Below are 139290 nucleotides of genomic sequence, written 5' to 3' on the forward strand. Positions count from 1 at the left end.
AATAATCTCAAACACACAGAAGTACTACAGCAACATGTATATTCTGAGGAAAAATTAGAAAATATATGTATTTCTGCATAAAATCCAGTACACAAAAGTTCACGACTGACTATAGGAACCAAACTACATCACACGACTAAGAAAAACAAACACAGGTGTCAGTATTTTTGGACTTCCAGTAAGACACCAGTGAGGCCCAGCCTCCACAAAAATCAGCCATCAGCTACAGCTAGAGATCTACTACATCAAACTTGTCAGTCTAGGTGGAAAAGGGAGAAAGTTGGCTTGAAAAGTTCAATGAGAAACAGACCTTTCTGGATAATTATTAAATAGCTGCCTAGTAGCTGAGATTGATTTGGAGCAGCATCCTGCTGATTCTCACAACTGAGTAACAAGCAAGCACTGAAAGCTTTCCTGTTTGATGATATATCCTTCACAAAAAAATCCTTGCACAGTGATGAGATACATCATCCTCCGCCATGCTCCTCACCATGCTAACATGGCATTAATCCATAGCAAAGCAAAGGAAATTTGAAACAGGGGGAGCAGTATTAAAGCAAGGAAAATCAGCTACATGCACTGTTGTGAGCTTTAAGTCAAACACCAATTGCCTGACAAGGATTCTTCAAGGAGATGGCAACCTGACACAGTAGAAACATATGATGGATAAGGGCTCTGAGAAGGATATATCTTTCTTAAACACCCCCCCATCCATTTTTTCCTCCCTTCTTTCCTATTTTTTCTCTACCCTGAAGAAACTACTCCTACAAAGAGATTATTTAACCAGTTCTCTAGCTGCAGGTATGCTGACTGGCGAAGCAAGTCCTCAAAGCTCCATGGCAACAAGATTTGCCTTGCTACAATGCCAAACAATTGGCAGCCACTATCCATTTAAAGAGTTCAGTAGCAACATGTTATTACCAGAAGACAAAAATCCCATGTAAACGTGGGGGATATATTTAACACAGTCACAATACTACCTGGAACCAACAAAGTAAAATAATATAAAAGCCTGGCTGGACTGATTTTTCTCTTGCAACTGAAAAGACTGGAAATCTCAGAAAACCATGGTAACAGTCTCATTGCAGCAGTCCTTTAGGAAGCGGGTATCTCCAAATCCCAGTGAAAAGCCCCAGAAGAGTTACTGAGTGAGTGGAGGGGAGGGGTGTTGTGCTCCCAGAAGAAGCTTCTTCTTATGATGTTATCCCCATAATGTACACTGCCAAACTTGCTCTACAAAACCTAACTTCAAGTTGCCATAACCTCAATGTATCACTGGCATCCACGGACAGAAAACAGTAAAACAGAAAAATAGTCCACACAACAAAAGTGCCAGGATCACAGCAGACAGGCACTACAGGAGGAGGTAAAAACCATTTCTGACAACTTGCAACTCAGCCATTGCTTTGAAATGTGCAAAGAGATACTAATAACACAGACAATGACAAAGAAAGCTCCAAAGAGATTTTTATCCTAGTCAAAATCTTAAAATAAATCACTGTTTTGTTAAATTCAGCACTACAGTATACAGCTCATACAAATCATATGCGAAATTGAACAAGCATAGAACACACCTGTGAAGGCATAAACATCAAGTGTGTACCATATGCAGTAAGCATAGCAAAACAGATACAAAAAATAAAATAGGACCCTGCCTCAGATTATATATCCTCATGATTTAGAGAAAAGTCTCACCATAGGAATCAGTTACTGACCAAAGCTCAGGAAAAACAAGAGAAAAATTCCAAGAACACACTGTCATTGGGGTAGGGGGGAAGCAACACAGGAAAGAGCAACAACTTCTTTCAGTCATTTATAAAACCTTATTTTGCACTCATTCCTTCTTGAGAGCTGATCATATACCATGATAAAATACACCTGCATAAAAATTCTGATCTGAAAATAAAAACAAAAATAAAAAGGCAGGCATCAAAGCCAGACTTGACCTATGAGTCACACTGCATTCTGCTTGCGTCAAATGTATCAACTGAAAGTATGGAAAAATTCTGACAAAGTGTGTAGTAGCAATACAGATTTGCTTCCAAACAAAAAACACTTCTATGCAAATGACTGCAAACTGAACAGGAGGATGCAGAAAACAGATGTTACACATAAAACATTACTGCAAAGTACTCATCACAAACAACTCCCACCCACTGGCCAGTCAGCATGTACTATAATATGCTAGGGAGATTTGGCAAATAATTTCCCAGTGAAATCATGAATATTGATGCTCACAAGCAGAGATGTTTGGGTTATTTGTTGTGATTAATATTCTTTTTGAATGTAGGGCTTTTTCTTAGCTTGCAAACAAAGCCCGATTTTTTCAAAAGACATTTTTCTTACCTGCTGAATAAACGACAGCAGAAGAGATGGCTGTGAATTAATCAAGGTGTTTGCTTAGTTCCACATATTGCACTTAATTATTTTGCTCATTGTGTTATAGACAGTTTGAAGGGGGGGAGAGGTGGCAAGAGTCAAAACCAAAAGCACCTACAGTGACAACATCACTCACACAAAGAATATTATTTGCTTGTGAAAATGACTATTCATGTGAAGGACTGCATTAATGCAGACAAAAAGCCATTTGCATGAATGCTTGCAAACAGTGAACAACAGAGGTACATGAACATGAATCAAACAGCTGTTCAGAATTCAAATTAATGTTTGCAATACATGTTTTGCTGTATTTGGCAGCTCTAATCACAAGCACCAGTTGCCAGAGGTAGGCTTGTGATAGTTTCACTACTACAGTCTGTAAAAATTAAAAGCATATAGCAAACTAATTCCACTTAAGCGACTGGTCTGCATAGGCACAGGGAATACCAGTAGGATAATCGTACTCATAAATTTGTGCCTACAGCAGTGGTCAAGTTACACAGATGTAAACTAGGAAAAGTCTTGCTCTGCTTGCCCGCTTCAGTCTAGCTAAATCCATAGCTCTAAGTAAATCCTGCAGGATAAGGCTGCAGTTCAACTTGGGGAATCTGTTCTGGCTTTGCAAGCCAAATTCTGCCAAGTCTGCTCTTTGCAGGGTTTCTATACCATTACTTTACAGCACTCCTGATTTCACACTTGAGTACTAATCCACTAATCTTCTAGACTGCCTACACATTGTTCTACGCTCTAACACATGCCAACTAGCTCCACTGGCAATGAATTTTGAATGCAAAAAGGATGTTGGCATATGCTCACCTCCTGTCTCTACATGCAGTACAGAACCAATAGTGGTAGATCTAGCTCCCTTAGTCCTCTCGTATGATCCTACAGGCACCAAGCATGTAAATATCCCCCTCTCCATCATCCAAATACAAGACTCCCACATATCAGTGGCAGTGAAACAGCCTTCTGATGGCCAAGTTCAATTCTTAGCTACATCAGCAGTACCAACTCTTAAACGAAATGTTTGTATAATTCTGCCAACAGAAGAAAATTCTAGCCTAGTTCTCCTAAGTCTTCTCTCAGCATGCTCCCCACAGAGCAAAATGAGGCAAGTAAGAGGCAGTAATAATTCAACTAGGCATCCAGGAGCTTAGAATTTAGGTCTCCAATAACAAGGGCACAACCTGACAGAGGAGAATTCAGAGGCATTCAGCAAGAGAGCTTTCCTGACACGACAGGATTTGCCCACAAAAGCTGTTTAGTTTGAGCTTATATTTCATTTATAACAATTTTGTAAGCTTGCTGCAGCAAGAAACGCTTCTACAAGAGTGGAAGATGCATAAATGACACTGAGTCCTAGAGGCAAACAGGCAATTCTGGAGAACAGCCACGCTGAAGCCGAGTCACAAACTCAGGTTCATAACGCCTAACCTCTAAGTTATCTAGGACACTTTTAACAGGGCCTATCATGAAGTCCTTCCCAAAGTCTTTGGGTAACACTGCTGAAGACCTGGTATTGGCCACTTCTGGATTTTAATCTTCGATGATGAAATTTCATTAATTAAAATGTCTTAATCCAAAATATCTGTGGAAGATTTTCTCTTGCTTCTGTTTGAAGAACAAAAAAAAAATAAAATACAGTTAAATGTATTTGACATCCACAACAGAAGTGTCTGTATCCCAGAAGAAATTTTTAAGTTTGTATGTGGGCTCCCAGAAAGGACTTCTTAGACTGTCTCTGGCCAGGAGAAGTCACAATTCTTCATAGAAATTTTAATATAAAAACAGAAAAGTGCCACCAGTCCTACTGACTTCTACAGATACATAGCCTTTTAGAGAAGAGGTGATGGGGCAAACCTTTCCATCTGCTATAAGGGAGATGGCATACTAACAACACATCTTTACTACACCTCTTTGCAAAAGGACAGACAACATTTCGCTTGCTTTGTCCCTGCTCAACAACTGGAGTGAGGATCTGAGACATGCAGTAGTGTTTTCCACATATTTCTGGTACAGTGTCTGCATTATTCTGCTCCCAGCTACAAGAATGGCAGTAGGGTTCAGCTCTGCAGTGGAGATTGGAAATGTCATCAACTTACACAGTGCTGGAAATAAGTGGTATATAATATAAATTTTGCCCGGATTAGCCCAGATAGCAATTCTGATTGGCACTGTGAAATGTCTGTGTACTATTTCAGCACTGATCTTTCATACTGTTCTTTCATGATCATCAATCTTCTGCACTGCCTACAGAGGAACTACACAACGTGGTAGGTAGGCTCTCTTGTATATGTCCGTATGCTCCTGCCAAAACACAGCATGGTCAAGGCTGGTACAGGCCAAAGGGGCTTTCACACTTCTACAGCCTTGATGCATGATACTTAGCTCCCTGTTGCATGCTATTTAACACACAGCCTGGCTGTTCATTCACCCTTGCCAAAGCCAGCAGAGAGAGCACATGAATTCAACAGCTCTCCCCTTCTGCACCATGAGCTCTGCATCTTGACATAAGATTACCCGTTCTTTCCTCTGAAATCTGTAGTGTTAACAGAGTTTCAAAAACAACAAAAAAATCACAAACAAAAAACATATGCACAAAACCCCTGAACACCCCCAAAATCAGAACATCTGAGCTTTGAAAAGTACCATACAAACTTGTGACACAAAAAATGTACTGGAACATACTTGCAACACTAACTCTGAACTAGGTTTACCTCCTTTAGATAAAAGGACAGGAGAAAACTCTTCCAGCTTAATGGTTTATGTATGGAGGGGTGTGTGAATGTATCTCAGGGAGAGCACACAGTGTAGGTGCAAAGTTTAGATAACAGTGGACAAAATCTTTCATACCTCGCTCTTGCCATCATCATTGACAATAATTGCACTAATTATGAGTGACAAGGTCAAAATACCTAACTTTAGGGGATTAAAGTTTAGAAACAAGACTAATGGATAGTTTGGGGTCTTGTAAAAAAGCAGTACTTTCTGTGCTGTCATCAGTATCTTGCACAACATAGACATAATGACAGATAAACAAACCTCATTACTATTTTCAACAGATGAGAACATCTGCTTCTATACCCAGAAATCAAAGGATTGATATCAAAATAGCACAACTTGACTACTGCTGTAGAACACTCAGATGCTACTTCCAGCATCTTATCATCACACCTTTACTTTCTCAAACAATGTTTAGATTTACTTATTATTTCTGCAGAATCTTACATTATATACTATAGGAAAGGGGCAACTAGAGCTTGCTCATCTTAATACAAAACAAATTATTCTCAATAAGAAGGCTATGATTACATTTTATTGTCCTCATAGAAAAGTTTCCATACTCCATTTAACAATCTGCCTTATTAATATGCCAAGAGACTCTTACCAAATGAAAGAATCCAGATTCTTTTCTACTACTTATTTCAATTAATCAAAGCCAAGTATTCAACTTTTACTTTAAATGACCTTTGGTACTTGTGTTATCAGCTAAAAATGGGTTTTGGTATTCATTTGCAGAGGACTACTTATTTGTATCTGTAACAATACTTCATAATACTTTAGTGTTGTCTGTAAGACACTGCAGAACAGGAAAAAAACACCTCATTCAATAACTGGAAATTAATCAGGGATTTTGATCTATGGTAAACAAAACAAAAGAATAAGAGAGGAATATATAGCCCACCATGCAGCACTGAGGAAAAGTTTGTCATTTGTTCTGTTTTCTGGGCACAAGCAAGAAGCCATTCAATGGAAATGAAGAAGAGATCAAAAAAAGTATTTTTCATCTGTACTGAAAACCAGCTAACAGCAAAAGTACTTGTGATATATGGAAGGAATAATAAAGAACTGGATAAAAAAAGGAACGGCTACATTTTCATAACTAACAAGAATTCTTTAAAGGATAAAATTTCTTCATATAATTCTATTTCTTACAAGTTCTTTACTAAGCTAAATTTTGGCTTTTTTAAAGATAACCTAATATTTTACTTTTAAGTGGTTTGTGTGTTATTTCAATCACCTACACATACAACCAATAAGAAAATTATCACTAATAACCCTGCAATAAATGAGACATTCTTTTATTTACAAATTGTTAATTTATAAAGGCAGGGCTTAAGCATACTCTTCCTGTCATAGACTTCCCTGGAAATAAGCCTCAAATACTATGCAACGCATACCCAAACTAGCACCATAACTCCACCCATCCCCCTGCCTCAAGCTTTCTACCTGCTTTCAACCTGTCTGGCTAGCCTACCTGCCGCACACATGCTCCTTTCTCAGTAGGGTCTCCAACCAAGGCTAATGACCTTATTTCCACCATGCTGGTGAGTGCTGGCAGCAGCTGACAGACAATACAGAACAGAAAATGCAAATCTGCAGTTCATGTAGAATACCTGAATCATTAGGGAACTTGAAAACTAGTGACAACCCAGTAGTTTTATCCAGTATCTTTCATGCTGTCATTATTAAAGCAGTAGATATTTTTAGCCACCAAAAGCCAAATCCATCTGCAGCAGCAGCGTTTCCAAGGAGACAGAATAATTTAAATACATGTGGAACTACATCTCTGTTTTCATCAACTCCTCTCTGTTACTGGACCTGATTTAAGCTGGGTTTCTCATTTGTGGGGGGAAAAAGAAAAGTGATTGGAATACATGGATCTGAGATGGTAATTTAACAGTTTTGCTTATGCTTTCAGATACATATCCATTCCCTACAAATAACAAATGTAGGATGTAACTCATCTATTTTTCAGTCAGTATTATTTACCAGTGTTCACATCCCAGTATTAAAAAGAGATACAGATCATCAGTTTTACAGAATATTTTGAGAATAACTGACAATTGCTGTACATGTTTTTGGTTGTTTTTTTTTTATTATTGCTTGTTTAGCAAACATACCGAGCTTCATTCTCAGAAAAAAAACAGCCAGGAAAAAAGGACACCACGTCAGACACCTGATAAATAAGTGGACAGAGGGCAAAGCTTCTTCCAGTCCTAAAACTCAATAAGAGTTCTGTTGACTTTGTCCAGTTTTTAATAACACCACCTTTTAATGATTTTTGGTCATCTTTACACAAATTCACTCAATGAATACAACAAAAATGGATATAAGCATTTACTGATTTTGAACTTAATTAAAACTAAATTCCAACATTTTAGAATTATAAATATATTTTATGACTATATACTCACATCAACAATAATCACAATTTACTTATTTCAATGAAGATTTCTGCTTCAAACCAGCAAAACAGGGTCCTGTACACAGTACAATTATTTGCTACATGACAAAATGCATAAATAAGTCAACAGAGAGCTGACATGTTGAAATCCGTGCCCCAGTGAGGCCAACATCAAAATCTCCAATTCTTTCAGTGCTGCCAGGATTTCTGCCTGTAGCCCTATCAAGTCACATTATTTGAGGATATAAACAAATCTATTTTCTGTATTTCTGTACTTGCCATCTCCAGGGCCTGTGACCCAACAGCTACTAATAACACATAAACTCAGCAGAACATGTTTCATACAAGCTGTTTCAACAGCTTACTAGAACTGGTATGTAACTGCTGTAGGTACTACAAGGCTTATCTGTATTACACACATAATTATATGCATCATGTTTTTTCTTACAACAAAGACAATTTTATGACTGAATTATAAACCAGATTAATTCCAAACCTAGAAATAATGCAAAAATCCACAAAAACATTTTAAGAGTTGCTCTGATAAGCCATTCTTACTATATGTTCTACACTAAATAAGACACATCCAGTTTAAGAAGCAGTTCATTTGTGCGACCTTTTCCTATCCAAATTCAAAGAAAACATTTTTAGATCTTCCAGTACTATTTTCCTACTGGTGGCATACATTATTTTCAACAGTGAGTATTTCCATCACACAAAAGACCTACAGCTTACTGCACAACTTCAACATCAATGAGATGCAATGCCTATACCTTCACATGAGAAAGTTGTCAGATAGCATCAGGCATGCCTAGGATTTCACTGTCTATGGATCTCACAGCGGCTGAAGCCTCCTAGGCAGGAGAAACAATAATCTAAAAAGCTGCTTCAAAGTCATTAATGAGGAGCAGAGAAGATGCTTGCACATTTTTTATACCAAAAACGTCGTGGCAAGGATCAAGAATAGGTCTTCAGAACAGGAATTTTTTTCACACTTACCTGTAAATCGGATTTCTGTGTTTCAGCTCCGTCAGTGCAGACTGAAAGGCTTACTCCTCCTTTTTCTATCCATCAGACAGCAGTCATCCAATAACTGAAGTCATCCTGGCATCCTCTGGAACATGCTCTCTCCCTTATTTCCCACTCCCCACCCCCATCTGCATGCTAGCAAAATGGGAAAACAGCAAGAAGAAAACAGAACAAAAAAGCACATCTGAAAAACAGCTTTAATGAGCTACTTAGTAATCAGCAAGGATGCTCTGTACTGGAAGGTAATGACAAAATTTAAAGACAAGAAAAAAAACAAGTCCCTCTATTAATAACCTTCAGCTCCACTAGTGAACAGCAATTCTCCCTTTCAGCTCCTTGCTGTAAGGAAAAAAGGCAAACAGCTGTAGGAACACAGTTATTGCCTGTATGCATTCTTTGAGCCTGACTCAGCCATCCAGATCTTTAGTGAAGAGTGCTGCTATGTCTTCAGGAAATTTTGTGTTTATCAAAATAACAGTGGTGCTTTTATAGGATGCAAGACTCTGAAATATCAATGCAAGTAAGAATAAATCAGAGATTGATGCCAATAATTTCCTACTATATAAATTTTCTGTTTGAGGCATTATTTATAAAACTCCTGAAAGAGAATAATTCCTAGGTACTTTTTCTTGAAGTTTTATATGCAAAGCTCTACTGTATAATTGATGTGCATGCATTTATTTTACTGAATTCATAATACAGTAGCCAAAATCCAATGTACTGCATGAACTTCGTCCATACCAAACCTTCTACCTTAATAAAAATTCAAATGTAAATAATGACTGGGTGAACCATTTTCAATTTCTGCGCTTCAAACAGGCTATTATTTGTGTTGCTTTCCAAGATTAGGGAACTTTTATTTTGTCTATATCCACATAAATCAGGTTTCCACTCAGTTGAAAACAACAGCATCAGGTTTAATTTACGACAGTTTAATTAATATTAAAATCAGTAATGAGTCTTCATTCTCAGCTAAGGCAATGTTTACTGCCACATCAAAGCATTTGTAGTCCAGGATTTCCCCTTGAACAGAGAATGTTACGGAGCAGACGCTGACAAATACCTTTGTGTTTACAAACTTCTATCTTCAGCTATGGCTTTCCAATAAAATTAACTGTGAATTCCTCTAAATAAGAGCATCTGTCCTCTTCACTGAACTATCAGTCTTTAGCCACAGCAAGATTATAGCAATTTGCATACTTTCACTATAAAGTAATAGCTGGTTTAGCTTCTGAAAAAATTAGCTGTTAGTCTTACAACAAACAGCCAGTGGATCTTGTGTATAACATTCAGATTCTGCCTTAACAAGTAAAGTAGGGGTCTTTTTAATCAAATTACGTCAGTTTAACATAAAACCTCTTCCGAGATGCCTGGAATAAATCCATTCCTAAAAGTATTAAAAACCTAAAATAACTATTAGGTTTCAGATTGAGGTTCTTTCCAACACTAACTGTTCTATGATTCTGCGGTAATACCATTTTGTTTAGTGGAAAGGAACTGTGGAGAAGACCAAGGCAAACTTAACCAGACATTTTGTCCTGCTAAGCAACTGGCTGGAAGACATCGTCAACTTTATTTTCTTTTTTCTCTGTAGAAAGAAATGTGGGAGTTGAGCACTAAGGCTCCACATCTCAAGCAGCCTGACTGCTGAGAGAAACGCACAGGCATACAGAACTGTAGCGTCAGAATGGGATTAAACAGAAATCTTTTCAGTACAGATGGAAGGTGCAACATTGTTCCAGCCCTGAAGCACTATCAGAATAAGTAATCACAGAGAAATGGGCAGTACAAACAAGTAAATCAGAACACCTTGCAAAATCTACTATGAAAAAAAGGAGGTTATTAACAACAAAAAAAACAACACCCCTAAAATAGGCTTAGAATGAATCAACTCTAATACAGTCAGTGTTTCTAAATAAAACACAAATAGCCTAGCTACAAAAAATTACCATCATTAAATAGGCTGATGTTTCCCCCTCACAAGTGCTGCACACACAAGCCTCCCCAGCAGAGCAGCTTCTGTGCAATTATAACCTACACTCACCAGTTTCTTCAGAATTTTACATAACATCAGTCCTTGGGAAATCTGCCCCCAAAATTAAGTCATTTGCTTGATAAATGAATTTTAAATATATGAAATCCATTTCTGCTAACAGATCAGGGCGGTGGGCACATTCCCCTGTGCAGGGTGAGGTTTGGCTGCCTGGGCACAAGGCCAATTTATAGACAGCAGCTGGTGGCCTTGGAAGAGCAAGGGAGCAAGCAGCCCCACTGTGGGCTTGCTCACCCTTTGCTAGGATGCTGAACTAAAGTTCAGCCTCTTGCCCTTGGCCCTGCCCAAGCAATGCTACCACTTGGCTGCAGCCATGCCTGGATCTGCCAGGCACCTGCTTGACACAGACCCCAAGAGGCTGACCATAGACCTGCCTCTTCACTACAGCTCCTGTCTCAGCCTGGTGGCCACCCCTGCACCTGACTATGTACTGCCCTGTCAGCACCGTTGGGCTGCCCTCAGCTTCTGTCTCTCCTGCCCTGGCCACTCCCCAGCACAGCACCTGAACCGGAAACTCGCTTTCCAAAGACACCACCTGCAAAGTCTTAACAGTGCTTTCCAGCTCCAAGTGGCATTGTTGGACTAATTAATCACACATATAAATAGAAGGCGAAAGGGAAACTGGATCCTTTTTGAATCCATATTTGTACCTAGTCCCTGATGTGACTCAAGACATGAGTCAGTGTGCTTGTATCTGTTTGGCTACTTCAGCTTTAACTTCTCTATACTTAATGATCCTTTACAATATACAGGAATTTTGGTTGGTTGGCTGGCTGGCTTTGGTTTTGTTTTTTTCTCTCTCCAGAGCTATTACACTGGACAAAAGGAAGACTTTATCAGGAAGCAGGTTCCTGATGACTCTTCACTGCCCCTTTCCTGGATTATGTCTATTGCTACTGAAGTATTTCTTTCAATCAAAAAATTAAGCTTCTTTTGGCAATCCCTTCATGGACGGATATTATGCTAGAGGATCACCTCCTTCCTGACAAAAGCTTCAGAGAAAAAGATTTAGAAGGTTTATACAAATTACACATCTCAGTAATCCACTCTGCCATACCAGGTAATGGTACCGACAGAGTAAATTAAAAGAATATAAGTAAGTTGAAATAAGAAACTACAAGGCTGGCAGGGTCCTTTGGCTAAACCTATACAGATATGCCACCGGGCCTGAAGGCAGTTCCTGACTTGGTTTGGTTCATTACAAACCATTTGTGGGTCCCAGTTCAGGTTTCACTTGCAACTCACAGTACTTTGTGACATCCAGGCTTACAAGTCAAGATTTTACTTCCCACTCCGGAGCTGCTGATAAGCTAAGGTGGACAAAAAGTTGAGAGGTGCTGCCCAGACCCACGGGAGTCAAGTAAAATGACACTTTAGTGGGTATGACATATATATAGATATATAGTGTGTATCATATATCATATATATCACACAAATATATACAGTATAAACTATTTATGACTATGATTAAACCATGCGGATTTCCACACTGAGGAATACTGGAAAAAAACAAATAGAACCTGTGTTTATCTTAAGGCTTTAGACAACCCTTATTGTAAATACAAACTGACACAGCTTAGTAACAAGAACCTCAAACAAATACCTTGTATTTCATAACATAAGCTGCTAAAACTAGACAGGGTATCTGCTTTCATCCACTTCCTTTAGATCCACACCCCCCTTGGTAGGTCCTCTTAGTAGTCCAGCTATCTTTCTCTTTAGGCCTTATGCTTTTTTTACTTTTTTTTTAATCAAAAATATTTGCAGCTGTTCTGGTTTATCAGATTATTTTTCTCTCTTTTATTGTAACCCATATCTGGTCCATGCTTGCTCCCTAAGTGCAAAAACCAGTTTCCTTTCTAGAACCGTCAAGTATTTACTTAAAGACTTAAAGGGGTGGAGCAGTTGATGTCATCTACCTGGACTTGTGCAAAGCGTTCGACACTGTCCCACACGACAACTTTGTCTCTAAATTGGAGAGACGTCAATTTGATGGATGGACCACTCGGTGGATAAAGAACTGGCTGGATGGTCGCACTCAAAGAGTTGTGGTCAACGGTTCAATGTCCGGCTGGAGACCAGTAACGAGTGGTGTCCCTCAGGGATCGGTGTTGGGACCGGTCTTGTTCAACATCTTTGTTGGTGACATGGACAGTGGGATTGAGTGTGCCCTCAGCATGTTTGCCGCTGACACCAAGCTGTAGGGTTCTGTTGATACGCTGGAGGGAAGGAATGCCATCCAGAGGGACCTTGACACACTTGTGAGGTGGGCTGATGCCAACCTCATGAAGTTTAACCATGACAAGTGTAAGCTCCTAAACTTGGGTCGGAGCAATTCCAGTCACAGCTACAGGTTGGGCAAAGAAGAGATTCAGAGCAGCCCTGCAGAGGAGGACTTGGGGGTGTTGGTCAATGAGAAAATGAGCATGAGCCAGCTGCAGTGTGCGCTCACAGCCCAGAAAGCCAACCATATCCTGGGCTGCATCAAAAGGAGTGTGACCAGCAGGTTGGAGGAGGTGATTCTGCCCCTCTGCTCTCCTCTTGTGAGACCTCACTTGGAGTATTGTGTGCAGTTCTGGTGTCCTCAACATAAAAAGGACATGGAACTATTGGAACAGGTCCAGAGGAGGGCCACAAGGATGATCAGGGGACTGGAGCACCTTCTGTATGAAGACAGGCTGAGAAAGTTGGGGCTGTTCAATCTGGAGAAGGCTACGTGGAGACCTCATAGCAGCCTTCCAGTATCTGAAGGGGGGCTATAGGGATGCTGGTGAGGGACTCCTCATTAGAGACTGTAGTGATAGGACAAAGAGTAATGGGTTAAAACTTAAACAGGGGAAGTTTAGATTGGATATAAGGAGGAAGTTCATTACTGTGGGGGTGGTGAGTCACTGGAATGGGTTGCCCAAGGAAAGTTGTGAATGCACCATCCCTGGTGGTGCTCAAGGCCAGGTTGGACAGAGCCTTGGGTGATATGGTTTAGTGTGAGGTGTCCCTTCCCCTGGCAGGGGGGTTGAAACTTGATGATCTTAAGGTCCTTTCCAACCTTAACTGTTCTATGATTCTATGAAAGACAAAGGAGTTAGAGGAGTTAAAATTCTTTAAAGCTAAAGCAATAATAAAAACTGCTTGCAACATTGTTAACATTCAATATTAAAGCGGATCCCTAATTTGTTAAATTCTGCATCCAGGTTTTCAGTAATGGCCTTTATTTCAAATTTTGAAAAAGAAAAACTAGGTACATACTGAGATGGGGATGAGAGCTTATCAGTAACTGTGATTTCCTATGGTTCACACGTATATTCAAGACAAGGGCAGCTTTTCCTTCTGCCATTGAGTATATGATACGCTGATTTCTGCCTGCTGTCATTTCTAGGATACCAGGCAGCGCCTTCTGCACCATTTCTTTTTTCTGAAACACAAATCTTCACAAGTAGGAGAGAAGGGAAACAGTGGCCAGGGGTAAAGGGTCCTTGTAAATTTACATATCTCAAAGAACTCAGATTACTGGTAATAACACCTCTCTCAATCTCCACTCCCTATCCCATACAGGCATTCATACAGCACATGGTTCCCAGCAGGTATCCTCACATTATGTAACAGTGATAGCTGATCACAGTCCTTCATTAGAAGCCGGTTATGGTAGATCTCTTCTGTTAAATGCAAGATAGCTCTAATATTCTGCTTAATGAAGACACAGGTGGAGCTTGATATTTAGTGAAAGCTATAGACAGACATTTGAGACTGTTACCCATTTGTTACCTGTTTGCACCAGACAACTTACGGCAGGATCAGGCATTTGCCTAAGAAAAATGGTGGCTACTGTCCAGCTCAGGAGCAAAAGAGTTACCACATCGCCAATTAACGCTGGAAGAGCTCAGAATTCCTACAGAATACTCACTTTCCTGAAAGACTGTAACTAGGACATTGGGATGATTTTTTTTAATGCATGGTCTAGAAATAAGGGTTTTATTTCCTGTTCTACTAGCAAGATGCCAGGAAGGTATGTCACATTCTACAGGTTATATCTACTAGATTTCCTGAATGGAAAGAGACATTGTAACACCTTGTTTCTCAGCATCCTACATGTCTATGGAAAGATCCTTGAAGAAGGAGTGACCAAGCTTGCAAGGCATCAAAAGACTATATGCATTTGACTGCCACTGCCAATTTCATATGGCAACTCAGTGCCATTAAGACATGTGTAAGCAGGGTCCACAAGCACAATAAACACAGAGGAAAAAGTAAGAAAGTGACAAATTAACTATGTATGACTTACTGGTGTGCACTCAGGGTGGCTGACTGGAAAATTCCTGTGTGGCCAAAAGAACTGGAATCCACTGATGCTTGACTATGAAACCCAGGCCAAGATTTCCTTAATTTGAAGCTGCTGCCATTGGAAGGAAATTACTTATGATTTATGACTGAAAACAAATGGAGAACTGACGTTTCTTTCTCACAAATTGTGGACAGATGCCATCACCTACTAGCCTTAGAAATCTCTCAAGGCATGTAGGATTCCAGTACTCTGAAGTTTAATTAATGAGAAGCTATTGGATACGATGCGTGTGATACAACTTCCATGAGTCTTAGAAAAACAGGACTCCACAGTCCAAAATAGCAACATATTAAAATGTAGAAGCCAAACAAAAAGCTGTATTGGCTTCAATGCCCTACCGACTGCATTTAATGAAGCCTAAAGGGATGACTGTTAGGTTGGAGAAGCAGCTGGATAATTACAGGCGATACACAGTGAAAACACATCACCCTTTAGTTTGAAAATTGAAACTGCAATAGGAATGAAGAATAGGAATACTTTACCACAGCATTCATGTTTTTACTCTTCAATAGAACCCTGAATGCTGCACCATCTCTGAAGCAGCTGTGCCAGTTCAGAACAGTAACAAACAGAGCTCTTTTTATATGGCACGCAAGGATGCTGGGAAGTGCCTATGCTGGTCAGTGGATCCGACACTTGAATACACCTTAGTTTAGTAGGAATTATCTACCAAGGAATTGTAAAAACTGTTGGAAGAAAGGGAGGGTGAAGGGCGGGTGTGTGTTGGAAGACTACACTTCTTGTGCAGGCCAAAAGCAGTTAGCTCCTTCCTTAGTTCTAAGAGAAACAGTATTGCAGTAGGTCTGTTAAAACAGATGAGTTTTTCTTTGCTATTTGATAAGCAAACCCAAGCAAAACTAAAACAAATCCTCCTTTCCTCTTAAAAATAAATAATAAAATACTTGTCGAAAACAAACAATAAAACCAACCAAACAAAAAACACCGCACCAAAAAACACACCCTACCATAACAAAACCAGAAACCTCTATGAAAACAGGGCCAGGTGGGGACAAATCTCAGGGCAAAAATTAATAACATATTCAAGGCAGACTAATTTTCATCTCTTAGAAATGTAAGTTACATAAATTCCAACTTCCTCAGACTCCCACTCACTTTCCAAGATCAATTTATATTTCTTCAATCAGCTCAAGAGTACAGTCATCTGCCTTCAGTGAAATCACAAGTGGTATAATAAATGACAGAAAAAGCTAAGCAAAGCACAAAAGTATATGTGGAATTCAATTAACTCATCTATGACTATCTTATAAAGTACTTTCTAGCATGGAAGGTATTTCCAATTTTCCTTATTTACACACTAACAGCTAAGTCATGTAAGTTCTTCCCAAAAATCAGCACCTGACTTCTCACAACTAAGTAATAGTACACAAGCCTAAAACATCAGATGTTAAAAACAAGTTTCTTTTGAACCATAATCTAGACTTCATGACTGAAATATTAAGCAAATCTGAACAAGTTTACTAACCCAATCTTTATTAGCTGTAAAAAAAATATTGGTGTCCAGCCATACCTGCTCCAGTGAGGAGCATAATGCTGACACAGCCTGGTAAGAAAAAAGATGAGGTACTACCCCTTTGGAAGGAACACAGGCACAGACTGACAGCTAGATCAGAGAGGAACAACACTTTTCACTGCTATGACAGGCACCTTATGAGATTTTTACTTAGTCACCACAGCTGAATACCTGAAAGATTAATAAGGATTCTTTTTCTTTCTGCTTATTTTGCAGGTTAGGCTAGTTTCTTCTTTTATTTATATTCCTTTCTCTTCTACTAATGCACTGACTTAATGAAAACTTTAAGCTGATTTTAAGTCAATCCAGTTCTGACCTAGCTGGCAATTATGCATAAAGATGCCTAAAAAAAATATGCTGCCATGTGTCACAGGTTGCTCCTCCTTTACATCATGCATCATTGTTGCTATTTGTAGTACTCATGCTTCTTTCCTAGTGCTGCTGATGCTATCCTTCCACATAAATGAATGGCCTAATATCAAGTTAAGAGTGTTATACCCATTTTCATCCAATATCACCCAAAATAAAAGAAAGACCCCCATTCAGCACTATCTTCCTCAAATTATTTTATAGCTTGTCAATTATGGTACACTTCTCTAAGATGCAGGGATGGATTTGAACACCTTCAGGCAAGGGAAAGAACAGTAACCAAGTCTCTCACTTTGCTAGGAAATGCTCTCAACCATTTTAAATAAGCACATGTCTGTCACTGGTAAAGAGAAAATCTATTACGTTAAACAGTCCACAGAAGAGGGTTCAGTGTTTCATGCACACAGCTGCCTATACTCTAAAGCAGTTCAGAAATTCATACATTCTATTGTGCTAGTATATCCATTTCAGCAAGGTGGAAACCCCAGTGAAATGCAGGATGACCAAATTTCTCCTGTATTTTGCAGATACCCAAGCTCTACTTTCTATGCTAAAAACACAGTATGCATTACTTTAAAAGTTGCAGCTGCAGACAACCATCAAACTGGTTTCCTGAGTTGCAAATGCCTTTTTAATCACCTTCAGTGCAGCAGGAGGCCTGCAAGAAAATGCTTTATAGAATCATAAACTTCAAAGGAACCATACCAACAGAATGTCACAGTTAGCAATAGAAAGCAGTACAGTATAAAGCAAGCATCTCAAATTCTTTTAAACAAATTTCTCAAGACACATCAAACAAGAGAAGATAAAGATTTTGTCATTGAGCAGAGAACTCTTTTCAGATAGATCAGCTTCTGAAAAGAGGTCCTGGAAGAATCCCAAAGTTGTCATTGAAAGGAAAAAATCAGCATTTTGTATAAATTGTTATACCTTAGTTAGGAACAATTTTTAAGACAATGACAGAATCTGTTTGATTTTGCATCACTGTGAGTACGCAACAATTCTGGTGAAGTTAACAAGCAACCAAAGAAGGAGAATGCGCTTTCATTCAATGTTCAAAGACGCAGAGAGACATATGTAACAAGAAGCCACTCAAGCTCTCCTTTATTTAGAAGTTGTTATAAGTGTCTATATTCAGTATGTCTGTGTAAGGGAAAAGTGTATGTTGAACAATGGTCTATTTTAATCTCTACAGTCTTACTACTGTAAGTCTTATGGACCTTCTTAGACAAGCTCAATCACAATTTCCCTTAAAATCTGTTCAGGCAGGTCCCATTATGAAAGATGCAGTGCTTAAATGTCACTGCATGATGTAACTGTAGGGACACCAGGGCGGAAGAAATATGCCTTTGTCTGACAATCCGATAGTTTCTGACAGTTAAGTGTTATGAATAAACAAAGATGGCACCAAAGATGACCCTCTTGTACAGCTGTAACAATAGAGGAAATACTGAAGGTTGGCCATCAAACAGTCACATCAGTATTTCTGCTGCATACTGAATATTTACCAATATAGCATTCATCACAAATCAAAAATGTGTATTTGCCATCAAGCTAACTTCTCTTAACTATTAGCACAAGTATTAACACTTTCCTTGGGGTACCAGGGAGTAGTGCTAAAAAAGAACTCACTTGTAAATAGATCAGATATAAAAGAGTAGCATGTAAATATTTTTACCATTCACCATGTGCTGTGGTATACAATACAATAGGGAAAGTTCAGTACTAACTGGAAGGTACATTTCAAATATTTGCATTTATCAAGTGAATTACTATCTTTGCTATTTTGACCTATTAATACATAGTTCTCACTGAATACTTTCACATACAAGACAGAAAATACCCATTTTGTAACAATTTAAACTTCTAGATTAATACTGTTCACTCTATTGAAAAGATACATTCCATAGTAATTTATCACTAACACTAGACTAAATATTATAAATTCAAAGCTTAAAAATAATTTTAAAAAATGTAATACTGTGATACAAGTAATACAAAATATTCTAATAAACATGATATTCCATTCCAGTGACATGACATGGCAAGAGAACACCATTTTATTACAGAAATCCAGGAAATTTCAGTTATATTCATTGGGTTTTCCTCCACTTCAACTGATATTTATAGACTCAATCTTTTACATCCCTTAAGGAAAACAACAGTTTTGCAAGTAATTACATGAATGCGATTGTGATACTAATAACATATCACTATGAAAACTGTAATTTTTTCCTTGTCTTAATAGGAATTGTAGTCACACCTGGAGCAACATCATTATCACATAGAGTGTGTGATCAGTAATACACCAGATATTGACAAGAAAGCTAGATAAAGATCAACACGGACTATTTGAGGTCTTTACATGACATTTATTAAGCACAAAACATGGTGGGGTTTGTTTCTAAATCAGCATTTTTATCAGGCTGTTCCTATAAAACAAGACTGAATTAATCATTAGTTGTTCTTAAATTTAAAGCACACTGCATTCTGTAGACAAAAGTAGTTACTTTCTTTAAAATCCCTTTTCATTAGGGAGGTACCACAATCCTGAAAGAACTCATTGACAGCATCAGTTCAGTGTGATCATGCACTGACACCTAGTGAATACTTGCAGTTAAGAAATCCTGTTGCTTATCTTTTCTGCCCATGCAGGACAACTGTTACCAACATATTCATGCTGATAAGATGCTTCACATACAGATTGGCTTTCCCTTCTTCTAATTAGAGGGACGTTAGGATATGCAGTATTTCTTGCACACAAGAATGAGAACACACAATATTTTATGCAGTATCTGGCCTGCTTGAAAAACATATATGTCCCACTGGATCATTACGTTGTTTTATTTTTCATCCATCACAACAGCCTAGTGACTAGCGCACAGTATGTCAATGAGACCAACCAGACAAACAAGTTCTCAGAGCCAAGATGTATTTTGCAAACCTCCATCTCTGCTCAGGGAGTCAGCTGGCTCCACACACAGCACAATTGTTTTGTTTCCATTACGTAGCAGATGGTGGTAGAGATGATCTGAAAAGCCCTTAAATGTGAACGGCACATGCTGAGGAACAGTGGAGGCTGCAACCAGAGGATTTATAGCTGAGAACAATCTGGGGTCAGTGATTATGTCATCCCATTGTCACTCCTCCTAATGTGTCTCAACATAGATGCAGATGCTGGCTGTTTGACCTATTCAGCCAGCTTCACACAGGATCACCAGCCCTACATCCTCTCCATAAATAATAGAAGAGATCCAATACTGCAATTCACAACTCTTCTTCTACTTCATTTAAGTGATCCCTTCTTCTAAACTTTACATGTTTCTCAAACAAAGTCCAAGCTAGAAACCATCGCTGCTCTTGAATTCTCAGGAAGCACTGGACAAAATACTGTATTTAAATGGTGGCTACAAAGAAGACAGATACTCCCTTTATACAAGAAGGCACACTGAAAAGATGATGGATAATTGGCACAAGTTAATCCTGGGGAGATTCTGACTGGACATAAGAGAAAAATTTTTCATAATGAGAACAATCAGCTACTGGAATAACCTCCTCAGTGAAGTGGTGAATTCCCCAACATTGGATACTTTAAGATTCAGCCGGACAGGGTGCTGGGACATCTTGTCTAGGTTATGCCTACCCAAGAAAGGTTGAACTGCATGATCCTTGAGGTCCCTTCCAACCTGATATTCTATGATTCTATGAAATTATTCAGTGAAACACTGCACTGCCTAGGGTTACAAGCAAAGCCAGAAAAAGCAAATATCAAAATAAACCTTGAAGCTCTTACAAATGGGCTGAGGTTGTGGGGGGAGGCAAGGGAGGGAGTGTTACACAATACACTGCCAGATGCTATCAGTTGCCATAAATCTTTGCAGACCTGTGTTCAAAATTCCAATTTTCATATCTCAGTTTTCTTGAATTCCCAAACATACGGACTCCAGGCTCACACGCAGCATTATGATGATACACTACTGCTTGAGAAGAGTGACAGAGGTCTAAGTTACACATACCTCCCCTATTCAACACATCTCTTAGAAGGCTGAGGGAGTAGTGAGAAAAAAATATATAGTAATTTCATAAGTTGTAGCTTCACTTGAAAAAACGCTGATGTTCATCCAAGGTATTTATGTCTGGGTATGGGTGTTAAGTTTGATTTCTATCTCTTGTACATGAAAGTTATTTTGTCACAGCTATGACATACACAGGTGAGAGCGCTAGTGAAAAAAACTTTCACAAGTATGTGTTTGGATAAAGGTATTACCTAAATACTAGGTTGCCCTACACCTGCACAATACTTCTCCAGCATAACTGCACAGCTTAGGATGAGTAGCTTCACTTGCAGAGATCAATGCAGTGGGTTTTTTCCTTTTCATGATTTCAGAATTATCCTGCCTGTTTCTGTGTGATGGTGGCTGTGGGAGAGAGGTCTCCCAGCCCAAACCACATGAAGACCAGCAGGCCAGTAGCAGCAGACTTGACTTTCCAAATCGTTTTTTAATACATCTCTAAATTGTCTTTCAGGTGTTACAAAGGTATCTTTCTTACATGCACTACTGAGAGGGCTTTTACAACATAAGCGGTAATTACCTCCTTTGTGTATGGTGTTTGTTTCAATAACTATATTGTCAGATTTCCTTTTTTACCAGTTGCACAAAACCCCAAACAAATAAAACCAAACAAAGTGGGTGTGGAGGCAACTTGACAAATCTCAACTGGCTTCTTTTTGGAGAGAGAGCTCAAAAAGAAATGTAACAAAGAATACTCTAGAAAAAACAACCCATGCCTTAAGCATAGGTACCCTATGGCAGCTTCTCCTGTTAATTATTTAGTTTCCATGCTACCCATGTGTTCATTTGAGAATGTGAGGGATACAGGGCGCACACACAAAATTATTACCACTGTTAACAATTTTTTGTTTGTGAATCAGGTACAGTATTTTGAGATTCTTTAGTTAAAATGTGCAAGTCCATTTCAAAAGTATTTTATTAATATATCCTGGAAATGAGTCAAAGCCAAAGAAAACATTAGCAGAAGCCAAAGCAAATCCTGAGCAACTTGAACTCTCATTCCTCCTGATATGCATACACTATGCTCACAAATATATACGCATTAAAATTTATATACATGTACAATGGCCTTCTGTTTGTCAAGACTCCACTTGGAAGACGACATGTTTTCCACGCTATCACTACAGTAAGCTTTTACAGATATTCCACCATCTCTTATGCTGTGTCAAAAAATAGAACAGTTAACTGCATTCTTGTTAGGATTTCACATATTTAAATGTAATCTTATGGGCAAAACATAGATTATTAAGGAGTGAGATGGGGGGGTGGGGAGGACAGCAGGGCGCCTGATCAGTTTTCATGGATCAAGATTTCCCCTGTAATAAAAAAACTGTATACATCTTCAAACCATACACATTATACTGCTTTGCAGATCAAAAATCCTTGTTGCCATGGGAACTGCAAAAAAAGCCAGTCATGACATAGCAAGGCTACAACAGAAACATGTCTGCTGGGAAATTACCAGTAGTCCAGGTTCTGGTATCAAAAATGCTTGGGTATTTGCAAGCTGAAAACAAAATGTTTCCTCAAATCTTACTTCCAAACTCTCCTTCCACACACATTTTGCAAATTTTCACTAAAAGCTACTCATATATATTTTGTTTATACAAAGGAAGGTAAGCAAATTAGTGGTTAAGACTTACTACATACAATTCAAGAATACCAACTTGTATGTATATCTTCTCCAGATATACTTGGTATAAAGCGTACACTCATGATTTATATTGCTTAGTTCATCTACACACAAGACAATAAACAGATCCTTAAAAACAACAACAAAAAAAACAACAACAAAAATAATCCTAAAGCACTTGCTGATAGGCACACAAAAGAATACTGGGTAAGACCGTCTGTATAAAGCAAGTTCTATAATAAAGCAATTGTTTAACACAATATTTCAAGGTTAGTTATCATGCAATTTGCCCTTTGCAGCTGTATTCTCACCAGGTAACAAAAATTAACGTTTGATTACTAAAATAGAATATCAAGCCTTTTGAGAAGGCTGCTGGCACTTCAAAGCAAAGCGAAAAATCAGTGTCAAACCTAGAGTCATGCAATTCCCACTTGAACACAAACAGTTCCCAGAAGTGTGAGTAAAAAAAACCAACAAGCTGATCAAAGGATCTGTGTAATAACATGGAATTCATATTACAAACATACCCTTTTTGGCACCCCATTATAAATCTTACAGAGGTGCTAGATTTATTTTCCTGTCAAATGTGTATGATATAAAATGTCTTGAGAACACCAGATGAGAAGTACTGCATTGAAATGGTGTGACCTCTAGGCCATGTGCTGATTTGTAACACAACCACAAAGCTGGGAAGATCCCTGGAGAAAACAGTTTTGCAGAATAGTATTTGCAAAAACTGCCTTTGCACATCCAAGAAGTCTCACTATATAATGGAAATGCATTTTTATTTTAACATTATAACTACTTAAGTATCAGATTATGAAAAATTACTTTAAAAAGAAACCTTGGAAACTAAGTACACGTCCTGTCTGCAGTTCATAGTTCCAGATGGCTCTGCAGAACCGTTAATTAGGAAATACGTTCTTTTTTATCTGTTCTCAAAAACATACTTTTTTTATCTAACAATCAGTACATTACACAGAACGTAGCACCACTGAAACCAGTTAGTTTTGGTTAACTCTTCATTTCATCCCCTGCCCCAGAGCACAGATTAGAGCAGCTGCCTACAGTTTAGCCATGCCCATTCTCCTTTTTGACCTAGCCTACATGCCCTGGCACAGAACTGCACAGATCTGATGAAATGCTTGGACAAATCACCAAACAACTGAGGACATTCATAGCAATGCAAGGCACTTCCAATGGAGAGTGTATTCACACCTGGGAAATGCAACAGGCTTTTTCATTTTTGCCTGCCAAAGTCATAGGTAAACATGATGATGGAGGGGGGAGGGAGGTGTCACCTGCATCTTTATTATGACTTGCAAAAGTATTTAAATTGGGCTTATGAAGCCAAGCAGTTTACAACAAAGTGAAAGAATCAAGCATGCAAAGCTTCAAATGGTAGAATTTTATACTGAGAATGGGGTGACATTACTAATTTGACGAGTTTTTAGAATTAGCAAAAATATCAGTATCTTTTCCTGGGTGGTGACTGGTGAGGAAAAAGGGCTGTTCAGTAAGAAAGTAACCAGTACAACAAAGTGTACTACAGATAGTAAAAAACAGAGGAAACTACTTAATCTGATTGTTCATTTTACTGCATATAGCAGTCTTTCACCTAACACTGCATCTATTTGCCAAGACATTATTTCAGTAATAGGGATGCTCTGCTTCTCTCAATTCGTACAAATGTTAGGCAGATGTCTTCACTGTCAGGGACATCCAACTCCCTTTGTCCTCTGGCTCACTGTTTCTCTAAATTAGTCACCATCAACCACCTGTAGAAGTTTGCCCTGTTTATACTAGGCTATTGAGAAAAGAAAACAAACTCCAGTTCAACCCCATTCACCCCCTCTCCTCTTTGAACAAGTGAATCAATGTATTACATCAGTGTGGTAACATCTGTCTGTGGTTAAAGCGAGCTGCTACTTCTACTGCTGTACTATCAGTGTGACAAACACCAAACTAGGCTGCATTCTGATCTGCAGCCTCTCTACACGGTTATTTGTTTCCAAAGTACAACAATTTACAATAGCAGATACATTGTAACAACACAATTACATCCTCCTACAATAGCTTATTGCTTATTTTTTTCTAAGCTGTTGTTGCTACACAATCACAAAGGCAGAAAATGGTATTAAATTGTCATTAGAATGATCTGACAGAATCTAACGTCCAAGCAGTAAAGCACAAGACCTATAAAAACAATAAATTCACGGTAAGGCGACACCACATGCTGCAAGCTCAAGTAAGGGTCCCCATCAAGTGAAGAAGCCAGCCCACACTGAAATGCTTTATAACCCAGAAATCTGAGACTCTCCAACTCAAATTACAAATAGATTTCTCTAGGTTCAACCAAACCTACACCACATACTGCAGAAAGTTGTGTTTATCTCATGATAAAAGCTGGTCAGATCTAAAGAGCTCCAAAGATATACAAGATCACTTTAAAATAAAGGATGCTTAGAAACATTCTCTCCGAGTTCCCTGGTTTTCCTTCTCTTTATTGCATTCTCTAAAAGAAATGATAGATGAAATTTTCAGTGAGTCACCCTCAACGAGCGTGACTAACCCGAGGCTTCAGGTAATAAGCACAAAAATAACATATTAGAACAAAAGAAAACAAATAAACAAAAAACTACAGAAAAGAACAGGTACACAGAAAGGGCAGATCTTTCCTCATAGTCCATTATTAAAAGCGCTATTTAAGAGATTACTATAGCTTACTTCCCTGTGACAAGACTGCAGAGCACAGATGTTGTCCTGAAGCCACCCTAGGCTATGCCACTCTGGCACCTTTCCTCTTGTGTCTTTTATTTACTTTACCACCTCCAAAATATATTTACATTTACGAAATTCTTGGAGCTTTATATTTCCCCACCTATACTAGGTAAACGCTTCATTCTCCAACTCGCACACTGGTGAAACAAAGGCAACAGCTGTGGATGTGCAATCATTTGTGCTGGACTTCAGGTAACAAACCTTCCCCCAGTAAAACACACCCTCATTCAAAGCACTGCAACATCAGATGGGTACAATTCACTAATACGAGTGAAAGAATCTGGGAACGGAGCATGTCTTCCTTCCTGAAGCAGCTTGTTTATTCTGTAGCTCTAACAAGTTTGTATCACCCACTGCCCAACAGTTTCTTCTTACCTACTCAGGCAACGAAAGAACGGGTGGTATCTGTTGCTCTGGAGTTTGCTGTGCTGAGCAGATTCAGAACAGTTCCTCACGCAGGACTAGCACAGTCTTGCAGCAGCACAGGATTCATCCAGAACCACAGCAACCTTGTGAAATGGTTCGCATTTATTCCAGTGGACAGCTCTGGCTACACGAGCTACCGCCGGCTGCCCTCCGTGCAGGGAGGCGGGCAGGCCTGCCTGGATGCCAGCGGCAACGCCAGCGCTACCGTTACCCAGCCTGGCACGGCTCCGCACTGCACGAGACACCCGGCGCATCTGCAGCGCCTGGCGACAGCAGAAACCCCGAGCCCTGAGGGGCCGCAGGGCACCTCGCCTCAGCCCTGGGAGCGCCGGTGTCAGGAACGCCAGGAACGGCAAGTGGTTTTACCAACGAGGATCCATCCAGCTGCTCTCTCAGCGCAACAACAACCGCACACTCGTTTTCTCCCTCACGAAGTGCCCCCAGCTCCTGCGCTAACCATGGGTGCACCCTTGCTCCACAGCCTCCCCTGCGCTCAGGAACACTCAGCGCGCTTACGGGTGCTCACCTGCACAACCGGTGCTCCAGCTACTGCTGCCGCCGCCCGTGCTGCTCAGCCAGCAACGGCAGGTAACGGCCAAGCCTGGCCCCTGCTCTCGCTCCGACACCGGCAGAGAGCCCCGAGCTGCGCAGCACCGGCCACCCCCCTCGGGCCGCTTCAGCACCGATGGGCCGCGGCCTCCGCGCACCCCCCGGGCAGGGCGCAGCGGTGCCGCCCGGGGCTCGCGCTCCCCCCGGCAGCAGCCCACGGCCACACGCCTCACAACCGCGCTCCCCGTACCTGCCTCCTGCAGCTGCAAACGCCAGCAGGTCCCGGAGCACCCGACGGCTGCCGGGCTCGGAGCGGCCGCTCGCTATCCACCCGCCCGGGAGGCGGCCCCCATCGGCCGCGCCTGCGGTCCTGGCGGAGGAGGGGCGGTGCTGGCCGAGGCGCACCGCGCGGAGCAGCCGGCAGGCGGCGGTGTCACGCCGGGCAGAGAGAACGGCGGGCCCCGGTAGCTGGGCGCCGGCAGGGGGCGTGAGGAGCCCAGCGGCCTCCCTCCGGGGGGGGGGGACACAAAGAGACCCATGCGGCTTCGTAGCGCTCATGAAGGGACGGGCTCATGGTGCTACTCGAGCGCTCAGCCCGTGCGTATCTCAGACCACCGCCGTAGAGAGCGGGATCCCTCCGTAACAGAACGGGTGAAATGCAGGGGATGGCTGCGGTGGATGAACCTGTGCATATTTGGTTTGCGGTTTGCTGGTGTTCTCAGAAAATCCACGGATATGTAAAAAAAGAAGGGGGAAGAGAGGCCTAAGCAAAACCATACCTGCTTATCGGTTTTGAGGTATTTAATTATGTTTCTCATTTGTACTAGCTGTCTGTTAGGTACGAATCCCTGCAAGAAGAATAATGATTATTTTCTGAATGGTCTAATTCATACAACTGTATGGAACTGCAGTTTTTCCAACACCTTTCCCTCCAGAAGCCCAACCAAACAGCCATAGCTTTGGTCCTTAAATTACAGGAATTCAGATATTCCCATCTTTTCTTATCCTAGACCTTACCTGACAACTGTGTTTTTCATAGGCATAGGGGTAGAAAATCAAATTGCAACACTGCAGCCTGAGAACTTGCTCCATTAGTATACTAATAGTCATTTTTGGTGTAAGCAATCTTGACACACCATTAGTGGTTGAAAAATGTGGGGAGATGATGGGCATCATCCAGCTGCTCCGCTGGAAGTGTTTGTCCCAAAGCCAAGACTCGCACATCATGTAAAGCTTTGGCTATGTCTGGTTTTCCTGATACTCCACAGAGATACCTGTCTGTACACCTGTGATGAGTGCATGTTTTCTCTAGCTTTTTATTTGTTCAGGGTACCCTACCTTCAGGGCATTACTTTACAACAGAGAAAAATCCTTTTTGGAAATAGCACTCACATATGATTGCTACCTAAAAAATCATCTTTCCTGCTTTCAGTGTGGCAAATGCTATTTTATTTAGAACCAATTTCAGCATGTTTTACAGGATCAGAAATGACTGCACCAATGTAAATGAAACGTAACTTTAATGCATTGAGAAGACACTCCTATGACATAGTTAAAATAAAGCCTAATGACAATTTCTTGTCCCTCAGTTTTTCAGGAAACTGATTTGCATCTCATAGGAAGTGCTGTTAGGGGGAAAAGAAATACTTTCATACCAGGTATTTTTCCAACATACTTCTAAGCATCTTGTGAGGAATTCTGTAAAGTGGAGATAGATCAGGTAATTCACATGACATGACTGACACAATACTTACTTATAGTAATTCCCTCGAAATTCTCAGTTCCACTGCCAACACTTTTGTAATGCCTGTCCTACATCTACCTCCTGGATTCTGGTATCAGCCCTTCCATGGGTATGTATCCACTGCTCTATGTAAGGCAGCTCCCCGACAGTGAAGAATACTCTGTAAATTCACCATACAAGTTTAAAATCATAGTATTTTTTTACATTATAATTGCATTCAGCACCCTAACATTACAAAAAAACCCCAAAAACAAACAAAAAAGAACAACAAAAAAAACCAAAGAAATTTGATGCTTTACCAAAAGTGCCTGCAAAGTTTCTCCTGACTTTTACTCCTTATGTCTTTAAGCAAAATAACAGATTATAAGTATTTTACAAATCATATAGTAAACAAAAATTTTGTTATCAGACAAAAATAACTTTTCACTTCAAATGTAAAATGTCATTGAGATTATACATACTGGTTTCAGCCTTGATAGCTAGATAGTTTCTTTAACATCTGTTTTTTTTTCTAGTTGTCTGAGAATGCCTGACATGAAAACAGGGTTTAATTATCATGTGCACATAAACATTATTGTACTAAAGAATACTTTTAAGCAGGATTAATAAGCTGAAGAGTGTTAAATCCAATTCACATTGAAGATCTTTGTAAAAGCATACGGCTTCAATTTATTCTGCAAATCTACTATTATAATTTTTAATTGCTACTCCTATTTTCTTACACTTTATACGTTCCCATTCTATTTTCATAACACCTCTTGATAGCCAACAGTTTTTAGTGATGAAAACAAAGACAGAACAATTAAATACAATAAAAAACGAAGTCTTTATTCTTTTGGCTCAACTGTAATGTGATTTACTGTTCTGTATGGTAATAGCATTTTCCTGCATGCAGTTCACCGACACACAAGTCAATATTTTTGTAAAAGGAGGAGTCAACATTGAATTTTTGCTTGTGTAAGAAACACAAAATGTCCTGATGTGATCAATTATACAAGTTTGCTATTTAATTCCTGTGGAAAAAAAAAACCAAAAACATTGTGGATCCCATATTATATTTTGAACAGTTCTAGTGCAGCATGAATCAACAAGAAGAATAGTCTATGTAAACAAACACTGGTAAAGATTTCATGAATAAAAAGACTACCTTGAAACTTCTGATGCAGGCAGTGCTAGAATTTTAAACAAGTCTTCCCCAACACATTTCAATTACAAGTTATACCTATTTGGAAGCAAGTGCATTTTGGACTCAGTTTGAAACTTATTTCACATTAAAATGTGTGCAAAAATACAGTACTAATAAAAAAGCAGAAACCTAAAGCTACCCCATTCTTTCCTTTGTTTCTTATTTTGTGAAGTTCTTGAATTAAAAAGTGCTATGGATAGAAAGTAACAAAAGTGACAGTGACATCAACCTGAAGATAATTCTCAATTCTTATTTTATGTACAAAACGCTGAAAAATAAAATAAAATGGTATTTTTTACAATATTTATATTTTCTTAGAAAATTCTATCCATGTATGTTTCAACAGATTAAGCAGTTTGCAACATGTCCTGTACAGTCTGACTATACACCGTACAGTAGTCACTTAAAATTTTAGAATGCAAAGCAAGGAGCTTTTAAGTAGCTGCAAACTATTGCTTGATGTCATGAAAGAATGACGACCGATTGAACAGTTTGTTTCACTTAACCACTGATATATGGCTTGCCATATTAGACTTTTAACAGTGGAAGGAGTAAAATTACAGCAGCAAAGGCAAGATAAACATGCATCAGTGATAGCTTCCAAACTATCTATAATGGTACGGAATACTTCATATCAGCTGTTGAAAGCTTGCAAACTACACTTACTGTGGTACATATTTGATGCAATAAATATTGTGCACAGGTCATTATTTGTTTGCTCAAACATGCACCACGGGATAAAATAACTATTTACATAGACGGTACTTTTTTAATCAACACATACAATGTCAACCTTGTTGAGAGCAGAAGATGGCTAAACAATACTGCAGGGTGAAGCAGAACAACTTCATAATCCTTAAGGTTTGCAGGTTTTTGGTAAATTCAATTCCCCAAGTTCAGGTAAGCCGTTTTCTACAGAAGAAAAATGGACACTATGTCCCTCGGTAAATTATCTATGCAGTTTGTTCAACTACAGTTAAATGACTTATGAAAAAATAAAACATCTGTTCTATTATTGTAGACTCTATGGGACTTTACAGGCACATTAAAATTTGTCTGGATGGGATACTAGATGGATACTGTTATTAAGCACCTCAAAATATAGAGCCACCCTGAAACATGGAAGTAGTCAGACTCTGCTGCTTTGTGCGACGTCATGTTTTCCCATGCATGAACTACAAGTGCAGCATGCCTTCATGCAAATCACTTCTGTCTGTACATTATAGAGAATCCGAGAGTAGAACACCTGGTTCTCATACCCCCTTCCCCAACATAAAACCCATTTACAAAAATAGTCACATATAATAGTAAACAACCTGTGAATTAAAAAATGATAAGTTCACCAACACTGATTTTTGTAAAAATATGGCAAATGTGGCTGTTGAAATGCAAACAGTGGATACAATTTCTGTACTGTGTGTTTCATGTTAAACACAGAGATTCATAGGTTTGCACCTTTGTTTTTTTAACTGGTCCCTACAGTCTGATTGGCCATTTTATCTTCTCTTCAGCAGTGTCAGCTGGTAATAAAAACAACAACCTCCTGTCAAGATGTTACCCTGTTTTACAGAGTTGCAGTTTGATGACGAGGGGTCACTGTCTTGTTATAGGCACTGACCTTTTATATATATATATATAATTATATATATATTTATATATGTAAAAACTGTCAGTTTGGCATATACCTCCTACAGGAGTCCTGTTGACACAAATACATACTTTCTCAGGCTGTAAACAGTTTATCACAAACAGAATTCTGTGTTACTTTTTACTTTCCCTGCTGTCTTTACCTTTATCTTCTTTTTCTGATTTGTCTTTTTCATATTTATCCTTGTCTGGCTTTGTTACACTATCATAGGATGGTGGGGAGGTTGTGGATGGGGTCATATCTGTTTTTTCTGGAGTAGAGTTCTCATTTAGTTTGTCCATAATCATATCTCCTTTCGTGGGCAGATTGTCCTCATCTTTACCTTTATCCTGATTAAATATACATGAAACTTTTTTGACTTTTTGCCTTAAAAGATGACGTCTGTAAGCACGCTGGATAATGACAGCAGATACTTCCTCCTGTTTTCTCTTTAATGTGGTTGTAATTGGTTCGTAGGAGACTTTAGAAGGATTCGCTGCCATAAACCGATCTTCCATCTGTATTCTGAGGGCATCCATCTCCCCACTTTCCCCCAAAACACGCTTTGTGAAAGCAAACAAGATGTCAAGGCAGTGAATTCTGTCGCCGCTTACCATGGGCAGGTCCATTGCAATAAGCTGGACTTTGTTTGGTTTCGCAATAAGAAGAGGAGGATCTAATGAAGCTGCAAAATCTGACAGCTTACTGAATTCTATGAATTGTGTTGCATCTGGATCAAACTTCTCCCAGACTTCATAGAACATCTCAAAGTCATCCTCGCTCAAGGGCTCGGCGCTTTCTTCAGTAGCAACACTGAAGTTCTCCAAAATCACAGCAATGTACATGTTCACCACTACCAGAAATGATATGATAATGTAGCTGACAAAGAAGAAAATCCCAACAGAAGGGTTGCCGCAGTCACCTTTCACTGAGCTCCCCGGATGATCTTTATAGGGATCACAATCTGGTTCCCCACTGTTAAGAATTGGGGCTAGCAAACCATCCCAGCCTGCAGATGTGGTAATTTGAAACAGGCAGATCATGCTGTTGCCAAACGTCTCAAAGTTGAACATATCATCAATCCCAACTTCCCTCTTAACATAGGCAAAGTTGGACATGCCAAATATAGCATAAATAAACATGACCAGGAACAGCAGCAGACCAATGTTGAACAAAGCAGGAAGAGACATCATCAAAGCAAACAGCAGAGTGCGGATTCCCTTAGCGCCTTTAATGAGACGCAGGATTCGGCCAATTCTGGCAAGTCGGATGACTCTGAATAGCGTTGGGGACACAAAGTACTTTTCAATCATCTCGGCTAAGAACATACCTGTTGAAAAAACAAGTTAAATTAGTAAAGAATATTATTATTACATTCAAAACCCACTTTTAAATACTTATCCTACAAATGCTGTATAACTTTAACAATAGGATATTTGAAGAGATTTTAGAAATTAGCCATTCAGCTATTTATATAAACTCCCTGTAAAACCTTACAAAAAATTCTAAGTTTGGTGTGCTTTAGAAACCCATAAATCCCAAGAGAAATTATGAAGTAATTTGCAGGATAATGAAGAACTGCATCAAGTATATTTTAAATATTAATTGTAGGACTGAGTATGGAAAAAGATGCACAAATACCAAACATCAATCTTTTTTAGGAAGAACTTATAACTAATGTGTTTGAACTAGCAAATGCTAGGACCAGACAGCTTTCTGTTGAACTGTAACAAAAAATAATCTCAGTTAATCTGAAGAAAGAGCATACTTATAATAATATTAAAGCGCCACATAATCAATTGATGGTATTCAAAGCAAATATGCATGTTTGAAGATAACAACTTAATCACACATGAAATGGTGTGACCACGAGTCTAGTATTAAATGACACAGCAATTCCAAACCTAAAGAAAGTGATGATAAAAAGGCTTCTTAGAACTCACTGAAGAGTAGAAGAATTGAGCGTCATATTATGTATCCCAAGGCAGATAAAATAATTACATCCTTTTATTACAAAAAAATTATAAAAAATAATTTGTTTCCATACAAAAATGGCAAACCTATTTGCATATTAAAAAGTTCTGAGAAGCTAAAATGACAGAATTTTTACTCAAGTTCTTTCATGTTTTCTGCTTTAGATAGAGCAAACATTAGCAGAGCCATAGATTTATTACTACATCGGCTTCAGCTCTGCTTCTCTGGTTGCTCACTCTGGCTCAGGCATAAAACTTCCCAGGATCAAACAAAACTCAAGTAAGCTGAAGGTTTTATCCTACTGTCTGGGCTGCTTGCATGCTAGCCTAGCAACAGTCCCACATGGATTCTTCTCCTGGATTTCTGATTGTTGGACTCTTCCTGCAACTGCCACTGTTAATTTATATCAAAATTGCCTTTCATGTATATGTTTGTTTGTATGCTGAGGAATTTCTACTGCATTCAAAATAAATATCTAATTTCAACTAATGGAAAAGTGAGAGTTATGAAAACTATTGCTAAAAAATGTCTTAACACACTGTTCAGTTATCTAATGGATAATATGAAATCAGAAGAAATAAAAATTGTGGTCAGACTTTCTAGTGACAATATTGAACCAAAATATAAATAGACTTTACATGCCAAAAATGTGCCAGTTTCCACAGAATGAGCCATTTCATAAAAATGAATTATTCTTACCTACTATGGAGAGAATGACAACCACAAAATCAAAAATATTCCAGCCTACAGTAAAATAGTAATGGCGAAGTGAAATCAATTTCAGAACAAATTCTCCAGTGAAAAGTACAATAAACACCAGGTTAATCCAATATAAGATGTTTTCCATGTCTTCACTCTGATCATCTGTTTCTACCATCATTGTGACCATATTAAGGCAGATAAGTATCATGATACTGATATCAAATGCTTGTTTTGTCACAAAATCAAAGACCATGCCTTGGAATTTGTTCTGGGGAGGGAAAAAAAATAAGACTCATTACAATACACATTGGGTAAAGTTTCTTTTCTTTGAAATGGCTACAAATTATTCAAATCTAGTAAGAAGGGGACTGCCTGTCTCCCATGAAATCCTCCATTTGTATGAATTTTCTAGCTGTACATGTAAACATAATTAAATAGAAATGCATGTACTGTGTTTATAAGCATTAAAAGGATGATTTCAAAACATGTGTGGTGCATTTTTTTTGAAGCTGCAAAGGAGACTTTGCCACCCAGCACCAGTGCACTGTAACATTTTGTGACACAGGCTATTAACTGAATGCTTAGCTTGGCAAAAAAAAACTAAGGTGAGTGAGTGTAAGCAGACTGAGAGTTAGTAATGCTTCATTTGCAGAATCATAGAATCATAGAATAGTTAGGACTGGAAATGACCTCAAGATCATCTAGTTCCAACCCCCCTGCCATGGGCAGGGACACCTCACACTAAACCATATCACCCAAGGCTTCATCCAACCTGGTCTTGAACACTGCCAGGGATGGAGCATTCACAACCTCCCTGGGCAACCCATTCCAGTACCTCACCACCCTAACAGTAAAGAATTTCTTCCTTATATCAAGTCTAAACCTCTGCTGTTTAAGTTTCAACCCGTTAACCCTTGTGCTATCACTACAGTTCCTAATGAATAGTCCCTCCCCAGCATAACTCACAAAGTTTTCAAGCCCTGAATTCAGTACTCTTCATGCCACCAAAATGACCTTCAAAACAGTATCTTCCATTTTTCATCTATAGAGAATTTACTGAATGGATGGACTGGCCACTGAGCAGGTTCCACAATCCAAAGTAGAACTGAAGAGCTGGCAACACTCTGCTCCAGCCAAACCCTGCTCTGTAGTGCTAGGTTAGGCCTGCTGAGGAGAGCAAACCATTATATGGATTGTGCAACAGGAGTGTGAAGGGCAAAAGGGCTTATTTTTGAAGCAATGATACAATAACCTACCCCCATACAGAAATTTCAGATTCTTCCTTGGTGACTGAAAAAGGTTTTTACATATTTTGATAAATACACTGCCACATTTAATTGTTCTAATCAAACCAGTGTTTTGAAAAAATGCCACATAAAATGACATTGCCATCAGCAGAGAAAGAATAAGGGAGAAAAGGGAAGAGTCCACACATATTTAGATGGAGAAAAAAAACATTTGATTTCACATGAATAAGGATTTTCATATACGATTTTTTAGTTTACAACTCAATTCAGCCTAAGGCATAACTGAAACAATCTCAATTTTAAATAAATGTAAAAATATCAGATGGATTTTTATTCTTACTGCTGGTCGAGGTATTGGCTTTTGTGGTTTCTTTGAACCCAGTTTTTTCATTGCATTGTAGTATTTCTTCTGTTCTTCTGTCATAAAAATGTCTTGACCTCCAAAGTAAACCAAAGAGACAAAAACTGGTTACAATCACATATTTCTATTGATTACTTATAATCACTCTTGTTTACATTTTCATCTGTGGAAAAAGCTGGGACAGACATAAGAATCCCCTGTTATCATGATTATTAATACTTTCATAACAGAAGAATTGCTTTACATATTCCACTTTTAATGTTTGGGGTGTTTTTCTGGGAAGCTTTTGAACTTGCATTGTTTGTGGTAAACCTTTGCCTTCCTTTGTTGACAGGGAGGTATAGAGGAAGGAGAGTATGCATTTTCTGTTCTACTAAGCTTCATCAGTTATTACAGAGACACAAAATAATAAGATATTCTAATCGTCTTCTCTTGTTTTTCCTCTAAATTTTGGCAAAATTTCAGAACTAACATCTATGATAGCAAAGGAGAATTACAAAGTATCTAGAGAGTCATATTTTACAACCTCTTCTCCATCTGCTGGGACAGGACTTGAAGTAGGAGATCCTGGAACTAATATGTGGAACAAGTAGAAAAAAAGTATTTCTATGTCAACCAATTTCAGCACATGGATCCAACAGCATTTCCACCACTTCAATAAGACTTTGTGTAGTCAGGTACTTTAGCTAAGTTCTGCAGCTGAAACACTGATACCTTTCAAGGCAGTGTTGACAAAATACAAAGACTAGTACAAATAAAGGTAATAAAGAGTTTATTGCTAGTGTTCAAAAATCTACACCACTGAGCTCTGACACACGAAGGTAGTATAGCTAAGAGTTTTTATAGCTACATTTAGCTATTTCAGTGGTGTCTTGAGTTCAGCTGTAGCAGTCATTTTCTCCTCTTAGTAGATGGTGCAGTGCTGTGGTTTCGACTTTAGTCTGAGAACAGTGCTGCTAACACACTGATGTTTTTAGTAGTTGCTAGGCAGTGTTTACTTTGATCAAGGACTTTTTCAGTCTTATGCTCTGAAAGTGAGGAGGGCACAGGAAGCCATGAGGAAGCAGGGACAGGACACCTGACCCAAACTAGTCGAAGAGGTATTCCATAACACAGCACATCATGCCCAGTATATAAACTGGGGTGAGTCACCTGGAAGGCCTAGATCATTGCTCCGGTTGGGCTGGGTATTGGTCTGCGGGTGGTGAGTGCTTGTATTCTCTTCCCTTATTTCCTTTATCATTACACTACTGGTGGCAGAAGTACTGGTTTGTGTTATACCTTAGTTACTGGCCTGTTCTTATATAAACTCATGGGATTTACACTCTTTTGATTCTCTTCCCCATACCTCTGGGAATAAGGGGGAAGAAGGGGAGGAGTGAGTAGCTGTGTGGTTTGAGTTACCGGCTGGGCTTAAACCATGACAAGAGGTTAGTCTTTTTATGACTCCAGCCCCAAATCCACACCTTTACAAAAACGACATTGAGTTTTTCACTAAGCATGGACAGACATATGTTGTCACTTGTCCATTAAACCTACATCAAGCCAAATCACAAGCTTTAATAATTTAACATATTCAATATGCAGAGCCAATATTAATTTATCATAAATTAAAAAAAAAATGAATTAAATTATTGTGTGTGGACTAAACATAAGCAATTTTTTAGCTTTCTTTTCAGAATAACAAGGAAGTACTTATCTTCTTTTTCTGCTGGTTGAAATTGTCTATGATGACACCAATGAAAAGGTTCAAGGTAAAGAATGATCCAAAGATGATAAAAATGACAAAGTAAAGATACATGTACAGGTTATCTTCATACTTAGGCTGATCCAAAACCTGCAAAAAAGGCATAAAAACTAATCATTAGTTTAACTGTGAGCACAGAATCAGTATCTGGATAGAACTTAGGGCTTTGCCACTCTGATCTTTGCTTCTTATGGTCAAGTTACCATGTATCTATCCCACCCATCTTCAATCTATGATGTTACATTCTTGACAAAGAACTTAGCCATCAAACTTGATAATTCATTTAAAAAAAAATGTAACTGGCTGATATGAGCATAGAATAAACACTGAAGTCTTAAATTAGTATAGTACTATCTGTCTAAGTCTACATGAAACACCAGCCTCTAAAGCTGTAAAATTTCTATGTATCTCATGGGAGGCCCCCGATGTGGGCCTGTGGAGCTTTCACTAATATAGGTACTCAGGAAACTGTCCTGATTATGGGAGAGGCATCCAAGCCATGTTTAGAGTACGTATATTTTCTTGGTACAGCTATGCATATTTACTAGTACTACAACAGGCCTCCCACTGTGAGTGTAGTTTATCAGAAAACCTGGGGCTTTGCCAGTAAAATTTATTCAATTGTTCACTCAGAATTAGATGACAGCTTGCACCAAGAGAGCAAGAGGAAGGCAAAAGGGTAAGAAAGTGCACAGGCAGGCCGAGTTAAGAACAGGAACTCTGCCCTGAAGAAAGGAGTCGGAGCTTGCTGAGCACAGTGAAAGTCTCAACTTTATAAAAACATCAGTGCTATAAAAAAATCATCTCTAAGATGGGTATCAGTGCCTGTTTCCAAATGTAAATAATGCCCCAATGCACATAATGAAAGAAGGAAAAGGCATTTCACAGCGATAAGTCTACTGTGGAAATGAGGAATTTGGACCAACTGCACAATAGAGAGCATGGAATCCTTTAGGACTGCTCCTCTGCTTTCTTTGTCTCTTGTATTTTTCCTCTGGTTTCCATTTTCTTTAACTACAAAACTATAATAACTCCTTGTTCTCTCATCTTCACTGTTATTTCTGAAAGACGTTAAAATTATATCCTTAAATCTTGGAGCTTGCACAGTCAAAACAAGTGGACTCAAGGGACTATACTTACATCACGAGAATCCACAGCTGCATACATGATATCCATCCATCCTTTAAATGTAGCCTAGAAACAGAACACTGGTGTTTACCTCATGCTTTTCCTGGAAAATGGCTTGTCAGAAACATTGTTTGAGAGCTAAAGATTATGTTTCTTTAAGTGCTCATCATAAACACCAGCACAGTGCAATGTTAACAGGTGACTCTTCCATTGTATGTTTTACTCATATACAAGAATTGCAAGAAAATTCTAATATCTGACTATAGACGACACAGCATTTATTAAGAGCTTTTATCAATTATCCGCTGCTGGTTTTTCAGGTTGGCAGTGATGAAATTATTACAAGGAGGGCAAGGGCAATGAAGAGAGACTTCAGGGCCCTGGGACGGCGGGTTAAAGGGTCTGGAGCGCAAGTGGTGTTTGCCTCCATACCTGTTACAAGCAAGGGTGAAGAGATAAATAGGAAGATTCTGCAGATTAATGTATGGCTACGTGACTGGTGCCATAGGCAGGGTTTTGGATTTTTCAGTCATGGGCTGCTGTATGAGACACCTGGTTTGCTGGTGGCAGGTGGGATACATCAGTCCCAGGGGGGGAAAAGGGTTTTGGGGCAGGGGTTAGCAGGGCTTAGGGCTTTAAACTAGATATGAAGGGGGGCGGGGATTTAACTGGGCCTGTTAGGGACAAGCCCAAGAGAAACATGTTAGGGCTTGAAGGATGGCGGACTAGGGAGGACTGTCAATCTATTGTTTCATTTGTGGGAAAGGATAGTTTAGACCCTGTCCCGCAGGTGAAAAAGGGTACTAGGACAAGAGTTAGCAGAGCTAACTCACAGAGCTTCAGGTTAGATTCAAAGTGCGAGGGGGTCGTAGCTGAACTAGTGAGGCATTGTTCTACTATTAATGAAGACCAAAAGGCCTCCCACCTCCCAAGGGTGCCATCAGCGTGCTCTGCTCGCTCCCTGAAATGCCTGCACACCAATGCACGCAGCATGGGGAATAAACAGGAGGAGTTAGAAGTCTGTGTGCAGTCTAAAGGTTATGACCTAGTGGCAATTACAGAGACATGGTGGGACAGCTCACATGACTGGAATGTGCTCATGGATGGCTATGTCCTTTTTAGGAAAGATAGGTCAGCAGAGCGAGGTGGTGGAGTTGCTCTTTATGTGAGAGAGCCACTAGAATGTATTGACTTCTGTCCAGGGGCAGATGAGGAGAAAGTGGAATGTCTGTGGGTACGAATTAAGGGACAGGCTGGTACAGGTGATACAGTTGTGGGAGTCTATTATAGACCTCCTGATCAGGACGAAGGAGTTGATGAGGCTTTCTACAGGCAACTGGAAGTAGCCTTGTGACTACATGCCTTAGTCCTCATGGGGGATTTTAACTACCCTGATATTTGCTGGAAGACTCACACAGCCAATCATTCAGAGTCTAGGAGGTTCCTCCAGTGCACTGATGATAACTTCTTAATGCAAATGGTGGACAAACCAACTAGGAGAGGAGCGCTGCTAGATTTAGTACTCACCAACAAGGAGGGTTTGGTTGAAGTGGTGATGGTCAATGGCAGCCTTGGCTGCAGTGACCATGAGATGGTGGAGTTTAGGATCCTGTGTGGGAGGAATAGAATACCTAGCAAGGCCACAGTTCTGGATTTCCGAAGGGCCAACTTTGGCCTGTTCAATCAACTGCTAAGGGAAGTCCCATGGGAAAGGGTACTAGGCGGTAAAGGGGCTCATGATAGTTGGTCAGCATTCAAGGACCACTTCTTCCAAGCTCAGGATCAGAGCATCCCAATGAGTAGGAAATCAAGTAAGGGATCTAGGAGACCAGCGTGGTTAAACAAGGAGCTACTGGGCAAACTCAAGTGGAAAAGGAGAATCTATGGATTATGGAAAGAGGGGCTAGCCACTTGGGAGGAATATAGGACAGTTGTTAGAGGATGTAGGGAGGCAATTAGGAGAGCTAAGGCCTTCTTGGAAATCAATCTTGCTAGTTGGATTAAGGACAATAGAAAGGGCTTCTTCAAATACATAGCAAATAAAACTAACACAAGAGGCAATATAGGCCCACTGTTGAATGAGGTGGGTGCCCTGGAGACAGAGGATACAAAGAAGGCAGAAGTGCTGAATGCTTTTTTTGCCTCTGTCTTTACTCCTGCAGACTCTCCCCAGGGGCCCCAGATTCCTGTAGCCCCAGAAGGAGTCAGGACAAAGGAGGAGTTTGCTTTGGTAGATGAGGTTTGGGTTAGGGATCAGCTATGCAATCTGGACATCTATAATTCAATGGGTCTGGATGGAATGCACCGACGGGTGCTGAGGGAGCTGGCGGAGGTCATTGCTAGGCCACTCTCCATAATCTTTGGTAAATCGTGGGAAACGGGAGACGTGCCTGAGGATTGGAAGATGGCAAATGTCACACCAGTCTATAAGAAAGGCAAGAAGGAGGACCCGGGTAATTATAGACCGGTCAGCCTTACCTCCGTCCCTGGAAAGGTGATGGAACAACTTATTCTTGACTCCATCTCTAGGCATATCAAGGATGAGGGGGTTATTAAGAACAGCCAACATGGTTTTATGAGGAGGAAGTCATGTTTGACCAACCTTATAGCTTTCTATGAGGAAGTGACTAGGTGGAGGGATGCTGGTAGAATGGTAGATATGGCTTTTCTTGATTTCAGTAAGGCATTTGATACTGTCTCCCACAGCATTCTCATAGATAAGCTAAGAAAGTGTGGGCTTGATGATCAGGTAGTGAAGTGGATCAAGAACTGGTTGAAAGGAAGAAGGCAGAGAGTTGTGGTCAATGGGGCAGAATCTAGCTGGAGGTCTGTGACTAGTGGAGTCCCTCAGGGGTTGGTGCTGGGACCAGTGCTGTTTAATATTTTCATCAATGACCTGGATGAGGGAACTGAGTATACCCTCAGCAAGTTCGCTGATGACACTAAATTGGGAGGAGTGGCTGACACACCAGAAGGCTGTGCTGCCATTCAGCGAGACCTGGACAGGCTGGAGAGTTGGGCAGGGAGAAACTTGATGAAATTCAACAAGGGCAAGTGTAGAGTCTTGCATCTGGGGAAGAACAACCCCATGTACCAGTACAGGCTGGGGGTTGACCTGCTGGAAAGGAGTGAAGGGGAAAGGGACCTGGGCGTCCTGGTGGACAGGAGGATGACCATGAGCCAGCAATGTGCCCTTGTGGCCAAGAAGGCAAATGGCATCCTAGGATGCATTAGAAAGGGTGTGGTTAGTAGGGCAAGAGAGGTTCTCCTCCCCCTCTACTCTGCCTTGGTGAGGCCGTATCTGGAATACTGCATCCAGTTCTGGGCCCCTCAGTTCAAGAAGGACAGGGAATTGCTTGAAAGAGTCCAGCGCAGAGCCACAAAGATGATTAAGGGAGTGGAACACCTCCCTTATGAGGAGAGGCTGAGGGAGCTGGGTCTCTTTAGCTTGGAGAAGAGGAGACTGAGGGGTGACCTCATCAATGTTTACAAATATGTAAAGGGTGGGTGTCAGGATGCTGGAGCTAGGCTTTTTTCAGTGATATCCAGTGATAGGACAAGGGGCAATGGGTGTAAACTGGAGCATAGGAGGTTCCACGTTAACATCAGGAAGAACTTCTTTACTGTGAGAGTGACAGAGCACTGGAACAGGTTGCCCAGGGAGGTTGTGGAGTCTCCTAGGTTGGAGATATTCAAGGCCCGCCTGGACATGTTCCTGTGTGATGTACTCTAGGTTACCCTGCTCTTGCAGGGGGGGTGGACTAGATGATCTTTTGAGGTCCCTTCCAACCCTCGGGATTCTGTGGTTCTGTGATTTTGATTAATATCTGATATAAAAGTTATTTTTCTGTGTATGAGGAAAGTAGGTGCACTTGACATAGATTCAGTGCAGGTAAATTAGTTTTTAATTACATATTTTTTCTTATAGTCAGCTTAGCCTCTATGCTTTGTACTATTTCTGTAGAGTCATGGATTTATCCCACACTATAAAATTATAAACCAAGAAGTGACAGACAAGATTTCCAAATGCAGGAAACAACGGAAAATTAATTTTTACTGATACAAGTAAACAACAGTGATACAGAAAAGAAATAAAAATTAAAGAGTGGCAACTTACCACTTGAAGCAGAGAAAGATAACCAAGGCCTACATTATCAAAGTTAACCTTCACATTCTTCCATCGGGCAGTTTCATTGTTTTTTATGAGTTCCTCACATTGACTATAGTTGTTGATTTGGCTGATATCAAACCTCTCATCAGTTGTAGTGTTAACACAGTAGTAAAATTTTCCAGCAAAGAGATTTACTCCCATGATACTGAAGATCAGCCAGAATATAAGGCAAACAAGAAGCACATTCATAATGGATGGAATTGCTCCTAACAGGGCATTCACAACCACCTACAGTGCAAGGAGAGACAGTGTAAGAACCCAGGCATCTGTTTTATAATTGCTTCATCAGACCTTCTTAAATGTAACACTCTATTTTAACTCTAAAAGCTGCATTACACTTTTTTAGTTGTTGAGAATATCAAGTAAAAAAAGCAGTATAGAGGAAAGACAAAATGTCAATGTAATTAGAATGAAAGCCATACAAACATTAGCATGTGGTGGCTTTAAAGAATGGGGAAAAGAACAGGAAAAATTAACTAAAAAGAAAAAAATCATCTCACAAACTAAATCATCACATACTGTTTCTTTATAAAATATCTACTTCACATATGTCTGCAAAACCATACCCATAATATTTCTAATGACTGATTGCAACAAAAATTCTATTACATGTTGGATAAACAGTCGAAATTATTATTACTACTGAGCAAGTTTTTATTCAAAAGTCATTTTAAGATTTTCTTTAAATAAAACAGGGATATATGCATGTTCATTTGAATGGCTATACACAAAATCAGAAAAGCAGATACATTCCTCTGAACACAGAATTGCTGGTAGTGTTCAGGCAAGTGGCAGATAAGACTTGAAGAACGAAGAGACCAGATGTAATTCCCAAATGAATTTTAGGAAAATGAGGAAAGAAAAATAGGAAAATGAGTTCATGTATGATGATAAACAATGATAAAAAGCATGCCAGAATAAAAATCAAATAGTAAAGAAAATAAAATTAGGGAGAAAGTAGGTCCATTCTGAATGAGAATGATTTAATTAATGATGAAATTGATGAACTGCTAGATTTGCTAACTCCCATGTTAAATCTGTTTTTAAGTCTAACAATATAGAATTTAATAACTATGGAGCACCATTGTCAATTTTGCCAAAACAACTGAATCAGATCATTAGAACCTAATGAAGACTTTGTTTTAAAAATGCAGGACATTAAGTGTTATGTAGATGTAATTGTTTATAATTCATTTAGTTTATATCATGTAGGTACAACAGCAGATCACTTAGCACACTATGGTATTTACTTCTATTTGAAATATAGATATGTAGCTTAGCCTCTAAAATATTTTGGTGTTACATTTGTATCCACAGTCAACAGGTTCAATAGATTCAATTACTTGTAAAAAGTAGTCAATCCTTGCCATTTTTCAGTATAGAAAATAAAATCTTTGAATGTTAGGAGTAGGTGATGAATCACCACCATATATACCATATAGTAGATGGGCTGAAGGAAAGGAGATATACTTGTTTTACTTTCAGGGCACCATTCCTGCCAAAACAATACCTTTTTGGGGTGATACATGCTTTGGATAATAGGACCTCAATGAAATTGTTAAATTTAGGAACTGGATCAAACGAGGTCTCTTTCAGTGTAAATTACTCTCTGACTCAATAAAAAGCGCAGAATGGTGGATGAAGTCCAAAGCTTCCATGCTTTACTTTGCCACATATTTTAAATCAAATGTTGCAATAAATATTTATTTATAATGCGGAAAGTAAAAAAAATAAATATATATATAAATTGTTTTTATACTAATAATCTCCTTATCAATACCTATTATAAATCAATAAGCAAAAATAATCTAGCATTTTTTCACTCATCAGCCAGGCAGAGAGGATTTCCTGACTAATGGGTACATCTATTCTGATTATTTCAACAGTGCTGTTACTATCAGCTTTATCAACAACATGACTGTGAAAGGCCATGAGGAGTAGTTTGACCTGAACAAATGAACAGTTTCACAATAATTCTGAATTAGTTAAAATTGGAATTCCATGAACTCACTGGTTTCAGTGGGAAGCTTCACTGGCATAATTAATGACAACATCGTTTTTTTCCCAGTTTGGGAACATTTTCCAAATTTATATTAGTTATTATTTTCACATTATTTTTATTTAAAGGTGTCTCAGTTCTTCTACTTAAAATATAAGTAGAGGGGTTTTTCAATTTAATAATGCAATCCATCAGGTATAATTATTGAGAGATAAAGGGACAGTTAATGAAGTGAAAATATTTGTCCTCAAGCTCTCAGTCTCATTACACCCGAGAATTTTGTTCCTCTTTCTGCTACAGCTACAGGTCCAGCCATGTTCTTCTTTCTTTAATTGCTGGATTTCTACAGCTGACCTACTTTCTCCGTATTTAGTCTGAGTCCTAAAGCTATAGCAGGACCAGTATTTAATATGGATCATTTGAAGACACTCAAAACAGACTGCTGAGCATCACTGAAAACACTGATCCATTGGTAGCAGAGGTGTGAGAAAAGCTGGCAAGGTCTGACAGCAAGTGAAGGTAGGGAAAGCATTAGAAAAATATTGAAAACATTGTTTACTGGTTAAAAAAAAAGGGGGGGGGGGTAGTATGTGCCTAGCACCATACAGCAGTAAGTAATACTGCTTGGTACAGAGCCCGGACAGATTAATTATGCTCCCACGGGTTACTTTCATGAAGTCCCAAGTGTAAAGTGTATTCTCCTAGCAATAATAGTGATGGGAAGACTCAGGGGAAACGTAATATCTTCCATAGGGGCAATGGTTTTTATTATTAGTCTAGGCAGACACAACTCCTGAACCTAGAAAATAGTATAGTGGATTTAAAATTTTAGATGTGTGGAATGGAATTTTTCCTTTTATATAGGAAGCAGAATGCTCACACTGGAAGTAATTTTAAGTGTCTGCGCAAAAATGTGCACCATACTATGCTGTCATATTTTCAGTTCACAGATGTTAAACACCAATAAATTACTACGCTGGGAACAGACATCTTGAATTCCCATGTATAAGACCTTAAAATCGTATCACACTAATTTGTTCACCAGCTTGAGCTACTGTATCTTTAAAGACAATAAGCCTGAATTTAGTTTAAATAAAGCAAATGCATTATATCTATATAAAAATTTCAAATTCAATGGTTAATTACCTGGTTAATAAAAGTTATCTAACTCCACCCACTACTTCTTATTATATCTTTTGCTGAAGGCATACATCTCCTCCTTATCTGGGTATTTTACAAAGAAACACAGCAGATCATGTCAAATCAGTACGTAAAGTTTTCATCAACATTAAAGTTACGGGACTGACAATTAAAAAACTCCAACAGCTAATGTGTTCTTTAGCAAGAGACTACTGATGTTTTAGATAGGCCTTACGTCTGATACGAGCATCTCGTATTTTCAAATTTGCTTTAGCAAAGTTCCAGGCATTTGTTGGAGGCAAGGAAGTGGTATTTTCTGTTTGAATTTATAACCTTCAATCAAAACCTATTGTATTCCCCCACACATAGAGCACCACATTTTCTTCAGAAGCTCACCAGTTTATAGTTGACTTACAAATTTGCTTATCAGTTTACAACCTGGGGTGCCCAAAGATCAGTGATTGCAGTAGGGAGCTCACACAAGGATCCCTTTTAATTACAGCTATAAGGTTTCAGCTCAGGTGCATCTGCTGATTGGATCTATGCCCAAGGCAGACAGATGGACCCTGAAGGTATAAGTCAGACAACTTTTTTTGTCTGGAGCTAGTTATATACCATCTCCAGTTGTTGACTACTGCCCTTAAGAGAAACATTTTTGAATTTTCTTGTCATAGCAGAGCACATAAGGTCTTTGTCCATTTCAGTACACTAAGGAATTGATCTGATCAATTTGACTTTGCACTGGGATAGACTGAGAAAGCCTAGTTGGGCAGCAGAGAGTCTCAGGTGGGTGTTATAACTGGTATAACAAACAGCTGGAGACGGTAACTTCTCAAGTACACCTAACTGTCAGCAAAAGTCTTCTGATATGTTTTCAGGCTGGTTAGTGGTCTATAGATTATAATCAACAACTTAAAATCAATAGGGAAAGCAGTAACCCACCAATTTATGCCAGAAATCAGAAAGCCAGCTCCATCTTTGCTATACTAGAAAAGTTTTAAATAGAATGCAACAGCTTTATTCTCAAAGAGGGGTATTTTAACACTGCTAATTTACTTAGTAACATAGGAAATTGTTACAAAACTTTTAAATTGTAACAAAAAATCCTAGTTAATATTTACAGTATAGTGGGTTAAAAGATATTTGATAGACTATGCATGATATTCTATACTGGTATGGAGTACACATGGGCGTACGTATGTGTGTATATGTACACACACTTTCATGAGGAAGTATTGGGGTTTTTTTAACTGTTCTGTCTATAGTAGGATTTATTTGTATGCGATAAATTCAGTTTTGTAGTAACATTGCATAGATCCATGCAGTTGATCCTCAGGCTCTCCAGGAAAATATGAAATAGGGTGAAAGGCCAAGGAGCCTCAATAAGTGTAACAATGTGTGCAATAACACATGAATTCATATAAGCAGATGAAGCCTTTTGCTTATATGTTAGTGATAAATGCAAAATATATACAATGATAGTGTAGCATTTCTGCATGGATTTGTCATTGATTATTCTGCATGCATGTATTCTTTCTATGCATGCATAGTTTCAGATTCTTTCATTTTGTCTTACCCTCATCCCTTCAAATCGTGACAAGGCTCTTAGAGGTCTCAAAGCTCTTAGTGTCCTAAGGGATTTAATCGCACCAAGTTCTGAATAGCCCAAGGCATTAGCTGTTAAGCTAACCAAAGAGACCTACACAAAAACAGAAAGGCAATATTGCTCATTAAGCTTATATATCCTTTCAAACATATGGCGGGAATGATGTGAGCCCTGAACTTCTCAAGAAGATTCAAGGCTGGACCTCTTTCTCCAGGAATCCCTCTATAATGCAGAAAGGACTTTCAAGTCAGACAAAGTAGAATAAAAGTATATTCTAAGTACCTGTTGATGAAATCATGTTGGTAGAATGGTATAAAAAAAGGCCTTCTAAATTCATACAAACCAGTCAACACTTGGTGGTATTTAAAGAAAAATGAAGTCACATCCGAAAAAAGAAAACTCCCCAAAGTTGGGTGAATTAGAACGGTCAATTTAGGTCAGAATTTCCCATAGTATCTTCAGAACTTGACGAGCATATAAAAGCTCTCAAAAACCATCTCCGGACCTGACCTTTGGTCAAATGTAACTTTCTGGTGTCCAGAAAATCTTATTCAACAGCCATAGCTACCAGATCTGTTTATATTTAACTGGATAAGCAACACTGATAATCAACTGTTTGTTAGACAACGGTAGATGCTTCATTGTTAGGCATATCCACATTTCATTAAATTCCCTGTGACTCCTTTAACCACTTCATCAATTCTGGCTTGCATAACGCTGGGCTGGTCTGCAGGCAGATGAATAAGTAAACTAGAACAGCTGTAAAATAAATAATACAATTATCTTTCATCAATAATTCTTAGAAATGTATTTATAATAAACCATTGGGAAGGAGTTGCCCTAGAAAAAAAACCCACAAACAACAAAAACAAACCCAAACTCAAACCAAACCATCTTCTATTTCCTTCTGTTTAATGCCCTTCCCTTCCATCCTTCCTGTTCTCTTAATTATGTCATTTCCATATTAAACTTTTCACTTCGTTACCTCAATCCTCTGACTAAAGATTTAAAAAAAATAAAAAATCATAGAATCATGGAATGGTTTGCTTTGTAAAGATCACCCAGTTCCACCCCCTTGTCATGGGCAGGGACACCTTCCACTAGACCAGGTTGCTCAAAGTCCCATTCAACCTGGCCTTGAACGCTGCCAGGGATGGGGCAGTCAAAATCCAGAAATTCAAAATGTTTCACAGATCAGATTTTTCCATGAAAAAAATTACACCAGGGTGAGGGTGCCATGAAAATCTAATAAAGTTAGTTATAAAGTTCACAGAAGTGAGTAAACCACAGATTATCAAATAAGAATTAAATATTTTTGATAGATACAATAAACACATAATGACAGTGTAATGTATTGTCCAGTGTGTCTCTAAAGTTCTGCTGGTCATGGTAATTTACACATGGGATGACTGAGCCTGAAAATTAAATCTTTTACAAGGGTACAGACTCAACCACAGAATACTATGTGTGCATATAGTCATGTTTTATCATAGGATCTGCAATGTTGGTATGGATTGAAAAGTTATGTTTTCCAACCTCTGTAAAGACTTCATGGCCTATCATATCACTGTGGTTCTAGGGAGATACACAGAGGTTTCTATAGACTTCTGCTATTTTGGAATGAGATGACAAGTGATTCAAGACATATTCTTACCTTGCATTCTATGGGAATTATATGTGTGGAACTGAGAGATGCCCTATTAGCACAGACAAATGTAGTCAGGCTACTGGGGATGGAAGGGAAATGAATGTCTGCTGTATTGTTAAAGATCCGTAGACTTCCACTTATGCTATCCAGCACTGCTCATGCATTGGTCAGCATGTAGACTTGAAATTACATGGCACTTGGCACTAGATCTGCTATAGACAATATGCACCTGCCCATTGGTGGTGCAGCCTTTTGAAAATCATCTGAAAGCCCATTCTAAGGGAGGTCATCTGTAGTTCTCCAAATTTCTCTTTAAGGTCACCCATGTGATGCAGTGAAAAGTGTTAATAGTACTGAATAGTATACTGGATGTGAGAGTTCCTAGCAGTGTTTTCCTTTCATATTACAGAGTATCACTTACAGTAATTCATTAGAACGTTAGAAAGCTCTAAAGAAATTACTTTGAAATAAGTAAATTCCCTACACAGCAAAAAAATAAGAGGATAAACAGCATCCTTTCTATACTATAAAAAGCATTATTTCAATAAATTATTTCAATAACCATTACCACTTCATAAAACTAGAGAATATTAACAAAACCTCTCTAGAACAATAAGCATTTCTAAATAGTTTTACTTTTCTGAACAGTGTTACAAATCATACCACAGCAATAGTTTGAAAACAGTTTCCACTGAAAAGAACAGAAGGTTTATCCTGAAACCCTAATATTCTCCTTTTTTAGCACCTTAGAGAACATGAAAAAGAATACATACATCAACAATCAGGAAGTCCAGCCAGCACCATGCGTTAGTGAAATAGGTTTGAAAGCCATAAGCCACCCATTTTAAAAGCATTTCCAGAATGAAGATATAAGTAAAAACTTTGTCAGCATATTCCAGCATGGTCTTGATAGTTTTACGTTGCTCTATGTATATATCTTCAAATGCCTGCGAAAAAAGATTTTTGAAGATATAATTGTCTTCATAATTTGCAATATGGCATATAGTAGCCAAGACAAAAACAGTAATTTGAAAGATATATGGGACGATAAGACATATATCCTCCCCTCAAGCACAGCTTTTGCCTTCACTCCTTACTGTAGTCTTTTCATAAGGCTGTGTCCAAACACAGTATCCAGCTTTCAGTGCAGCTGAACAGTGATCCACAAAACTTCTGCAATACCTCCAAATCTCATTTTAATGGATAGCAGTGTCTTATTCACATATATATTTATTTGTGGTAGCTACAACTTTATATCAAAAATACATAAGGGATTTAAAAATTACTATGTGATACAGATTTTTTTGAGGAACTAATAATTGGAGCCAAACTATACACACCAACCCATAAAGCAATCCTGAACAGAGATTAATAATTCTCTTAAAAAAAACCCACAACTGTCTACATTGTCAGTAAATCGCCATGCATCGTCCCAAGTGTAGCAAGCAAGCTATATTTTGCTGCTGCTACAATGAACTGGTAAATGCCTGATAGTATCCCACTAGCACCTTACATCTCAGTTTGATAATTTATGTTACTCTTAATAAGTTCCTAGCTCAGATATGCTTTACTTTTAATGTGTATAAGACCAAAGAAAAAAAAAATCATCCATTTGAATACATGTGAATACCAGTCTGATATAACTGATGCCTTATTTCCATTAACACTAACTTGCAAAAAAAATTGTTTCTTAGCCTGTCAGCAAACTCATGAGTATCATACAAAACATGCAAAACATGTGTTGATAAGTGTTGATATTAGGACATTTATGAACTGGATATTAAGTTCTGATGTATTACATGCAGTTGTATACTTATCTGGAATTCTAAATGCTTGCTGCTTAACATTGACAAAATAGTTCTACATAGAATTTACCAGAGCACCGCTGCTGAGAAGAATCATGAAGACAATGAAGGTCTCAAACCAGTTGTGTTCAACAATCTTATAGCAGGTTTTCCTAAGATTCCACCAGATTTTCCCTTTCCCATCTTCTACACTGACTTGACAGCATTTGAATCTCCGCACACAGCCTAAGTGCAACAACACATTTTGTCAGAATAAGGTAAGTATTTATAAGGAATCACAATGAACCAAATTAATTTGGTTTATTTCAGTGCTGCTGCAATAGATGCTTGTAAAGAAGTATCTCCTATTTGAGGATTTTTGTTTCAATATTTGAAGTTTTGTAACTTTCATAATACCTTCCAAAATAAAGCTTCTCCTTGATTTTTAACAAAAATGGAATCCAGCACTAAATAACACAGTTAGGAGTAATCACCTTGCATACATTTTGCTTTGCCTACCTTCTGTAAAACAAGCCTCTGGCTCCAGAACTTCTTCAGGTTCTGCTTCTGGCTGTTCCCCTTCTGGAGGTAGTCCGATATCAACTGTGCTGCCTTCTGATGAACTGGATGCATTTAATTTCTGTGAATGAAACCCCACATTTTTTTTCTTTGTCAATTTTATCTATTTTGAATAGAAGTTCATAATTAAAATGCATACCAAGATGTTCTGCATTTATTCCGTGCTTTGACATTATAATAATTTCTTATCTATAGTCCATAATGCCAAATTGCTCTACTACAGGTGAGGTCACAAGATTAGAAACGACATAATGTGCATTTTCCCTATTGAAAATATGTTGATATTTTCATACAAGGAATTGCTGACATTAGACTACTATTTTGAGCCACACATATGAATTCTGAAATGTAATTTCAGTAAGTTAGGAATGGGTGCCTCCCACACTTGGTACTGTTTAATTATTTCAATCATGTGGCTACATTTTAGATTACACTTCAGATAGCATGTGTTAATACAAATAATTTTCCAACATCATGACCAAACCAACAGCAAGCTGCACAGATGTATTTTCATGTCTCAAGTAAATGTTATGCTATCAAGTCTGTAAAATCTAAAAAGTTCCAATATAAGCTTTTCATTATCATTGACATGAAAACACATATTATGAGTTGCATAGGATAGTTTAATTCTATTTATTTCCAAAAGAGCAGCTTTAAGAGCAGTAGCTGATATTTTGCATTCTCACTTGCCAATGCATTTTCTGAATTTATTGTGCATTTTGAAACTACTTATTACTTTGGTACAGTAAACATACATGTCCAATCCCTATAAAAGCCCTTTTTTGTGGTTTTTAAAATTATATTTTTAAGACTAAATTAAAAAAAAAACAGTGCTTTTAAAACAGTACTGTCATAAAACAATACTACACCAATGAATCATACCAATAATCAAGTTTTCAAAATGATTCTTTCATGCTGTCACATTATATTGGCAACAGACAAGTATGAGTACTATAGTAAGTAAAAGTAGTTTAATCATGGCGTTTTATGACTCTTCTAATGTTATCACTATGTGGAGTATAACATCAGTAAAATGGCTGCATTGATAAATAGCTAGTTTTTTAAAGGGAATGATGTAAGCAGATTTAGAATATAGTCTGTAAGGAAGTAATATTAGGAAGAGGGAGAGTCCATGATAAAATTAAAGATATATCTTTGCTGACACTTAAAACTTCAGTTAGAGTCATTCTTTTAAAACATGCTTGAGAAGCTCCAAATTGTATACATTTATTTTTTGTTTGTTTGTAAAGGAAATGTAAACAATATTAGTATGTGAAAACAGAAAGTACCATAAGATTTAATGGAATTTTACATTGCAGACAATTTTAAGTATGTTCTTCAAACAAAAAAGATTAATTCCTTTCTTCCCCACTCTGATTTTATTGAATCACACTGACAATATACTGTGTTGTCATTTTGACACAGGCTCAACTTTAATTTTTGTGTTCTATGGTACACTACAGCCCACATTTTAAAGGAAGACCAAACAAATTGAAACATTTATTGTATGGTATATTATGTACGCAATGTCAGTGATATCTGGACACACACTTCCTTTGTTTCTTTGAAAATCCCAGTTTACGTATTCATGTTTTATGTTTTGCATAAGCTTTAGGATCTATGAGGCTAGGTCCAATGTACAAAAACATGGATGCATACTTTTCTGCAGACTATTATTACAAATTCCCCACTGTAACATATCCAAATTATGGATAATGCATGGCAGCTTGGTCATTGTGGAATACTGCCTCTGAAATAGAGAAACTGGAATGTATAGAATAAATAATGTAGTTCTTAAGTTAGTGCCATAGGATTTAAACATCAACGGAAGTCAATCATCAGTTTGAGGAGAGGCCAGAAATACCATAAACACAAGGTACATTCCAAAGAAATTTATATACGGTGTTAAAAATCAGTGTTTATCAATACAATACAGTAAATATTTTTTAAACTGAGAAATTATTATCTGTTTGCATTATGTGGAGTTTTCCTAAAATGTTGCTTGCATCATTCCAATCTGGACAGCGGTTTTAGCAGAATGCTGTATAGTAGCAGAGCAAAGGAAAATTATGAACTGGTTAAACCACAGTTTTGAACGACCTATACTGCCCATTATTTTATAGGAACATGAAGATTTCAGCAGCTCAGATATTACACAGATAGTTTAACCAGTGGTAGTGAATTCCTATTATTGGAATGGCATAAGACTAACAGCTCAAAATGGAAGATTAGAGATATCCACTATAAGGAGAAATCAATAAGATCAGGTAGAAAAAGTAGAAAATTATCAGTAGAACAGTCAATTATCGGAACATCAGAAAGCCATCTTTATTTATGGGGGGCAGTATGTATGGTGAGTTGTAGCTTACGAGTCTCTTCTCAGTGAAAATCTGGTATACTTCTTTTAAAGAGCTGTAATAGTAATCACAGGAGTTAAGCTAAACAGAAAAATGCTAAAATGAATCAACAGTAACTGATACTTAAATAACTTAGCTCACTGAGAATCCAGTTACTCTTCTGTTGATGTGACAGAGTATTTCCTTAGCATGCTCTTCTGCTATACCTGAATTTAGGCCCAACCTGATCAGTATATGAAGATGCATATTATAAAAATTATTTAATAAACTCAATCTGTAATAATTCAGTATCAATTGTGAAAGAAAAATTAAGAATTTCAACATAGTTACTATTTTTGTTTGTTATTTTTAACATTGAATTTATTGTATGACATTCTATACAATATTTATAAAATTTTGCATGCATTAGAAACAGCTAGGAAGGTTTTATGATACAAAAAGTTAAGATTTTAGAAAATCAGTTAAGTTCAGTATTCTAGTAAAACTTTTCACTAACAATCGCTATTTCTACAGCAAACTTCTGCTCGGTTATAAAGCAGCAGACACAGGGATGTTCTACTGATTTCTAAGTATTCAACACAACATCACATGGGAATGGACCATGTTATTGCCAATTATGTTTTTTTCATATGCTTTAATGCTTCTACCACTTAATAGGTCTTGCCAATATTTATACATATAGAATACAGCTGTATAGCTAGACTACCCCTAATTGCAGACTCTAATATGTTAGATATATAGTACATTGCAGTTCTTTACCTTAGCATGTCTCAAAATTACCTTTGTACTTAATAAATTCTTCTCTGCTCACCAGCATTATAAAAACTCAGTTTAGGCATTTCTATACATGTACGCATGTATACATTGCTTAACATGTATACAGCTTTTTAAAAAATAAGCCTGCAGAAACAAGAGAATCATCAGGCCAAAAAATTCTCTTTGATACAGTAGTAAGTCCTTTTAAAGCCTTTTTATACCATAGTTTTAGGTTTCAAAAATACTGAGTGACCCAGATTAAAAGATACTTAGAGGGCCAAGAGTTAGACACTCAAAGTTAGGATGATAGATTCTTTCTGAAAAGTATGCTAAGGAAATTATTTTCAGAGAAATCTACTTTGCAAAACCTCAGACTGTACATACTCCATCTCCTTTTCACAGAAAACAGTAAGGGGCAAAGGTACTTACATGGTTCTAAAGCAGTAGTGTACTGATTAACGTAGAGAGAAATCTTTTTTGTCACATCTACCAACAGCCTTGCCAGTCATGCTTTAGTCAGCAATCCAGTATAGTACGAGATACATATTTTGGTTTAGGTTCAAGATAGAAACTGAAAGTGGAAAGCAGCTTGCCTATCAGAGCAGCATTGCAAAAGCAGCAGCCAAGATTAGGTCAGGAGGTTTTTGACATGATTACTTTCTGAACCATGGCAACATCTCATAGATTCATACAATTCTGCTTCACTTACAGCCAGGACACTTGGGGTTTCTAACATTTCTTTCTTTCTTTCAAAGATGATTATCTGAGAGTAGCTGAACAGCTCTTAGGTTAAGATTTTTGACAAAGCCTGAAATTTCATGATTGCCCAGGATGCCACTAATAGCTGTTTAAATCATAATTTAAGAACTGAAAGAGCATAGAACAGAACAGACATAAGCAGGAAGATGATGCCAACAGAAACCCAGAAACCACCATTTTGGTTTTGCTTTCCTCCCAGATGCTGTGAAAATGTTAAATAATGGAAATGGTATTGGTTTTATTTTCTCAGTGCTGTGTGTATGTCAGCATGAAAATGAGATGTTCTGTAATTTAAATGGCAATACTATAGACAAACTTATCCAGTCTTTTTTCAGTACAGTTATATCACCTATAAAATTGACCAAGTGGTAAATATCATCATAGTTCCACTGGTATTATTAATGGAATCTGGTTAACACTCTCTCTAGTGTTTATACAGTCAGGCATAATAACTCTATCAGTTCAAAAAAACAGAACATTTAAAATCAAAGCAAAACAATTCTGTGATGATTATTGTTTGCAAATATTGCAGAAAAACAGGTTCACTAAATTATAGCACACTCTGTACTTTGTTGCTATTTATAATTCCTTTGATCTACTTAGCTATGAGCATTTCATAAATAAAAATATTTGCAAGAATGTTAGATGATAGCAAAAGCATCGTAAATAGCAGTGGAAATAGTTGCAAAAACACTCCCACTGGAAGCTACTTAAAAAGGCCCTTTGATTCACACAAGCAATAGTGAAAGGATATTTCTGACACAGAGCAAGGGACTGCTGTTTGTAAAGATCAATTAAGCTAACTCCAATTAAGTCTAACATTAACAGTATCATCCACTGTGAATCACAATATGCAAATACAATGTGACCAATTCACAAACAATTCCAAACCTAAATTCTTCAGAGTATCAAAGGATTCTGAATAATTAATATTTTAAAATAAAAGTATAACTTAGAAGACAAATAATTCCTTATAAAATGCAAGACAAAAAGCTATGCAATAATAATATTTTAATTCCACTGATTTACCAAACTGGAAGCAGAACTGCACTACTATGGTGTTGCAAATATTAGGACAATGTTTAATAGGTGAGATGTAATTAATACTAAATCTCAGAACCTTTTGGTCCAACATCAGTAACTTACTCATTTGAGTGTGGAACTTTATTTATTACTGACAAGATAAAAATAAATTTGCTAGGGCAGACAATTTTAGATGTTTGGGGAGGTAAGACAATTTGTAAGCATAAATTGAAGACCCATGATAAGACTGAATTGGGCCAGATCTTGCTATCAGTTTTCTCTTTGCACCTCTACACTTGTAAGTGTGGGTGTAAGTAAGAGCAGAACTGATCTCTGAATGTTCAACCAGCCAAATACCAATTTTGTATGAATTTTTTTAACCAAATGATGGTCACATGCTTAGACTGGAAATTAAATTAATTTCATGCTTAATGGTGCTTCATGTTCTGCATATTAATCTCCAAAATAATTAAATGCTTATATAAGTACTGAAGAAATGCACTTCTAAAAAGAAATATGAAAAATGAAAAAGTGACTATCCTGAGTTTGCAAGTTTCCTCCATTGTAAGCTAAAATACAATAGTAGGAACATATTCCAAAACAGCTAGCAGCTTTTCATTATCAGCACAATTTACAGATGGACTTACATAAGCTTCTGATGAGAAATATAGCTTATGTGTTACATATTCTGTCTTCCTTCAAAATGAAGGAAAACCCTTCCAAAAGAGAATACTGAAACTTTACCATTAAGACTGGGAAAGGTACAGAGCATGCACTGCAAAAAAAAATATTTAAATATCATGGAAAGTATAGCATCTGAACCACAGAAATACTGGGGCTGCCGATCTCGCCTGACCATGCTGTGATGGGAGTCTCGTGGCTCAGCAGAGAGCAGCTGTGCATGTTTGTACTTTATTGCAATGAATGGGACAAGATCATAGCTGAAGAGCATGCAGGCCAGTCAATATCCATTAAAAAAGTGATTATATAGTATATAGGCATAGATGTATAACTTGTTTAGGTAACCTGGGTAAAACTGGTGACACGATGCTCTGCCTCGCTAAAAGGCACCAGAGCTGCCCGCTTGACTGATCCAGCTTGATTCTACTCCTGTGAGAAGTAAGAATGGCAGGAAATGAAGTTCACAACACAGCACCTCTATTTTTTTGCACTGAATACTGATTAAAGTAAAATACACATTATTCAAGTGTCTGCAACAGCATTAGGAGATCCCATATGTTTCAAGGCATTTAAAAATGTCTTGTAACTTGGTATATCTGTGTTTAATTACTAGTCTAAATTAGTTATTACACAGCTATTATTATTATTGTAACTGATTATTACACAGCTATACATGCACTACAAAATTTTCTATATAAACCATCCCTGTAGTACCTAAGGACCTAAAATGGAAAAATAATTTTTATAGTTTCTATAGTGGATAGTACTAATGCAGCTCAGGTCCATGGACCTTTACATACAGGACAACAGACTCAGCACAGTGGCCCAAGATGTGTTAATGGCTTTACTTCCATGATAAAATTTTATTTAGGATTTATTCTCTAATTCCCTCATTAATTTTTTCTCCCCACTACCATTCTTATGGACACAATGTTCTCCTAATTAACACTATTTTAGGTTTTGGTCAATTGCCTAGAATATTCCTTATAAATTCACACTTACTAGCAGATACCAGTATGTATTGTTTCTAGAAAGGCATAATCTAGATAACATTTCCATCAAAATAAAGGAAAAGATGTATGTTATCCACTAAACATCAATAACTTAATTAAAACTTGCTAATAAGTTATAATTACTTTGTAGAAATTCAGCTTATTACCCTATACCACAGTGAATAGGCGTATGCATGTGTATACAAAGAGAAAAGCAAAAGCACACAGACACACACATTAGCATCTGACTATCTTGTGCAGTATGTTCTCACAGTACATGGATGCCTAAGCTGCCTCTTATTTAGAATACTACTAATTGGATATGGTTTGGTGGTAGTTTCTAACTTTGATTCTTTCAATTTGTAGTATAAGCTATGAAGTAACTGGCAGATCAACACTCAGTAGCAGCAGAATCGTATAAATGAGAAAACATGAGAGGGCAGAAATGCAAGGCATGACAAATAAGAGGAGGCCTCGAACAAAAAAGCCATTTGCAGTATTTTTTTTTTAATTTAAAAAGCTCTTTCTTTTGCTTTGGATCATTTTCATGACAAGACTGTTGGTCCCATGAATAATAAGTCATCAGTCTTCTCTATATAAAAAACACAGAGGATAACATCAGTTAAGTGAAGAGTAGGAACTAGGATTAAGATATGCACTTTTGTGATTTAAATCTATTTGAAATTTAGGCACTTAAATAAGAAATATGCTTGCAGTGTCTTTGCTTAACTACTGTGTCTCTCTTGAGGGTGACTGAAATTTGTACACGTTTCCCTTTAATTTTTCACCTTAAAATTCCGCAAGAGTAAGAAGTTTGGTCCTGAATATGCTTAAGAATAGTTTCAGACTTAACCATTCAAAACTGGAATGAGCACTAGCTCATTCCTGACAATGCAAATTCTTTGTCTTATCACCTGATCAGTTTGAAGTTCCTGAACCATGATTAACACACACATTCACAAGATTAAGTGCCTCCAAAAATGCAGTTTTTCTTTTAAATAATTGTATCTGGAGGAGGAAGCCTTTATTTTATGGTGGAAGCTTAATGATAGGAGCTTATGCCTCAAATCTGGCATAATCCACTTAAAAATTTTCCCTATAGGAATTCAGTATTTTTTTTCACCTTGTAGAATAACATAATTGGGACCCTTCCAATGGGAAAAAGAAAGATTTAGCTAATAAGGATAGTCAGCAGTTATACCATCCTGTTACACAATAAAGGAATAGATGCACCATTGTCACTGTGATCATATTCAGTCCTGCTCACCACCAGCCTATAGGTTTGAGTAAAGTGCATCCTCCATCTCTTCTACAGACATAATGCTCTTGTGTAGTAAATAGTTAAAGATTGTGCAAGCTACAAAAAGAAGCAAAAAAGTAAGAATGCTGGTTATTGGGGAATTGCATATGTGAATTCACGTTCAGGTGCCCTATTTCAAGGCAATTTCTGCATTTTAGCCACTGACTATTGACTATATTAAAACAATAATACAATACATATATCATATAATAAAATATAATCCAATAAATATAATAAAAATATAAAAACTTTGTATTAAAAATTATAAACAGATTTTGTAGCAGGGAAACATTTAATCCTCAAAACAGATGCCTGAGTCATTAGGCACTACTAAAAGTCATGTTCTTTCTTGCTACCACTGTTCAGTGAATCACAAATTATTTTCTGCACAACTGTAGCTTCAGCTCAAGAAATGGAGAATACTGCACTTGTACATAAGTCTTGTGATTATACATAAAACCAGACTTCAGCAGCTAATTAATAATCACTAATGAAAATTTTAATTACTTCTTCCTACGTAATATTAGACGTATAGTATTTAAATTAGTAGATCCAATTACACTTCCAAATTACTTTTTGCAGAGAAGTTGCCAATTAAAAATTATCAGAGCTATCATTTATTTTGATATAACTTCAGTTAATATGGTCATAACTTCATAACTTTTAAAAAAGAACAACTACAAGAAAAGTATATAGGGCAATCTAACACATGGTTTACTGCTACCATGAGTAGTGGTGGTATCAGAACCAGTAATTATAGAAATTAATCTGATACAGGTGGAAGCACCAAAGAAGAAGTGAATAGAGTTTTCCAGAGTGTACCCTTCTCATCATACTGGGACTTCATGTCCAACATCCCAGACTGTATCTGCATTAGAAGATTTTCTTTTAGTGACCTTCATACAGTAGTATAATCTGAAACATCATTACCGGTTACAGTATCTGCAGAATAAACTAACAGTATTTTCTTCACACTTTCCAATTGAGCCATTTGGAATGTTTTATGAAGAATTATAGGTTTAGGTTGACAGCACCCTTGAAACAGAAAGTACTATACTAAATTTACAGGCAAATATGGAATGACAGATAGGTATTTGTTACTCCAGCAAGATAGTAATAAATATGTTGTAATGAAGAAATATGAAGTATTCTGTTTTCTAGTACTGAACTTTAACTCAAGACACTTTCTTCTCCAGCTTGAGATACTTTATTCTCCAATTTAAGTTACCTCATCCCCCAACTTTCAGTACATCCTCTGGCTATCACTCATTGCTAAATAGGGAGAAGGCTGAAAATGATAGATGGACTTGAACATGGTTTACAGAAAAAAAGAAAAAAACCAGAAGGATCATACTCATACCAAGAAACTATGTGATATACAAAAAGAAAAATAACCTGTGCCATTCCTTTCATATGCAATCATTATGGATGATCTCACTGACAGGTGGAATTTTATGAGATTCACAGTAGAATTTGCTGCTCCTTTTCCAGCAGTAAATTCTGAAACTGTGAACAATGGGACAATAGAACAACAGAACAGCAGAACAATGAAAGGACAGGACAGTGCAGTAGGCCTGTGTGGTATAAAATTGCCTGAAGAAGATTCCTTTTCTTATCCTGTGTACAAAGATACAATAGAATCAACAAAAATACTACATTCAGACCAATAAACATTCATATATTCACCTTCTTCATTACATACAACAATTAAACTACAGTTACTTCTGCTGTGGTCTATACTCAAATCATGGTTTTGAAGAGTAAGATAAATACTAACATAAACAATCTGCAAAAATAAATATTTTTAAAAGAATAATAAAGACATTTATTAAAGACATTAAAGAAACAAGAAAATATGATTAAATGAGTATTGCAGTCTGTACAAAAAAGGATTTCAAGGTGAGAATTTCTGGAATCTTATTCATGCTTATACCCTCAAGCATGAGGAAATCACTTACAAAAACCTTTATGTTAGTTTATGTTTACACTGTAGCATGAAATACTGTTCAAAAATGTCCATCCTATTGCTGAACGAACTCACATTGGTACTAAGCAGACCATAGATTTACTGCACTTGGGGGAATATGCCTCCACCATGTATAATTGTACAGGACAGAGCATTGGGTTAAGATGATAATAATGGCTTCAGCATCCACTGTAACTCACTGAGTGCTAGCTTGGATTTGCCCATTTGGCACCACACTGTGCCAGAAAGAGGTACATTCTATTACAGTCACAATAGGTAACAGATTCATGTATCAAAGCTTTGAAAATTACAATGGCTCGACATATGAAAGAATCTAACACTGAGAAATAAAGCTTCATAACTTTTTTACCGTAAGGCCATTACTTCACTTCTTCAGTGGTTCTGCTACTATCAGATGGATTATTAGTGATTTACATAAAATCATTTAGTGATGCTGGTCCAGTATTCAAATGTATTTATGATGTATTTAGATGCATTTTGACTAGATCAAAAAGGTTAAAAACATCAGAATGAACTATTAATTTGACAGAAGGCACTCCAGAAAGCAGACAAAAGAGTAAATAAACTGCACTGATGAAGTAAGCATGCAGAAACTTGGACAATCCACACACATTTTGTAAGACTTCTGGTATCCAGGGTTATTAAATTGGTTCATTTTCTTCTTAATGGTTTAACCAAATAAAACAGGGGGAAAAAGTATGAATTTTCTAAAAAATTATTTCATGAATCTTCATTATTACAGTAAGTGCAATACTGTACTACCATCTCATTCAGTTCTCACAGTCTTACATCGATTTACTCTGAATATCATTACAAGCTTGTACACATTGTTCTACAGGAATTCAACAGGGATTTGAACTCAGCAATGCTAACCTTAGGAAATAAAGAAAAGCATCAGCATATTTTAAATATAGAAATAGTCTTACCTCTTTGCTTTCTTCCAGGTCTGACTCGCTGCTGAACTCCTCTGTATTTAAATTTTCAAAATCTGATTCCCCGACAGCAATGGGCACTGTCACAGTGAGACTTGGGTTGTTTATGAATGACATGTAATCACTTTCATCAACAACATATTTTTCCACGCTGCTGCCTATGCCACTGGTAGTTCCATTCCCTTCTTTAAGATAGGCGAGGTTTTTACCTATTTCTACTATTGTGTGGTTGGAAATACAGCTGTCTTTTTTGTTGTTTAGGTCTTCAAGAGGCTTGATTTCATCTAAAACTTTCTGCTTTCTAACAAAGGCTTTTTGGATAAATTCACGCACTTTTCTCTTCACATAATCTATGCCTTTCTGTATCCTTGCCACAGCAATCTGTAGATTGTTCATTTCATTATCATCATCTGTAGCAGCAAGGTTGTCTGAACTAAATGAGCTCAGCAGCAAGGCCAAAAAGAGGTTGAGTACCTACAAGACAGTAAGGAGAAAACATACTGGAACTCTTATTTTTAGGTCATAAAAGTAATTCCACTATGGATTGTTTAACAGGACATGTTTTTTTATTTTACAGCTAGCACTTTATTTCAACCCACCTTTCTGCTACAGTTTCCAGTCTGTAATCCCTGTCCCCCATATTTCATTATAAGTTGCCGAAAACATTTTTAGCTTCACTAATGTATGTGAAAATCTGAGCTGTTCCTTGACTTTCTCCACCACACTGCAAGTAGTGCAGGTCTGCTCCTCAAAATGGAGAATGACGTTAAGGAAGCAGGATACAACATTATGTAGTAATTTATGGAAGCTACATCTGCAGTAGAGTTCACAGGTGAGGGGAATACAGGCAGACTCCAGTTCAAGAGTACGTAGTTTCAGTGTGTCTAATTCAGAATATAATAAACTTCTGTATTTGCCAAAAATATATTAGTCTATTTTTGGTTGGGGCAAGTGAACTATGGAAGAGATGAAGAGTCCACAGCTGTGATACACCTCAATTTTAGGAAACTATTTCAAACTTTCTTGCAGGACATTTTGCAAACATGCAAGAGAAATTTGGACTGCATGTAATTATGACAGACTATATGCAAAACTGATTAACCACAATATTTAAATTATATTTCTCAATTCTTCCTGTTCAAAATTGCCACAGGAGTGTCACATTAGTCCAGTTAAACTTTGTATGTATGTCTGGGAATAAGCATATGTGAATAAGCATATTTATAAAATTTGTGGATGATACTGAAAAGAGAAGGGGTGCTAGCACTCGACAAGAAAAACTGTACTTAAGCATAAGCATGTAAATAGTTGAAATGGTTCAAAATTAATATGGCATTTAATTCTGAAGTACTGGAGTGGAAATGTTGGCTGTAAAAAATTAAAACTATGTATAGAGAAGGTGTGAAAACTGGCAAGGTGGAAGCACCGCAGAAACGGGCATATAGGCTGCTGGTACAGAAATGTCATGTTATTTGGGGGTGTACCACGAGGAATGCTGGGTGTAAGACTTGAAAGTATAATTATTCCACATCCGGTACTTGTATCTCTATCTAATATGCTGCTTGAGAGGAATTCAGAGGCTAGCAGCAAAAACGATAAGTAGTTTAGAAATCAGCACCTATGAAAAAAAATTGAACAGCTGGACTTATTTTGTTTCAGAAAGAGTGACAGTGGACACTTTCAGCCTTTAAGTGTTATAAATGTTGTCATGAAGACCAACTGATTTTCATCCCTATTGAGACCAGTTTAATTGGCTGTAACAGGTGACTGAAGTTGGTTTTTTGAAAGGCATTTTCAACTATAAGCATAATTCAGTACTGATCTTAAAAGAAGTTATAAACTTACTGATGATTTAAAAGAAAAGGTAGACAAACATCTTTCATAAATGATCAAGGTTGTTTGTGTTGTTCAGCCTGGAAAAGTGAAGACTGAAGAGAGACCTGATAGCAGCCTTCCAATACCTAAAGGGAGCCTAGAAGAAAGCTGGAGAGGGACTTTTTACAAGGGCATGTAGGAATAGGAAAAGGGGTAATGGTTTTAAACTGAAAGAAGATAGATTTAGATTAGATATAAGGCAGAAACTCTTTACTGTGAGCATGGCAAGACTGGAACAGGTTGCGCTGAGAAGTTGTGGCTATTCCTTCCCTGGCAGTGTTATAAACCAGGTTGGATGGGGCTTTAAGCAACCTGGTCTAGTGGAAGGTCTCCCTACCTGTGGCAGGGGATTGGAACTATACAATCTTTATGGACCCTTCCAACCCAAATCATTTTATGATTCTACAATTTGAACCTGATTTAGAGAAAGAGCAAACAAATTACATGATTTCCTGAAGTCCTTCTCCAGGCTTCATCTCTGATTTCTAAACAATGAAAAACAGGAAATAAATCCCAATACTTTATAAAAAAAATCCACTGATTACATACCACAAGGTTTCCAATCACCATGACCATCATGAAGACAGTAAGGCACATAGTTTGGCCTGCAACCTCCATGCAGTCCCACATTGTTTCTATCCATTCTCCACACAGCACTCGGAATACAATCAGGAAAGAGTGGAAAAAGTCGTGCATGTGCCAGCGTGGAAGTTCACAGTCACTGGAGATTTTGCAGACACATTCCTTGTAGCTTTTCCCAAACAGCTGCATCCCAACCACAGCGAAAATGAACACAATGATGGCCAGCACCAGGGTCAGATTCCCCAGAGCACCCACTGAGTTGCCAATAATCTTAATCAGCATATTCAGAGTTGGCCAAGATTTTGCCAATTTGAAAACTCGAAGCTGCAAAACAGAAGTAAAGTATGCAGTTATTCATGTTACTAACTGTAATGAGATCATTGCTATAAATTTCATATTTCCGTTATCCTGTGCATAAATCATGTCTGATGTATCTTTAGAAACTTCAGTTACAAAATTTGCTTCTAGGTTTTTTTGTACAATACTACACAGCAGCAGTCTTAAATCAAAAATATCATCTGTATGCTCATTTCAGTTATATTGTAATTATCACAAAGTCTGTTATTCAGAGTTTGCCTCTTTTGGTAACTGCAGATATCTATAAACAAGTTGTACTTGGACAAAACAGTCTTTCTCCTTTAGTTAACTCTAAAAGAATAGAACTAAAAATAAACCAGCACACATTAAATGTGATCAGTTTAACAGGATTGTAAGTGCATAGACATTTTCAGATCTCTTTCATCTTCAGTAGCAGAGAGATAGAATAGTTTTCCTAGAAAGAGAAGCAAGCTAGAGTTGTTAATGACAGGCATAGAAGTTACTTACAGGTATCTAACTATGTATTTTCTGTCATTTAATATAAGCAAACAAAAGTGTCTGAAAAAAGTTTGTCATACACCACTGAGAAAACCAAAGGAAAGTATTATATTAAACAAGTCAAAACAGACAAAAATGAAATTATTTGGAAAGATACAGCAAGTGTTCAGACAACTGAAAGAGTTAAATGAATCTAAATTTAAATGTTATTTCATGGAATGACATGTAAATAAAATGTTTATGGGCAAAGTTAAAAAGAGAATTTGATTACTGAGGGAAAAGTCAATCCAGACAGATATTAGACATCAGGAAAAATACAATATAATGATATGTAGAGAACCAGCAAATGGGTGAATTTAAATGTCCTCTTTTTTTAAAGGGGGGTCATGTAACTTTAAATGAAAGTCAAATGTGTTTTGCTTTATTTAGGCAAAAGTTGAGTTTGATTAATAGGAACTCTAATTTCTTCTCTCTTACTGTGTAGGTTTTCTCAGAAGAGAACGTGAACATCAACTTGAATGCTAGCCTAGTCTTCAGAAAGACCAAAGTTTTTCAAGTTCCTATTCATGACAGAGATATTTCATACAGACAGATAACGTAGTGACTTCTGAACAGAAAAGCTGTTAGACAGATGGAGCCTTGCAGAGGATGATAAGGAAAAGGCTGAGAGTGATGAAAAATCGTTATCCAAAGAAAAATCTTAACACTGCTCTCTTCTAAAACTAACCATGTAAGCCAACTGGTAATAGAAGTCTATCAGATAAAATTGTCAATAAACTTTTATTAGCTAATCCATTATTTACTAAGCAATTTAATAATTTTCAGTCACAGGTAGTGAGGGCCTGTGGCTCTTGCATTTTTCATTCCCTCATCTAATGAGACTCTGAGATACTACTATTAAAAAAAGATAATCCTTAAACCACACTCACTGTAAGAACAGAACCGATGCTGACAATGTTCTTGAAGAAGAAACAGACGTTACTAAGATAACGTGTAAAACAAACTTAATATAATAGATACATGCCATTTAGTGAGTATGCAATTTAGTATTTTGTAAGTTCTTCTGAAATGATATTCTGTCTTAAGCAAATATATAATGTAAAAATTAAAAATGCACAACATACATGCAGAAATACAAAAATGCAACAGATCAACATAGTTTAGTATATTTACCAATCTGAATGATCGAAGGACAGATAATCCTTCTACATTTGCAAGGCCAAGCTCCATTAAACTAAGACTCACAATAAAACCATCAAAAATATTCCAGCCCTCTTGGAAATAATAATAAGGATCCATGGCAATTATCTTGAGAAACATTTCTGCTGTGAAAATTCCAGTAAATACCTGTAAGCAAAATACAGTTTCTTACTCCAGTTTAATAAAAAAATATTACCCCCTCCCCCAAATTAATAATATCAACTTCTGGTAAGTTATATCTCCAGCAAGCGATCCATGATAAATCTTAATAGCTTCTTTATATTGACATATATTGAGGTTAGAAATTAAATTCAGATTTGAAGCTTACATATGCATCACAATGTTTGGTTTCCAAAGGAAAAGAGGTAATTGGAAAATATGTTTTTTATCTAGCCTGCTAATATGCATGTATTAATACTGAATCTCTTGTAATGCTTAGTTTTTCCTCCTTAGATCTCATCTTTGCCCTTGGGACATCTTGTTGCTTCTAGGAACAAAGATATGTTTATGAGAGGGACAATTATTCTATTAAGAGAAAATATTTTACTGAAAGTTAAGCAGAATTATTTTTCTTCAGGATGACCTGCAGAAGACACTGTCATGCCATTTCACCATTTCCTGTGGAGTTGCCATGCTTACAAGGTCTTTCCCCTCTGCAGTTCCCTGAACGCCCAGAACCTTATGAGGTGCTAGTGAGGAGCAGAACAGGTGTGAGAATGGAACTCAAAGTTCTTATGATTTGAAAGTATCCATCCAAGAAAAAAAAAAAAAACCAACCCAAAAAGATAAACTCCCTTAAAGAGCTTCAATGACAGAAGCTGAAGGTTTTAAAAATAAAAATGTATATTGACTTAATAAATCTTACTACCTTTTGCTCTATACAGCAAGAGTGGCAAAACCCACAAATGTCAACAAAGTGGGATTCAATACAGCTTAAATATAAATTCAATGACCCCAAGCCTATAAAGATCTACTCAATATTTTCTTTAAATATAGGTACACAAGTCACAGAATAATTATTTAAGAGAAATGCGTTTTACATACATATTACACCATGAAAGACTTACAAGGTTTCCTACTGAAAGCACACCACTAAATTGTTCTGTCATTGGATAGTGCTCCATTGCCATGAATAGGGTGTTTAAGACAATGCAGATAGTAATAGCCAGATCAACAAATGGGTCCATCACAATCAAATTTACAATATGTTTGACTTTCAGCCAGGGAGTACAGCAGTCCCAAATCAAGCAAGTGTTAGCAAATTTATACCAGCATGGTGGGCATTTCTGTCTGGATTCTTCCAATTCTAGAGAGAAAATAAAAATAAGAAAAGATAATAAGATTTTAAACATGTTTCTCTATTCCAGTATAACCTGGGATTTTTCTTTGAGGCCTAAATGCCATTTTCCAAGGTACTGTTGATAAACCATGCTGATATTAGGGATATTTTGAAACAAAAGCTACTGTCAAAATAAATTACAATTAAAAGCAATCTGTCCCACTATGATTTAAATTTTATGTAAAAAGAATACTAAATATTCATACATAAATGAAATAACTATTCACAAGAAAATGCTACACAGCATGCAAAATAGAAATTTGTCTTAAAAATCTGGCATACATGCTGGGCAGTGAGTGGATTGAGAGCAGCCCTGTGGAGAAAGACCTGGGAGTATTGATGGACAAAAAACTGAATATGGTCTGGCAATGTACACTTGCAGCCCTGAAAGTCAATCTCACTCTGGGCTGCATCAAAAAAAGCTAGCAGGTTGAGGAAAGTGATTCTTCCTCTCTATTCTGCTCCGGTGAGACCCCACCTGGGATACTGCATTCAGCTTTTGAGTCCCCTGCATAGGAAGGACTTGTTAGAGCAGGTACAGAGGTGTGCCATGAAGATGATCAGAGGGCCAGAGCACCTCTCCTATGAAGACAGGCTGAGAGAGTTGGGCATGTTCAGCCTGGAGAATGCTCTGGGGAGACCTTAGACCTGCCTTCCAGTACTTAAAGGAGGACTACAGGGAAGATAGGGAGGAACTTTTTTTATCAGGTATTATAGGGATAGTATGAGGGGTAACAATTTTAAACTGAAAGAGGGTAGATTTGGATTAGATATAAGGAAGGGATTCTTTACGCTGAGGTTGGTGAGACACTGGAAATGGTTGCTCAGAGAAGTTGTGGATGCCCCAACCCTGGTAGTGTTCAAGGCCAGGCTGGATGTAGCCTGGGGCAACCTGATCTAGTGGAAAGTGTTCCTGGCTGTGGAAGTGGGGTTGGAGCTAAATGATCTAGTTGGTCCATTCCAACAAAAAACTTTCTATGATTTTATATCTAGAATGAATAAAATATTTAAAAGTTTCCTCCTTAAACAGTCAGAGCAAACCTGACCTCAGACAAGTATTTAAACAGCATTATGGTCCACATGTGCAAAATTTCTCATTGTTACCTTCTTATTTGTTGTTTTTGGCATAGTCATTTAAACCTCAAAATAACGTTTGCCCTTTCTTACAACTAGTTGCTTAATTCCATAATTCAGATTCATTGTATTTACCCTTACAGAAAGAACAATGTGATCCTTCCTTTGTGAAAGAGCATGTCTGTTCAATTGGCAGAAGAGGATTGTTCCACTGCAAAAAGCACAGCCATTTCAGTAATCTAAAAGGAGATTTTTCATCAAAACATAACTTTCCTAGAGAAACTGCATTGAATGATTACTTTCTGCTTGCATTTAACTTGGAAGAGTGCTGTTTCCTCCTCAAACCTATTAGTATTTTGAAAGCTTGTTTGCTTTTCCAAACATATAGGTCAGCCTTTGAAATAAAAAAATACTAGTGTACAAATCTCTGCGTACAAATCTTATCTTGCCTGTACCTTTTAGGTTTAAATAGCTGTCATAAAATGCCACAGCTACTTAAGGTATCATATATTTTATAGCACTTTATGGTATTGTCATACAAAAATTCTGTGTTACGTACCTTCCATTGTGTTTGTAAGCATGCTGGCTATACTCATTGCTCTTTGCCTTGCACTAGGATCTGTTAAGTAGTCCATAGGAACATGATAAGAACTAGACCGTCTCTTTCTTACATCAGTTTCTGTAGTAGTGCCCTGAAATTAAAACACTGATAAAATAGCCTGATAAAATAATACTGTAAATTATTATAGAAATACAATATTTTAAAACACTGCTTTTCTGCACCATGCTCCATTTATGTCACAGTTTAGTAGTAACCTAATGTATGCCTAATTTTGTATATCAAATGGTCAACACATCGGACATATTGCTTTTGTGCTTAAAGAATATGTTTTCAAGTATTTTGCTGAAACTGGGCTGAGACATTAAAAAAGATTTTAGACTATAAAAAGTTCCACAATGCTTGTCAATGAGGTCTGCCATAAATATCCTTCTAATTAGGCAGTCTTTTTCTAAACACAGAAAAGTACAGCCCACACAGCTAACAGTAAAAGCACAAAGAGTAAGTGTATTTTCTTAAGATAACTCTTAATTTAGAATAACTTATCGATTTCCTAGCACATGCTTTCAAACAAAAGAAAGAAAATATTTAATAATGTGGTCAGTGTGAAGTTGAATGTTCATTCAATATATTCCATTAAGTATATAGAATTATTTTTTATATTTTTTTTCATTTTGATATCCTGATATACAAATACAAAACCTTCCAGTTAAGTCTTCAGTTAGCATAATGAATCAATGGGTGTAATGTAAAATTTATGCAACGGTTTACTATGCTATTCTGTTAATTCCCAGTAAATCAGCATATATTTTCACACACTTAGGTAAGAAGAGCTAGGCAACTTCAGTTTTTTCTTTAGCTTATAACTGGAATATATGAAAGGATCATTCACAGCTTGGCCAGGATGGGAATCATTTCCAAGTAACTACATTTTTTTTTTAAACAGTAGCTGATAATACAGGCAGAAGACATCATGCCTAAACTATTGCAGACTTCCTTACATTGCTAGCAGTGGCTGCTTTATCAATCATCACCTCTGGCAGAAGCTGTCCAGTAGGTGACGTCAAAGCTGGCGGCCCACCAACTAAAGAAACTACTCCATTGCAATCCACAGTGCTGTGCATCTTCCCATTTGCTGGAAGTGGAGCTACTGTCCTGGATGACCTGCTGGCCTGACTAATGTTACTGTTGCGTCGTTCACCGTGTTTATGAGGAACAAAGAGAGAATCTCTTCTGCTCTCATTGTCTTCAAAAGTGCTGTGCTCATCATCAGCAAAGTCATTTTCTGATCCTACGTCCTTCGCTCGACCTCTGAAGCTGAAAAGACTTGTTCTGCTGTTGCGCCTTGGAGAAAACAGGGAGCCTCGAATGCTCAGCAAAGACTGCAGGCAAATAAAGACAATGATTATCCAATGAAAATCCTTTCAAAAATAATGTTTTCATACAGAGGAAAAAACCACAGTGTTAATATGTCTTAAAGGGTAAGGTTATCTACAAAGAAATGAACTGGCACATCCCCCCCAAATACACTCCCTTTTGGGTAGTAAACAAAGAGCACATAAGTGACAGACAAAGACTAGTTATTTTACTACTTTGGATATATGAAATCAATTGGTTTAATTAGAGTAAAAGAAACTGCTTGACAGAATTGTTTCTCTGCCATTCTGCCTGTTTATTACCAACTGTTCATAAACTGAGGAAGCAAATCTAGACACTGTTTACCTCAGGTTAGCATTAGTCTGTCAGGCTGAGTAAATAAAATTTTAGGCAAAGTTCCCATGACTCAGTCTGCACACAGTGGTAGCTCCCAAACAGTGCCTAATTTTTTCAGATACTAGTCAAGTAGGCCACAATAAGGTTTTATTTCTTTTTTAAAGTTTCAGCTATTCTGATATGAAAAGTTATGCTTGTAATTTTATGATTTTGTATGCAGTCTCACTAATCATCAGTTTACTCACATAAGTAAATGTTCTGCTATGAAAGTATATTTTCAGGATTAGAGTCAAAAAAATGCTCTAAGATTGCAAATAATTATACCTGTTCTTAACTTTAATTCAAGTGATCCTCTTGATTTGATTGATTATCATTAGCACCTGATTTCAACCAAGACCTCTATGAACAGCAGAGATGATACATAACAAAGCAGTGTCCTTGTTTCTCTTCTGCAACTTATCTTTATGGACCTGAACCCCATTGTTCTAGGTACTGCAAAATGCAGAACAAAAAGGCACTGCAAAGAATTTATCATCTAAGTGTAACACAACAGATGGATACAAAAAGAGAGGGAATACAAGGAGGCAAAATTGATGGATATGATAAACAGTGGTCTTAGCTCACCTGAAGTCACTTCCCTGTCAAGCTTTCTGTAGGCAGCATGGTAAAAGAGAGTTTTAAAGAGGGATTTGAGGAAAGCAATGAAGTGTTCTGTGGAAACTCATGGGAGCTTCTTCCAAGCATGAGGGGCAGCGTAACAGAAAGAGCTCAAAGAAACTAGTTTGAAAATTTAACAGGAAGTCATGGATGGGTCAGTCAAAGCTGGGACTTGTTTACTCTGAGTAGACAAGGTGAGTTGGGAGGAATTGTAGGCACAGTATATTTTAATGGTATCAAAAAATATCTTTAGGTAGGTATGTTTTCTAGCAGATTAGGTAAAGCAATGAGATAGGTTAGTGCTCCTTGCAACCACATTCTGGATGAATACAGCAGTAACTGTGACATGAAAAGAGGTCCAGGTTAAAAAATGATTCACAGTTGTGGGTCCAGAGTAGAGTAAAAAAAATAAATTAAAAAAAAAAAAAAGAGGAGGAGAGAAGGGAACAAGCAAAAGGCCTTGTGGAAATCCCTTAGAAAACTGCCAAAGGGAAAAAAGAATCTTCTAAAGCACAACTAAATCAGAGGAATTGATAGGAGATGAAACTATGAATGTTAGGAAGAGTAAGTATTCAAGAGAACGTAACAGTCAGTTCAAGGACACTGAAGGCAAATGAAATGTCAAGGAAAAAGTCAAAGATGAGATATAAACCTGAGTTTTGTCTAGGAAAAGGTTATTAAGAACTGGTGAATGGTATTTCTTATTAGTGGCTAGAATCTAGAGTGAAAAGTTGAGAGTTGGGAAAAGCACTAGAGTTGGGAAAACAGAGGGGAAGTGATTGCTAGACTGTCATAGTAAACAGCTGCAAATGAATTTGGAGATGAAAAGGTAAAAGAGAAGCAAGTTGTATGAGGAATGCTTCTTTTCTTAGAAGATAGATGAGTTGAGCTGCAGCTGAATAAGGCTACAGTTTGAATGATGACGACACAAACAAGGATATACATCTAAAGGATCACATGGATCTTCAACACAGTCAATGGATATAGGTGTGAAAATCTGTATATGAAGCAGAATGAATCATGAACTAAATAAATTCAGCAATGGAATATTACAGATGTTAGACAGCAATGTAAAAAGATGGCAGACCAAGGGTGGGGGGTGGGGGAGGAGATAAGGAGGCAATACTACTTAAAAAAGGAAGAAAGTTAAGAAGTAAGTAGAAGGAGGAGTTAACTTGGCAGAAATAGAAGCTAGAAAACTTTTATTCCCACCACAGTCTGATGTAAGGAGGACAGTGCTTAGGAAGAAAATATTTTAAAAAATAAATTAAGACCTCAGAAGAGGTCTGAGCTTCTTTGAGAATGGGAGTTGGAGAAAGTGATACATGAAGAGAATATGAGTGTTCATGATCTATTTAGGGACAAAACAGGCTTTCTAGAGACTCTAACAGAAAAGGATTAAAAAGGAATGAATGAGTTTAGTAATAGTGACTAAAAAAGAGGGTGAAACCAAGTCAAAGACAAGGGAGAATCAAGGAGGTGGTGATAAAAGGAAGAAGCATATTGAGGCACACAAAGGGTCAGAAAAAGGACAGGATGGATGTGAGATCTGCACGTGAAGTGCTGAAGGGTGAGTTGGAGGTGGGCAAATGAAGAGGAGCTCTGAAAACTATAGAAGGGATGACATAAAATTACCAAATGAAATAAATGTCTGGATGGGAGATGCAGATGGCACTCTGAGTCACTGGTGTTTCAATGTAGGAGAACACATGCAAGGACACATTGCCACACATAGTTCCACCTTTAAGATAACACAATTAACGGTCTCACATCAATTTGTCAAATTTCACATGAACATTTATGCAATTACTACTGCAGTTTTTGCATCTCAATTTTAATACTTTTCTCGTGTAAAATATGAAATTCCATTGTATGTTTGCACAAAATTTCGAATGCACTGATCATGCTGAATACACTGATCTTGATGGGGAGATAGGTCTGTTTTCATGGAGAAACTTGAAATATGAATGGTTTTAATTAATACATGTTGTTTTGATTTTTTTTACACGTAAACTCAGAATAAAACCAAAACCTCTCGAATTATTACAGTTTCATCTTTGTCTGCAAGTATTAACTTGGTCATACTTGACTTAAGATATTAAAGAACCTGTGAAATCTCTTGCAAGAATTGACCAAACTACTTTATAAGGTTTTGTTTATATGATGAGTAGAAAATGGAGGTATTTAAGAGGTAATAATACTATGGTACCTGGTGTGGGGAAGAGAATCTCTTTTCGTATGTCAGTCTATTCCCCTCAATGGAAAATCGGAAACCTTTCCTTTTGATGCTGTCCTCTGATTCAGATTTGTGAAATTCTTCCCCGTCCTTCTCCTCGCCTTCAGATTGCTCTTTTTGCTTTTTTTTCTTTCTTCTATTCCTTCTCTCTTTAGCACTTTTTGAGCTCAGTTTTGATGCCTCTGAAGAACTTTCGGAGAATCCACCTATTCCACCTACTCCACTATAATCTCTTGAGTCAGCTGCTGCAGCTGCTGCTGCTGCCTATACGTACAAGCACATATGCAATTTACAACATTTATACAAACATACACTATTTTAAATTTATTGCCATTCTTAAAAAAATAATTATTTTGAAATAAAAGCAATGATCCCACTTTACTAAACCCAGCATACCATAAGTAGAATTTGTGAAATACCACAGGACCCATAATTTGCCACTGCTCCATAAGCCATGAGTTAGAGCAACCCAAGGGAAAACTGTGTTGTCAGAGAACCAAGGTAACAAACATCTGTTTTAGATTGGAACAATACATTATAATAGATTTTTCATCTGAAATACTATGTAAAAGTAAGGAATCAAGCCTTGAACAGAAAAAATCCCAATTACAGGAAGCTACACTTGCTTAGACCATTTTACTGGATTTTAAACACTCTCTAGTCTATTAAAGGTCTGGTGTAACATTCTTAATCTCAGTTTTGCAAATCACAATCAGCGATTTGAGTTAAACCGCAGGCCATTAGAGACATGTTGCTTTTTGAAGTTTCAGACACTTGTGGAGCACTTGATTAACATTTATTTACAAGCTTTGGTAAAAAAAATCCCAGATACCAACTAACCAACCAAAGAAGAAACTCCTATTGCTGACTAGTTATGTGCTTACATGGAAGACATAGTTCAACTTCTGCTCTATGTGGCCACATGCCAAGCAGACATTATCAATTATATATATCAATTATTATAGATCTCAGAGTCTTCAAAAAATGAAAAGGAATTTCAAAGCAGTATGCAATCACGATGCCTGTACCACAGAAGCGTTTTCTCCAGTTTCTCCATTTTTTTCTAGTTTTCTTTAAAATTGGAACACTGTGGCTTTTTGCTGTGAGAGCTGGGGAAGGAGCAGAAAAAGCCAAATGTTGCTGAAGCAAAATATTTCTCCCTATAATAGTTTTGCTTCTGTTATTTAAATAAGCAGAATTCCTGGGGCTTTTTTCCCCATATCTCCATCTCCATTTCACAGAATCACAGAATGGTTGATTTTGGAAAGGAACTTCTGGAGGTCATCATGTCCAACTCCCCAGCGCAGACAGGGTCACCTAAAGCAGGTTTCCCAGGACCATGTTCCGATGTTTTTTTATTATCTCCAAGGGTGGTGATTCCACAAGCACTCTGAGCAACTTGTTCAAGGGCTCAGTAAAATGTTACTTTCCATCTCCAATTTAATAATCCAATATTTTAGCTTAGTGGTTATAATTTTTTTGCCATAAATTAACAGGTTCACCCAAGCCAGCAGAAACGGAGCAATGGACAACTCTAAAGATTGCTTGCAAAGTGACAGAATTTGTAAGACTGAAGGTAATATATAGTTAGGAGCAGGGGAATAAAAGTATTCTTACATGTGGACATAACACATTTGATCACAACTATGAATGGAAGAAGGAATTCTACTTTACAGGGATACCTGAGCTTCTTCCTGTTGCTTTTTCAGTTGTTCCAGCATTTGCTGAAATTCTGCTTCTTTCTGTTCTGCTTCCTCCATGGTTGCTTGATTCTGTTCTTCGTAGGCCATGGCAACCACAGCCAAGATCAAGTTAATCAGGTAGAAAGAACCCAGGAAAATGACCAAAACAAAAAATATCATGTATGTTTTCCCGGCAGCACGCAGTGTCTGGAGGAAAAGAGACAATGCCCGTTTTTAGCAAACTTTTAAATACTGTTGCATAATACGACAGCACCTGTCTTATGATCTAGAAATACATTATAAGATTGCTTTATGTTAGAACAAGGTTATTTAGTTATTTTTTCCACATATGAATAGTACTATATCCTGGCTGCAAGTGCAAAAATCCAAGTTTTGTGTCTGGTATGGCCAAGGTATATAACATTCTGTAGCTTGGATACCTCAGAACATCTACCAGTGAGAATCTGTATTAGTTGCTGTCGCCACTTTATATTATAGCTTTAAATCTAACAGTAGTGGGGCCACTAACCAACATCTTACCTTCTTGTCTCATCAGTCCCAAACTATAGTGCCACAGAGATAGTGCAGTATACAAAATGTCATGCTGTACACCATCACTGTCCTTTGGGTTAAGGATATGTGTAGTTCAGGGATAAGATTTAACCTTTTCAATGACAACATACTTGTACTAGACTGCAGACCAATTTAGCTAGCATCTATTTAGAGCATGTCTGGGTAAGAAACTTTAACAACTTAAGTTCATTTACTCATTTGTGAAAAGAAACCATAATGCTTAACCACCTTAATGAAATAGCTGCTATTTCTTGGGAACCTAAATCATTAACAAGGGCCCTTTTGTGTTAGACTGCTTACATATATGAAATAAAAGATGATTTCTGTCCTAAAGGCCTCAGGGACACATGAATGAAAATAACTATACAAGTACTATGTAGTAATGGTATTGGTGATGGTGCTGTTTATTTTAATAAGTCCTCACCAGCTGGTAAAGATTCTCCCAAAAGTCCTGAGTCATCAATCGAAACAGTGACAAGAATGCCCAACTGAATGTATCAAAACTTGTGTAGCCATAGTTGGGGTTTCTACCAGCTTTCACACATATATATCCTTCTGGACATTGACTACAAAAGAAGAGGAAATGCTATTTTTAACAACTACTCTAAATTACGATATGCTATATTAAATCACAAAATTGTTCAGGAGTACCATTTGGTAATGAAATTATGAACAAGTAAAATTTTATTCTAAATATCTAAAAGAAAACTATATATCTTATTGCTTTTCAATTTTTAATTCCATTTTCTAATGATATTTCAATGCTTTAATAAATAACTAATAGTAGTCTACCCTTCCCCACAATTTGTCATACCAACACATCCATACTAGGATAGAAGAATGTCAACTAGCATGGCTCATGATAAACAGATGCCAGCAAGCTGGCAGCAACATTCATGCACATAGCATGCATGTGGTTACCTTTACAAAATTAGCCTAAGATGCTGACAAAAGTGTCTCAAAAGTGTAAACTCAAATCACATAGATGACAGTTGTATTCAGTCTACTTTCAACAGCAAAACATCAGTAATTTGCAACTGTGCAGCTGATACTCAAGTTGACCACCTGAGCTATTCTAAGTAGCTGTTTTTTCTTGATGTATAATGAAAAATGACGATGGTTTTCTTACCCTGCATCCGAGCTATTGCCACATAGCAAAGCATCATTTTGGCCTTCCAAGAAGTAGAAATGACCTGTTTTTAAAAAGAAAAAAAAAAAACCCAAACCAAACCAAAACCAAAGAAAAAAAAAAAGGTGATGAGAAAGACATCATTTATACATAATGAAAATTGAGCAATGCTATCGACTTTAACACCTTTAACACTTTAAAGAAGAGCAGAGCTAACAGTTTAACCTTAATATATAATGATTAGGAAAGAGAAAAGCATGGAAAATACTGTTTTGACAGGAAAATGACTTCCTATGGTGCCTTGAAGCTGGCCTTTCTTTAGAAAATAGCAAGGTAGTTGTACAGCTAATTCTCAGTAACCTATCCAAATGACTAAGATACAACGGGCAGAATACCAAATTGTGTATGTCAGCAAATGAGTGAACAAATATCAGGAAAATAAGACAAAAGATGAAGTTGATACCCTGCCTTCCTTCATGCATTTTGATATACGCCATTTAGTTTTATTCATTTATAACTATTAATTACTTGCTATTATATCAAAATATTACTTCAAAAGTACTGACATTTTTTCAGCATGGAAAGATAACACAACATGCACAAGAAATTGCTACCTGAATCTTGATTTGAGCAGCTGAGGAAGAAACCAAGCTTTATTGTGCATTACAAAAATCTACTACACAAAATTCTGTAGCAGAGGAATGTACTTGAAGTGTCTAGGTATATTTTGTTAGAAGGCTAACTATTAAAATGCGGTAAAATATAATTTAAAGGGATGGAAGTCTTAAAAGCCTCTGGCATATTCTTTTCATTATTCTGCTTTGAGGCAGAAAGGGAAAACCAATTTGCCACCAATTCCCAGCTTGGGATTCTTGGGGTAAAATGGGAATCTCTAGTGGAGATTTTTGGGTCAGGTGGCATATTAAGCTAACATTGCCAGAATTAGGTATGTTCTGGCTGTTCCCAGGAAGCAGATGGTTCCTTGAGATTCACTGCCAGCTGGCATAGACTAGCTTAGCTGGCATGAACTGAGGGCTAATGCTAAAGAGACAAGCAGGGAATTGCAACCAGTTCCTATTGACTGCTTCTACTCTGTCACCACCAGTATACCATAGAGACAGCATAAAATCTGCTTATTTTAAAGAGAGAGAGAGATATTATGTGCATAATTTAGGCATCTGCAATACATTCCTGGGTATCAGATAAGAAAACAGTGGATTCTCAGACATTCTGGAGCTCACATAGTCAAACCCTGTGAGAGATCTAAACCCTACTTAAAAAAGCACAAAGATGCAGATAGGCTACAAGCTGGATTTTAAAAATTGTCTGTAGGCCTAATTTATATTCTTATGTGACACAGTTCCTCCTCTGGTAAGCAGAGGATCCAGTTAAGCCATCCAGTCAACTCAGCTCTTAGCCCACTATTTTAGAAAACATTTAAATAATGATTTTTTTAATAGGAAGATAATAGTGATAAAGTAATAAAAATAGCCTATATGTGTTTGTAAAAAATATCCCATATATTCCTGTCTCCTGCCAAATTAATAACAGGACAACAGTCATAGGTACAAGTCGTACACTTTCATAAGCAAATGAAGGACATATGTTCTGGCTGGAATCATCAGAAAATATTTGAAAAAAGATTCTTGGAGGACAGTTGCCAGTGGCTCAATATCAGTTCATAAGAGCATCTTTCTGAAGATCCTCCAGGGCTCTGTGCTATACATGGTTTCCATAACAAGTTTCATTACTAACTCAAGACATGAAATAATAGGAAAAAATGCATCAAGTATTCTGAAGACATCAAACTAGGAGAGAAGATGATTGAAATCTAGAATGACCTTTACAAACTGACAGGCTGGTCCAAAAGCAATTCGATTTATTTCAACAGAGGCAAGAAGAAAATGCTACAGTTGACAAGGCAAAATAAAATATGTAAATACAAAATAGACAGGATCTGGCCACAGCTACTGCTGTGCAAAAAGATGCAGTGACTGTCACAAACCACAAATTGGCTGTGAATCAACAATAAAGTGCTGATATAAGAATTATGCAATTTTGAGATGTTTTAATAGGAATGTTTCATATATGGCACATAAGGTAATTACTTTTAATTTGTACCTTTGCTAGAGGAGTAAAGTATGATTTGAGAACCTAATTAAAAAAACAAACAAGTATAATAGCAAAAACCCTCCCAACATACTCAAAATCCCAGACAAATTGGAAAGATTCCAAAAGAGGAAAAAAAAAGGCAAGAAGATGTAGAGAAAATGCAAAACAAAATAGGATTGCCTGATTTAGAAAAGACCAGAAATAAAGAAGATAATGGTTTTAAAGTATTATAAAGACTAATACAGTCTATGATTATCTTATTTCTAAATCCACAGGAGAAGCAGTAATATATTCAATCTGAAATCAGGAAAATTTAGGTCAGATATTTAGAAAAATCTTTCTATTTGTATGCTGTAGTACCAAAAGCAGCTAAAAGGGAATGGAATCTGTTTTCAGATATTTTTAAGAATGTTATCATCCAAAATTTCCAAGACGACTTTTCTATGATACTACAAATATGCTGAGATGATAAGTATATTAAAAGATTGTAAGGCAATGAGACTTGGATCCAAAAGCATTTATCTGTCAAACTGAGGTTCCCTAACTTTCAGTGGTACAGATATTAGTTACAAGATTTATACAGCCTTTAGAAAAAACTAAGATCATGCCTAATTATGAAGTTAGAACCCTAATTACACTAAAATAAATAGGAAGTACTGAATAAATAGGAGATTCCAGAGCAATAAATGGCAGAATAGCAATCTACTAGATACTTTCAGTATCTATATTTTAAAATAATTTCTTTTAAAACATTAGTGACATGAAGTACCTAAAATGGTGAAAATACTGTATTATGAGGTAACATAGGAGACCAAAATGATTATTTCATGATTTTTCCCAGATAAGAAACAATGTAAAAGATATATAATATGGAATATAGTTCTTATTTTACTAGAGTAAGAAGCATGGGATAAATCACTAGTATTCGCATAAAGGAATGTCTGTGCTGTGGATGGGAGTGTGGTGTGAAGACCAACTTCCAAAAGAAGCAATGCAGCTGCATTTACATGCTATAGCAGGATTCATGAGCTAACTGATGTCCAAATTGGGATTTATGATATTGGATATTATCTTGCATAAATGTACCTATATGATTTCAGATCCCACATCAGGACAGTCACACTATTTCAGGAGGCTTGAAGCTAGCACAGAAATTTCTGCTTTGTGCTGCAATGTGGTTTTACTCTAAAAGTCATATTCAGTAAAAGGTAAAAGATATTTTGGTACCCAGTACAATATTGTAAGTATGTTAAACCATGTTATGACTGTTCTTTTATTTACTATACAAAATAAGCGCTTTTATGTCTCTTGGCCAGATTACACCATTTAAAATGCAATTAAAAGATACTGATGCTTTTGTTTCTGTTAAAAAAAAAATACAGAAAATCAATGCAGCAGGTGATATAATTAACTCTTACTTTTGTCTTCGATGTACTCATCCCAGTTAAATGTTGTCATTGTCATATTAATAAACGTGCCATTTTCACCTATAGAGCTATTAAAGTAGGAAATAACAGTTGTTTCAAAAGTAGAATTGTCTGGAGGCCACTGCAGGCATTTATTCCTCAAGTTGCCCATGAACAGCTGCAGCCCTATTAGTGCAAATACACTCAGACAAAATACAGTCAGGATCATTACGTCCGAGAGCTTCTTCACAGACTGAATTAGGGCGCCCACGATTGTCTTCAAGCCTGCAAAGAGAAAAGATTTTTATTATGGCATTAAACAGATACAAAACACCAAAACAAAACAAAACCCAACCAAACAAACAAAAACCAAACAAACCCCCCCACACATACCAACCCTCCCCCCCAAAAAAAAAGTATATAATGTGGTATTTCCTGACAAGATATAGATTACATGCAAAATGACAACTGAGTTTTTTGTGATACAATAACTTTCATGAAAAGCCTTACTACTTGTGAAGATGAATGAAAAGCTGTAAATTTATGCTTATTTTATAGTGTACAGAAATAAAAAGTAGATAATACCAAACACATGGTTTATGCCAAAATAAGTGATTTTATTATTCATGCTATATCTCAACCCTATGTAGAAAAGCATCATTTGCTTTTGCTGATGCTTCTTGCCCAAACCTTTCTTAAATGAACCTTTAAAATATTCTGCATTAGTAAACCCATTATAAAGACATTATAAGTGCATATTTGAATGATATAATAATAATCTTACAATATAAGGGGGTGATGGTTTGGAGAAGAAAGACATCTTTAAAACAATACCCCATGCATGGCCCATGCTATCCTTTAATTTTTCATACATGACTTAAAACTGAATTAAGTTGCTATATCAAGTGCCTGCAATAAATGATAAAATTTGCATCAATATGAAAGCTTAAAATTAACATTTAAAACATGTACAGGAAAGCTTGATGTCATCAGATGCAAATCACATAGGCTGTTTACTGCAAATATCTCATGCAAAGATTTGTTAAACTCAAAGGCTGATTTTTTTTGAGAGAGAAAAATAACACTAATACAAGCAAGAATCAGTTTAAGTAAAATTACACATCTTGATTCCTGCTTTTTTATTTTCTTAAAAATGTGTAGCAAATAAGGCTTATGCTTTAAAAACATGAGTATAGCCTTTGTAGAACAAAAGTCAGCCTCAGTGTTTAACCTAGCTCTCACCTGGAATGACTGATATTGTTTTCAAAGCTCGGAGAACTCTGAATGTTCTCAACGCTGAGACATTGCCCAGGTCCACAAACTCTGTCACATATCTGTAATAGGGGAGTTCACACACAAACACAATGACAGCACACAAATAACAATTGGAGATATGAGGGGCCTAACACCTTACACCAACTACTTCTTACCTGGAATTACAGAAATAGTTTTCAAAGCTCTCAATACTCTGAAAGTTCGAAGAGCTGAAACATTGCCTAGGTTTACAAATTCTGTTACATACCTGTAGGATTAAATCACAGTTACTCAGAATTGAGGCAGATTTTATCCTATTTGCTTGGGTCTTTGATAAAGACCTCTTCACCGTTCACTGTATTTTGCCTGTGTTATAAATATGCTTCCGACCATAAATTTAAATTAATTTTAATCAAAATTAGCCAAATTGACTTGACGCTTGAAATTTGGTCATCTTATAGCAGGAAGTCAAAAGGATTCCTTTTATTCTGGTATGCAGAAAGGAGACAGGATATGAACAGTTCAGGCTGATGGCATTCACAATCCTAATGGGCTGGCACACTATACTGGCCTCTGCAGCACATGGTTAGAAATACTAAAATGTGTAAAAGAAGTAGAAGAAACATATTGAAACCGCAGGAAGTCCAGGCTCCAAATGTTCTGGCTGACAAAATATGAGGCAATTTTTAGTCACTAATTTCATGCTAGCAGGAACATTTTTTCTATAAAGAAAAAAAAGGTAGAAGACTTACGCAAATGTAATGACAGTGAAATCTAGCCAGTTCCATGGGTCTCGAAGAAATGTAAAATCTTCTAGACAGAAGCCCCTTGCAAGAATTTTAATAAGTGATTCAAAGGTATAAATTCCAGTGAAAGTGTATCTGAGGAAAATATGCAAGACAGAGTTTACAGAAACACAAGCATTACCTTTACACATTTTGCTCTCAAGTTGCTTTATTCTCATTTTCTTCTCTTTAAGTGACACAAGAATTTAATGGAAGTTATAAGCAAATTTAAACATCTGCAAAATTTGTACCATAAGGAAGGAAGAATGAATTGGTTATTGAAAGACTAAATGACAACCCATAGCTTAAGTTTACAGTCTATAATCTATACCAATAAAACAGTTGCAAAATTCCCAATTACATTAGTGCATGTTTATGTCCAATCTGAGTCGATGTTATAACAAAATATACACATGGATTACAGAAATTAGGATTTCAGAAGTTGTTTCCAGACTAAAAATGTATTTCTTCAATGTCATTTTTATGCTGAAGTATTGCTTAGTACCATGAGCTGGGAATACACCAACTGTCATCAGTCCTCACTGACTTGGTTACAGAGCACATGTACCCAGTACTTCACCTTCAGCAAGACAGGCACGGTATTGAAATGAAATAAGTGTTTTCAAATACAAAATCCTGTGCAAGAACAACCAGAAATATTTACAACTGCCAATAAAATTCAGCTCCTCACTTTGACAAAAAACTCTAGTTGAAATGTAAAATTACTTAATTCTGGCATTCTGAATAATTTCAAGTTTCTATCTCTAAATTACGTCATCTTGAAATTGTGCTTCATTTATATTTTTAATGGCAAAGAATCCAGATTAAATTCCTTAAAAAACTTGAACTGGTTTTCAGATTTCAGCCAACCTGAAACCAGTTTTCCAAATTTTTTTTCAGAAAATTTCTGAAAATTTTCTTTCCTGCACAACTTTGCTCAACAGATGAGCAGGACTTCTGTTGCATATCTAAATGGCACAATATGATGATATGAAGAAATATTCAGGCTAGCTATCTTTACTCATGAATATTTACTATATGCTAGACATCCTGAATACATATATGTTCATACTGAACTCAAAATGAGAATGCCTCCACTGACTCCAGCCTCCTAAGATTTCACTTTTGATTACCAAAGATTAAACAGTTACATATCATCCAAAGCAGTTAGGAATGAGGAAGAAGCAGAATCATAATATGCTATTGCAAAAATGAAGCACCATGAAGAACTGTTTCACACTGTGGACTACAGCCTTGGAACTATCTCAAAACATGCACCAAATGTATATCAGAAGCAAGTTGTTGGCATACTTGACCTTTTCCTGTAGGAAGATCAGCCAACTACTTAAACATTTTTCTAATAGCTTATTTTTCATACAAGCTTTCCATTGTCGGATTTTGGTGAAGGAAGGCTGCACTATGGTGAACACAGGCATCCATTAGACAATCCTTTTATGTGCAATGGTTATTGCAGGAGAGATGGAAGGGTGTATTTCTCCACATTTTTGCATGGATATAATACCAAATGCCTCGGAAAATATTTATAATCTATTTTTTGCTTGGTCAGAAGACTAGCTTCCCGTCTTACATTCCCCATCTAGTACTGCAAAAAGAGGATGGACATTGAACAACTTGTAATGAGGCAAGTGGTGTGAAATATATGTATTTAATACTACACATTAGAAAGTAGCATCAGAATAGCTGTTGAAAGGATATTCTAACAAAGTAGCTGCTGCCAGTGGATGCCATCCTAATACAAAATCATTTATAGCAGTTTATTTCAGATTACTGAATATTATTGAAAGAAAATCCATTTAACTTACTCTACATTCTTTGTCCAGTCTGGAGGGTTACTCATGGTCATAAATACACAGTTGGTCAAAATAGTGCACATGATAAGCATGCTGAATAATGTAGGTAAAGAGTTAAGGAATGTAAGCCAGAAAATCTCATTAAAAAGAGTATCAAATAACACTGCTTTGGCAGATTTCCACTATCAGGAGCTATTTATCCCTCCACTGCTCTGGTGACACTCAAAGAAAAGCCCTAAATATGTTAAAGATTTCACAGTCACTGCTTTATAGCTAAAAAGAGAACAATCACATAATAAAAATTAAAAAACCCCTGAAATATATATAAAACCCCCAACCCTTAATTTTAAAACATTAGATGTTTCTTTTATTCTGAATAAAAATGTGAACGTTTGAAGCAGCAGCTTCCAATTCAGTGGAATAACACAAAAAGAATCTGTTTTGGATGAGCTAGACAAATCTGATCTATTGCATGCATACAAACCAGTGAAAAATAAATTTTCTTCACCTTTCTAATTTTATGTTTCACCATAGAATTTAGCATGTATCAACATTTTTGCTTATTATACATATTTTGCAAGCTAGTGATCACATAGTAGGAGAGAGCATAGGGAAATTTTAGGGAGAAAAGTATTGTTTTATATAGCTTTTGTAATATGAATGTTAGTGGAGGGGAAGGCATAGTCTCAAAAAAAACAAAAACAAAAAAACGGCAAAGCATTCTGAAGCTGGTACAAGCCAAAATATTTCCTTGATTTTAACAGAACTGCTCTGGATCTAAAACCTTTCACTCTCAGGACTCATGACACTTTCTAGAAAATGGCAATGAACACCCAAATGAAAACCACACAGATGATGCCCAAAATGTCCACATGATGGCAGCATCATCTAAAACTAAAAGAGGACAATGCTCGATTTTGAGTAGAGCTTTAGCTTCTGTAACTAGGTTCACATGGTGCTCCTAAATAGAAATCCGAGCATAATGGGGTGGGAAGTACTGTGAGGTTTCCCTGTTTGCACGTCTACATCAACTGAAAAAGCTTCAAGCGACAGTAACTACCTCTGCCTTTCGAACTGTCAAACAGTCATGGCTTTACGTTCATCAATTCTTTGGGTTTTCTGGTCAGTAAATATATTTCACATCCATTACTCATAATCTAGCTTCTCACTATGTAATTCATATATGAATAGAGCATAAGAGAATGAAACGTACTTTTAAAAACATAATAGGTAACATCTTATGAGAGTGTTTCACAATCCTGGGCTTTACATTGGCTTTCTAAATCCTCTTGATGAAATGTCCTCTCAGAGCTGCAAATCCTCACTAGTCTTTCATCAGTGGAGAAATAACCTGAATACACTTTCCCACAATTTTAAACGTTTTCTAACATTCTGACTTCAATCAATCTGGCTTGTCATCACCATCTCAGCCCCATGATTTTCCATTATTTCATGTAATAATGTTCTATAACATGCTCATGAGTGTCATATAACTGACAAATAACTGCATGTAGTGGCACCTGTAGCAAGATACAAAATAGCTTATGTAGTGTCATGATTGATTCTGAAGTTATTTTCAAGCTTGCCATAGATAACATCCAACACAATCATTGTAATTATCAGACTTCCATCATACCAAGACTGAAAAAAATCCTTTCATTATTCATTCTACATTATCTTAGGATCACTATGTAATGCTACATACAAAACTACTTTCAGTGTGCTTATGTTAGACTTGTAAAATCATTGTGCAAGCATCTGCATTTGTTCCTCAAGTAAGTAGACTTGCTGAAGTCAATGCCCTGATTGCTCATATCAGCATCTGGGATCAGAGCAGTGGGATGCCTACTACAGTCAGCTATCAAAACATGGAAAAAACCCAAAATAATAGATAAGTCATCATGAACATTTAGCTTCGTAGATACCTACCTGCAATACAGAAATCTCATGACCTACTTGAAGAGTGCAATTAAAACATCTACATGACTACAAGTGCATAATGCAATAATGATCAAGGAAGAAAACATAAGATACATATAGCACGGAGAATGTATAATAAAACAAGAAACCTAAGCTCTTTTATCAACCTATCTTTCTGCAACTGTGATCTGAATCAGAAAATGAAAAAGAATAATGAAACCATATTTTCACTAAATATTCATGCAAGCAGAAACCTGGGATCAAAGATTTGATTTTTAACACAGAGTGTCAGTTAAGAACTGGAAATATTTTGAGCACAATATCTGCAGTTTATGAAAAACATGGGGGAGGGGAAAAATGAAAAAAGATGTGATGATTACAGGAAAAATAGGAGAGGGAAAAAAAAAACCAAAAAAAAAAGACAGGTGGTGGAATTAAAAAAGACACAAGAAAAAAAAATGTATAGGACCATGACTGGTTGTCTGGTTTCTGATATTACTATATTAAGATCCAGGAATGAAAATAAATGTAAAAAGCAAATCAGAAAAAGAACAGAAGACAGAAATAATAGAGAGAAGAGGGACAGAGTGTTATAGATCATATTAATCCTGGGACACATGCCAGAGAATCATTTAAATACTAAGTAACATCTCATTTACTAAGCTTTAGACTAACCACTTGAAAAGGATATGAATGTACCAAAATCTTAATAGCTATTTTTCTAAGAGGATTGAAAGGAGTTAACATGTACAGGGCAGAGGTGGCACTGAATCGGAATATTGCCTTCCCTTTATTCAATACTATAAAGGTCTGGAAAAAGAAACAGAATAAAAAATAGTATTTAAAAGATAACCAAGTTACAAACAAGTTACAATTTCAAACCCAGAATTATTTTAATTTCATCATTAATCATATTTGGTCAAACTCTTCTTCCATTTGCACCTTCCCCAGGATCACAATCCCCTTGTCCAGTTGACACATTGTAGAGTCCAGCCAAATCACTGGAATTGTAGTGAGAGCCATTAAAGCTTCAACATTCCCCAAATCAAATAACCAGCATTAATTATCACATCAAAGTACTAAGACAATAGTACTACAGTGATCTATATTTCAAGAGTGATCTCATGAAAATAAAGAAATTGAGTGTTCAATAACCAGTTTTTTCAAAATAACACTAGTGCACTGAATTTCTGCTGTACTCTAACACATTGCTTCTCTTTTCAGCTATTTGTGAGTTTCACAGCTGCAATTATATTTTTCTTATATCATGCTTTACTTTTACCTAATACAGAATTCAATAGTCCATATATTTTCAATGTCCATAGTTTCAGCAATAAGTCATGAGTACTACCAATGTTTATGGCATTATTTGATTTAGTATTTTTCTTTAGAGCTGGGAAATAAGAAGAATTTAACAATGAGTGAGTTTTAAAATTAGATTTCCATGCATTTGTGGAAATCCTATCTATTTCTGTCATCTCTGTTTTCTACACATGGGTGAAAGTTCATGCTCACTGAAGGTAAGTGGATCTAGCTAGCACTGTGACAGCCCTAAAAAGCCCAAGGGAACATAAGCCATGCAAACCTGGAGCACAGCCAGTAGCCATGATTTGCCTCAGCTGGAACCAGAGGGCAGCATTTGTAAAGATTATTTTCTACTTTCTGAGCAGGTGTGCTAAATACAGCAGCTGAAATCCTGACAACACAATGCCTCCCCCTGACTGAAATAATAAATTTCAGCACTTCAAAACCAAATATATTTGCTTTGCCAGATACTCATTGATTCTCAAGCCAAACTTTATTGTATGCCATATCCTTTACTGTAGAGGAGAAAGGACTGGTCTGTAAGGTATGCTTTGCTACCATTGCTTTTCAACTCTATTACTATTCTTCCAGGAGTTCAAGTAAATATGCCCTCAAATCAGAGTTTTCCATATGTTTTCTGTTGCCTTTAATCTGACAAAACATCTGATGAAGCACCACTTGTGCGATGCTGACTCATCAAGACATATTAAAAAATTAAAATGGAGCTGACCTAAACAGGGGTGTTTAAAGATATAGAAACACCAAGAAAAATAAAAATTATGACTGCAATGAATATACAGTTTGGCTATTTGGATATAGTCTTACATCCCCTACTAGAAACCACTATGTTTTTGGAAAACATCAAGACAAGAGCTGAGCATTCCTCAGGCAGGAACATGCAATTCAGCAGGATTTTACTTCATGTCCACAGTCAATTCCAGAATCGTTTTCCACTTTCCAAAACATGATAATACATGTGCTAACTTTAGAATTCCCAGCACTGAATTTAGATTTTTACTACTGCAGAACTGGGAAAGAAGGAAGGAAAGGGATCAGCACTTTGACCCAAATTCCATTTGCCTTACATCCAGACTTCAACTGGGAAAATCACTTGAGTAAAGGGAGGAAAACACAGTATTTAATTGGAAACCTTGTTTTCAAATTTAACTCGTGATTCTCCATGTCATTAATTGCGTGTTAGAAATTCTGCAATGGACATTTCAGGTATAACTGTTTTTTTTAAAGCTGCCCATTTATCATGGGATGCCTGTATTGTTATTGTTTCAACATAATGGTGATGAGGCACAGCCTTAATTCCTGCAGGATATGTTTAGAATTTTTTTATTATTACTTAGTTCAAGTTTGACTCCTCACAATTCTTGGGGGTTTTCATCTTTTTTCTTTGAAGTATTTTTTCTGCTTTAATGTTCTTTTGGGGTTTTTGGTTTGGTTTGTTGGGTTTGGTTTTGTTTTTTTTTTAATTTGCTAGTTAATTTCCTCGGGAAAGAAAAGAAAGCACAAGAAAAAAATATGAAGACAGATAAATAAATAAATTATCAGTAATTTCTTCTTTACTGGCAGAATAGTGAGGGTGCAATACATATTGATGCCAAAACCTGAGGGACTGGAATTCTGGAGGAAACCCAAGGCCATCTGGTCAAAAGTCTTAAGTTCAGCACTTTTATTCTTGGTCACAGCAATTTTTGCTGTTACTTTAAACAAAAATAAAATATGTGGTTGGGTTGTTTTTAAAAAAAAAATCTAGAAAATAATTTCTAAATTACATAATATTCTGTCAACACTCCAAGAGGAATTCCTGCCTCCTCCCTATTTATGTCCAACTTTTAAACACCTCCTCTTTTATAACAGACATAGAATAATATTAAACTGGATATGAAAAATTTTCACCCACTAAGTCAGATATATGATACCTCTGCAGAGTATAAAATGGAAGAGAATGATCTTCAGCATATCCTGAGAAATGCCTTTATCTGCTTCCCTATCCTTCCCAGCAACAAGAGAAAGCAACCTAGGCTTTCCAAGTGACAGTGGAGAAAGCTAGAGAGGTGTCTAGCTACCTTTGAGGCGGGCTTCATAGTGAAGCTCTGCTCTTTTCAAATCTGTAGTATGGCAATTAATAAAATAATAATTCTAAAGATAACCCCTCTGCTACTTCTTCAGTTCTCTTGCGTGTAAAATACTGAAAGTTACAAGCTTTAGTAAAATGCCAAGTATAATAAAATAAACCTAAATGCATCTCTACCCACAGATCAGGTAGTAACTTCTGTTCTTATAATGGAGATTTCTGCCAATGGAATCAGCTGCTGGGGGAATGTATTATACGTAAAAAATGGGTCCAAAATACTAGAAATACTATATCTGTGACAGGATTCCTTGTATTTTCATATTTTAAAGTCTGGTAGAAATATACAACACACTCACTTTTTTATTGATATAGTATGGGTCCAGGTCTTCCAAGGGCTCAGACACCATTCCTGGAGGTATATCGCCGTAAATAAATGGCAGTGTCTTTCCTGCCTCCAAGTCGCTATTTGGCTTTGGGCCATCTTCATCATCATCATCTTTGCGTTCCTGTTTAGATTTTTTAGCTTTTTCTTCATTGATACGCTGCTCAATAGCTGCAAGTGATTCTCTTGTGAAATAGCGGAAGCTGTCAGGTCCTGGTGGTACCAGCACTGATTGTGCCATCTTTTCATCCTGCACCTCTTAATTACTGTTTAGCCTCTCTCATAAAAAAAGTGCTAAAAATATAAAAAACACAGAAAGAAATCAGAGCAACACAAATAGCTACAATATACCTTCACAGAATTTTCTGTACAACATCTTATTATTCATTAATTGTTATCCAAGAGGAGGCTGCAATGAAAAGGATGTTTTTGTTTAATTCAAGACAAACCATTTTCCTTTGAAAATGGTCTCAGAGTTGTCTTGAAGGTACCAGTTCTTAAAACATTTAGTTTTACTTCGTGCTTGTGATGATAGATTGACAATTGTACAGACTGTATTAAAAAGGTACAGTAACATCTTGCCTTTATCAATGATAATGTATCCGTTCCAGTGAATGAAGTAGATCTTTTCCACCACATTCAGTGTGAGGAATCAACAGTTCTGAAATGTTTCTAGTTTGGTGTTGAGAAGTGAGACTCCAGACAATTCACCTCCTTATAGTCCTTATAGTCCTGAAAGCTGCACCTTGGATTAACCCTTCCTCTAGCTATAAGGGCCAGAAATGACTCCTAGAACCCACTACTGCCATGTAGGGCCAGAGACATCAGTTGAAAGCAATGTGAGATGCTCCCTCTCTTCAGGTACAGATATGCTGTCTTTGCAGAGCTGCCAGATCAGGAAACAAGATTCAGGTATAAGCACTTGCATTGAGATCTCCTGCCTGGCAACACATTGTGCACTGGAAGAACTGCTGAATTAAACAAAAATGCTCTTTAAATCGTTACGTACTGCACTTAGATCTTTTACATCTGAATCTATATACAGTTATATATACATATATGTTTTCCATAATTTCAACAAACAAGAACAGAAAGATCTCTTCTAAAATGTGTCCAGACAGTTTAGTAAAAAAAAAAAGGTGGAAAATATTCCCAATATAAATACTTTGATCTGAAATAATAAATGGGATCTCAGACATAGCCTAAGAATTTTCTTCTTGAGTAAACACATTAAAAATTCAACAAATGCAATAAAAATTAACAACTTCTGAGTAAGAAAATATACCCAGAAACAATTATCAAATTAAAACGATACAATAGTTAGAATATAATCAGCATGATCCTATTTTACTGCCTGCTAAATACACATACTCCAGCACAGCTGCAACAAATGCATATTTCTGAGGCATGCTAAATAAACAGCAACACAATGCTTTCTCATCCTTTCCCACCCTATGCACATAGTCGTTTACACCTACACAGACACCCACATGCATCACAACTCCTGTAGGTCTCCCTATGAACATGCTCTTCCATTGCGGGCAAATACACCTGGTGCATTCCGCCATGGACTGCTGCTGGAAGCTGCACTGACTAGGAGTAGCAAAGGGTTAATTAGCAACCTGAAAGTGGTCCTGCAGTAGAATCCTGTTACATTTTATTGTTAACTAGTGGAGGGGGGGAAGGCATAATCCTGTTTTAATACTGCAGGAAACAATTAAAAATTCATTACCAGTGAAGAATCTTGCACTTATGTGGGTTTGGAATGGCACCAAGGAAGACTGCAGCTAAAATTCCATCATGTCTTTTCTTTTTTTTTTTTTTCCCCTAAATTCGCCTCTACAGACCACACCTAACTTCCTGCTGAAGGATCCTGGTTATTGAAGTCAAAACTGGCATTTCCTGTGAGAACCTACAAAGTGCTGTAACTCTTACTGACACTAGATGGTACTAATATACATCCATAAATTCTTGTCGGTAAAGAATTTTTGCATGCTGAAACACTTACTTAAACTGAGACTCTGGGACTAAAATACACGATTTTATATAACCAGCCAGGTCTCAGGATTCTCAAAGATTCTTTTGAATATATAGCAGCTACTGCTGATGAGACCATAGATGTTAAAACTGTGAAGGTCACACAGAAATAAAGTAGGAGGGATAGCAAAGCAAGAGAATAGAAAAATGGAGGTTGCACAGGCAGTGTACCCCAAAGCAGTTGGTGAGACTGGTTTATCAGCGGTCTGGGTTATTTAAAGTTACATTTTGTATCTGTTTTCTGTAATAAATTTATACAATGTACTTGATGTGTATTCTTCCCAAATTTGGGAAAGCTAGCAACGAGCGGGAAGGATGGTGGTCTGGAGTGTTCACTGCAGTACTCCTGTACAGAAGTCACCCAGGGTAGCAGGGAGCAAGACTAGATGATCAGGAGTGCTGTAAGCCTCTCCTTTGTGGTGAATCAGTAAGACATCACCTTTGGGCACCACTGCACAGAAATGCCATCCTACTTCCTTCCACTCTCCTGCTTTCTCCATATTTTCTATGCTTATTGATTTTCAGACTTTTTCTCCTGCTGCACTAATGAAGCTTTTCAGCCTCTTTCCCCACCATTGGCATTCTGCTCTTCTCTCCTTCTCTCACGCATACCCAATCTCTTTCAAACTTTTCAAGCAAAACATTCCAATCTATCGATTCAGCTGGTCAGGCAGTCCCTCTGCCATCTCCTTTCTTTCAGTTGTGAAGGGTACTAAAGAAGCTGTGGAGAGTAATAAAAAGCAAAAGGTCATTCTAAAGTGAAAAAGGTTGGAGAAGGAAACAGTACAGTAGCTGAAGAAATGCCACTGTGGCTTTGAAAAAAAGACAATGAAGAGAGAGACCAATATTGAGGAATTGGTTCTTTGGTAATAGTGGCAAGAGAATCACAGAATCACAGAATCCCGAGGGTTGGAAGGGACCTTGAAAGATCATCTAGTCCAACCCCCCTGCAAGAGCAGGGTAACCTAGAGTACATCACACAGGAACTTGTCCAGGCGGGGCTTGAATATCTCCAATGTAGGAGATTCCACAACCTCCCTGGGCAACCTGTTCCAGTGCTCTGTCACTCTCACAGTAAAGAAGTTCTTCCTGATGTTAACGTGGAACCTCCTATGCTCCAGTTTACACCCATTGCCCCTTGTCCTACCACTGGATATCACTGAAAAAAGCCTAGCTCCATCATCCTGACACCCACCCTTTACATATTTGTAAACACTGATGAGGTCACCCCTCAGTCTCCTCCAAGCTAAAGAGACCCAGCTCCCTCAGCCTCTCCTCATAAGGGAGGTGTTCCACTCCCTTAATGATCTTTGTGGCTCTGCGTTGGACTCTTTCAAGCAATTCCCTGTCCTTCTTGAACTGAGGGGCCCAGAACTGGATGCAATATTCCAGATGCGGCTTCACCAAGGCAGAGTAGAGGGGGAGGAGAACCTCTCTTGCCCTACTAACCACATCCTTTCTAATGCACCCTAGGATGCCATTTGCCTTCCGGGCCACAAGGGCACATTGCTGGCTCATGGTCATCCTCCTGTCCACCAGAACCCCCAGGTCCCTTTCCCCTTCACTACTTTCCAGCAGGTCAACCCCCAACCTGTACTGGTACATGGGGTTGTTCTTCCCCAGATGCAAGACTCTACACTTGCCCTTGTTGAATTTCATCAAGTTTCTCCCTGCCCAACTCTCCAGCCTGTCCAGGTCTCGCTGAATGGCAACACAGCCTTCTGGTGTGTCAGCCACTCCTCCCAATTTAGTGTCATCAATGAACTTGCTGAGGGTACACTCATCCAGGTCGTTGATGAAAATATTAAACAGCACTGGTCCCAGCACTGACCCCTGAGGGACTCCACTAGTCACAGACCTCCAGCTAGATTCTGCCCCGTTGACCACAACTCTCTGCCTTCTTCCTTTCAACCAGTTCTTGATCCACCTCACTACTTGATCATCAAGCCCACACTTTCTTAGCTTATTTATGAGAATGCTGTGGGATACAGTATCAAATGCCTTACTGAAATAAAGAAAAACCACATCTACCGCTCTACCATCATCCCTCCACCTAGTCACTTCCTCATAGAAGGCTGTAAGGTTGGTCATGAATAAACAGTTTGACTGCATCAAAACAGTGGTTTTGAAATGTTCAGCAACTAAGAAAAAATGTGTTGAATAAGAAATATAATTTAACAATGAAAAGCATTGATTTGGGTTTTAACCATTTAAATATTACACAATATTTTTAAATAATTTAAAAAGCCTTTATAGAAAAGTCTTTCTAGAAAAGTCACTAGGTTTTTCTAATTTCACAAATGATTCAATGAGATCAATAGAGATTTTGCAAACAATTCTGTGTAACATCTTTTTTTGTTGGTGTTAACATAGGTCTGGATGAAAACTTCTGACTGGGTCTGATTAGGACTGTGGTTTACCTGGAGCTGCTCTGCAGTCTCAAAGTAAGAAAATTATGAGACTGCACAGATTCAAAGAAGTAAAGGAACTTCTAACTACAAAAGTATTTTGATTATTTATACCTGTGACTATGTAAATAAGTGTTTATGCAGCTGCTTATGAAAGTTACAGTAAACCGAGTACCTGAAAAATGGCTAATTCACACAATATGGAAAAGGAGCCTGATGCTGCTGTTAATAGTATATGTTAAGTATAAGTTAAAATGTCTGATTGTTTCTTATTGCATGGGTCTAAAATGATCTGAGATCCCAAACTGATTTCCAATGGTGCTTTACAATTCACATTCATAGTGTTAGGAAGGACAGTGCAAAGTAAAGACAAAAAGGAAACAGCCAGTGGGACATTGTGTCCCACTGCCTTAGATGCTTGGATACTTAGAACAAGCATTTTAGAGAGATAGAATAGACAGGAAATTCAATATTATCTTTGCAGTCTAAAAAGAGAAATATATGTGCTTCTAAAGAGGAGATCACTGTAGTACATTCAGAGAAGCTAGTAATAATTCTTAGAATATACTCAAATAATGATGATACATAGCTATAGTAAATGTAGCAGATAAAATTAGAAGAGACAGGAGGTCAAATCAAATAGTAAATTGCAATCAGAAACCAATCCAACATAACCTACTATTAAAAACTATTGATCAAACATGGTCACAATTTAGCTAAGCAAGGAAAATTTTCAGAATAATAAGAATTTTTAAGAATTTTGGTAGCAGGTAACTTCTGACTGTTGTCTAGCTTCTTACCTATACCCATGGGTGCATTTTATGAAAACTTTATCATTAATGGTATCCACCTTTCCACTATTATGGCACATCTGAAGCTTGAAGTGGACTTTGTCTTTTAATTATTTGGCAAAACACTCATGGCCCATATAAAGGGTACAGTTGAAGAAGTGTGCAGTGTCATGTTTAAAGAATGTACCCCAAGAATGTAAAGAATTCACCCCAATGCATGAGGGTGAATGATTTTTGACAGGTCAGAGCTGAGAAAAACTTGTGAGTCTTTTCCTGGCTGTCTACGAGCCCCTTTATCTACAGGCACTCCTGATAATAAAATCAGAAGGAAAACAGATTACCAGCTTCTCCTCAGAAATCTGTAAGAATTAACTGTCTTTGCTCAATGTTAAAGCAGAGCACTAAAATGCACAAGTGGCAACTTGCTGTCATTCTGTGGTTCTGTGGTCCTTTCACTCTCCAGCTGTGTGTTCCTGTACTATATTAAATTGTCCCTCAGTGCATGACTTTTCATTTATGGCTCTGAATTTCATCTCGTTCCAGTAACACCAGTCATCAAGCTCATCTAGTTCTTTGTCTATACTAGCTTGCTCATTCTTTGACAATGCCTCCCAACTTTGTGATAGGAGCAAATTACATTGGCATATCTCCCCTTTCTTTGCTGAAACAATTTATTAATTTTAAATGAGATCTGTCCCAAAATTATAATTATGATGGGCAACTTGGACCCAAGTGTAGGTTACTGTGGTATTTGCTGTAGTCTGCAAAATATGTTAATACTACTCCAAAAACTTTAATCTTGAAAATATCTGAAGCTTATGCTCTAAAGTTAATTAGTATTTTTTTAATTTAAAGAGCAAAAGGGGTAGAAGAGAGAAAAGGGAGCTGTTTTCTTCTCATAAGTATTATATATAATAATTTAAATAGTATACATTCAATCAAATATATTGAATCTAAAGAAATACATATCACCTCTTCTCCCCATGCCATTTAAAACAGTTACTGTACTACTAAATTATTCATGGTCATTTAGATGGCTGAGAAACATGTTTGCTATCTTTGCAGATGACATGAAACAGGGCGGGCTACAGGTAAACGGGAGGGCAGTATTAGAATTTAAAATGTCCTGACAAATAACGAATGGTCTCAAAAAATAATGCAATCCAAGAAACACAAATCCTACAGTCCTACATTTTATATTGAGGCAAAAATAACTAACTGAAAAATTACAGGACGAGGCAAAAAAACCCACTAACAGCTCTGCAGGAAAAGACCTAGAGCACCTGCCACATCACAAACCAAGCGAGTGAAAACTGTCAGTCTTTCAAAAAGCCAAAAAGTATCTGGATTTATAAACGTGTGGAATGATCTACTCCTCTAGCTGGAGTAGTGCATCAAACTTGAGTACTACATTTCAAAAACTATGTGGGCCACCTGAAAGAATTCAGACCACAGCAATATAAACATAACTTGGGAGAAAACATCCAAGGAATTGTGGGATTTGAGTGCTTTCTGTCTTAATTTTACACTGAAATGACTGATGGAAGACACGTCTAGAAAGCTCCTTCAAGGAAGACAAGGAATCTGGTTTTGTTTATCTGGCATGTACACAAACAGGTTGTGGGTTAAACTGCAGCAAGGGGGATTTTTAGGAAAACCTCCTACCAGTGAAAATAGAGAATGAACAGAGTAGATACACTGTGATCATTCAAGGGCTTAAGAAAGGCTAGGCCTTCTAAAAAGAAAGATCAGTGATGAGTGTGAGATTTGTAGCAAAACTAATCAGGATGAGAATCAAGAAACTTTTAACAGACCCTCACTGTTTTAGGGCCTTAACAAGTCTAAATTTTTCATTGTTTTGTTCTGCTCCATCTGTTATGTTTCTCCCCAGGCCTCTACAGAACAAGAGCTTATTGTTTATATACCAGAGAAGCACAAAACAAAGGGGGTTGGATTTCAGGCACTGTTGGCTGAGAAAGTTCTTGAAGACTCACTGGGGTGCAGAACAGAAAAAAGTGACATCATATGCAGGAAAGTCCCAAAGGACGAGACTGCCTAAGGAAGCATTGGTGTGGAACAGGAGAGATCTGCCCCCAGTTTCTCTTTACTCATCTCTCTCCTCCCAATATTTTCCTTTTCCCCTATCCTGACAAAAAAGAAAATTACCAAGTTTAGGAAAGCTATTTCATAGTCCATTCTCTTACACCTCGCATCACTGCTATTCCTACACAAGGGTAAAATACATGCTGGAAAAGCCCTGCTTATGCCAAAGAGCAATAGCCCTCCTGGATATGTTGTTACTTCATGGCACTGCATGAAAGATTGTGTAACATGCAGTTGCCCTCTCTGAAGATGGAAGGTTTACAGCTGGTGTAGTATCTCTGCTAAGATGTATGGTCTCACTGCTCCACTGCTGAAATTAGTAGACAGCACATAAAAAAAACCCTGTTTTCTCATGCTTGAGGTTTGTGTGTTTCATACTACTCTGCATTGTATATTCTGTAGTCAGAGCTCTGACAGAGGGCTCTTCATACAGTATCTATGTGCTGAAAGATTTGAGCAGTAGGTGTTTCTATACAACATTTTTTTTCCAAATGGCTCTTACAAGAGCTCTATAAAAATGCAGCTTCCTACACATTTTCTAACATTTTAAATGGATGTATAACTATCAAGTCACCCTTGAAAATGCAGTTTTTGAAAATCTTATGCCAATATGTGATGGTGCTGTCAGAAGGGACAGCCCCATTCTCCACCACTCTTATCCTGGTAATTTCCCACTGTGCTGGCTTGAGCACTTCTGCAACAGCTCACTGGTCTCTCTGAAAAGTACAAATAAATGGCTGGATTTTAGATAGATGAAAGAGCTGATTCATCACACTACAGAAATTAAGAGGCTTAATATGTCCCTTACTTTTAGAGAGCAAAGGATTAGCTGACTACTTGCAGTGTCTTCCAAATTTTAGTGCTTCTCCTAAGTGCAAAGCTCAATAAGGCTTAAGGCACCAGAGCATGAATAAAAGGATCTTTGGTGGCTGGAATGCTGGGCTGAACAAGGCTCTTAACAATTGTGCAGTCAACGTCCAGTACCTGGCGTGGAACTCAGTATAAGTAGGATGAGAACGCAAAAACATTTATTAAACTGACCAAACAGTCGCAAATCTGGAGATCAAACTGAGCTAGCATTCAGTTTCAGCAGCCTCAGGTCTGTTCTTCCAAGATCAGGAGGTGACCAGGATCACACTCTGCCTTCCAACATCATGACAGCATTTTACGCAAAATGTGTGGCAAGGATCATTGAACGTGAAAACAGCCATACAAAGATGTCTGTTGGGAAAGTTTGGGGGTTCCCTCAGATAAATTTTATCATCCTCTTTAGAACTTATTTCAGGGTACTGCCCACACAACTATGGCAAGATGTACTCCAAGGAAGTATGGAAAATACATCGGTAAAAATCAGTTGATCGTTATATTTACTTATCATTATCCAGTAACCGGCAATGACTTGCATTTGGTTATAATTGCATTCTGTTTTCCTCTTTCATCAAAAATGGTATTTGAACAATTGCTGATTTTCAATCAAATGCCAGCCAGTGAACAAAAAGGCTGGTTTTTTTTTTCCAATGAGAGGCCCTTAAGTTCTTCTTTCTAGCAAGAGACAATTTGTTTTTTTCTCACTTTATGAAAGTACCATTCTTGACTTTTTTTGTATACAGTGAAATAAGCTTTCTGCCAGACTCTGAGGAGCTCCTCCTGTTCTCCATGACCAGAGGCAAAAACAAAGGGCAACTCACACCTGAGCAAGATTAAAACCAGTTCAAGTTTCCCTTTACAAAATGAGAAATATACTGTCTCCAAAGCAAACAGCAGTGTGAGAGACAAAGTAATATGAGAAGAGCATTCACTAAATCCCTAACGAAGCTGATTAAGTGATTAAGGCCTTTCAGCCATCTAGCCAAGGTGGGCTCTTCATCAAGTCAATCTTTACCCCAATATCTGTTGTAAGAAATGTTTCCCCACAAGTACATTCCTGTATAAGTGAGTGTCAGGCTCAGATGTACCCATTTTTAGTCTGTTTGTGTGGGGAGAGTGACTATACAATTCAAAGATGCAATGATAACAGAAGTGCCATATGTATGGGATGAGCTAGATATTTCCAGATGCCTGAATAGGAGAATGTGCTGACTACTTATGCTGTTAATAAAACATGCTGTGATTTCTTTCCTGACAAACCAGAACCCTGAGTTTAACATTCCCAGTATGGGCATTATATAAAGATGCTTAGAATGAAATCTCCATTAATCTTAACCACAGCATAGCTACAGCAAATTCAATCATATATAATTTATATCCTTTTGGATTAAAGACACCAGGTATATAGATGTTAATGCCCCCCTAACAACTGCCTAGCAATTTCAGATGAAGAACATAAATCATGATTCTGACCCTACTGACAAGTGATTGTGGAAAACACTGTGGACTTCCACTTTTAGAGGCTCTTACTGTCCTCTACTGCAAACACAACCTATGAACTGAAGTGCTTTTTTTCCCACTTATCGCTTATGTAAGACCAGGTCGGGCTCTGACAGCAAAGGCGAGCCCGAACTCCTCTCAAGTCAAGGACAAAGAGTCAAGGACCCCTCCACTTCAGTGAACTACCCCAGCTAGTTTCCCCTCCAACCCCAAAGCAGTTCCACGGGCTCCTTTTAATCTCCCGGAGCCAACAAGCACCCAGCACGGGGGCTGTGGAAAGCTGAGGGGGAAGGCAGGGCGAAGCGCCGGCGGCAGTACCGAGCCGAGCCCACCTCCGGAGCCACCTCCCCCGCTCACTCAGGTGCGGCAGGGGTACTACCGCCCCAGGCCTCGACACTTCCCCTTGACGCAAGGGTGCAGCAAGGGGAGACGGGTAGTCCGATGCCGCTCGAAGCGACAACACCGAGTGAAAAGCCGGAGGGGGAACGGACGGGTGGCTGCTGCATTGTGAAGCGACGCAGCTCCGCAATGGCGGCGGAGTCCGCCGGCACTGAGCAGCGCCGAGAGGAGCGGGGGTGGTGGTGGTGGGAGGTTGCCTAGCAACCGGCCCGGCGGCTGCGGCACCCGCGCTGCGGCCTGGCAGACAGCGCGGCGCAGGGGAGCGCCGGAGACTCCCCGCGAAAACCTGCCTCTTGCAGACTGCGTTTTCCAGAAGAAATAAAGCTTCCCCTGCCTGCTGCAGCAGGAGCTGGGCGAACGGGAGGGGCAGGAGGGACGGGAAAGAGCAGGCATCGAGCGCAGGGTAGACAGCAGACAGGCGGCACTGGGAGGGGGGGTGCTGTGGAGAAGGGGGCTTCAATCCGTGGGGGTAAGATGAATCCGCATTTCAGTCACCAGCGAGGCACAGCTGAGGCTCTGCGCCACCCCCAAGTGAGGCCCCCCTGCCCCCGGAGCTGAGCAGGGGTAGTGCCGCATCCAAGCTTTATATCAAGGCTGGAAGGAACTGGGGATCGTCATTCTTCCCTTCTGTTGCATTTGTTTACTGTCTGTATGGGATGCAGATAGTCATGCTGCTTACTGGGTGCAGGCAGCCAATTCCCCTTCTTCGTGTGGGGGCTTTCCTGGTTTGGGGTTTTAATAGGAAATGGTGACTGTAAAACCATAGAAACAGACATGGGGAGTGGGGTGCTGGAGCAGTTTTTACATCATCTCCACTATTAAAAGATGCAGCCCTTATTTCAAGCTGTAGGTATGTTTTTAAGAAGAAATAGCCTCCTCCACCACATACCAAATAAACCAAGGTTTGGCATATGCGAGAGGGCATTAAGAGGTATGTATCTAATTTGTAACTCTGCAAAATAAAGAGAATCTGAGTCTAAATGGAGTATTCTCTAAATAGGCCTGCAATTGGAAAGATAGTTTATTAGTGACAAACACAACTGCTGCTTGAGAAACTTATTTCTAAAACCAAACCCAATAGACACAGGAAGTGCGAGGACCACCCGACATGGGGGAACAAACATCTCTCTGGATAACATACAAGAATTTTCCCTCTGGGAACTGCACTGTTGCTGACAGGCTCCTTTGCAGCTGCCCAGCACCAGCTGCTGAGGGGATCCTGCATGAGTTAATGCAGCTTGAAAGAAGCATTAACTCCCTGGATACCCATCAGCCTCCAAGGGCAGGATGCCACAGACTCTGTTTCCTTATCAGCACTACTCATGTCCCTACCTGACTATCCTACTAGGTAGCTGCACCTGGAAACATACTGAGGTCTCCAAAACAGATAGAAATAGCAAACAGGCAATTAAAAAGCACAACTCCCTTCCCCATGCATGGTCTCCACCAGATTCCCTTTGCCACTGGAATGGAAGAGTTGGCATTTTTTCAGGAAATTGCCCCTGCAGTCAAGCCAAAACCAAAGTTATTTCAGTGATTCTGGAAATTAAGTCATGGATGAGGTCCTGTATCTGCTTTTAAATATCTTTTAGTCTTATGATGGTTTATGTGTTAGCAGTTGTTAGTATATCCTTAGGGATAGAGTGCAGATGAGTCCATGCCAGCTACTAGTTACAGGTTGTCGTGTTTTGTGATAATTACAGATGGGGCTGGCAGTACTGTTTATTACTGAGATGCCTGACCTGTCCTTTTTTTCCTTTTATTTCTACCCCTGCTTCCTTCCCTTTCCTTGCTTGATTATGCCAAACTTGAAATGCCAGGGCTAAAATTTTCCATTTTTGCCTCAGGCTGATTTTTGCAGGGAAGCTTCAGCTCAAATGATGCAACCATTTCCAAGAAAAAATGATGTATTTGTCTTTAAAATTTTATAGCTGCCATTTTCCGAAGCATGAAGTCTTGCAGAACTTTTTTGCAGAACAGCATTCTGAATTTTGGATTTTTCTGTTGGAATGGTGTCTATGATTCTCGCCTAGAGTTGGAAAATTTTGAACGGTCAGTTTTCACATATTCAGAAGGACACCTCAGAGGTTTAAAGGTGTGAATTCCAGAAATAATGTTTTTCCTGTTAATGTTTCAGTGTCCAGCTGACAGCGTTTTCCTGCAGCTGAAGTCTGTGTCTTTGTGGACTGCTGACTTAAGAGTGGGAATGATTTAGTCTTTGTGTTGTTAATGATCCTATACATTGATTAAAAAAACACCCCAAAACCTACAGAGGGAAATACAGAAGGAAAAGAGGGAACATAGGGAGAAAGGGAAATATATCTGGGATTGAAGTAAAAAACTCCAGGGAAATTATATGTGAAAGAACTGTCTGCTTGGATAAAGAGAATGACTCAAAGTTAGCTGTAGTAGTGCTGGAGGCTGTTTGGAGAGACACTAAAAGCTCAAAGAAAAACTTGTAGATTATTATGACTAAGAAAATCACCTAGGTTGATCAGTTTGACCTCATAGGAGACTAGGAAGGAAAAAGTGAAGGAAAAGGGAAGAGAGGTAGGGGGGAGGCATTATAATAGCAGAAGCTGAAACAGGACAAAGCAAAAAAGCTTGGACTTAATGGGCAAGAGAGGAATAAAAAGCTGAGATAACTGGACTGGAATTAATTGGAAGGATGGACAATAAAATCTGAAAATAAGTTTAAAGATGACAAGTTCAAGGTCTGATGTAAACACACCTTCAATAGTTCCTGATCGTTCCTATGAGTATCAGTATGCTCACCCTAAAACTGTGTGCAAACAATCCAATAAAAACCCATCTATTACTGCAGGAAAGGGGGCTCGAATGACAGCATATGTTAAATTGAGATCTGCCTGCCCCTTGGTCCATTTGTCAGTAGGTACTATAAGCCAGTATTCACTGCCTTCTCTAATACACAATATGAGTGAGCTCTTAAAAGCAGTGAGATTTGTTTTGGAGGAGACTCCCTTTTTATTGGTGCTGCACATGGACTGGAAGAAGTGACTAGTGGGGAGAGGAAAAAAGAAAATAACTACATGGGCAAAACATACTGTCCTTTGTGTAAGGCCAGAATTCTATTTTCGAGAACTGGATGTCACCTCTGCCTGTATCATGAGCAGGATTCACCTTCCCTGGCGTCAGATGTCTGTATCTGTAGGCATCCACATCTAAGCAAGTGTGAACTCCTTTCATACTCACTGGAGAAAAATGGGTCCATTAAAAAGTCAATTCTTCTGACCTATTTTAGGTACCTAGCTTAAGATGAGGCAAGTTGTGCCCTCGAAGTGCCTGTTTCTCTCCACTGACAATAATGGGAGAGAGATGAGATGACTCCTACTCAGTACTCCAATATGATGGCAGGCAATTCACTCAATTCAGTTGCTCAATTCACTCAAATTTGTAGGTGGCTACGAATTGTATGTCTGATTTCTAAAATGTAAGTCTTAATTCAGTGTCCCACAACTGACTGCTCAACTCTGCCACTGACTAGCATATTTTTAATGCAGTTTTTTTAATGTAAACTATTTAGTGGAACCCTGTACCGCCAAACCTCTTTATTAAATATCAGGCACTTCTGCACCTGTTAACATTATTCTCATTCTACATTCTGAGAAAAGGAATGACAGAATAAAATACATGTAGTTTGCATACTGATACACATTAACAGAGGCGGGGTGAGAACTGAATATTCCTGTTGTAGTACTTAGCATATATATTAGTTACTGTAATTTTAATAGTTATGTCTGGAGTTTTGCCAACTGTCCGAAACTTCACACTACAGGCATCTCTGTGATTGAGTAAGTATGTCTTTTAAATGAAGATGTCACAGTGTGAGGCTCATAAGGCTGGTTGTATATTCAAAGTTTGGCAACCAAAAAGGAAACATTAAACCAAACAGCACAAAATTAAATTCCACAATGAATAATACGGTTAGTGACATGCAGAACACAGCTGAGTGGTTATATAGCATTTCTCAGACCATTATACAGGAACCATCAGAAAACAAGTGCTACAGCTTCAACCCCCCCAGCCTCCCATGCAGAGGAAGACAGCGAGATTACTGCTACTCCCTGGTGACATGACCAGCATGTTTGTTTCTCTGGGTAATGAAAAGCTCGGTCAGATATATGACATTAGGAAGCATTAAACAACTCTCTATTAAACTCAGAAGATTTTTTTTTATCCAAAAGAAAACCAAGAAGTTAATTGGCCCACAATTAAATAGAAATGCCATTAAACCCCCTGCCCCCGAAACAGCTTGCCAGGCCCAGTTTCTGTTTGCCTTTTATAGTGTCCTGATAACCTGACTGTCATATCAAGACATTAATTGAGAATCTTCTGAACACTGTAAAAACATCTTTATGGATCAAGTTATCCTGAGGGACAGAGTGCATATGGCAGATGTGCAGTTAAGTAAGAGCAGAAAGGTGATATCACTATTCCATCAAGAAAGTTGAAAGGCCTAAGGGAGCAACACATATTCATAAATGCAGGATCAGAGGAGATTATTATGAGTGTTTATTCTGACATTCTGCACAGTATGGCTCATAACAGTCCCCTGAGTTAACATGAGCATCAACTGGGACACACCAAATTCATGAGAATCACACAGTAAGTTGCTTAGTGGTATATGATTATTGCAATAAAATGGGAGCCTTCTTTTATACTTAGACATTACTTTCCTGGCTACTGAAGTTAAGAAAATTTCTGTGCCACTTCTCCTTTTAAGTATAGGAATGTCCCAGAAATGTAAAGCTAAACAGTTACACCATATATCTGTCCCAAACTAATCTATTTTAGCTCCTGATTTTATTCATAGGAGGGGAAATACATAATGAAAGGAACTACAGAGAACCAACAGCTGTGAGGTTCAGCCACTAGCTTTAAAAAAGCAGATTCAGTTTCAAGGTAACTTTTGAAAAAAAAAAAAAAAAGGCGAGGGGGAGGCTTGTTCATGGCAGTTTTGTAACTATGGGGAAAAGAAGGCTCGCTCAGGATAATCTACAAAAGCCTGGGTTAAAATACAACTGCAGCCCATTATAGCTGGGTGATTCGGAACTGAGATTTGTTCAGTGGAGTTTGATGGGCTACTCCAGATCAAAATAATTTCCTAACTGTAAATTTTCTTTGAGTATATTCCATTTGCAGTTGTTGGTACCTGTGAATAAATCAAGGGAGCAAATGTTGAAAACCTCCTCAGGAGAGTTTTTCCTTTCCCACTATGTTTGAGCCAGCAAAATGGGTTCTGATTAGAGGGAATACTGGAGCTCCCCAAAGAGTTCTTACAAGCCTTCCTTGCTCACAGCATCACCTGCAACCTGGTGCCGTACCACTGTAAAGAGATGTTTCCACTGTAGCCATTCACACCATGCTGCTCACCTCCATACCAGAACATGGATACACAATTCAATATTTGCTTTACAGTGGAGTCTTGAACTTTTTGTATGAATTGTATGAACTGAATTTGTGTACCCTCCTAAAATTTCTCTTCCTCCCCCTCCCTCTTTGATTATTCCCCTGCCCATCAATCACTGTTCTCTAGATTCTCAGGGGATATTTCCTTTCCTTAGCACAGTTCCAGATCTGTTTGCCCACCTTCACAATACTTGTACCAGCTCACTCAATTTCTGCATCATATCCATCGTCTTTCTCACTAAGGACAGATTATTTTGAGAAGGTGTGAATCCTTAAACTAATTTGGAAGTGAGGTCAATAGTGAGAAAAGCTGTATAATCCCTTTCCCAGCAATGGAGAATGCTTCTGTGTTCCCAGCCTCTGCAACTCCACAGTGCAAGATATCAGCCTGAGTAACAGCACCCAAGTGTCCTATATAATATAAAAGGTCACCATTTTCATACCCTGAGGCTTACATTCAAATTTAACAATTCCCCCTCCTCCCTCCCCCCTCCCCCCAAAGGATGCTGGTGGAGGAGAGTAACAGATTTCTCTGTGCAAAGACTAGCTTGCCTTCAGCTTGGCTTTGAGGGCTGAAGCTTTGCTTGAGATCAAAGATCATGTAATTCATAAAAACTACAGCTGGCAAAAGCACAAATGTCTATTTTACAGTCACAAATGTTGTAAAGGCTGTGGAGTGCTTTAAATGTTAACTCTAACTGAAAATATTGTAAAAAATCATTTGAAACAATAACTCTCAAAAAATGTTCTGACTGCTGCATGTGTTTAGCCAACAAAACTACAAAAGCAAACTGTTCACAAGATGTGAAATGTTATTCTATTGAAAAGTGACTCTCATAAACGTGGCACAGTAACAGTCTCCTGCTTCCTAATCAAATGGATTTCCTTAATAACTTTAAAGATTTGCAGTCTGCCATTGCTACTGACAGTAAAATTGGGTGATTTTCATTTTGTCTATTAGTATTTTCCAGAAGCCAAATTAAAAAAGTTAGCTCATCCTGCACCCTAGTATTTTAAAAGTACAGCCTCATTGCTTTGCTAGGAGAATTTTACAGTAGTAGTACTGTGGTACCTAGGAGGCTGTCTACTGTCAGCACCTTTGTGGTACTTCCCATTCTACAAAATGGAAACCTGCCCCTGCACTGCAAAATCTAACCTGGGTGAATGCATTTGCCATTTGTGCAGCCATCACTGACATCTCAATCTGGAAACAATCTTGCAGTGTTTACCCTGTGTCTGTTTTCAGGTTAGCACCACTACAGATGGAAGATTTTTTTTTCATTCTGCCCGGTATCACTACTTATCTTTTAGTTTCCATGGTTTCATTATTGACTTTCAGTAAAGAGAAAACACATGGAGCTCACACGCTCTACAAGTACACCTGTTATACTTTGCGATACGACCTGGCATGCCACAGTCCCACTTAGAATAACCACCCTAGAGATTTCCAGTGGAGAAGACTGATCTAACAAAGGTTGTCTTGCAGCCTAAGAGGTAGGATTTTCCACTGTTTTGGATTTGGTACTAATATTTAATAATAAGCAAAATACAGTAAGTGTACTCAGAGATAGGCTGTCAAATTTCAAATATCCTGGGAATAGTACTTGTTTGATAATAGTTGTGGTTGTATAGACATTTGCCATACACTTCCCTATACGCACATGGTCTGTTTAGATACTTGGGTGCTACTGCCACCTTCTTTTTGTTGTTACCTGTTTATGGAACTCCTTTTTAAACAGCAAATTCAGACCACTGTGTCTAGGGAAATGAAAGTTCCTTCTGACCATGCTCTATCTGTATGCAATTTACAGTGCATTAAACCCTGGCCATTATTATTCTTGAACTCACAGACTGACAAATTTTTCTGCATGCATCTGACTCCATTTTGTATATATGTGGAATCTGACTCTTAATATATCTGTGATCCTACTGAGACAAATGGGTGAGTCTAGAACACAGTGTATGGCTTTGGAGAACTTGAGTCAGATTCCTAATTTCAGAGTGAGTCATTTACATTCATCATCAAATGAAACTACACTGGGGTCAAAGTCTGGTGAGAATTTTGCAGTTACACTGAGGATGGTGAGATACGGTGAGGATGATACAGAAAAGAAAATGTATAAATGACACCCATTCAAACAGGAAGACTGTTTCTACCCCACTCTAAAAGCCTGCTGGTAATAATTTAACTAAAGGAAAATTTGCACAGCTATCAGAGCAATGACAGTGGTAGATGCAGAAATATTGTAGTTTTAATTTAGTTAGCTCAGTATCAGTGACCAGAAAGCTGTGAAGTGACAGGTTAGCAGGGCAGATGAGTAGCAATAATAATCAGGTGGGTTTGTACTGTTCCATAAAGCACATACACTGCCTCTGAAACCAAAGTACTAAGATGAGAGCTGGCTAAACCTACTGCAGTCATGCTTTTTACTGCAGGGTTGAATGGTACCCAATTTTTTTTTTGATAGAATGGCTCATTTGACATCTTCTAACTGTACACAAAGCTGTACCTTACAACTCCATTTAAGACCAGACAAGCAGCACCATATGGCATAAAACCCAGGGTTCTCTTGTCATATGCCAAGTTCCATGTCAGACCACAAGAAGATCCCTTGCTGTGCATTCAAAGACTGGACATCCATCATCTTAAATGCATGTGTGCTAATGTTATATGTTATCAGTTTGTGCAAGTAAGGTAACTATACACTGCATAGAGCAACCATTATCTTATTTAACATGACCATCTTTCTTGATGGGAGAGGCCTGCATTTTCTCTGCATAATAGGAAGTAGCTGTATCTCCAGAAAGATGAGTGAGAACTGGCTAGTATAGCAGTTCAAGAACAATTCACCTGGCCAAAATCAAATTCTGCCCACATTTAAGGGAAGCTGAGCTAAAACTCAAGAAGCAACTGCAATCACAGTTACATAAAACCTAAGAAAATGTCACACAGAAACAATCATTGAACTTAGAGATGTAAAAAAATAAGTTATTGCTGACTTTGAAATGGTTTCTGAACTTTTTTCTGTACAGTATGAACAGAGCTGACAGTTTTGATTTCTTAAGAGTTTCTGTCATGAGAATCAATTCCTTATACCTTCAGCTTTGCCAAATATTGTTGAGACTGAATTTATTTATGCTGTTGGCCTCATCCCTATTTCTTTCATTAATGACACTATAAATGGTGAGATAGTTCTTTCAATTAAGTTAGAAGGAAAATCTTAACTTGACAGTGCAAGATCCATATGTTCTCATGATGCTTCTTATTTCTTTCAGCTTGAATGCTTATAACAGCAAAAACTTCAGTACATTTTTAATCTGCTTATTGGGAAAAGTTTGAAAGCATTGTTTCAGTAACCTACAAGTTTAAAAAACAAAGGACAAGAGCAACGAATCTACGTTATTTTTATTTTTTCAATAGGACCATTTATAAACTATTTTTGCAATTACTTAATGAGCATTAAAATATATTTTTGAGAACTTTTGCTACCATCTCTTTACTCTGAATTTTGCCAAGTAGGCTGCTCAGGCAATACAAGAGTTTGCATTTTGTTGCTGCTGTTTAAATTTATTGAAATCTGGCCATTTAGCACTTCTCTAAAATAATTTCTAAATATGCTCAGAAAAAGCTTCTTAGTGGCTTGCACTAAATACCTACAAAGCTGCCACATGTTGACTGTGTTGCTGCCTAGCATTAACAGCCCCTTCAGTGTATTTGATAGTGATAGCTGCTGAGGCATCAAATACTGAGACCAGGAAGAGGAAAAACCCTCCTGCTGCTCCCAAACCAGTTAGAAGCAGGAAAAGGAAGCAACCTAATTTAAATTGAGCATAAGGATAGAAATAGGAATAACAGTAGGTTCAGAAATAAGACAGCTTGAGTTGCAGGCTTGGAAACAATACGAATTTGAACTCAATAACATGAATATAGTTATTCAGTGTTTTTATAAATGGTCCTCTTTCAATATTTTGGCCCCAAGCAGTCTTTACTACCTATCTTCCCATACATGCAGTGAGTGCAGAATTATTAATTTCCTCCTTAGCTTTATTTATGAGTCTTACAGTATTTAGTCGTTCACAACACCATTTGCCTCCCCTTATTAACACATCTTTGAAATCAGGTACATTACTTGTCTTTCAAAGACAGTAACTGAAGAACAGGAGATTCAGCCACCATTGTCAGAAATGTCTTTTAACTCAGCATATCTGAGACTGGTAGGTGTCACTGAGAGGAGAGGAGGCACAAGAAATGGATTCTTTCAAGTGGCTTCAGGAAGCCTCTAGAAAGGAGGCCTCTGGGATCATTGATGCTTGCTCAGCAAGCTGGGGCTGAGGGCAAAGGAAGTGTTTTGGTGCAGGAGAGGCTGCTCCTCCATTGAGAGAGTACTGAATGAGGGTCTGCTGCTGATCCACACTGTCCTTTGGAGGAGTCCGCATGAGTGTGCGTGGCCTTAAAAAAATGAAGACAACACAGTAAAAAGCTTCTTTGTGATTCTTATGCAGCCGAGAGCTGCATGCATACGAAGGAATTATGTTTGCATTTGTTCATGCCTAGCATGATTCAAGCAGGTAGGGTATATTAGATTTCAGTGTCCTCTCTACCCCCTTGGCAGGACAGTTTAGGGGATACTCAGGGGTAGAGCAGGGATACAGGTACTGACCCAGCAAATCCATTCATCAAGGTCTGTGATCAAGAAATTGAGCAAGCAGTGCTGGCAGCATGATGGCTGCTGGGTTCTTGCTCTTGCTGCAGATTGGGTCTGCTGGTCTCTGCTGCAGAGATCTGATGCTTAGATGTGCACAGAGTACACTTCAAATAGAATAATTCAGATGAACAAAAATTTGAAGGCTTACATATCCCTTAAAATTAAGTTTCACAGAAGGTAGGGATAGCCAGCTTTCTTAGGGTCAACTTTCACTTGAACTTCTCTAGAAATACCGACTTTGTTGCTACCGAAAGGTAACTGGATCATGCTTTGATATGGTATGGCCATTTATGTGCTTGTATTTCACAAAGACTAATGTTCAAAATTAATGTACTCAAAATTTGTAAGAATTCAACTTAAGATTTTCTTTTAAGGTTTGTAAAAACTCAGTGGGTTTTCTTTTTGCTTTTTTAAATGTAAAACTAAACCTGTAGCTTGTCTTCAAAGCCATAGGACTACTAACTGCATTTTATGAACACTGCAAAATTGCTATGATTAAGAAAAAGTTACTCTGTCCCTGAACATTGGTGAAGTTTAAAAATCAAGAGAACATTGCCAGGTGCTTGTCCACTTGTCTGATATTAAAAGTGTGAGTCATTCCATTGGCATGTCTATTTGTTGTTGAATTGGGGCCTATAGGCATGAGAGTATCGTTTATTTAATGCATTTGTCTCTGGAGGAAACTGCAGATCCTTTGGACACAAGTATTCATCTTTTCTCCAGATATGCTCAAGAATGGGTGATCCTTTACCATCTAGTGAAGAGATCCTCAGATGCTACAATGCTTGAGCCAGACCCATTTATACACAATGTAAACATCTATCAGAAAAATACAACTAAGCAGGCAACATGGATAGATGGCAAGGATGCATGTGAGCCTTCTTAACATTTCACATGTATCTAAGGAGTCACGTTAAGTCAAGACAGCATCAAGCATTCAAATCTCAACAATTTGATGTCCCTTCTCTAATCACATTAAGAATAAAATTTACCTCTATGCAGGTGTGAAAATTTTGATTTAGTGCTTTCCTACTCACCACCTTATAAAAGAAAGCAAAATGCATTTAAACTAATCACACATTCTTTTTTCCTCACATACTGGCTACTGGGACCTTTAATCTGTGACTCTGTAAGTCAATGCATTTCTACGTTGTTTTTCCCAACTAAATAAATTACTGCTGTAATTAAGGTAAAAAAGCTCCAACCAAAACAAAGCCCAAAATAAAAACCAAATGAGAAGGTCTGAAAGAAGAGTCAGGGGCTGCTGCATGAGCTTCCCACCTCCTGAGTCATTCTGCTGTCTCTCCAGTGTGTATCATGTATCCCAAAAACCAAAAAAAAAAGGAATATTTTTTCCTTTCTCATCAATAGGAAATGATTTTTTTTTACAATAAGAAAAAAAAATAATTTTTCCATATATAAAATGGTTCACAAAGCACATGTGTTTCCTATGATATTTGCAGCAGTGCAAAACCATGTTTAGTCACAGACAAGTCCTCCATTCTGTCTTCAGAACAGGGAGAGGCTGTTTTGGGAGATGAGAGAGAGGAGAATCCTGTAAATCTCCTGTACCTCACAGAAACAAAATGATGAATTTAGGAAGTAAAGAAAGCTTCTGACTGAAGATGGCATAAAGAAGCAACAGCACATTTCTGCATTAAAACTAGGCAATCCCAGGGATGTATCTCTATGCTTTAAAATACATTCCAATTTGTATTCTGGATACAGCACCCATATAACCACCAGCAGAAAAAGAAAACACTTGTGGATGGCCACCTCAAAACAACAGGCACAAATTACCACAATTAGGATGAAAAATGCAAGCCCCAAAGTAATTCTAATGATAAACATGCAATCTTAAAGAAACACATGAGCAGAGAACTCCAAAGAGCAACAACATTTTTGTTATTGTGCTGATATCCAATTAAATACTATGAAACATCCATGCAGTGGTAAAGATGGCTATTATTTCCTCTCCTCTTGCTCTATTAATATTAATTGAAAACTAGGTGTGGCACCACAGGAGAGGATTCTTCATACAAAACAACAGGAATTTGTCACCTAAGCATTTTTATTAAATATCATGTTGTCTTACCTGATTAAAAGAGAATTACAAATCATGGCATAAGAAATATCCAAACACTTATAGGTGATGAGTCTCTTTCTTACTGCAGGTTCACTCTCCTGGGCAAAGAAGCTTGTAAACTCTTAATTTCACTGAAATGAAAAAAGGAAAGAAATGAAGAAAGAACCTCCCCGTCAAAGCAACAAAGGAACCTCTGCAGTATTCTGTAGTCTCTTCTCCTGCTTCCTGTTCTGAGATTCACTCTTTGAATCCCAGCATCGATCAGAAAATTGGGGGGGGGGGGGAGGCGGGGGGAAGAGAGGTGGAAAAATGAGGGGGAGGAAACAAGGAGGCAGCATATTACATGCTGGCTCCACCTACTGGCAAGGAAACGGGATCGGCTGGATTCTTAACCCACCAAAACAATTGTATTTTAGTTTTTAATTGAGTATTAGCCCTTGATTATACAGCTTTAAAATGAAGTAAGTAGGTTAGGACTGGTAAATGCTTAAATGTTTTTAAAAACTGGCCTGAGATTTAATCTGCACAACTTCTTTTTCTGTATTGATTGTTTTAATAATGAAGCACTTGGATACATCCGTATACAAATAATCACAGAAAGCTCGAGGTTCTGCCAGATATCTTATTATACTATGTAACAATGTAGTATGCTTAATAATAAGGAGTTAGTTCTGTATTCAGAACCCACCACTATGAAGACGGAGAAAATAAGTGTGCCTGCTTTTTTCCACTTTGATTATTGATTCTGCAAAATATAAATTGCATTTGTATCTTCATTGAAAGCCTCGGGGGGGGGGGGGGGGGGGGGGGAGTTATGTAAGAAAAAAAGAATGAATGCTTGGGTTTAGCCAGGACTGTTACATTATTGCTCAATAAAGAGCTTTTATGGTGCTCTCTTATTTTCATCCAAGGCTCTCTTCTGTGTTTTATAGCATCTTGAAACTGCCTTTTGTATTCTGGGCACTATTAGTTATGAAAGACTAACATACAAGCTGAGTGCCTCACCCAAGGTGTCTCTAGCCATGATCCCCATGATAGCAATGCTTGACTTGAGTGTGTCTACTTTTATCTATTTCCTTGACAGTTTTCTGTCACTTACACCTGCTCTGTCTCATCAAACATCTACCAGCCACCTGCTTGCAGGACTGGCTCAAAAATTATCTGCTGTGGAGGAAAATTTCATCACACTGAACCATAGGGTTTGGGGAGGAAAAAGTGCAAGAGTTATCGAGGAATGGATCTAGATGAAAGCCATGGAATTTTTAATTAGGATCCATGATCTAATGCATCACAAAAAACCGGTAACATCAACACAAGGAAGTTGCTGGAGAGACTGTCCCTTTCAATAGCAACTCATGTTTGTGTCAATTTAAACTATTCATTACAGTTATCACAAACCCTTGGAGTTTCCTTTGTTCTTCAGGGAAAAGATGAATTTCCATGCTTGTTTAATCTCTACAATGGGATCTTGGACCACGAAAGAACTCCAAAGCACTAAAGTGGTTCAAGTAAAGCTAATAATAGATCAACATACCTATTATGTGAGCATGGGCTGAGTGTTTTGGAAATATTATTGTCACAAAAAAAATATACTCTAATTTGAACTTGACTTAATGATATTTTTGCTGTAAAATACTATTTTATATTTTTAAAAATGGTATTCATACCTGGAAAGAGGATTTCACTGGAAGATATAGTAATATAAAAGTATAGTGATAAGACAAGGGGGATGGCTTTAAGCTGAAAGATGGTAGATTTAGATCAGACATTAGTAAGAAATTCTTTACTATGAGGGTGATGAGACACTGGCACAGGTTGCCCAGAGAAATGATTGCCCCATTCCTGGAGGTGTTCAAGGGCAGGTTGGGTGCAGTGTTGAGCAGCCTGATCTACTTGAAGGTGTCCCTGCCCATGGCAGGGGGTTGGAAGGGGATGATTTTTAAGGTCCCTTCCAACCCAAACCGTTTTGTGATTCTGTGATTCTATGATTCTACAGCCAGTTTTTACACTACGGAGGTCTGTGGGCTCTGTCCGTGGTGCTGAAGCTCATAGTGGCGTCCCACGGAGACCTGGCACTTGAAAATGCCCGGAGTGCACGTGGGTGTAACATGAAATACTTTTGAATACACTTTGACAAGTTTGTGTACATATGGAAGTGCACCATGGATGAATACAGGCCTACTATCAGCCTAAACGGGCGAAGCTGATATTCTAAAGCCTAATTTCACTAAGGCTTTCACTGAATTTACTCTTCACAAAACAATCATTTCACCAGAGTATGTAACATTAAAGGTTTGAATATTAATTTAACCTACTTTAGAAAGCAAACAAGAATTTCTGTGCTTTCTAAAAAAAAAAAAAAACAACCAAAAAAAAAACCCCCAACAAACCAAACAAAATAAAGAACAACTCAAAGATCATTTGAATTAATAAAATCTGAAGTGTTAAAAATGAGATAGAAGTGTTTCAGGAGATTTCGATTGTATGACTATTACTTTTAATAAGACTAATATATAATTCTTAGCTGTAGAATAATCGTTTAATCAAAGGAATACTGGGAAGAAACATGGCTTCATTATAAATACTATTTTCTCTCTCCTGAACTCTGGGAAACTTTTATCCTTTAATATATTCTGTAATCTTAGTCCTTCCACAGTCTATCACTTTCTCACTCTTTTTAATTTGTGACAATTAAATCTTAATGGCTAAACTTGTTGGCAAAGATAGCTTTGCTTTTCTGTATCCCCTGTGAAGAGTACAATGAAAATGAAAGATGATAGTATCCCACATACACCATAATAAAATGCCACAAGACCTCAAAGACAATAAAAAATTAACTGTTGAAATTCACAGGAATTTTCTAAGTTTATATTTTCTTATAAAATCTGGATTTGTCAGTTGTACAAACTCTCCCAGTAACACATATGTAAGAAAATAAAGGTTTTTTTTCTATGAAAAATTCAGAAAAGCACTGTGAGAATCACAAATTCCAATAGAACTCTCTTAAAGCTCTCCAGCAACAGCTACAAACATGGTTTATTTTTGGTTTTATTAATCCATATTAGCAGTAACTACATAGGAATGAAAACAAATATCCATTGAACAAATCTAATTTTCTGATTTTTTCAACTGTCTTAAAACTAAGATAGCTGGAAGACTCTTTATGCTTATTCAACCATGCTGATAGAGCTCGTTTCTACCAGAAATTTCTCTTTGCCTCTCAGAGCATGGCTAACAGTCATCTGCATAAAAAATAACCATTCTATTAAATCATGCAAAAACATTTACCCAGAAGAGATGGAGCAAAAGGTCAAACTCCAGTTTCCACAGCACATGGGATGTTAAGCCTAAGGAGTAATGCCAGTAGCTATTCTGGCCAACCAACACTTATGAACGCCTGTCCTTTACATGCCTCAAAGACATAGCCATTTCACACATTTAGAACCCTTACTTTTCCTTTTTTGTCTTGCCTATCCATAAATCTATCCCTTCCACTTGGGGGCTGGAGCACCTCCCTTATGAAGACAGGCAGAGAAAGTTGAGGCTATGCAGCCTGGAGAAGAGAAGGCTGCGTGGAGACATCATAGCAGCCTTCCAGTATCTGAAGGGGGCCTATAAGGATGCTGGTGAGGGACTCTTCATTAAGGACTGTAGTGACAGGACAAGGGGTAATGGGTTAAAACTTAAACAGGGGAAGTTTAGCTTGGATATAAGGAAGAAGTTCTTTACTGTAAGGGTGGTGAGGCACTGGAATGGGTTGCCCAGGGAGGTTATGAATGCTCCATCCCTGTCAGTGTTTAAGGCCAGGTTGGAGGGAGCCTTGGGTGATATGGTTTAGTGTGAGGTGTCCCTGCCCATGGCAGGGGGGTTGGAACTTTATTATCTTGTGGTCTTTTTCAACCTGAACTGTTCTGTGATTTTATGATTTTATGATTCTGAGATTCTATGAAATCTTTTGACTCTCAAACTCTAGACCCAAATCTGTATATTGCCATGGAAAAAGACAGGTCTGCAGAGTGACAGGTTCATGGTTCCTTGATGTGTCATAAATTAAAAGTCATAAATTAATCTCAATCAGAGCTTATTGGCCTTTATTATTTAGTTCTGGTGAAATCATAAAGCCTATCATTCTTGCCTTCAAAGTCTGAAAGTCACCTTTGCAAATTAGTCATTGAAGTGAAAATGAACTTTAGGATGATTCTAAATGCAAAGCATATTTTTCACCCTGGTCCAGAATGACTTTAACAGAAATTACCCTTGTGACTACGAAACATCAGCAATCTTTTAATTTTTTATGTTTCTTTCATATCTAAAATCTTTGCATCTGAGCTGTATTACCAGTTTTTTACCTCCACTGTAGAAGGAAGATAGCTTTGGAATTTTGAAGATTTCTGAACATTTTTCTAAGTAATGTAAACTATTTGGTCTTGATAATTACTTTAGAAGATCTTTTTTACTTTTCAAAATGTAAAACCAGTCATTTCTTGGCTGCCTGGGGCTAACCCTGAAGTCACTTTTAATGTCCAATGGGGAAGACAGATCTGAAAAGGAATACATACGAAAGTTTTTTGGAAGGATGTATCCCTTCCATTTTTGCTCTCTGAGGCATTAGTATGCCTGTAGTCAGAACCATTAAGTCATTAACTGGTGCTTACTTCACGATTCAGTGCACCAAACAGTTGTAATGTTCTGTATCTTTATCATCCTTGGCTGGAAGCAGATCAAGGTAAAGTTATTTTTCCTTAACATATTAGAGTCTATTGTTTGAAATTTTGTATCATCTCTCTCAGTGTAGTATATTTTCATGGTTTGATTATAAAGGTACTATTTTTAGTGCAGATAACTGCTAGGCATACTGTGAGATGCAGAAAAACTTTCTAATGCAAACTCAACTTGGCAAGCATATATTGCTAAACAGAGCAATTCTTCTAGGCATTCCAGCTTTTAAAGACTAGCAAATAAATAAATCATAACTTGAGGTTTGCTTAACAAAACCTCCCTTCTCTCCAAGTGATGATTACCTTTCATCTGACCAATTAAACCACATGACTCAGTAGCAATAAATGGAATGAAAACATATGAATGCAATCTCTCTGTTTATAGGTGTCCTGGGAGAACATTATTAGATTTTGTTACTAGCTCTGAGAGCACTACTGCACTTGTTGCTGAGGTATCATTTAATTCATTTGTCCACCTCTTAAAATCTGTTTATCTGAAGTTGTATTTATTCACTCTGAAATTGCTTGCTTGCATTTCCTCTTTGTTTATTGGTCTGGTCATATACATATAGTAGCTTCTTTTGAACATAGACTGTGTCCTGTGAATATACAGTGCCTAAAATAATAGCTTCCTAGTCCTGGCTGGCCTCTTTGGATGTTACAAGGAATATTAAAATAGTTCTTTAGTCTTGTTCTTTACAGAATGTTTGGCTAAGAAAATTAGTTGATTATATAGCCCTTTCTGAAGTCAGGAATTCTTATCTCCATTTCATAAGTGAGGAACTGAGATACAAACATATGTTATGTTCAGGAAGTTACACAAGAGGCTTACAAGCCTTAGATACTGAATTCTTATTATCTGAATCAGCACCTGCTCCCTGTTCTAACTCTTATTACTCACACAAATGTCTAGTGGTTTTCAGGATCCTCCTAAGCTGTTGGCTTGTCTACCTCTAAGATAAGGTATATTACATGTCATGAAAAAGAAGTATTTCCTTATTCATTATTTGCTTTCCATGACTCTCCTGTGTTGTGCCAAAATAGACATTAAAGCAAGATTAACAAGATTAGGAGGAATGCTGCTTCTAGCACTCAGAAATTCCTAAACTTCTGTAGTGGCAGCAGATTCTGTGCCTGCTACATGCTAGAGAATAGACACATCTAGCACATATATGGGGGGAAAGCTACATCTTTCCTAATAACCTATGGAACTTTTCACCAACTCTCTTGCTAACTCAATGCCTGGTGAAGTTGTTGTGGGGCTCCTGCAGCCAACTTGTGTGCCAGCTAGGCCCACCTCTTGCTCCAGCAACACTTTCATTAGAAAAAAAACACATTTACTGACCATTTATTTTATCATCTGCTGCTGCTAATGATCTAAAACTTAGAAACCTGTGAAACTGGGAACAGTTAGACTGCTGACTAAACACATATCAGTCTCACATGATGATCTGATTTATCCAAAACATAGGTACACAAGATCCTTACTCTTTCTACATATATATACACAAAATGTGAATATATACATAGTTTATATATCATGTGAATATTTTACGACATCTCTAAGCTGAGATTGTTGTGTACATTTTGCTCAGCTCATAATTTATAACTGTGTCATCTGAATGACAGGAAAGTTGCAACTAGAGGTCAGTATTTGGGCACATATGGAAGGTGGTCACGATAGCTTATCCTTTGAGATATATTTTAATTAATTTTTACTAAACATTTGGAATTATTGGGACAAAAGCTATTTGTGTATGGACTTTGTATTGTTTTTGACAAGAGTAGGAGGGGTCTAAACTATTATTTAGTAACATTCATGTCAAAATAATTTTGCTTAACAGGAAGCTACAACCATTAACATACAGATTGCTGATCACCTATCTTTTTTGTGACATTATTGTGTGTATCTTTTAGCAGGTAATTTTTCAGATAGTATGCTCTGTGGCCTGTTATAATATCTAACCATCAAAGGCTTCAGTTATTATGAAGTCCTTATACTTTTATGTGATCCTCTACAGAGAGAATTTTGTGATATTCCTGATGATACAGGGAAGACGTGGACTTTACACATATCCTCAGGTCCCTCTTTACCCCAAGAAGTTCTGCAGTTCTGTTCTGTATCATTTGACTGCTTGCCACATTTGCATTTTCTTTCCCAGATTTGAAATTCCACATGTGTAACCCACAAGTTTTTGAATAAAAAGATTTTTGAATAAAAAGAAACTGTAGAAACTCTTTTGCAAGTCTGCCATTGATCTTCCTTAAATGTTAGACCAGATTCTTCTATTGCAGTTGAGTGTATCGCCTTCCCTAAATTTTGCTTATCACCCTATAAGGCTGTCAAATAAAAATAGATTCTCAAGTAAAAGTGCAGTTTATAAGCTGAAAAGACACTATGTCAGGTCCGTGGCTTGTAAATATGCATTGGTAACTCTGGTATAAAATTTATTACAAGCAATTTTTTAATTCCTCACTCTAGAGACGAAAGGGAGGAAAAAAGAAAGAAACCAAAGGTTTATACTCTTATATCAGCCAGTCTTGAACTTGAATTAAAGTCACATCCATTAGACTTCACTAAATACTGCATTGGGTTACTTTCAAAGGTTAATACAGGTAAATAGTTGAAGGAATAGATATGACAGTGTCTTATATTTTGGTGCCTTTAAATACATGTTAATGTTCACAAAAGTGCCTGAGAAATACTAAAGAGAATTATTGTCCAAAAAAAACGGTATTAACAAAACAAAATACCTGATGGTGAAACAAGCATTGCTGAGAAGTTAAATGTGAGCTATGTACAGGACTTGCCTTTATATTATGAGACCTCATACAAGGCCTGCATTCATTCATGTTTAACACTTCAAAATAATTTTTCTCTTTGCAACTAAGATACTTCAGCATTTCTGTTTCAGCTGTTTAGTTAAAAGTGACTGAATAGCTTTGCATTTATTCACTCATTACTGAGAGCATAACTGCACCTGGGGCAGGATTCCCAGACAAACGGATTATTTAAAAATGTCAGGGCTATTCGAGTTATATTTTTAAATGCAATCTCAGAAATGAACTTTCAGTGATGATTCATTAAAAGTTATACTAATAATTTGGATCTAAACAAGTGCCAGGCTGGCATTGTTATAAATTAATTTTGTCAAAGCAGTCTATTTGTGGTTGTCTTTTGAATGACCTCTTCTGATTTTCGTATCTGACAGTTGACTGTTCAGTGGGATCTAGTGAGGCAGAGGAAAGGAGGGAGAGGGATTTTGTAAACATGAGCATGTACACATTTGATATACATAGTATATCTGGTATATACATGGTATATATGTATATACATGGTATATATGGTACCGCATATATCTTTCTTATATTTCCAGAAGAAACAGATTCAACATGTATAACCCACCTGTAACTACAGTGTTATAAGGTGATGCTTACATTTGGACTACGACATAAAGACCTCCTAAAGAAAACTTCCAAAGACCACTAAGAAAAATTTTTAAGATTAAAATAATAATGAAAATAAATACAGCATATAAGCAAGTAAAAGTCCTATCCAAGGACTGATTTGATTTTCAAAACAATACAGTTGAAAAACAATGTTCCTAAGCAGTTTGAATTCAAGGCACCAGCTTCTGTTTATTCGGGTTAGCTAAATTAACATAATCCTATGAAAGCAAACCCAATGCTCTAGAGACAATGCACATTTTTTTTATTAAAAATACATTCCTTCTTAACTTCCACAAGTTTGAAAATGTAAATATTAAAAGATAGAACAAATCGTGGTTTTTTTTTTCCTTTAAAAAACTGCACTGTATGTTCACACCCACAAAGTCTCTTTGAAATACAAGGGGGGATTTTCTTGTACAGTGTGATCAGGGTGTCCCCATGTGCTACGGTTCTACATTAGGGTTCTACAAAAACAAACAGGGAAAGTAATGCAGCTGCATTTGCAATGTGGGAGCTCATCTCTTTTTCTTAATATACAGGGCTTATCTGTACCTACAGAATGCATACATTTGAAAATTTATTTCTGTTTGCTGTTATTAGCCAAATTCAGGAATTTGGTGTTTGTAGCTGTCAAGCATGCAGCAAGCTTAACTGGAATTAAAAGGACTACTACAAATTGACAGAAATGTTTAAGGATTGTAGTTTAAGTATGCTAGTTTAAATAGGGGTGTCTGTATGATATTAGAGAAAAGGGACATCAGCTGTATGCAGTTGTCACTGCAGTTGCTGCTTTGGGTAGCTGTGATTTGGTAGTGGCCATCAGGCTGGCTGCCCTGGAGTCCTCACATCCAGAACAACGTATGTGACTGGTGGGACAGAGAATGGGGCTGTCTCTAGACACTACTGAAGAGCTACTAAAAGAAAATACAGAAGCTACCAAAGAGCAAAATATTCATTGTCTCCTATACTCTTTTTTCTTCTTGTGTGGAATAATGTTTGTTCATTAAATCCCACACGACTGAACAAAGCCAGTAGGTTGATTTTAAATTGGTTGGGAACTGTAGTGATCTCTAACCCAAGGCTATGAGTCAATGCATTACACACACTTGCTGACATTGCTCAGCATTTCTACAGACACAATACTCCTCAAACTGACATGCAGGACAAAATATGTTGCCTGGAGCACGTTATTCACTCACTGCTGTTGCCCATAGACCAGGCGATGTTGGAGCCACTGCTCTAATAATTCTTCCCAGGACGGCTAGAGGAATCCTAGGTAAGCAGATGTAAATCTGCACATGCCCAGGAAAGCTGTCTAAGGAAAGACTTTGAGCTATGCTTTTTACATAAGCATACTACATTTTACACACATAAAAGGACTTAACATAATGCCAAAAATGCATAGTAGTATTTAATGGATAACACAGTACCAAGATGCAAGTTCAGCATACACAAGTTAGGGGTGTAGTCAGTGTCTGTGCTCTGGTATTTACACAGTCCTCTCCTCCCATGGATTTTTAAAGGAACCAGCACATTTCAAACTAAATTCTCTGCTGAATGCATACAGGCACCTGGCTTTAAATTTAATTATTTTAAGAAAAAATCTTTAAAATGGTGATTCAATAGTCAGTGTGGGTTTGTTGGTCTGTTCTGCTGCTTGCCTGGAGGAACTTACTACACAGGAGCTGGTGGATGTGTAGGTCAGAACAAACTGGGATAAAGACGCCTCATGAACTGATGCATTGAACGTTTTGATTCATTATCTTTACCAGTAGGTGGAGCTGCCACGTTAGGTGCTGCGTTTTTTTCACTTCTGCTCCCTCTCCATTCCCCCACCCTTCACCCCCTCCTTCTCCTAATAAGCTGTTTTCTGATATATGTTGGGTACCATAGAGTGAGACTGAGAACAGGAAGCGGAGGCAGAATCAGGGAGGATTCTGGAAAGGTCTCTGTGTTTTCTTTTTCACTGAGAATACAGAAATTATAAATAATTAGTAAAGCTTCGTGGATGGAAATCTGGACTATTTCAGGAGGAGACATATATTATCACATTATTTTTGGATGCTTGGCTTTGCAGTGATTTGTCATTCTCTTTTAATCAGGTAAGCTGGCAAAATATTTCATAATAAATCTTAGCAATATGATCTTTCCCACATTTTGGAATCAGATTTTACCCTCTGGTCTGCTGTTAAGGTAAAGCCAAAGATGAAATGGGGAATTCAAAGCCATTTTGTACTGTGTGATTGTGATGATGGTGTGATTTTTTTTCATTTAAGCTCGTTAAATCTGGTATCTGGCCCTGTACTCTTAATGTGATGTTATGATGCAGTAGTCTTACTTGCAAAATCAGATCATTTTGTAATCAAGGTATACTAAATTAATTCCTAGCATTTTACAGAAGTGACCTTGTTTCCTAATAAGAAAAATCTGGTAATATTCAGGCTCAGGAACAGCAGGTCTCATAAGATTCTGATGATCCAGAAATAAAATCTATGTGGTTTGTTACTGATATTTTCAATATATATATTGTATTTGGAGAAATTCTCTTATTGGCTGGATTTTGTAGAAGATCTATAAGGATTTTTTTTCTTTCTGTGCCATTTTTTTGCACTGCTGCGTGTCTGTGTGTGAGAGAATGGGCTCTCCAACTGTTAATCAGAGGTCCACACTGATGATACAGTTAAAATTTTGTCTGTAACATTACCGTCTTAAGTAATATATGCTTCTTAGTAGAAACATTTGAAGAAATCAGCACAAGAATTATTATCATTCTTCCTGTTATTGTCCATTTATCTATTGTCTCATTCATTGTTATCAATAATAATTAAAGCTGTCAGTTACTGAAGATAAAAGGAAAATGTCAATTGAAGATCCCTTTGACATGTGAATTCTGTTTTCAGTAGTGATTCTACAGGCACACATTAACATTAAAACTATATGCATTATCACAGTATCAATTTAGGAATTATTTCCAAGAGAATACAGTAGAAATAAAAAAATGCCAAAAAATAGGGAGTGCACTGTTTACAAATCACATCTTGATCCATATAAGAAAAAGAGAGCAGAATTGGTTCTCAGGTGGTACTCAGAGTAGCAAGTGAGGCCTGTACCTGAAGCCGGTATATTAAAGGATAAGGTTTTTAATTTGTATTTTTTACACTGCCAAATCAATGTGTCTGTGATGTCTTTGTATATCTTCAAATTAATAAATAGTAATAATCATGCTTGTTTTTAAATATACCATGTTTGTGTTTTCCTAATTGATTTGTCAAGAAAACAGTTTCAGACTTTTTAATTCTAACAGTTTAATATTTAATTTTTGCTCTCTTGCACATCTCCATTTTGAGAGGAAAGATTGTTAAAGTCTAGAACGTGAGCTGCTGCAGTAATTTGAAGCCTCACAGCACCTGTTAAACAGATATGTTGTTTATTAGGCCTTGATATTTATAGAAGTGATGCTTGTGTTGTTAGCCTATGTTTTTTCCCTCTAATGAGCAGAAGAGCCCATACTGAATTTCTTTGCTGTGCCAATTAAGCTCAGCATTGTAAAGTTCTGTTTAGCTAATGCTAGATGCAAGCAGAGGTAAAGACTTTAACATTTTCGTTGGAGAACATTAAACAATTCCCCTGTGCCCTCTCAGATTCTGTTGGAGTGGTAGTTTGGTCATTTCCATTTATTATCAGGTAATCTGGAGTGCAGAAGGATGAAGGGAATGGAGAAAGGGTAGAAAGTATGGGGATTTAAATCAATATCGTGACAACACATCTTGTGTTTTCACCTTGTTTTCTTCATCAGATAGGATTACGTGAGTTAATTTGTACCTTATGAAGATTAGGCACTGCACTGAGATAAATTTATTTGTCTTCAGCAGAATAAGAATTTTAGAAGCAAAAAAGATGGTGGGATGTAAGATGGAACTTTCTGACTGGTGCTCTGACTGGTCCATTTCCTTCTGCTGCTCACATTCTCAGCCCTATACAATTTGTTATGTGTATGCTATGTATCAGTTACATTGCTGGAGTCCTACAGCTTTTGATGGATCAGAGACCAGCAGATATTAGGTCTCTTTGTAGAAGGCAGGAAAGGTATGACCTTGTTCTCTAAAGAGAAAATCCTGGCTCTTTTTAACCATATGTTGTTCTTGCCAAAAGGTGACAAATGAAAAAATTGCTTGAACTCTGCTTGATTTAAACTTATTAGGGAAATAAATGCAACTTTCTGATATTTTGGTACTCGTTAAGATTTGTTGAACTCTGAAAATTACTATTGAAAATAAAGTTTCAGGAAGTTACATTTGCTTGTTCTTTATCAGGAAATTATATTTAGAAGTTAGAAACTTAACCTTCAAAAGTCTAATTAGCTTGTTTGCCATTCAGTGTAACTCTTCTATATTTTTTTTACCTTATAGCTGCTAATCAGTAACACATACTGTTACCATTTACAGGGAATGGGTTTTTTCCATCCTCACACAAATAAATTAAAGGTTTAAAATATCATAATAAAATTGATGCTCACTAGCTCAGACTACTTAGAGAACAAAAGTACACATTTTGAGCCGTGGCTTCAGTGAATCATTCAAATCACATATTGACAACCATAAAATCCATCTATAGGAAACTGCATCCCCTTCACTGGAAAGCTGCTGATACTCATTACAGATACACATTAAAGCTTTGAAGCACATTGCCAGTGGCATCTCAAAGTTTGGTATTAACTGTGCTCCGATAGGACCTTTTGACATTGGAACAGGTATCACAGTTACATGTTGGGCAAAGAAGAAATGCAGAGCAGCCCTGCAGAGAAGGACTTGGGGGTGTTGGTCAGTGAGAAAATGAACATGAGCCAGCTTCAGTGTGCGCTTGCAGCCCAGAAAGCCAACTGTATCCTGGGCTGCATCAAAAGGAGTGTGACCAGCAGGTCAAAGGAGGTGATCCTGCCCCTCTGCTCTGCTCTTGGGAGACCTCACTTGGAGTATTGTGTGCAGTTCTGGTGTCCTCAACATAAAAAGGACATAGAATTGTTGGAACAAGTCCAGAGGAGGCCACGAGGATGATCAGGGGACTGGAGCACCTCCCGTATGAAGACAGGCTGAGAAAGTTGGGACTGTTCAGCCTGGAGAAGAGAAGGCTGTGTGGAGACCTCATAGCAGCCTTCCAGTATCTGAAGGGGGCCTATAGGGATGCTGGTGAGGGACTCTTCATTAGGGACTGTAGTGATAGGACAAGGGGTAATGGGTTGGAACTTAAACAGCGGAGTTTTAGATTGGATATAAGGAAGAAATTCTTTACTGTTAGAGTGGTGAGGTACTGGAATGGGTTGCCCAGGGAGGTGGTGAATGCTCCATCCCTGGCAGTGTTCAAGGCCAGGTTGGATGAAGCCTTACATGGCATGCTTTAGTGTGAGGTGTCCCTGCCCATGGCAGGGGGGTTTGGAACTAGATGATTTTGTGGTCCTTTCCAACCCTAACTATTCTAAGATTCCCTGATTCTATGATCTTACAACCAGTTCACCAGTTTTCATCAAATTTTTCTTTATGAACAACTGGAATTCCTAGTATATTACTGTGATAGTGTTACTGCTTTGTTTTCCTTGTCTTATGACAGAGGGAGTAGGGGTAAGAGCAGCTCAGGCAGGGACTCTATTACTTCAAGATATAAATATAGAGTAGGAGCACCATATGCTCTTGAGTAAGCGTAATGTGAGCATATTACCACCGTAATCCTAAACAGGAGTAAGCAAGTTAAATACTAGGTCACAACAGTATCTATTCTCTCATTTGTTCATTATCCATCCCAAAACTACTTCTTTCTGAAAAATAAAAAAAAAAAAAGAAAAAGCCAAAAGCACCAGCCAGCCTATCCCAAACCCTGAAATTTCCAATTATTGATAAACTTTAAACTGGTCACCAGTCTTTGTAAGGTTTTCTTACAAATATAATACTGTTCACTTGTTCTAACAACTAAGACAAATCATGGAATATGTTTTACTGCTAATAATGTAACTAAAATGTTAAAATTTAATTAAAGTGCTTAAGCTTCTATGAGACTCTTTCACACGTAAAAACTTTGAGGAAAAGGTTATTTATGCTCAGATTAATTATATGTCTAGTTATTAATTCTTTATTGCTATTGACTTCTTTACTGAGTAGTTTTATTTAGGCTAATATATTCACAGAGCTACCATATGCACAAGTCCCTTTTTCAACCTGTAATTTGTTTTTCCTGATGCTTTTCTGGATTCCTGACTTTATTGGTTTGCTGGATGTCAGATATCCTGATCAAGTGATCACATTTCGAAAATGTGTATATTGACTGCATAGTCCGTATGCAGCAAGCCTGGCCCATCCCAGACATATCAATTGCATACACGCTGTACTGTTGAGCTACCTGCTTAGCAAAGCTGATGTTTCACATGTATTGAAGTTGCTACATATGTATAGATCAGGTGAGCAGCCCATAGAGCTGTGCACCATTTCCTGAACGAAAGTATGAGGGACACTAGTAAATCTGAAAGGATGTCACAAATGCCAGTATGGAAAATGACTGAGAAGAGTATCAGTACTATTGGCTCTGTGATCCCTTCAGTATACCCCAGTATAATCACTTACCAGGAAAAATTATGAAAAATTAAAATGAGCAAGGAATAAAAGGGAATTATTTGTTCAGAGGAAAATAGTTCCCTATATCTATATGTATATAGGTATATATATCTCACTATGTGGCCTGACTACCTACTCATTGAGGAAAAAACTGCCATAATTTCTCAGAAATCATGTCCTTTCTCTGGCTGGTAGCCCTGGGATAGAAGCAGAATCTACATGAACCCATGTAGTATGAATTTGGGCCAACACGTCCCAGATTTTTGCCTACATTGGTTTGAGTTTCCTTGGAAGTCTGCCCTTTCTTGTGTGTAACTGTATTATCCTTTAATATTTGGACACACTAAGGAATTCCAGATTTATGTTGATTAAAAATACACTCTCAGAAAACCAAAGTTCTTGGTCTAATTTTAAGTATGTCCAAATAAGTTTTCAGATATTAAATGCACTCTCTTAGTAAACAACTCCCACTGCCTTTTCCAGTCACAGAATATAACTGTGGAACTGCACCAAGACTTTGGTACAAGAATATTTTTATCCCCTTTTATTCATATTTGAAATATATGTGTGGCCATCTTGGAAACCTGAAGGTGAATTTGCCTCTGTTCCACGGAGGAGATTTTTTTCTCAGATGCAGTTAACATGATACCAACTTGATTTCCTTGAGTACTGAAATTTCTCTGCAATTACTATCGTTAAGAGTGTTTACTTTGAAAGTATATGTGATTGTGCAATGGTTAAGTAAGAAGGATCAAGCTGGTAGACTACATGATTAGGATAGTAAGCCATAGGAAAGACAAACCCCCATATATTTTAGAAAGGTTAACCTAACTCCACAGTGACAGTCAAAGCAAGGTATTTTTCACCACAGATAAATATCTATTAGAACAGATATTTGTGTTTTCTTTAGAAAACCACTGTTTTGAGGGAAGAAATTCCCCAAATTTAAACTGTTGCAAAAAAAAAACCAAACGAATTTCCTGTGATAACTTCTATGTTACAGAGAGAGAGCCCTTTAAAATGAGTGAAGGCATATGCCTTAATATGCCCTCTCAAGGAGCAAGACACATTCCACTCATCACAAACAGCTCTGAACCTTTTTCAAAAATTCTCTTTATTTTAAAGCCCAGTCATCTGTAAAACTTGTGTGCAACAGATGAAAGCGAACGTGCTAGGGTTTGTGGTAGGAGAGGCAATTGATTTATGATGTCATTTTAGGTCTGAGCAGAATAAACTTCATGGCAGAAATAGGTAATCTCAAAAGGCCCCAGTAGTCCAGTGTCAGATTTAACTGAAAGATGGCAATCCTCATGTTTACTTTCATTTGGATGAAGTGTCTAAAGAAAAGGCTGTCGCTGATATTTAAGGCCAAAATGTTCATATCAAGAAGCCTGGCCTGAGACACAAGTTCTGACCAAAAGCAATATAAAAAAATTCAACCTGTGTTAGGAAGGAATTTCCTTCTACTGAGTGAATCTGTAACTGAGTATTAAAGGAGTCTTCCTGAAAGTTTTTTACTAACAGCTATTTAAGTTACTTGCCATGTATTTCCTACATATCAACTTGCTTTAGTTTGTGTTATAATAGGAAGAATACTAAAATTCTAGCTGCTATAGCACTATCATTCTGTAGTGTATGTTACTTATAGCCATAGGTCTCTAATTAGTACAATATTTCATAAATATACTTGAAGTTCAGCATTACAAGAGACACCTTTGAAAGGGGTGCTAGAACTTGTAACTCATAGGCTTTGCTCTTTTGGATTTATTACATACAGGTAGTGACTAGATCAAAGTCATACTTCCATAATCCATTTGGAAAAACATTCCAAATTTAGGGCTTGGTTAAGTTTTATTAGGAACTTCCATGATGCCTGAAGAAATCATGTAGATTTTTCATATGCTGTGTTAAACCATAGGTATAAAGCACTCTGTTTTCATGCTGACTTTCTGTGCATTTTGCTCCTTGTGTAGGAAATCTCACATTCAGTTTAGAATTGTATGTAGGCCTCTCAGCCAGAATTTCCAATTTTTTCCCCTTTGGTTTCCTAGACAACTGTCAAAGTCTAAATACAATCCATTAATCTTGTGCTATACAGAGTTTGTTCTTTCATATTTTGTATTGATCAGTTTCTGGGGCTTAGTAAGAAAGCACATGTTCCAGCTGCATGGTTCTTAATGATTCACTTAATTTTCTGAGTTCAGTTTGTTATTTTTTTCTATGTTTGTAAGCAATATTTTCTGTTACAAATGCATTTTCATAAGTTTCTGTAGAAAAAATCAGAAAAGAGCATTACTTTTCAGACAAAGCTTTGTTTTTTGTTTTTTGTTTTGTTTTGGGTTGGCTTTTTTTTCCAAAGCAAAATAGATACTGTGATGTATTTAGGTATTGCTAACTGATGCTTTATTGTGACTTCTTTAATACCTCCATACCAGTGGATACTGATGTGTGTTCAAATGTTTCACTTGTCAGCACACTTAAATCGTGAGTACAAAAAGCCATAAAGAATTAGTTGAATCTAGATAATGGAGAACATGCAACAAATAATTCTGAATCTGGACAATTAATTTTGTGGATAGCTCTGTCTCCTGTTAATCTAAGACTGGGTTAACATTTTTATAATCACTTAACACCTTAGCTGTCCGTATGGTTTCCCACAATTTCCGTTCATTGTCTGGCTTCTGTGTCTAACACAAGATTTCACTTAGCTGAAGCCTTCACTGTCACATTGTCCTATAAGGGTCTTTATAACAGTACCTAATTTCAAATGACTCCATTTAATTTCTAAATCACATTTCAGATGGAGTCACATATCTTGCCACAGGTCAATGTGACAGTAATATGCAACTGTCTTTTCAAGCTCATTATTACATTGAAAGGGATCTCAAATGTATGAGGATATAGTTCATAACTTTTTTTTTGAAGCAATATCATATCTCAGAGTTTGAAGGATATTCTAACTAGACATAAAATAAATGCTGATGCCATAGAGAAAGAAGAGTTCAGGCAGGAGTTCCACAGGAAATAATATCATAGAATCATACAATAGTTAGGGTTGGAAAGGACCTCAAGATCATGTAGTTCCACCCCCCTGCCATGGACAGGGACACCTCACACTAAAGCATGCCACCCAAGGCTTCATCCAACCTGGCCTTGAACACTGCCAGGGATGGAGCATTCACAACTTCCCTGGGCAACCCATTCCAGTACCTCACCACCCTAACAGTAAAGAATTTCTTCCTTATGTCCAATCTAAACCTCTGCTGTTTAAGTTTCAACCCATTACCCCTTGTCCTATCACTACAGTTCCTAATGAAGAGTCCCTCACCAGCATCCCAGTAGATACTGGAAGGCTGCTATGAGGTTTCCAATGCAGCCTTCTCTTCTCCAGGCTGAACAGCCCCAACTTTCTCAGCCTGTCTTCATATGGGAGGTGCTCCAGTCCCCTGATCATCCTCGTGGCCCTCCTCTGGACTTGTTCTAACAGTTCCGTGTCCTTTTTATGTTGAGGACACCAGAACTGCACACAATACTCCAAGTGAGGTCTCCCGAGAGCAGAGTAGAGGGGCAGGATCACCTCCTTCGACCTGCTGGTCACGCTCCTTTTGATGCAGCCCAGGATACAGTTGGCTTTCTGGGCTGTGAGTGCACACTGAAGCTGGCTCATGATCATTTTCTCATCAACCAACACCCCCAAGTCCTTCTCTGCAGGGCTGCTCTGAATCTCTTCTCTGCCCAACCTGTAGCTGTGCCTGGGATTGCTGACCCAGGTGTAGGACCTTGCACTACATGGTTAAACTTCATGAGGTTGGCATCAGCCCACCTCACAAGCATGTCAAGGTCCCGCTGGATGGCATTCCTTCCCTCCAGCGTATCAACCAAACCACACAGCTTGGTGTCATCGGCAAACTTGCTGAGGGTGCACCCAATCCCACAATATATAATCTGTCCATCACGAAACAGCTCTGATACAGCTGAGATTTTACCTATGATTCACTCATGGAAGCTGAATTGCAATAATCTACCCAAATAAAAATTATTTTGGTCAACATGATATCAGCCAAAATAATTCTCTGTTACACCTTCAACTACAGTAAAACTCTATAATCTATAAACCTGCCTATGAAAATTTCTAGTCTTGGGGTGAGAACTAAAGACTTATTAGAAAACCCTCAAACTATTTTTTTTAGAGTATTAAAAATATCTGCATTATGCAGGGAAAAAAGGCTGAAAACTATATGAGATGAGTTATTAATTGATATTCTGTAATTAAATTACTCTGCTATGGCTAGGCCTATTATAAATTCAGAACAAAGGGCTTGCAAAACTGCCAACCTCCTTCCTCTGCTGTGACTACCATTAATAACTACTGTACTACAATGATGTATAGCATTAGTAGATACAAAGCTGCATCTCCTATCTATTGGAGATACAGTCAGACAAAGAGACATGGATATAAAAAATAGGGAGGTAGAGACTAGGTGATAAGCTTACCTATGAAAAAAGGTTCTCTGCATTGTGCTGTAACTTGAAATACAGATTTATTGAAATACCCTGCACTGCTAGTGTTATTAACAATTTTCGCATTAAGGATTAATTCCTCATTTTACATTTTGTAAACTGGCAAATATTTTAACAGCTGTATAGAAGTTACACCCCCTCTTTTGAAATCAAGTGCATATGAATGCTTAATATTAGTTAAATTGAAATTAAGACTATTCTTTTATTATGAATCTATAGTATCCCTTCCATATTATTTTAAAACTTGCAAGCAACTGCACTTACACAGTATTTGCATTGTGTCTGACCATGAGATCAGATTTCAGCCAGTGCTACTTCAGAGGCAGAATCCAGATGCACCCAATAGGCAAAGGGATGGGGAAATCCTCTATATACCCCAAGGGAAAGCTGTATTCAGTGTAAAATATGCATTGGTGAATAAGTATCATTGGTGGCAGTATGAGAGTCATTATCCCCTGAGGTTAATGCTGGAGACACAGCTTTCAGATGTCTTCAGTGGAGCCTCTCCAGTAGTGACTCACCACACTAAGTTGTGCTGAATCAGTGTCTTACTGAAAATGACCAGGTCTTTGAAAGAGTTTGCTGTTAGCAATTGTTCACATAACCTTATGTTACGTTATTAAGAAAATAGAAGCTCTAATTGTGGTACAACTTATTTCATATTTGGAAAAATGTCATTTTAGATTAATAGTAACTGTTAGTAGGTAACTTCTAGGTTAGTTTTTGTAATGCATTTTCTGCAGGAGTTCTTGGAGATCTCTTTATGAACAAAAGAAGCAGTGGTCTATTCGAAAGATTTTGTTTTGTTTTCCCACCTTCTGTGTACTCTCTGACCTGTTCTGTGTCTACACAGATTTTTCTTTATTTTATCTACAGGGTTTCTACAGTGGCTGCTCATTGTCACTATATTTGGAGGAAAACATTATTAAGGGCTGCTATGGCAGGAGCAGAGACCTAAAAGAGAGGATGTCTTCTTTTTCTTTTCTTCTCTAGGAGTAAAACCAAAATAACAATAACATAAATAAGTACGAGAAGAGCCAGAGTATCTAGTTCAATCAAGAATAAATGTCTCAAAGACATCTCATCTCAATCACAATGGCTGAAGACTAAAGCTTGCAAGTTGTAAGTAGACTGTTTAAATAACTAAATACTCAGATTATTAAAGCTTTAAAGACTAAGGAAGCCAACACCAACCTTTGGTGAGCTCTTGTAATGATGCAATATTTAAATTGAAGAGATTGTCTTTTTCTGCTACACATTGCTTGAGGTGTAAGAAAAATTTTCTCCACAAAAAAGAACTTTTATACTGACATTCTCTAAGATAAAAAACATGAAGAAGTATCCATATTTTCATGCAAATACAGGTTGAATTAACTGCTATTCCTGATTAAAGACAGTAAATGCAGTGGGGAGGAATGATACATTGTGCGGTTCCCTAAGTGACAAATGAGGACACTCCCATTTGCCTGGGCACTGTTATTCCATGTCTACTAATGACTGCATTAGTTATATAGAAATCTCAACAAGACCCATTTTTCCGTTTTAATTAAAATAATGCATGTAAAATAATAAATTGATTTTTTAACTCATGTAATTTAAAGAATATTCTTTAATGCACTTTTGGTCTGTATTAGGTTTTGTGGACTAATACATGTTCCACCCTGCTTTTCCTACTCTCTTTGTTCCTAGGTTGCAAAAATGTATCTACATGAATATGTAGACTTATCTTCGTCTACCACAATTACTTCTGAGAAGCTTTGGAAACAGGAACAAAGAATGACAGATTCTTGAAGAAACTTCTGTCTTGAAAAAGCTTCAGCTCCCAGGGAGAAACTTTTATTACCAGCTTCATTTTCTGCTAGAAATGTAGCCTTTTTGTTTTCATGACAGCAAAAGATCCAGTAGCTACTTTCTGAGATTCGGCATTTCTTAGAAAAAGAAAGGTAAGACTATCTTCTCAGCCATAAATAATGTTTCACTTCATAAGATGACTATTAGATATAGCACAATGTATCTTCATTAGAATATCAGTGAGAAAATAAAATTATCTTCAGTAAAGTCTAGCTGTAGAAATTCGTGTTATATGTGTTGTATCTATTTTTCATTAGAATGTAAGGATCCTTAATGTTGGAAGGTATTTGCAAAATATTAAACAAATACTGTATTACAATCGGGTTGATGGGCCAAGAAAGAGACCCTTCCTCTTCCTCTTAAATTGCATGTAGTTTTCATTTGGCTACCTTCAGGTTTCCCCAATACTTCAAGTATTCACTCTTGATCTCTTTTCACACCTTCTCAGAGGCAACTTATGGTGTTAAAGAAAATATAAGGTGGGCCTGCATGTAAAGAATTCTTAGAGATTTTGATCAGTTTTCATAAATAAATGGGTTAAAAGATTTTTTTGGGGGGGCTCTACAACTTGCAGGTATGTGAGAAATCAAGGTTCATTTCTTTACATAATATATATATTTTTTATTGCTCCAGTTTACTAGGTACAGTATATGTTGGCCTTAATGTAAAATTCTTAATCCACTATTTCCTCTCCTAAACAGGGGGAGAGAAGGAATAGGAAGAGATTAACTCAAAAGTGAATTTAGCAATGAGATAGAGAGGGGTGAAAATAGATGACTGTGGAACAGCAGTGGTCATAAACAGGGAAATAAGCAGGGGGAAGGACTATCCATAGCAATGTCTTGGTGAGGAAGAGTGTCCAAAGATGCTTTCCCAAGAAGCAGCTTCTGGATCTTTTAGACAGGTCTGAAATTGCTTTCCAGTCTGCTTTGAGTGTTTTCCCATTTGCCTAGTCTTTCACCAGTCAGACGGAACCTCATGTATTATATTCTACTGAGATCTCCAGACTGTTACAGTGCTTTCTTTTCTTTAGATTCAGGTTCTTAAGATTTAGTTGATGTGTTTTCACACTTTATTGCAAGTCATTACTGAGGACATTCAATAAAATTGCATGTAACATCCCTGGAGCACCACATTAGTATTAATTTATTAATATTTGCTGTATTTACTGTTCTTTGGTCAGGTTTCATCCATATTCAGCCACTTGTCACTACCCCATTCTAAAACCTCTTAAGTAATTTTTTATTAAGGAATATTTCTGTTATATATCCTTATTAGTTGATTTCATACTCTCATAACGAGTACTTTTGTCTTCCATTATTTATTAATTTTATTAATACCTGATGTTGATTTTGTTATTTTTATGTTGAATAGTTACATAACAATTATGCCTATAGGCTACTGAGGCTGACTACAAATCCAGACAAAAATTATAAGCATTGCTACAGATAAATTACAGTCTAAGGAAAATGACACAATAGATGAGTGATAAATGTTGGAAGGAATGGAAAAAAGGAAAACAAATCCTACATATTAGTCAGCTGGGACTTGAAAACAAACATTATCATAGTTTATATTAGTAGATTACAGTTTGAAGAGGCAGGTTCTGAGCAGATGTTAAATGCTGGACTGTTTTCAGCTTTGAGGAAGTTCACTACTTTCCTTGAAAAAAACAACTTTTGTGGAATCAACATTGAAGGATTCCTTGGTTTAGGACCCATAGATAGTTTTTACTGGTTATCTCTTTAGATATCTGAATTAACTGTGTATTGCGTTACATTTACCACTTTGAATTACAGCAGTGACATTTTTGGGCTCATTTTTTGGAGTTCTGTTTCTTATTGAAATATTTTTAAAGCATTAAAAAGTAGTACAAGGATGCCAGGAAAAACAAGGCAAATGTCAGTTAGGAAAAGATAATCTGTAACTGTAAAGAAATACCTTAAAGCACTTCAGCACATAAGGGGATGGATCTTTGTGACATTAGCCTCTGTGCATAAAGACCATGAGATATTTTAATAAAAATATTTCATTTTAGATCATTTTCACAACAAAATTATATTTACCATTCCTTTTGGTTTTAGGAAAAAATAAGTGCAGCATTACCCAATTTTAAATTTGATTATAGTAATTTAAACATAAATTATCTTCACTCCCAGAAAACTAAGACCTGAATTTTGCAAAGCAACTTCTCAATTCTGAGAGAGGGAGTCACAATGACTTACTTCTTTAGACTCTTCCTGCATACCCACCCTCTGTAGTCCTTTCCTCCTCAGGACAGTGGTAGTTTGTGTTGGGCTAATTTTCTCACAGCATCAGCACACAACAGCGACACTTTCTACTTCTGAAGTGCTATTATCCCTGTTCTTTCTGTCTCTCCTACTATGGGAGTCCCACCTTTTTGATTTGGTCAAACATCTTTGCTGGCCTAATATGAGACTGCTAGTCTTACTAACATTAGTGATTCAGAGCAGAGGTTTTTATCTAGGTTTTAGCATCTGAGAGGCTATTGCTGTGCTTGGCATGGAGGAAGATATTATTCCCAAATTACAGCCTCTAGAAGTAAAGATTAACATAAGAAAAATATGATGGTTGGTCATTTTACAGATTCCATTTGCTATCCTTGCACTTTTCCCAGTTCTAATCAAATGCATGTTTGTGTGCCAGTGTTTCAGTTTTAATGGAATGAAAATCTCAGTAGTCAGCTTTTTCTAGATGTTAGCATGAAGATAATTCTAATCCAATGTTCTAAAAGAAAAAAAAAAAGAAAAATCCATAAGAAAAACTGCAAGGTTTGCTATTTCTCTGCCTTGAAAAGTATGCATGTGGACCCTCTCAAGCAGAATGCAAATAACCTGTTAGATAACCTGATGATTTTACTAAGTAATCATAGGATCCACCTGGCTCTTACACTGATGTTTTCACCTTTACCATTTGTCTGATTTAAGACATCATAAAAATACCTACCTTCAGGCCACTTCTTCTGGCTTTTCCAGAAACACACAAAAATTAATTTGACATCGTTGCACAGATATTTCACTTACTTTCTGAGTCATCTTCTGTATAAATGGTGTGAAGATAGTTATAGCCAAAAATAAAATTTAACAAGTTATCCATGGACATAATATAATTAACTGAAATATACATAAAAGTAAGAAGATATGGATACTGTTTATTTCTCAATATTATTATTCGAAGGGTGGGACTAAAGAGAAACTGGAGAAAGTTTTATGTAATGCTGTGATCAAATATAATTTAATGGATTTATTTGGCAAAATTATGTCTTTAATAAATCAGTGCTTATTTTTTCTAATGGAATCTATAGACTTGTAGACCTTTATACATACAGTATCTAAGCCCAAATTGTGTTTCAGAACTTGAAATAGTTTTTGTTGAACAGTATCTGGTTTTGTGGAGCCTGGACCAGATGTATTTTTGAGACTATTCCGTTAAAGACTGGTTTTTAATGGAAGCTATTCTGGAATTACTAGATCTACAGACTTCTTTATCTGAATTCTGCCCAGTATCATTCATGTCCTGGTAGTTTAGTTACTAGGTAACAAGGAATTTTAAAACCAGTGAAGGAGGAAGAGAGAAGCTATCACTAACAAATGAGTGGTTTATAGTTCAAGAATTGTTTAAGAGCTTGTTCAGGGCTCAGTGGGGGGAACAGAATCACTTTTGTTTCTTTATTCTATTAAATTGCCATATAGCAACAGTAATCAAATACATATTTGTGTGTTGTTCCATTAGGCTTTGTAATCTGAATGAAAACACTTGAAGCATACTTAGTATAGGAAAAACCTTCTTGTGTAATAGCAGCACACAGGGAAGATGTAACTGCACTAGGCAGTAGTGGAGGCAGCACTCAAGCAGTGTTTCCAACTTGTGAAGAAAAAAACTTTTTTAAAGTATGTTTTATGGCTGTCTGAGAAATACAGTGAAACCCCAAGTGTGCTAATATTACTTTTCCTGGAATGGAAATTACAATTTCCATTCATTGGCTCCTTCGTGGACTTCTAGCAATACAAACACATATTTCTAGTGAGGACCATGTATTTCCTTACAGCATTTGTAATTATAACTGTTAACAGATGAAGAACAGCCTACCCAAATGCACTGAACATCAAAGCAGACCCATGATGACTCTCAGAGGGTGCACCTTTTAACACTAGTTTTGTAGAAAAGCTACCTACGTCAACAAGTTTACACTGATCTTACATACCAGTGTTATGCTATGAACCCATTCCAGAGGTAAAGACTTGATGTGGCATTTGAGCAGGTTTACCTTGATAATTCAGATTTAGGAATATGCAATTTAATTTCTTTCCTCCAGTTTTCTGTAGACTCTTCCAGCACTTTTTTAACATTCCTCTCTACCTTCACACAGGATTTTGTGTTTGGGGGGTCATTTGAAGAGGAATCCGTTATTTCATAAGATCATTACTGTAGCACTTTGTGTGTGATTTCTACAAACTGCTCCAGACAGGCAAGAATGTTTAGGAGAAAGACTACTGAATGAATGTGCAAATGAATACAATATTATGTCTCAAATCTACACATGGCACCTCCAGAATACAGATGTTGCATATTCAGGAAGCAACATAGGGAAGGCAAAGTGGCTTCATGTAGAGAAAACAGAACTAGAACTCATTGAAAGCACTGAAACTCACTCTTAAAAATTGGGTTTCATAATTAAAATTGTTACTACACCAGGCCACAAACTATTGCAAAGTAGACATCAAATTATCATTTCTTACTTCGTGACACTGCTCCTTAACGATATCTGCCTGCCTTCTGCCATCTTCTCCCTCCAGCCATTCAAACCTCTACTCTGTGCATAAGTTTAAGCAACTGATCCTGCTGCAGAAGGACTTGTAATAGAGAAAAGAACACTACTTTCAGCTGATGCCCTGCAGGACTTCATAAAGAGACCTGTCCTACAATGGAGAGTTTGGTGCAGAGAACAGGAACTCTGCAAGGTTGTTGTAGCAGCAGGGACATCATCCAGTACTGGCACCAAAGACATTCATAGGGAACCAGACTTAGATTTCAAACCAGTTTTAGTCTGAAATAATATGACACTTGCCTTGCAAAGAATTAGGAGCAGGATTCTTTCCTGCCTAATCTTAATCTTACATCCTATTTTCTTTTACTTAAAAGGCCTGTTGGTTTGATTCACAGCTCACAGACAGTCAATAAATGCAACCTAACCTGCTTTGGTATCTAACATTACCCTTCATTGTGGTAAACTGTCTGTAAAAAGGAACTGCACTTGTTGCTTCCATAATTCAGTTGCTGTCATTTAAACAGCATTAATTATAAAAAACAAGTTTTTTTTCATTTAAGACAAATATTTACACTTGTAAAGTTTAATTAATACTTAAAAAAATGGAAAAAGAAAGAGTATTGATTAATAAAATATAGGTTTACAATTTTCAAGAGTACCTCATAGAATATGCATTTATACTTGCTGTTAAAAAAGATACACTTTTAAAACACTCATATCCATATTTTGCTCTAACTGGGCAAATCTAAGGACACAGAC

The 139290-nt window shown here is 37.5% G+C and overlaps 1 protein-coding gene across 10 annotated transcripts; it reads right to left on the minus strand.

Annotated features, from left to right (window-relative positions):
• Window positions 1-28901: 28901 nt before the first annotated feature.
• LOC101874197 (sodium channel protein type 2 subunit alpha) lies at window positions 28902-90517 on the minus strand. Of its 10 annotated transcripts, none has more exons than XM_034065240.1 (27): window positions 90251-90517; window positions 87195-87313; window positions 84596-84685; window positions 82740-82868; window positions 81976-82067; window positions 80746-81018; window positions 77216-77279; window positions 76511-76652; window positions 75514-75720; window positions 73805-74095; window positions 70260-70607; window positions 69226-69358; window positions 67321-67559; window positions 66227-66400; window positions 64205-64561; window positions 61775-62254; window positions 50934-51054; window positions 50506-50660; window positions 49404-49577; window positions 46953-47075; window positions 42184-42465; window positions 38079-38132; window positions 36891-37028; window positions 35171-35275; window positions 33581-33851; window positions 31272-32237; window positions 28902-31217 (listed from the first exon to the last, which is right to left on the minus strand). In XM_034065240.1, exons 1-27 carry the CDS (start codon window positions 90515-90517, stop codon window positions 31042-31044), a joined length of 5970 nt encoding a protein of 1989 aa, XP_033921131.1. In that variant the 3' UTR covers window positions 28902-31041. The 10 variants fall into 10 exon arrangements, with proteins under 10 accessions (XP_033921131.1, XP_033921132.1, XP_033921130.1 ...); XM_034065241.1 differs by lacking the exon at window positions 81976-82067 and adding an exon at window positions 82164-82255; XM_034065239.1 differs by having other exon boundaries at window positions 28902-32237; window positions 70311-70607.
• Between the last annotated feature and the right edge of the window lie 48773 nt (window positions 90518-139290).

This window comes from Melopsittacus undulatus, chromosome 8, assembly GCF_012275295.1.
Source record: "Melopsittacus undulatus isolate bMelUnd1 chromosome 8, bMelUnd1.mat.Z, whole genome shotgun sequence".
NCBI classification, from domain to species: domain Eukaryota; kingdom Metazoa; phylum Chordata; class Aves; order Psittaciformes; family Psittaculidae; genus Melopsittacus; species Melopsittacus undulatus.

Bases quoted from the DNA above. Each gene is read 5' to 3' on its own strand.
- LOC101874197 (XM_034065237.1), bottom strand. From the start codon at position 90,517: ATGGCACAATCAGTGCTGGTACCACCAGGACCTGACAGCTTCCGCTAT. The intron at 77,280-80,745 runs GTAAGAGTTAAT...TTTTAAAAACAG, and splicing joins TGAGTACATCGAAGACAAAA to GTCATTTCTACTTCTTGGAA. The intron at 35,276-36,890 runs ATAAGTACTTCC...TCTTTGGTTTAC, and splicing joins TCAACCAGCAGAAAAAGAAG to TTTGGAGGTCAAGACATTTT.